General features: G+C 43.6%; 4 protein-coding genes and 1 long non-coding RNA gene across 13 annotated transcripts; 3 read left to right on the top strand and 2 right to left on the bottom strand.

The window, feature by feature from the left end:
- Positions 1 to 22,978: 22,978 nt before the first annotated feature.
- On the top strand, positions 22,979 to 27,942 carry SAP18 (Sin3A associated protein 18). Its single transcript, XM_032496494.1, has 4 exons — positions 22,979 to 23,138; positions 23,258 to 23,367; positions 27,171 to 27,293; positions 27,534 to 27,942. Exons 1-4 carry the CDS (start codon positions 23,010 to 23,012, stop codon positions 27,688 to 27,690), a joined length of 519 nt encoding a protein of 172 aa, XP_032352385.1. The 5' UTR covers positions 22,979 to 23,009; the 3' UTR covers positions 27,691 to 27,942.
- A 4,014-nt stretch (positions 27,943 to 31,956) lies between these two features.
- Positions 31,957 to 48,166, bottom strand: SKA3 (spindle and kinetochore associated complex subunit 3). Of its 2 annotated transcripts, none has more exons than XM_032496482.1 (9): positions 47,941 to 48,166; positions 45,668 to 45,729; positions 45,395 to 45,560; positions 42,137 to 42,536; positions 38,812 to 38,897; positions 35,219 to 35,304; positions 33,697 to 33,900; positions 32,374 to 32,504; positions 31,957 to 32,075 (listed from the first exon to the last, which is right to left on the bottom strand). In XM_032496482.1, exons 1-8 carry the CDS (start codon positions 48,041 to 48,043, stop codon positions 32,376 to 32,378), a joined length of 1,236 nt encoding a protein of 411 aa, XP_032352373.1. In that variant the 5' UTR covers positions 48,044 to 48,166; the 3' UTR covers positions 31,957 to 32,075; positions 32,374 to 32,375. The 2 variants fall into 2 exon arrangements, with proteins under 2 accessions (XP_032352373.1, XP_032352375.1); XM_032496484.1 differs by having other exon boundaries at positions 42,137 to 42,533.
- Positions 48,167 to 48,210: 44 nt separating this feature from the next.
- On the top strand, positions 48,211 to 49,106 carry MRPL57 (mitochondrial ribosomal protein L57). The gene is made up of 2 exons (XM_032496495.1): positions 48,211 to 48,294; positions 48,421 to 49,106. Exon 2 carries the CDS (start codon positions 48,426 to 48,428, stop codon positions 48,732 to 48,734), a length of 309 nt encoding a protein of 102 aa, XP_032352386.1. The 5' UTR covers positions 48,211 to 48,294; positions 48,421 to 48,425; the 3' UTR covers positions 48,735 to 49,106.
- A 5,216-nt stretch (positions 49,107 to 54,322) lies between these two features.
- Positions 54,323 to 107,715, bottom strand: ZDHHC20 (zinc finger DHHC-type palmitoyltransferase 20). Of its 8 annotated transcripts, XR_004325814.1 has the most exons (14): positions 107,471 to 107,715; positions 90,207 to 90,233; positions 86,130 to 86,233; positions 80,895 to 81,015; positions 78,349 to 78,418; positions 77,206 to 77,238; positions 76,510 to 76,630; positions 67,876 to 68,008; positions 65,370 to 65,496; positions 61,657 to 61,763; positions 60,633 to 60,677; positions 60,172 to 60,287; positions 59,069 to 59,146; positions 54,323 to 57,774 (listed from the first exon to the last, which is right to left on the bottom strand). XR_004325814.1 is itself a non-coding variant. In XM_032496486.1 (13 exons), exons 1-12 carry the CDS (start codon positions 107,586 to 107,588, stop codon positions 60,205 to 60,207), a joined length of 1,089 nt encoding a protein of 362 aa, XP_032352377.1. In that variant the 5' UTR covers positions 107,589 to 107,715; the 3' UTR covers positions 54,323 to 57,774; positions 60,172 to 60,204. The 8 variants fall into 8 exon arrangements, 6 of the variants coding, with proteins under 6 accessions (XP_032352377.1, XP_032352376.1, XP_032352379.1 ...); XR_004325815.1 differs by lacking the exon at positions 60,633 to 60,677 and having other exon boundaries at positions 107,471 to 107,713; XM_032496486.1 differs by lacking the exon at positions 59,069 to 59,146.
- LOC116668607 lies at positions 61,770 to 84,415 on the top strand. The gene is made up of 4 exons (XR_004325816.1): positions 61,770 to 62,309; positions 64,362 to 64,374; positions 84,262 to 84,269; positions 84,406 to 84,415. It is a non-coding gene; the product is annotated as an uncharacterized LOC116668607 (long non-coding RNA).
- Positions 107,716 to 113,571: the final 5,856 nt, after the last annotated feature.

The raw sequence follows: 113,571 nt of genomic DNA, 5'->3' as shown, positions 1-113,571 counted from the left end.
GTATTTAAGGCATGCAGAGAATGGGCTTCTCAGGGAGCAGGGAGGCCTCAGAGAAACAGCAGGGACATGGAGTACAGAGAAACTGGAAGGTCGGATGGCAGCTCTGTGGGCCTGTGCAGTCAGGTCCCCCCTCAAGGGGGAAGAGAGGAGCTGAAAGGATGTTTGGAGCCGTCACAGGACGTGCAAGAGAGCTAAACTGAGCTCAAGCAGAGACTGGAGGTTAGAGGGCTGCACTTGTGGAAAGCGTCCCAGTGCCCAATGCTCGCCCCACAGAAGGGTGGAGCACGGTTTATATCTACACTGAAAGGCACCTCAAAGCAAAACAAGAGCTTGGGTTTGCCTACCCGTTCTCTCTGGTATTTTGCATAAATGGCGATTTGGGGTGCCTTCACAGGTAATGAAAGTTTAGATTTGCATCACAGAATCCCATGTTTTCATTGACACACTTCCAAACAGTTGCTAGACATTTTCACACGTTTGGGTCTTGACAATCTTTCAAAGTCAAAAAGTCTAAAATGGAACAAATATCTTCACTGCCCAGATATTTATTGAGCACTTGCAATATGCCAACCTTGCCACCAGTACCTAATTTGTTGGACACATTGGGCACCCAGCTGTGCTGGGCACCAGGGGCAACGTAGTGCCAGTGGACACTGTCCGTGGAGCTTCCAAGGCTAGTGGGAGAGGCACGTAATAATCAGATGATACTCCAAACTGGTGGAAATTATGGATTGTGATTAATATTGCAAAGGGAAGACACAGCTCCATGAACTCTTGGAACAGAGGGCATGTGACCTGGTCGAGGAGAGGAACACATGCGTGAGCGGAGGTGCAGGAAGCGGAGAAGAAATTAACAAGATGACCAGGGAAAGCGGCCCAGGAGAGATGCACTGGCTGCGGGCCACGGGAGGAGGGCGTGGCTGCTGGGGCCCCACTTCTGCATCTGGTGGTGATGGTGCCATCCGTTGGGCTGAGACCCTACGTCTGGTTTCGGAGGTACCTTCTGAGGTAGAGCGGAGTGTCTGGGGATGTCACGAAGGCCACTGTGGACATAAGCATAAACGGGGTGTAACCGTGTGAGCTGCCTACAGGGGCTGTAGGTGCAGGGCGAGGGATCGCCTTGCGGACGGCGCAGAGGCAGCGGGGGCACGGCGCTGAGAAAACGCAGCATTTAATGGTGACGCGCAGGCGGGTGAGCCTGCACGGGAAACAGACGGGCTGCCAGGGAGCTGGAGGAAACCGTGGCCTCTCAGAAACAAAGGGAAGGGTGTTACCAGGAGGGAGGGATCCACCGAGATACACGCTACTCAAAAGTCAGGCAGAACTGGCAGGAGAGCACTCATGGGTCTAAAGACACAGCGGCCGTCGGAGACGCAGCAGAGAGCTCTTGTGGGAACTGACGAGAGGAGAGGGGAGATGTTTGCGATGAGCTGGTAGCAAAAATCGAAGAGAAGCCTGAGACATGCAGTTGGAAAAGGGGAGGAAAGCGATGAAGTTGCAGCTGGAGAGGAAGGAGGGTTCTAGGCAGACTGATTTTTAGCCGGAGAACCTGCTGCGTCTGCAACAAACTGCCACCAAGTCGTGACTCAAAGCAGCGCGCACATCTCCTTGCGACATTCCTAAACTCTCACCGGTGTCCCCCAAACCATTTGAGCATTTCCTGTAAACAGGTGTGAGTGAAAAATCTTGCCAGCCGTATCAGTACACAAAGGATGCTGCCGCCAGCAAGGCCCAGCCCCTCCCGCCGCCCCGACGGTGCGCGGAGGGAGCTCCGGCTGCGGCCAAGCAGGCAGCCCGGCCTCTGCGGCCGCCCCCACGGGCGCCCCGGGGGGACGCGGGGTGGGAAGGCACAGGACGCCGGCCCTGGACGGCTGGGTGCAGATCAGAGGAGCGACTTCAGGGAGCCCAGACCTTTGCACCTTCCCACACGCAGAAAAGCCCGGAATTCCTTGACGTGAGGTGTCTGTGTTCTTTAACTAACGGTGCTCTTCTGATGTTCTGACTACCTGCTCTCTGCGGCAAAACTCCTGTGTCTCCTGACTCCTCCCTGCCTCTCTCGGAGCGATCGGTGAGGCTGCCACCGGGCTCAAGTCCTCAGGACGCGGCAGAATAAAAACATAACTCTCAACGTTTAGGTTGTGCATTTTTTCTCAGTTAACATAGGAAACATTATTCTTGTCATGTAAATAGTTTTATTTAGTTCTGTTTCACACCTTTCCTCAGAAGAGGACTTTGGAACTTTAGGGAATTAATAATAAGTAAGAATGGACAAAGAGACACTTTCGCTTGGAAGTGACTACTGACAACCAAGGAATTATTTTTCTCAACACTGCTGACAAGAATAAGCTACATTCACCTCAAACAGGACTGCTCACTATGAAGAACTAGGTCTGCATTTTAATGTTTCCTTTCCAGGGTGAAATTCTGATGGAGGGAAAAATCCGATGGTGAATGTAAGTTGTGCTTAGACCTAGAAAGAGAAAAATTGGTTAAAAAAGAAAATATTTCCTCCCGATCAAGGGACACACATTCATGTCCATCTCTTCTAAATAACCATGAGGATGAAGACAGCAAGACGAGCGGTACAACCATGCACAGCTCAACACCCAGAGGCGGGAAGCAGACGCGTTCAAGGACTCCCTGTGACGGCGTCAGGCGAGACTCAGATACCAGGCGCAGCTGCTCCGTTGAGGATGGGTGCACGGATTTCACAGACCCCAGAACTACAGATTTAAGAAGACAAGAGGAAGATATTTTTTAAACAGTTGAAACTACACTAAAAATCACAACTCACAGTTGAACTAACAGATTAGTTTTGTATCGAGAGAGCAGGATAGACTGCGTCTTTACCAGGCTCTTGCTGGTTTCTGAGCTTCAGTGACACCCTGTCCGTGTGCCCTTCGTCTACCAAACAGCACACTACCTTCAGCCCTCTGCATCTGTGGGTCAAAAACATTTGGAAAAAAATTCTAGAAGGTTCCAAAAAGAACAACTTGAATTTGCCATACGCCAGCAACTACTCACATAGCAGTGACGTTGTGCGAGGTATTATCAGTCATCGAGAGGTGATTTCCAGTACACGGGAGGGTGTGCTTAGCTCGGGTGCAAATACTACACCACTGTGTGCAGGGGACTCGGGGTCTGTGGGGTCCTGGAACCGGTCCCCCAAGGATACTGAGGAACGACTGTATTGATTTTTGTAAACGTAACGACTTGGAGGTCCCTCTAACGAGCGTGTAACTCCTCAAACACTGAACATAGCTGCGGAAAGCTGGAGAACTTTTAGATAAAATCTGGCTGGGCAGAGAAGTGGCCGAACACAGGGAGGGAAGCCAAGAAGTGCAGCCGAAGAGGCGGAGGCTGAGAGAGAACTGGCTGGGAGGGGGCAGCGTGGGGGCCTGCGGTCCCTCCCGCCCCTCAGAAAGCGGGCTGCCTGCCTTGCCACTGCGGAAGTGCTCTGGGCGCCTTTCTCAACATCTTCTCCAGATTAAGTTTTAATTGCTAAGGACAATGAAAATAGTGTAGGCTCACATAGGCCTCCCAGCCCAGGTCCTTTCTGTTAGCCGGCCCTGAGGGGGGTCAAAGTAGGAGAGGAGGGTCTTGTAAATACTCTTTGAAGTCCTGGCCTGATTCTTAGGAGGGTGACGCCATGTTCCCACGCCCCACACGTGAGCCAGTCCTGGACCAGGTTTCCTCGTAACTGACGACCGCGGGGTGTGTGTGTCACCCAGAAGACAGACAGACTTTACGATTCACAGGGCCAGTGAGGGCCCCAGGTGATGGCGGGCAGGGCGCCGTGGAGAAGATTCACACGGCTGAATCTCTCTAGGTGGAATTTTCATTCATTCACTCACCATGTGCGTGCTGGATTCCAGGCGCGGGGGAGGCACTGAGGTCACAGCAGGGAGCACTCAGCCTTAAGGCGGCGGGTGGACCTCAGTCAAACCATCATCACAGCAAACAAAGGTGCAGCTGGAAGCAGCATCAGGTGCAGCAAACCGAACGCCTCTCCCCTGCAGTGCGGTCCGAGGGAGTGACCGCTGAGGCCGAGGGACCCGTGGAGTCGGGCCGGGCAGAAGTGGGGAGGGCAGGCACTGCATCGCAGGCACAGGGCGCAGCGCTGGCTCGCAAGCATGGAGGACGATCTCAGCGCTGACAGGAGTGACCTAGGGCCCACCATCAGGCGGGGTAAGGGTGAGGACTTGTTCCCAAAGGGCTCTTGCAGAGCCAGTGGCACTGTTTCAACTGGGGTGTGTGTCTAGTTGGAGGCGCCGTAGGAGGTGTTGGTGACCTAGATCGCCCTCGCGTCCCGAGAGCCTCTCCACTGGTGGGGGGGCACCCGCGGGGCCAACCTCCCCCTCAGGCTCACAGGAAGCTTTTCCTTTGAACTTTTTTTACATCAGAAGAAAAAGGGTGAATGCAATACCAGTGAATGTGTAACTGTAAATCTGGCCTGGATGATACACAGTCACAAATACCACTAACTTTCTGCGGAGGAGGGGCCCACGAGGACTGCGGCTGTCAGGTCACAACTTGGCCCTGGGAGGTGCCAGGGAGGAGGGTAAGTCTGTGGGACCTGATGGACCCGAAAGCCGTGGGAGTTGCTGAGAAAGTCCACGCTGACAAGGGACCTGGTTTCTAAGCCACCGTGGCGGCTGTGTGGGGAGCGGGTGGGGGTGCTGGCGAGGCCTGCAGCAGTTTGCTGGGCCTTAAACAACAGAAATTCTGGGGGCTGGGAGCCTGAGATCAAAGGGTCGGCAGGGTTGGTCCCCCAAACGGCTGTGCGGGAGCGTCCGTTCGAGGCCTCCCTCCCAGCTGTGGTGGCTTTAGCTGTCCCTTGGCCTGTCGGTCGCTGACCCCATGTCCTCGTGCCATCTTCCTCTGTATGTGTCGGTATCCCAACCACTCCCTTTATGAGGACGCACAATCACGTGAGTCAGGGCCCCTCTAAGATCTCATTTCAACTTGAATACCTCCACAAAGACCTTCTCTCCAAGTGAGGTCACACTCTGCGGTCCTGGGTCTTAGGACTGCAACGTGCATTTTGCAGGGACACAACTCAACCTGCAATAAGGGGTCCGCAAACCACAGCCCACGGGCCAGGTCAGCCCCCACCTATTCTTAAACGGTCCATGAGCTAAGAATGATGTTTACATTTTTAATGATTGAGGAAAAATCAGAAAAAGAATATTTCATGACTCACAAGCATTATGTGCAGTCCATATCTCAGTGTCTGCAAGTGAAGCTCTGGGGACACGGTGACGTTCTTGCACGCGCCATCCGTGGCTGCTTTTGCCCTGCGTGGGGCCTGCGAGCCTCAGGCCTCACTGTCTGGCCCTTTATGGGGGGCGCTGCCAACCGTGCTCTAGAGCCACAGAGGGTGCTTGGGACCACGGGACCCATAAAGGAGCTGTCGGGGAGGCAGGACGGACCTCACGTGGCCATAAGCTAGGCGGGGGGACACGGAGATGTGGACAACCACCTCCCCGTAGGACCAGGTAGCTCAGGGGAGGCGCTCACCTGCGAGGACCACCAGGTAAGACCACAGGAGAAGGAAGGACAGCCCGGCCTGTGGAGGGAGGCGCGCCTCTCCTGAAAGTTTGCAAAGTCTGTTTTTGGGAACAGTTTGTTGGTGAAATACAGCACACCTGGAAACCAAACTCAGGTGGACCTGCTGGGTCCCCACACCCACTAGACTGACAGGGCTGATGCGCGGAGACCAGTCACGCTGAGAGGGAGAAAGACTGCCTAGGCTGCTGACCCCGACCCTTCCCACTCCTGCCGCCAGCAGTCCCTTGGGCTCTGTCTCCATCCCTGAGGCGCCTGGTTCCCAGGCCCGTGTGGAGCAAGGGGAGGTGGGAAGAGCTCTCCCCCAGCACCAGGGGTGGGATGGGGTTGCCTTGTCTGCTGGGACGCAGGCAGGGCAGATGCAGGTATAGGGACAGGCCGGGGCAGGGGCAGGGGCAGGTGTGCAGGGAGGACGGGCTGGGGCAGGGGCAGGTGTGCAGGGAGGACGGGCTGGGGAAGGGGCAGGTGCAGGGGTGTGGGGAGGATGGGCCGGGGCACGTTTGGGTGACAGGTGTGCGGGGAGGATGGGCCGGGGCAGGTGCGGGGGCAGGTGTGCGGGGAGGATGGGCCGGGGCAGGTGTGCGGGGAGGATGGGCTGGGGCAGGTGCGGGGAGGATGGGCTGGGGCAGGTGCGGGGGCAGGTGTGCAGGGAGGACAGGCGGGGCAGGAGTGAGCAGGGACCTCCCTCGACCTCTGCCTGTGGCCAGCGCCTCCCTCCCTCTGAGGTGACCCACTCAGGACAGACAGACCCTCCTCACTCTGCCCGCTGACAGGCTTCTCTCCAGGCCTGGCTTCTGGATGCTCCTGAGGCCCCTGGAAGAGGCAGGGGCGGGTGGACAGTAAGTGAAGGTGAAGGAGGAGAGGCCGTACCCCTCTGCTGCCAATGCGCCGGGACAGGACCATTTAGCCTCAGTTCCATCCTCAGCACCTAGAGCTGGGACTGGCACATGGAAAGTGATCAATAAACGTGAGAGTGTTTGAAATGAATTGCTTTCCAATGCTGTGACTTCAGGTGCCCAGGAATGCTGTGTTATTTCTATTTATTTTCCATATGGTTTTGATCCTTAATTCCTTTTCCCACTCGCTGCTCTGAAGGGTCCATCACTCTGATCTTAAAACAGCACATCCTGCCACCCCCTCCAGGAAGCCTCCCCGATCCAGGATTGTAAGCACATGACCTCTGGTCCACTAGGCAGCCTTTGGAGCCAGTGTAGCTGGTTAGTTGCGAGATCTCGACCAAGGGTCTTCCAACTTTTTAGAGCTCTGGTTTCCTTGTTCACAGAGCAGGGATTCATACTCGTCCCAGCATCACGAGGAGCAAATGAGACCATGTGTGTGAAGTTCCTGGCATGCGGTAGGTGTTTGTTGAAACTTTCGTCCAAGGAAAATTTTGAAGAGCTGGAGATCCCCAAATATCAAGAGTGAAAAGAACGTCCTTGAAGGGACGGTTCAGTCAGTCTGTTTTCTGTCTAGTGAATCAGATTATTAACGTCACACTTGGGGAGGAACGTGCATTTCTACGGAAGGTAGTAGCACCATCTGCTACCGATTACAGCACAGAGCTGTGCATTCTTAGGAATCATGAACAAAACATCTAAAAAAGGCATTTATGGTGATTTTTAAGGAAAGCAGTGTTGTGACCAACATCCTGTAGATGGTGGGTTCTTTTTTTTGGAAGAACTATTTAGCTGTATTAGGTTCTACATGCTGTACATACTGAAAAAACTAAAAGAATCTGGGGACTTTGAATGGAATTTCCCTAACATTAGGAAGGAGCAGCACCAGTTGGACGTCATAACTGCCAGCTGTGGAATTAATTCCAAGCCATTTTAAGTCCTGACGAGTTTGTTGTTTGGTGAGAGAAGAGCCAGTGTGTGTTCCAGAAGACCTGTGAAATCCGGGGTTCCGGTTCAGGGATAATCCTAGCTTCCCTTGAACGCTATTACACAGAGAGAAGAGATGTAAGACTTACAGGTTAGACTGGAAATACACAGAAGGTGACTTTGAACTTGCTGGCATCGGAGAGCACTGTGTCACCACTTCACCTTTTTTTGAGTTTGTTTTCACACTCACTGCATAGTTAGCTGAATTGATCAAAGTTGAGCCCTGTTGTTTGTCAAACACACACAGACACATACACACACACATACACAGACACACAAACAGACACAGACATAGACACAAGATGGCCTCGCTCTCAGCTGGAGAGGGAGGTGAGAGTCGCTCAGACGGCAGCTCCCAGACCTGGTCTGTGAGGCAGCGTCCTGTTTGGTCTGTTCACATGCCCATCAGAATGTGTCACTGAAGAACTCTCAGAACATCAGGAACCTGAGGCTCTGGGTGAAGAGATGGTCAAGTGATTTCAGCTCCTTCCGTGGGTGAAGCGATTCCCGCCCCCCGACAAGGGAAGCTTGGAGGAAGCTGCTCTGTCACTTCCAGGAAGCACTTCTCCTGTCTGACGGGCATCATCTCAAATGCCAAATGGGCCGACGGAGGACAGACACCAGGACAGGACAGCGGCTCAGCCCTGAAAACTCCCTGGCAGCGCTGGACAGGCCTGGGCCGTGAGGTCATCACACGCGAGCTCTGCAAAACAGCACGACTGGCAAGACACCGACAGATGTGTTTCATTTGCGTGAAAAACAAGTCCTTGTCTGCTCAGCCGAAAACAGATTTCATGTTTGAGGTTGTGCTCATCATTCCACCATTAGATGCCTGTAACCATAATGTTTAAAATGCTCAGGATCCCACAAGAGTGTGACACTCAGTTTCTGTAGGTTTGTGACTGGCTCAGGTTGGACAGGACTGGATGTCGGCCAGTAGCATCCACCGTGCACTCAGTGCCAGCGGCCGAGAGAGTGAAGGGAGGAGACTGATGGGGAGGTCCGCACGTAGGAACCACGACAGGTGCTTTCTGCAGAGCAGCGTAATAGCAGGAGCTCAAAGTAACACACTACAGACGGGGTGGGGGGGCATCAGTGGTCAGAGGGTATCAGACAGCAGCTCAGGGCTCAGCTGGAATCTGAGGTTCAACCTAGGGCAGCTTCAGGAAACACAGTGAGGGGCCGAGGGGGCCGCTCTGGTGGGAACACAGGCCCGGGGCTGTGATTTTAAGGTAGTACCCCAAAATTAGGCTCAGAGAGCTGATTTCACCTGTCAAATCTAGAAGGCAGAATGAAACATCTGTTCTTATTTTATTCTAAAAAACACTGTTTCTACCGAAGTTACTTTTATGTAAAAAAACAAAAAATGGGTTCGTGTGACTCTGCAGTTAACTGACATTTGGTTTAATGAGTTTAGTCCACGTGGCACTGGACAGGAAAGGCGTTAACGGGGAAAGCTGGTTTAAAAACAGGCTCAGCCGTTGCTGCCTGGCTTCACAGCCTTTTTTTGGTGGCAGTGGTCGAGCTGAGCGGTAAATTAGTGAAATTAACATTCTCAAGTGACCAAAATGGACACTGATCATTTCACAGAGAGGAAAATGAGACTGAGACCTATTTGCCCAAAGTCTCGTCTCACGGTTAGGAAGTGGCTAAAGCTGGTTCCCAATCCAGACCTAGCACCCCGGGTACAAGTCACCACGTGGACTGGGATCCAGCGACACGAGGCCGAGCGTGTCTGCCAGCGAGCGCCGCCCATCCCCACGTCTCCGGGGAGTTAACAGGGACTCCTCCTCCTCCTCCTGGAACAACCATACCATCCTGAGCTTGGAACAGCTTCTCGCTGGGTTTCACCGCGGGCGAAGTGGGAGCCATTTCATGCATTTCTGTACAATGGGCCAAGGTTGAGCTCCACTGAAAACTATGCAGTACATTTGCATTAAATCTCCTTTTGTTTCATTGTCACTGACAACACTGAGGCTCACACCAACAGTGAGGAATTTGAAGATTATTTTTAATAGCAAAACTGTCAACATAATGATGATACACCAGCCACTCTGCAGGCCCGGATGGGAGGATGGAGAACATTGTAGGCAGGTGCCTCCTCTTCCTCCAGGGCTGGTTCTTATGTGGATATTGCTTCCACCGCCCTCAACTTTAGCACCCCCATCCGTCCAGCTCCTCTGAGTCCAGAATAATTGTTGAAGTCCAGTTAGCAGAGCCCCAAGGGTGGGGATGATGGGGGGTTCCAACCCTTACATGTTTCAGAAATAAATTTCAGTGGAATATCTCAATCTGGCTAAGCAGGGCCTTTTCCATCTTTTTTGAGCCAGGACCCTCTTTAACAGTCTGGGGGAGCCAGTGGACACCTTCTCAGAATATTTTCTAATGCATAAAATTACACACGATTCCAAAGGAAACCAGTTTTACTGAAATACAGTGATCCAATATTTAAAAAATCTGGTGATACAGCGATGTTTTATTCATGCATTAAGATCTGTTGGCAGATCTAACAGCTTCCATAGATCTGAGGCGGTGATGACCACAATGATCTTTCAAGGACATCTACAACCGTCATGTAAAACTGCTCACCTGCCTGTACTCTGCTCCTGTATTCATAACGGAAGGATATGCGAAGTTTCAGTTTGAAGTTGGAGAAAATACAGATGCAACTTCTCCCCATCCAAGTTCACAAGTCTCTCGCGTTCTAGCCACAGACATTTGGGATCTGTGACCCTCGACTAAGAGCCCTGGACTAGTATCCCCTACCTGAAGGGCCAGCCTAGTCAAAGGCTTAATGTGCATTAAACGTTAGGGGTGATCGCAACACACATCACGTCATTAGAGTTCCTTCCACGTGGAATGAATTTTCTGGGGTAATTAGTAAGTATTTTTCAAAATTTTGGGACAAAGGAGAAGGCCAGCTAACAAAAGAGGGCTGTAACGAAGCCCAACCAGGAATCGAAGAAAGTCTAGAAGCCAGGTACTTCTGCAATGAACACTTAAGGAGGGATTTTTCAAGTACTTGACGGCAGACAGGAAGGCAACCACATGAATTTTCCTAGGCCATCTGGATATCAAATTCTCTGTCCCCGCTGTTATAACTGCCTGGAGTTAATCTGATCATGCACAGCTCCTCTGTTCCTTTTGGGAGGTGACGGAAGCTGTTGCAGACTCTGAAGGGGTCTGAGTTAACAACCTCACTGCGGGGTTAAGGTGAGAGCCAGTCTCAGGCTGGATGCAGGTACAAACAGGTGACTATCAGACATCTACTGGCAAGGCGAGCACAGAACAGCTCATACAACCTGTTCTGGAAGCTCAAGGAAGTTCCAGACCTCGGCCCTTCAGCTGCTCTGCGCCTAAGTCCACCCGTCTGCCAGGCAGATGCAACATTCCTGACACTTGAAGGCTGAGCCCCCAGAGGCCTGCACACCCAGGCCCAACCTGTGGACACAGGCCACAGGCCACAGGCCTCCAGATCCAACACCTGCTCTTGCAATTTGACCTGTCCCCACTTAAATACCCTTCACCTCCCCAGCAGGAGCCTGGTTATGGCCTTTATTGTTAGTCAGCACGCTAAATAACAGGACACTACTCTCACCCATAAGACCCCACTTTTGACAGCCAGTATGCTTACGAGAGAAGGGGGGTTCCCTCGAGGCAGCACTGGGCACCCCCTCCCAGACTTCCACATTCTCTGCCCCCACATTTTATCACGAAGATTCTCAAGCACACAGAGAACTTGAAAGAACCATAAAACCAACACCAAAACCCAGCATCTTATCAGCCATTCTCAGGTTCTTGCCTGCAGTAGAACACCTCTAAGGCTTACTAAAACACACGCTTCCGGCCTGAAAATGTGCATTTCCACCGTGTTTCCGGGGCATCACTTTGAGAACCACAGACCCTGGCTCCACTGCTAAACGCTCCGCATGTACTTAGTCCCAGCTCCTCCTGGATGCATTTCAGAGGCCTCAGCCCAGTCACCCCTAAACCCTCCCAAAGGCACACTGTCAACTAGACTGATATTCCAACGTGGATTTACTGAAGTGAAAGTCACAGCACATTGTGGACAGGGCCATCTTTTGAAGTTTACTGAAGAGCACTTTATCTATGGTGAAATCTCCTCCTTTTGGCATGTAGTTCTAGTTTAGAAAAACATCTGCAGCTGGGCGCCACAATCAAGATATAGAACTGTCCCTCAATACAAAACGTCCACCAAGGCCCTTCGCAGTCACTTCCAGCCCTGGGCAACCACTGATCTGTTTCCTACCCTGCCAGCTCACTGCTCCCGGAACATCATAGAAATGGACCACACGGTGCAGCGCAGCTCCCCCAGCACACGTGGCTGACCTGACCTGGGTGCTCTTTTGTTCCTTTGGTCACTGAGCTGTATGTCAGTGCTGGGAGCAGGCTGTTGGCTGGACATTCTCAGAATTAAATTTTTGCTGATGGGCACACAGGCCATGTCACACAGGCTGCACTGAAGTATTTAAACTCTGGTGCCCTGTCCCCTCCCCAGGCCGCCTCCCAGGAACTCTTAGCATCTTCCCCCGTTCTAGGGGTGGCCGGCAGGGCTGGGTGTGAGAAATTGGATAAACTCCCTCCATAATTACACTGTTACCCCACGCTTAGGCTAATTCCTCCTTCAGGCAATACATTCTTCTTCCTCTCCGAAGATTTTTTTTTATTATTTTTTTCCCATTTAATTATGTAGAACACAGTCTGACTTGGTATATACTCACCTATAATCTTCCTCTCACGTTTACAACTCAACAGATGGGTGAACCCAGAGGGGCTGTTTTAATCGTTATATGGAACATGCTGTATTAGTATTTGAAATGTTATTCCAACACATTTCTTCTTTTTTACTCTAAAACCTCTTCATTATGTTGTTTGAGGAGATCGAGCCACAAGAAAACGAAGGTGCCCAATGTCAGTCCAACTGTCAGCCAGTCAGGTCTGCCGCTTGGTGGTTTCCAAATGCAGTGCTCTGACCACCACTTGGGGGCCTGGCCCTCTGAGAAGGGGCCCCCAAACATGGTGCTATCTTACCAGGCTGGGGTTCACAGGGAAACTGAAAGGTACAGAGATTCCTCATGTGCCTCCTACCCTTCCCTGCAGAGGCACAGCCTTGCCCACCGTCACCAGAGGTACCCCTGTCACAGCTGACGGACCCACACGGACACGTGATCATCACCCAACCTGTGGTCTGTATTGGGGTTCACTCCCGGGGCTGCACATTCTGTGGGTTTGGGCAAATGTGTAAGGACACGTATCCATACTTACAGTCTCACACAGGGTATTTTCACTGCCCTAAAATCCTGTGCTCTTCCTGTTCACCACCCCCTCCCCACCACCTGGATCTTTTTATTGTCTTCATAGCTTTGTCTTTTCCAGAATGTAATATAGTTGGCATCATACACTATGATTCTCAGACTGGCTTCCTTCACTTCATAATTACATTTAAGTTTCCTCCATGTTTTTTCATGGCTTGACAGCCCTTTCCTTTTGAGCACTGAATTATATTCCATTCTCTGGATGTAGCATAGTTTCTTACTGAAGGACGTCTTGGTTGCTTCCAATTTTTGGAGACTTTATGAGTAAAACTGCTGTCATCTTCTGTATGCAGGTTTTTGTGTGGACATGTTTTCAGCTCCTTTGGGTAAATACCAAGGAGTTTGACTGCTGGGTTGTATGGTAAGAGTGGGTTAGATTTGGTAAGAAACTGCCGAACTGTCTTCCCAAGTGGCTGCACCATTTTGCATTCCCACCAGCAGAGTGAGGGTCCCTGTTGCTGCACATCCTCCCCAGCACTTGGAGATGTCAGTGTTCTAGATTTTGGTGATTCTAGGAGTGTAGTTGTACCTCATTGCTGATTTAATCTGCATCTCCCTGAGGACAGATGACGTGAGCATGTCTTCACGTGCGTATTTGCCATCTGCATGTCTTCTTTGATGAGATGTCCGTTAGGATCTTTGGCAAGGCTGAGGTGGGAACTCGAGAATCTGCCATTTCACCAAGCGCCCGAGGGTCCTGACACAGGTAGTTCAATGGCCCACGAGCTTCCATAGATGATCTGGAAGACAGTGTAGGACCTTGAAATAACAGTCCCACTTAAGATCTGAAATCCGTATCAGAAAGGTTTCAACCTCAGGCAATTCCAGAATCCTAGAGAGGCGGCATGTTCATAGAGAGGAATACTGCACTTAGGAAACATTCTGCTATAGAAGATTTAGTGATCTGACGTTTGTCATGTATCATGTAAAAAAGGGGGTTCTGCATTTTTCTATAGTAATGGAAATTACTGATGGAATGTTTAAAAAAAGATTATCAAATAAATATTCCTGTCATTCCATATCTGCACATATTTATTTATACACATTTATATATGTATCCAGACAAAATGAATGAAAAATACCAAAATATTCAGTGATTATCACTACCTGACAGGTTTATGGATAACTACAAACTTTTCTTCTTTCACCTTGATATTTCCTTCTGAATTTTATGCAGTTAACACATTATTTTAATAAAAAATAAAAAAATTTAAGGAAATAACTAATCACAAAGGAAGGTCTTGAAAGATCAATCCAACCAGAATCACTTCATTCGATAGATGAAGTCTTAGGAAAACATTACATTTGGTAGTTCTGTTTTTTTTTTAAATCCATGTTTTCTCAGTTGGGTTATAAATAAACAGCATTCATACTCAGTGGACAATGGGAAAGCTGGCTGTCAGGTCCTCTTCTAGGCTGGGAGCTCCTTAAAGGCATTTCTGCCTGTGGGCGCTGACCCGACACCCGGCGTTTCGCATCTTGTGCTGGGGAACTAGCGAGGTCGGCGCTGAGGCTGCAGGTCCAGCAGTGTGTGCCAGGCTGTGGGCCCGGAGGGAGGGCACCCCGAGCTGATCTGAAATCCTGGAGGGCCCAGGGCATCACAGGGCCGAGCAGGTCTGAAACCTAAGGGGTGAGACAAACTGCACTTGCTGATTTAGTAAACAGGTGGCTCTGCACCCAACCTGTTTAAGGCGGATAATGTTAATGTGCGTGGGTCACAGTTTCAAGGGGGACATCTGAATATGCGTGTGTATTTATATTTACACACACACACATATATATGTATATATAAAGTATATATTCTAGAAAGAATAAGTGTTTTCTAAATGTCAAAACAAACAAACAAACAAAAACAATGAAGTGTTTCCAGGCAGCCTCTCTGGTTGGGGCAGCGCACCCTTGAGCCGGCAAACTCTCCTGGGTGAGGCCCTGCACTGGGGCCAGGTCTGGATCCGCTTGTGAGCTCTGTCCCTGAGCTGTGCTGACAAGGACTCCAGGAGAAGCCGCTATGGGCTGCCCCCTGCCAGGACCCCACTGCATCCCTGCAGCCCCACGAGGGTGAGGCCGCACCTCAGGGTCTCCGCACCTGAAAGAGAAGGGAAGGAGAGCAGCATTTACCTTGCGAGGATTTTGTGCCCCTCCCTGGAGGGGTGGATGTGAAGTGCTGAAGGTAGCACCTGGCTCGGGGACGCTGGTCAGTTGTGTTAACGTTGCTGCTGCAGAAACATGGACACTCGTGAGCAGTGAATACTCCCGGGCCACTCCCACCACGAGGCTCATCCTTGAGGCTAACTGGCAGGTCCGAGCATCCAGTCCGGGTTCAGCTTTTCTCCCTCTTCTCGGTGTCACCCTCCCCTCCTTGGCAGGCTTCCCACGATGGTGGGAAGGGGCTTCGATGGTCCCAGGCAGCGCAGCAGGTGGGGTCGGGGAGAGCAGAGGCCCCCGGTCCTCCTAGCCAGGGGACAGGCCGAGGGCACGGCTCACGGGGCCACAGAAAGCTCAGTACTCAGGACAAAGCCAGCGTAAAAATAATGAGGAAGAACTGTGGGAAAGTGGCCATGTCAATCACTGCAAAATTGCCAGAAAAATTTTAAGTTTTCTGATGAAAAAGCAGAGGAACTACTCCTTCTGTTCTGCACAGCAGGAAGCTGCATTTCATTTAACAGGACACAAAAAGAAACTTTAAAGAAAGGACACAGCACAGCATCAAGGAGCCTGAAGGAGGCCTAGCCCACTGCAAAGTACCTCTACAGATTCCCTATTTTCTCAAAAACCCAGACTCTGGCATCACTGTCATTACTACCACTGTTGCTCCTGCTCTAATTATCTTCACAGCACCAAAGGGAAACAATTAAAAAGAGAGAGAATCAGAGTTTAACAATTGTCTAAATAAAATGAAATCTCAGCGGGTTAGAGTCAGGAGTTAAAACCTAGATGTTCTGAGTGCTGCTTTTTTGGTTTGTTTTTCATTTGTCTGTTTCCTTGGGCTTTCCTCTGTCTATGACATATTAGAGTCTAGGGTGAGTGGGTGGAAATGAGCCTGAGTATCTTCTGGAGCCAAGTAGCAGGGAAGCAGAGAGTTCTAGGGTCAAGTCAAAAAGACCTGGGATGGAGCTGGAAGCTTCCACTGGCTAAAGAAAGGACAATTTGAACAAAAATAAAGTGATTACACTGGATTGAAATACTTTAAAAATGTCAAAATCTAGGAATTCACAAGGACACTAAAACCGACGGCAACACCCTCTTTGGTCACCTTGGGAGAACGTGAGGGACCAACTTTTTATTTTGAAAATTGGTAAATAAAAGTAAGGAATTAAGTATTTATATTCTGCCTTTCCAACATGAACTGTGGTCCTGGGTAACCAGATAGTAGACGAGGGGAGGCTTCTGTTTACAAAGTTGTTCGGCTAATAAATGAGGAAAAAAAGATGGAATTAGAACATTACCATTGTGTCACCCTCGTCTGGGCTCTTGGCAAGAAGTATCAACAGCAAGTGTGAAAGCACACACCACTGCCACTTGTGAAGCACTCTTGCCAAAAGCTTCCAATCTAAACCTGATCTAGCATCTAAATCTAACTCCTGATTTACGGGAACACAGAGGACAGGACACCAGCTAAAGGACACTCAAACGGAGCTGCACTTGGTAAAGGCCAGAAGCGGGGAAACTACAGGACAGACAACCCACTTTCTTCATAAAAAAAACTGCAAGGAAAAAAGAGATGGAAGGTGAGCTTATGGTTTAAAGGAGAATTAAGTTTGTGAATTTTATGTTACATACATAATACCTCAACCAAGCTGCTTTAAAAAGCTAATTAAGAGGCGTATCAACCAGGAGACATAGATCTTATTTGGATCCTGATAAAAAAACTGCACACACACACAAAAAGACAACTGGAAGTTTGAATGCTGACTGCCTGTTTGATAATACAAAGTAATTGATGTTTAAAAAATTTTAGGAGTAATAATGGTATCATGGTTATGTGTTAAAAGAAGAATCTTATCTTTTAGTGATATATACTGAAATATTTACAGATGAAATAATATTGTTTCTGGGATTTGCTTCAAAATAATCTGGGAAGGGGAAAGTGAGTGAGGTATCACTGGAACCAGGCATGTTCCCCGTTGATAACTGTGGAAGGTGGGTGAGACAGACACCTGCAGTGTCACAGTAGCGCTCTCTACTTCTGCATATATTTGAAAATCTCCATGTTGAAAACTTTTTAAAAATTAGTATTTAAGTATGCAAGTATGTAAAAGAATACATGTCCAAGTTTTTTAAAAATGTTAAAAAACTTAAAAACAACCTAATGCAGGTAATTTAATATTTTTGGTACATCCCTGGAATGGAATACTGTATTCCCATTACTAATGGAGATGTTTATATGTTGTAAATGATAAAAGCAGCTTATAAAGGCAATTTTAACTTAATTAAAATATTCTAGAAGTATTGTATGTTCAGTGCAAAAAGAAACTCAATACGGAGGCGTTAACTCCCCCTCCCCCATCTCCACTGACACTCAAATCCTCTCTCTTGTGTATTTTTTAACTTTTTATTGAAGTGTGGTTGATTTACAAGGTTAGTTTTAGGTGTACAGCAAAGCAATTCAGTTATATATATACATACACACATATATATTTTCAGATTCTTTTCCATTATATGTTGTTACAAGAAATTGAATATAGTTCCCTGTGCTATACAGTAGGACCTTGTTGTTTATTTTATATGTAGTAGTGTGTATCTGTTAATACTAAACTCCTAATTTATCCCTCCCCTACCCTTTCCCCTTTGGTAACCATAGTTTGTTTTCTATGTCCATGAGTCTAATTTTGGTTTGTAAATAAAATTTGTATTTCTTTGAAGATTCCACATAAAAATGGTATTATATGACATTCATCTTTGTCTGACTTACCTCACTTAATATATAATCTCTAGGTCCATCCATGTTGCTGCAAATGGCATTATTTTATTCTTTTATCATGGCTAATATTCTATTGTTTATATATATCACATCTTCTTTATCCAATCATCTGTTGATGTTCTTAGCAATGTTTTTTTTTTAATCTGACACCAAAACCAAAAAAAAAAAACCAAAACAGAACCAAAAATAAACAAGTGGGACTACATCAGACTTAAAAGCTTCTGTACAGCAAATGAAATCAGCAATAAAATGAAAAGGCAGCCTACTGAATGGGAGAAAATATTTGCAAATTGTATATATGAGAAGGGGTAAATAACCAAAATATATAAAGAACCCATACAACTCAGTAACAACAAAAACAGTCCAATCAAAAAATGGACAGAGGACCTGAATGGACGTTTTTCTAAAGAAGACAAACAGACAGACTAATAGGTGCATGAGAAGATGCTCAACATCATTAATCATCAGGGAAATGCAAATGAAAACCACAACGACATATCACCTCACACCTGTTAGAATGTCTTTTATCAAAAAGACCACAAATAACAAGTGTTGGTGAGGATATGGAGAAAATGGAACCCTTGTGTACTTTTGGTGGGAATGTAACTTGGTGCAGCCACTATGGAAAACAGCATGAAAGTTCTTCAAAAAATTAAGAACAGAGCTACCATATGATCCACCAATTCCATTTCTGAGTATTTACCCAAAAGAAAGTGAAAACACTAACTCAAAAAGCTATCGGTACCCCATGTTCACTGCAGCATTATTTACAATAGACAAAATATGGAAATAACCTAAGTGTCCACCACTGGACAAATGTATAAAGCTCAACTGTACATAAGAAACTACTACTTAGCCATAAAAAAGAATGAAATCTTGCCATTTGTGACAACATGGATGGACCGCGGGGGCATTATGTTAAGTGAAATAAGACAGAGAAAGACAAGTACCATATGATCTCTGTTATATGTGGAATCGTAAAACAAACAAAACCAAGCTCATAGATACAGAGAATAGACTGATAGTTACCAGAGGCAAGGGTGGAGGGGTTAGGAGTGGGAGAAATGGGTGAAGAGGGTCAAAAGGCTAAAAAAAATTTTAAAAAAACCAAAAAATAATACCCATAAATCACTTGATAAAATAGTAATGTTCAATATTCTTATATGGCATATATAAATACACAGACACACAGACACAAAACCCTTATTGGTGGAAATGTAAAATGGTGCAGGCAATAGGGAAAAGTGTTGTGGTCTCTCAAAAAATTAAAAATAGTATTACTATATGATCCAGCAATCCCACTTCTGGTATACATCCAAAATAACTGAAAGCAGGGTTTTGAACACACGTGTTCAGAGCAGCATGTTTCACAATAGGCAAGAGGTGGAAGCAGCCCAAGTGTCCACTGAGAGGTGAATAGGTAAAGAAAATGTGACACATACACACAACAGAACATTAATCAGGGGGAGGGTATAGCTCACTGGTAGAGTGCGTGCTTAGGAGTTAGCATGTACAAGGTCCTGGGTTCCATCCTCAGTACCTCCATTAAATAAATAAATAAATAAACTACCCCCCCCGAAAGAAAACACTGATCAGCCTTATAAAGGAAGGAAATCCTGTCACATGCTACAGTATGGATGAATCCTGAGAACAATATGCTCAGTGAAATAAGCCAGACACAAACAGACAAATACAGTGCGACTTCCCTTATATGAGGTACCCAGCATAGTTAAATTCACTTTTTAGACAGAAAGTAGAACGGTGGTTGCCAGGGGCTGGGTGTCAGGGAGGAGAGATGGGGAGTCCTTGATAAATGAGTATCAAGTTTCTGCCTGGCAAGGTGAAAAATCTCTGGAGAGCTGCTGTGAAACAATGTTAATATACTTAATGCTACTAAACTGACTAAACTGTTTAAAGCATACAGTTTAAAAGTTATCTACAATCTAATCATTTAAATGCTTAAAATAAGGGGTCACTTTAAAAAGCCAGAGATATTTCCACTCTTTGAAAAGCAAATGTGACCTGGCATTCTGTTCCACTGGCTTAAAATCTACAAGTGAGATGGTTCTGAGAACAACCTGAGAAAGGGACAAAAAGTGGATTCCTAAACCCCATACCTCAGAGTGTGTTTTAGTGGGAGCAGCCTTTAAACACGCTACCTCCCCATGCCCAGCTGTAACGTGAAGAATGGCTGGAGGTGACACTGCAAGACCGGTTAGGAGTGTCAGGACTGGTTCAGCGCAGCACTGCTTGTAGCGCTAATGCCAAGCAGGCATGTATGCTCATTTGTGAAAACACAGTTTTCAGGGTAATATAAAACCACCTGTCTTTTAAGTAATAAAGTAATAATTATATTGCCTGTAGGTTTAATTCTTCTAGAAATGGTTATGGAAATGCATATATTTTTCCCGCTCTTGGCAACAAACAGATGCTTTACTGAGTGCTTACAAACACTTTGTGAAACAGAACCCCATAAATCAATATGGGGCTTATTAATGCCATACACCTGGTCTCCCACAGATGCATCTGAAGGAAAAAGTAATTTGAAAAGCTTTAATAACTCCTTAGAGAGGTTCAAATTTATAATCCACAACTTTTATAAGAGTCAGAAAATTCTATAACAAACATACTCCATTAAGTCTTTTCCAGAAACACATTTCATACATATTCAAGAATATCTGTTTTCCTGCCATGAGAAGCTGTCCTTCTTAATTTCAACAGCAGAAGCAGCCATGGAGCTGTAGTCACTAAGGAGTATTCTGTAAGACTTCATATTACTTTTTTCTGATTTTAATTAGGATAATTTACCTTTCCCTCAATTCAAAATGCCAGAACATGTTTTAAAAAAGAGAGAGAGCAAGAAAAGGTGAAGTAAAGAAAACTCGATGACCTATTTTTCACATACCTCAAATGTTCACTCTTAAAAAAACTTACTGTGGCAAAATATATATAACATTACATTTATGATTTTAACTATTTTTAGGTGTATAATTCAGTGACATTAAGTATATTCACATTGTTGTGCAACCATTATCACTATCCACTTCCAGAACTATTCATTGTCCCAAATAGAAACTCTGTACTCATTAAATAATAGCTCCCCATTCCCACCTCCTGCCAGGCCCAGCTAACCTCTATTCTGTGTTTTGTCCCTAGGAAGTTACGTATTAGACATGCCTCATAGAACTGGAACCATATAATACTCGCTCTTTTCTGTCTGGATAATGTCACTTGGCACAATGTTTTCAAGGCTCATCCTTGTGGTGGGAAGTATCAGTTCTTCACTCCTTTTTAAGGCTAAATCATATTCCATGGTATTTATAGCCATTCATCTGTCGACAGACACTTGGTTGTTTCCACTTTTTGACTACTGTGAACAATGCTGCTATGAACATTAGTGTTACCTGTTCCAATTCCTGCTTTCAGTTCTCTTGGGTATATACCTAGAAGTGTAATACTCATTTGTGCAAATGCTAAAGAGAAAGAGAAATGATGCCTATACTTACATAGTATAGTCTGTGCTCAGAGCTGGACCTGGAAGGCCAAGTTAGGTGGACTGAGGGATGCTGAAAAGCTACCTTAACTGTTCTAAAATGTAGCTTCAGTTCCATGGCCTCAAGGTATTGGGAAATTCTGTTTTGGTGAGACTGTTATTTGGAAAGGTCCAAAATGAGAGCTGAGAAAGAAACTAAAGGCCCCAATACCACCAATAAAAAAAAGGTGGTGAGGTTCTTCATTTTCACAGGTTCTATCTTTTCCCTTTAACTGATTGACGAGAGTGCCCTCATGTGTCTGTATTTTTATACTCCGGAGGTTTTGAAAAATATTTAATGTTGGAATCACAGAATTGAGGAGGAAATTTAAATATCTTTAAAAAAACTGAATACTGAATACCATCCGTAAGCACGTGATACAAATCACATACACATAAGCGGATCTAAAATGTTTAGCTACAATGTAAAGAATAAAAAACCACACCCCTCTTAGTGAGAAAGAGTGCATTCCTAGCACCTCAGAAGCAACCTGGATGCCCTTCACACACTGCATCACCCCCTGACTCTCAGAGGGGACACTCTCCTGAATTTAGTGTTTCATCTCCTTGCTTCTCTTTGTAGTTTGAACATCTGTGTCTGTTTCCCCAAAAAGCATTTTTTTGGAAGGGGAGGGGAAAGTTGTTTCTATTTTTGAGCTCTTCATAAACTGAATCCTATTGTATGTATTGTTCTGTGACTTGTTTTTTAAAAAAATTCCACCTTTAAAAAAGCATGTTGACTCATTCATTTACTTTCAAGTCTTTTTAGTATCCTACTTTATGAATATTCTTTCGGTAGATATTCAGATTGTTTCCAGTTATTATGAATAAAGATGTTAGAACAGTGTTCAGTGTGTTGCCTGGTGCTCAGGCGTAGCAGTATACTAACAGGGACAGGGTATACTAACAGGAGTGGAATACACATGTCCAATCTGGGAAATTCAAGCTGTTGCACGTAGTGTAGTTTGCTCACTCCTTAGTTAGTTCTTTCTGTTTTCCTTGCGGGGGAGGTAATTCGGTTTCTTTACCTTAGAGCAGGCACGGGGTGGGGGTGGGGGACCCAGGTGCCCGTGCGCGCTCAGCACGCGCTCTGCCGCGAGCTACCCAAGGCGGCTTGTGTCGGCTGCCGCCAGGCAGGACCCCGCTGGTCGGGCCCCTGGACACGGGGCAGCTTCCAGCTCTCCGTCCCCACGAGCCGTGCGGCCGAGCACATCCTCGCAGGGTGTCGGGCGTGCGTCCCCGGGGAGGGGGACTGGCAGCGCGAAGGCGGCCCGCACGACCGCCGCCAGCGTCCCGCGCCCACACCTGCCCGCCCCCTCCCCGGCCCCGTGCCCGCCGTACGCCTCGCCGAGGCCCCTCCCAACCCGGGGCGGACGTTCTCCCCTCCCCGCGACGCTGCCTGTTCCACTCTAATCTCGTCAGACTTTCCAGCCTTTTCTGCTTGGCGCCCGTCGGGTCACGCAGCCCTGGCCACCGGCCATGAAGGCAGCCCACTCCACTCCAGAACGCTCGCGCGCTCGCTTACCTTCCGCACCCCGCCGTCCGCGGTCCTCGGTTCCCTCCCTCAGCGCGCGAGCTCTCAGGCTGGCTACCGACGCCACCGCCTCGCAGCGACCCGCTTGCCGGCGCCCGCCTTTTTCTCCGCACGCAGCGCGCAGGCGCGCCCCGCGGGCTCCGTGCCGCCTAGTGCGCCTGCGCCGGGGACGCCCCGCCCCCACGCCGGTCTTCTATAAAATCTCGAGCCTCTCCTCGCGAGAACTGTGGTTCTCATGCTCGCGGCGGGGGTCGGAGGTCAGAGCGAGCGTCTCGCGGGCCGCAGAAGGAAGATGGCGGTGGAGTCGCGCGTTACCCAGGAGGAAATCAAGAAGGAGCCGGAGAAGCCCATCGATCGGGAGAAGGTGCGGGCTAGGAGAGGCGGAGGGGGCCTGGGGCGGGGGCGGCGGCGCTTCGCGGGGAAGGGAAGGGAGGGGCGGCCGCGCTCGCCGCCGCCTGACTCCCGCCGCCTCCCGCCCCGCAGACCTGCCCGCTGCTGCTGCGCGTGTTCACCACCAACAACGGCCGCCACCACCGCATGGACGAGTTCTCCCGCGGGAACGTGCCGTCCAGCGAGCTGCAGATCTACACCTGGTGAGGCGGGGCCGGGGCCGGGGCCGGGGCGGGCGGGAGTCCCTGGGCCGCTGAGGGCCCGTCCGCGCGTTTGCAGCCCCCCTTCCGCCGGGGCCTTTGGGCGCAGCTCGCGGGAAGTTAGCGGTCTCAGCTGGTCGGGGAGCGGGTGTTCGCTCCTCTTGGGGCGCTTCTACGTTTAGTGCGAAAACTCTGGGGTTGTAAGGAAGTGACCCGAGGTTCCTCGCTGTTCTGGCTGCTGGGTCGTTAAGACGCGGTGGCCGCCCCTGAGGGGCTCGTGGTCGAATATGTGGTGCTATTGAGTGAGGTTTGCCATCCGGAGAGCACGTCCACGTAGTACCAAGCCTTAGGTGCCACAGCATCACGAAAGCAAACCCCGGTGTTCTGATGTGGTGCTTAGTGGATAAGCTTTTGATGTGTTGCCTGAAGACCTGCGGTTGGGTGTTTCCCTGTTAAGTGGACCTTCCTTACCCCACGTCTGATTAGGACTGTTACATACAGCAAGCTGCATGTAAGTCCTTGGTTTGACATAATGGCTTTTTAGTAGCCTTAAAAGGTGTATGTTAAAAAATTTTTTATCTGTTATGTAAAGTACATGTGGCATGTGCCATTTTAACTGTTTAAGTGCACCACTTGGTGGCATTCAGTATATTCACATTGTGCAACCACTACCAATATCTGTTTCCAAAAGTTTTAAGTTCTCCCTAGAAGAAATTCTGTACCAGTAAGCAGTAACGGTGAGGATTCCTCCCTCCCCCCAGTCCTTGCTAGACACTACTCTGCTTTAGGTCTCTGAATTTGCCTGTTTTAGGCATTTCATGTAAGTGGACTCATCAGATTCATCCTTTTGTGTCTGGCTTATTTCACTTACGTTTTTTAAGGTTCATCCACGTTGTGGTATGTAACAGGACTTAATTCTTCCTTACGGCTGAGTAATATTTCATTGTCTGGTTATGCAGTTTTGTTTGTCCACTTGTCTGTTGATGGACATTGGAGGCTGTTTCCACCTTTCAGCTATTGTGAATCATGCTGCTATGAACGTGGGTGCATAAGTATCTTTTGAGTATGTACCCAGAAATGAGATCGCTCTATTGTACATGGTCACTCCTGGGTTTTAAGTTTTTGAGGAACTGCTAAACTGTTCTACATACAGCCTTTTACATTCCTAAGAAGGGGTGTAATTTTAATTGTAAACCCAGTGTACTAGAATTCAGTTCTTTAAATATTGGAACCTCATTTCTCTCTTTGGAGGTACTTATTAAATTTCTGCATGTAGTAGTTTGAGTCTAGTTCAGTATTATTCCAGGATAACAGCTCAGGAAGCTTGATTTAGCTTGTAGGGAAGAGCTGTTACTAATAGATTGGTGATTAACTTGAACCTCTGTTCAGAGATTATGTCTTTATTTTCTCCATCAAATTAACACTTCCTATTTGCCAGGTGCTTTGCTTAGACCCTAAGGGTATAAAGAAGGTACTGCCCCTCCCTAGAGTGAACTCAACCTGGGAGAGAAGGCAGATGAATAAATACTAAGTAAGACTTTGGGTGGAGATGGCAGGGTGGGATTGTTCCACGGACCTGTACTCTCAATCAGGAAAGAAATTACAAAAAGTCCTGTCCACAAACTGCGACCAAACAAGGAAAGACAACATTATATCATACCTCAAAATGGTGGCAGAGAAGACAGAGAGACAACGTGGTCACGGAGGGGTAGCTCAGCCTGCCGCCGCTCCCGAAGCTCTAACGAGGGGAGACTGGTTAACAGCCTTGGGAACTCACCGTTTGCAGAAGGAGACTGAGGGGCAGCCCGAAGACAAGTCGACGGAAAGGAGTGGCGTCCACAGGAGCACAGCAGAAGCTTGCTGAGTTTGCCAGAGTCCAGAGTGCTGTGCGGAGCTGGGGGAGCACCCACAGGCACGCCGCAGGAGCAAGTATATCCTGCGCTTGGGTGGGCGCTAAGCAGGTTGTTTATTGGAAGAGAATTATCTAGGTGACTGTAACAGGGTTCAACCAGAAAAACAGACCAGTAGGAGATATATATGAAGAGATTTATTACAGAAAATTGATTTACACAATTGTGGGGACGGCCTAGGCACCTAAGACCTCAGCTGTGGGGCAGGCCACCAGGAAGGGCAGTCCAGAACTCTCCAGCATAAGCTGCTGAAATTTGTTCAGGGAAGTCTTGAAAGTGCGTCTTTTCCACTGATTGAGGCCCACTCAGATTGAGATTTACGCAGATTATCTAGGATAATCTCCTTTAAAAATCTCGTGTAGACTTTAATCCTATCTACCTGACACAACACCTATGAACTGGGCTGTGCTTCTCAAAATTGGCACATAAAGTTAACCCTCATGGTCACCCAGCAAAGACTTCAACCCGGGGGAGTCTTACGTTCGTCATGCTTGAGGCTCGTGGTTGGAGAGCAACATTCCCAACCATTGGTCTGGGAAGACAGTCCTCAGCCATGTCAGAACTGATAACAGGGTGTGACCACACTCCTCAAGCAGACACTCTGGAGAATGTTGCTAGGAAGGAAGAATCCTTTCTGGCACACGTCGTAAGTGCATACTGTGTACCAGGGAATAACTGATAACAGAGTAAACGTCAGCGTATCAGGCAGAAGAAACACTGAGGTGAACTGAAGGCAACATACAAAGATTTGAATAATGAGAGGTTGGACTGAAGCTGTGATGGTGGGATGGAGAAAGTACAGATCTGATCTGCCTTTAGAGGTTAGAGACAGCGGGCTGCAGACGGGCGACTGGCGGGTGGTGGTGGCTTTGGTGGTGAAACGGGGCACACTGGGGGGCACTGCTGAGCTCTGTTGCAGGCATGGAGGCGGCGGTGGTGGAGAGCAGAGACGCCGTGGTCATCACAGGTGGTTTCACTCGTGCAGTTGGAGCCGAGGTTCTGCTTGAATGTGACGAGGTGGAGAGGTGTCAGTGGGTGCGGAGGTGAAGCTGAGCGGTGTCTTGGATGCTGGATTCCCTGCTCTGTGCTACACAGTAGAGCTCTCCCATCTTCACAGGCGCCCTGCCTCCGTGTGTCACCACACAGCATGTCAGGCGGCGGTGCTTCAAGTTCCAAGTCCCCCCTTTCATATTCCCAGTTATCATGAAAGAAAAACAGTACAGGAACTTAGACTAGTTTGCTGTGTTTCCAGGACGCTTATATTTTGGAAGATTTTTCCAGACTGTGCCGTATTAGCTCAAGGGACTATACTGAGTTCTGAGTCAGATGGACACTGTCAGCGCAGGAATATATGTTGAGAGGAGGCCAAGCTTAGTGTAGAGTTCCATGTGTTTCATTGATTTTGACTCCGTCTATTGTAAAACTCATCAGTCAATCTTCGAAAGGAAAACACTGCACATCTTTATGAAAATGCTTTTCTATCACACTGATTCTGAGATGCATTCCAATTTCAGAGATGCTAAAATGTGGGGAAAGTATGTGTCTTAGAAATAATGAAGAACAACTATTTTAAGAACTTGGATTAATTTGGACTAGTAGGCCAGTAAGATGTTACATAGCAGCAAAAGACAGCATGCCTAATTCTGAAGTCCCTTCAGCATACTAGCAGTCTGACCTTAATTCATCAAGTTTCGGACACTGAGGATGGTCAGGGGAATATCTGGGGGCAGGCAGTGTTACTAGGTGCCTCAGAATTTACTCAACTGTAGACGTTTCTAACGTAAGTTGTAATTGAGACACGTGTAATTAACCCGTTGTGTGTCAGTATCCTTGTCGTATTATTGCTGATTAACCTTATGTTAATAATACAATGTCTTTTTTTTAAAAAATATTCAGGATGGACGCAACCTTGAAAGAACTGACTAGTTTAGTGAAAGAAGTCTACCCAGAGGCTAGGAAGAAGGGCACACACTTCAATTTTGCAATTGTTTTCACGGATCTTAAAAGGCCCGGGTATAGGTAGGTGGCTTCATTTCTAATTCCTGCAGTGACCTCTTTGGTTTGGGCATGTTTTACCGGTTAGATAACCCCTCTATTGAACCTCCTCAATGGGCGGGAGGACCCTGGACTGTCTTGATGCCTGCTTGGGGTTAGTGCGGTCCTGACAGCACAGCTCCGGAGCAGCCCGGCCCACGTGCACTCGGCAGCGCTTAGGTTTCAGTGACTGTCCTCCGCTAACCGCTGGCCTCTTCCCCGCAGAGTCAAGGAGATCGGCAGCACCATGTCTGGGAGGAAGGGGACGGATGACTCCATGACCCTGCAGTCACAGAAGTTCCAAATAGGAGACTACTTGGACATAGCGATCACCCCCCCAAATCGGGCACCACCTCCTTCGGGACGCATGCGACCATATTAAATTTTATTTGCTATTTCTTGAATTTATTTTTCATTCAGTTATGTAAAATAAACTGCTTTCTCCTCCCCCCTTATTGCCATTAAGCCTTTAAACTAAACAAATTGTAATGCATCTATTTAGCAATTAGACTTGGCTTTGCTATGGTATGAATGTTAATAGAAAGTCCTTATGTTTCAAGTTCTGTAAAATATGAAGAAAAGTGCTCTTAGCATTCTATGTAAAACTGTATTGTTAAATATATGTTGCAGTCAACTTGAGTGTGAAAATTCTAGGGCCTGGGGCAGGGTTGAACTCTGTTGGGGCTTTCCTGAGTAATGGAGTTGGGTGTGTTTAAGCCCAGGTGGGCAGAACAAGGACACCATGGGGGTCCGTCATCGCGGGAGCCTGGAGTCGGGAAGGGGAGCCGTGGGGAGAGATGGGCCCGCCTGAACCACGGGACAGTGTCTGCCAGTTAGAGGCAAGGAGAACCGGTGCCACAGTGACGCCTTTTCATGTTCTAAGAATGGGGAGAAAAGGGCACTTTGAGGGCAGGACTCATGTAGAGGAACAAGGGTTAGCACAGACTGACGTGAGGGTGGAGGGTTGCCTGGAGACGAAGGGGGGGGCACAAAAGGGGACTCTTAGGGCCAGGGAGCAGGTCGGGGTGAGAGTGGGGCGCCTATACCCTGTCAGGAGCCTTGAGGGGTGGGGCGTACCTGAGGTCTGACCTGGGAGGCAGAGTGTGGACTGGTTCAAACCAGTTGGGCTGGACATTTATATCTGGTTGCAGCAGTAGCCACCTCGGACAAGTTACTTGAGTCTTTGTTTTTTTTTTTTAGTTTGTAAAATGGAGGAAACAGCCCGTAGGATTGCGACAAATGTTTGCTAAGGGGGTAGAATAGTGCCTGTCACGTAGGGAACAAATGTTAGTCCCAAGCTGGACTTCAGTCAGGGCGGCCTGGCTCCCGCGGCAGGTGCAGCCTCGCTGTGCAGTGTGTAACAGTGCGGTGTGACGATCTCAGTCACCTTTAGTTCAGTACAGTAGGACATTTTGAAAACGTGTATTCCAAAATGAAAAATATGTACTAGCAAATATCCTAGCAAAGGAAAATTAAAGTAATTTGATGCTGTTTTAAAATCTAGTGATTATGGAATTGGGGGTCCCTGTGCAGTCAGCAGATGGCAGAGAGGAGCCTGGCTCCCAGCTCTGGCACCTGTCTCCCCTGCAGTTTGCCTCAAACCTTAGTTCATAAAATTCACTTAAACGTGTTTTTTTTTGAAGAGGAGCTGTGATTACCTTCCTATTTGTGGAGAAGATGTACAGTGCAGATCAGGAAGGCAGGAACTCAGATAAGGACTTTCTCGGCTAACTTTTCATGATGGTGTGAACTCCTACGCTGGGGGTTTGCCAGGTTATTCTCCCACTAGTTCAATATAAAGTGGTTTATTTGCTTGGTTCCAACAAGGAATTCTATTTTTTTAAGGTAAAACGGGTACATAACAACGTATTAGTTTCAGGTGCACAGAATAAACCGACTACAAATTGACTACCACAGTAAGTCCAGTTAGCACCTGCCACCGGACAGTTGAACCCCTTCACCCTTCTTGTCCCCCCAAACTCCCCTCCCCTTTAATAACCACCAGTCTGTCCTCTGTATCTGTGAGTTTGGTTTGGCTTTGTTTTTTCAGATTCTACATATAAGGGAGAAAATGTGGTATTTGCCTAATTTTCATGCAACATAATGCACTCAAGGTCCATCCATATTGTTGCTAATGGCAAGATTTCTTTCTTTTTTAATGGCTGAATGTTCCATCGTGTGTGTCTCACAGCGTGTTTATCCATTCACCCCCCCCATGGACACTTAAGGCTGTTTACATCATGGCTGTTGTAAACAATATCGTAGTGAATGTGGGGTTGCAGACAGCTCTTCTCCACATCCTCACCAACACCTACCTGTGGTCTTTTTGATGGCAGCCCACCTGACATGCGGGTGGTGGTATCTCTGGTTTTGACGTGAATTTCCCTGATGAGTGATGTTGAGCGCCTTTTCATGTATCTGCTGGCATCTCTATGTCCCGACATGGAATTTTTCCTTTAAAGATCGCAAACTTCACCAAAAGCAGTTTATCACTGCATAGAGAGCTACAAAGCAAAACACTTGTCCTTGGTCCTCACGTACCTCTCTGGCTGTGGCCAGCGTGGCTTTGGGTGAGTAACCGACTGTGCTCAGGCAGAGACCGGTCCCCGCGGCAGCACCAGCTCGGCTCATCATGCAGCACCTCCCACCTGGAGTGGGAGCCGGGGCACGTGCACCGCCCGTTCTCACCGTGCGGGGACTTGGCATTTTCAGTTACTCAGCAGGTCCTCGACAGGGGGTCAGTTAAGATCAGTTAATTTTTACACCCAGAGTAGCCGTCAGCGCAGGTGATGTTTCAGGCATTAGCTTTGTGTGTGTGTGTGTGCGTCTAAGGGGCAGGTGCGAAGGGGAGAGAAAGCAGGCAAACTGTCCGGCTAGGCTAGGCTTAAAGTTCTCTTAAGATTTCAACTGTTCTTAAATAGAGCTGAACTCAGCCCACCTTTTTCTATTCAAACACAAATTCCAAACTTGGTTTTTGTGAAACTGAGAAGGCAGCACACAAACTGAGCTGCTAATTACAGAGTGCTGAGCTGTGCGGAGCCCCGCCCGGGCTGATGGCATCTAACCTTCACCACTGAGGTTCAGTGACCGCGGTCTCCCCTCAAGGTGAAACTGAGACCCGCTGTGAGTAACCGCCCACAGCAGCTGTGAACCTAGGTGCACAGCCAACAATAGATGAGTTGAAACAGCTGTTTCCAAAAATAGTGCCTTTTGTCCTCAGCTCACTGCAAGCTGGCTCCCACCCAGCTACACTGGTCCTTGCCCCGTAAAGTTGTCCTCTGCGTTGTACGTTTTTGCCAAGGTACAGTCATCGTCTTTGCGGCCTCACCTCCGTCTCCTGCCCGGACCTATGTGCCCAGCGCGCCGGCAGAACGCCTCAGTGCTGTCCGTAACATCAGCTCCGCCAAGCCCAGAGGAGACGCCGTCTTCCTTCCTCTTGGGCTCTCAGCAGCGCTGATGGGATCGGTCACTCTCCTTGAAGCATCCTCTGCCTGCTTCACTGGCGTCTTTTCAGTCTTCTCTGCCAGATTCGTCTGCCTCTTTCCACCTGCTGAAACGAGAACTCCAGGATTCAGGCCTCGGCACACCCTGAATGGACTCGCTCCCTCCACCAACCTCGCCAGCCCTGTGGACCTGCGGACACAGAACGACGGTAAACAGTGGACAAGGCTGCCACAAACACAAGGTGGACCAGGGCTTACCTTGAAAAATTAAGTATCTCAAATTTTACGTGAAATTTAGCAAAAAATAATTATAACTGCATAGTAATTCCTAGAACAAAGAGGAAGTTGTTCTGTTTTAGTGCCGATTTTCTGACAAAGTGAAGAGAGCACATGACTCTCAGGGCACAATGTGAAAGGGCGATCTCGTGCGTCAGCTTCCCCGAAGCTGAGCCACGGGAGCCCCTCGTCACCTGTTTCTGCTCATGTCTCTAACTGTCTCCTCGACACGCCAGGTCCCCCTTCCGCACTGGCCGTAATGTGGTCTGCCAACAGTGCTGTCACGAGTGTCACCAGGGAAAACCACTCTGCAGCTGCGCGGAGATCGGGAGGCCGCCAGGCTCGACGGGCAGGGCTGCCAGAAGCGAGGGGCCGGCTCTGGAGGCCACAGAGCAGAGAGGGTCCTGCGGGACCTTGTTGGGCCTCTGGACCGGAGGGGTCACAGCCACGTGCTGGGGAGAGGGGTTTGAGAGGACAGAACAGACACAGCGTGGGCCCGACTCCGAGTGTCTGAGGCCTGTTACAGTGCCGTTCCCTAGGCATGTGAGTCCCTCTTTCCCTAGAGTAATCGAAGCTGTCACCTGTGAACAGCACTGTCTTGAAAGAGCACTGCTGAAATGGGAGGAAGAGACCTGGAGACAGTCACGAGAGGAGACGAGGGCAGGGCAAGGGGCCGGCTCCAGCCACGCGACAGGCATCCAGCCTGAGGACTGACGGTGGCCACATCTGAGCAGCAGACGGTAACAGTGAGATTTTAAAGACTGTTTGTCCTGCTTCCTAATATCACTTATATCATTCTGGTCCATTAGACAAGGGAAATGTGAGATCAGTGAAACAGTAATGACCTTTCAGAACTGAGTAACTGAGCTACACACTGACAACTGGGGTTAAACGCAACCAAACTGAACCAAACAGAATCAAAAGCAAACTAGGCTACCAGTGTCCTTTCTCATCTTTAATATGAACTGGTTTTTAAAAAGGGGAAGGTGTGGGGGGTGGGGTGCAGCTTCGCTTCATCCGTAATGGAAGGAGGGCCCCACCGCAGCTTCTGTGGAAAGATACAAATAAAAAGTATCAACTAAGTCTACTTAATAGCCACCAACAAAACAAATGACACAACACGCAACCATCTAGTTTATGCTTCTAGAATAGCTGGGAACAGGTTCCCCGTGGCATCACTGAACATGCCGGTGTGGGAGTCGGAGACACAGGAATCACGGGCGTGGTACCAAGGGGATGTTGCCTGAAGCCGGCACATGTCAAGGAGGAATGTTCACTGCCATTCAGACGTGAATTTCCAAATGCTGTCCTCAAAGAACGCGCTCCTCTGGGGTGGGCACACTCACGTTCACCAGTTCTCCTTGTTGCCAGCATCCCGGACGTTCTGCCCTTCGTGTCGAGGAAGGAGCCCTCTGCTGGGCGGCACCGCTTTAACTGCCACTGGAGTAGCGAGGTTTGAGTTGTACTTTGATAGAATCTAAAACAAAGCAAATTCCTTTTTATCTAGTCCTGTGAACAATGTAATGTCAGCTTGGAAGGTGTTATAAAACATTCAAGGAAAGCCAAGGAAAATCTGAAGCTGTGGCTTACTTGAAGCAGTCTGAGATTTCAGCAGCACAGAGAAGATGGTGATTTCAGAAGTTTACCTTGGGTGCTGAGGCTTGGTTTCTGAAGCCTGCTGAAGTGCACCCCGAGGTTAACGGGAGCCTCCCGAGAGCAAAGCGAGGCTCGATAACGACGTTCAGAAAACACAGACAGGAAGCAGCGAGATAATCGCTCAAAAGAAAGCGCATCAGCTCTAAAGCTTAGAAAGACAAGAATCTGAAATGTCAGCCGTGAGCTTTTCCCAAAGAGGTGACAGTGAAGTACAAGGTTCCCCTCCTTCATGTAGAAATCAGAGAGCAGGACCACCACGGCAAACTGGAAACACAGGATGCCACAGGCAGAGCGAGCTCCTTCCCCCTGTTTATGACGATGCCAGGGAAGTGGAGACAGAGAGAGGGTAACAAACACCGGACTGACCTTAGGACGAGTCCGTGCCAATGGCACATGGGTGTTTTCCCACACAGCTGACCCTCCTCTTAGCTCTCTGTAAGCTAGGAGGGTTTCCCGGATGGTTATTAAGAGCTGCACCCAGTTAAGTTACACCCGCCCACCCTACGGCCGTATTTGCGGGGTGGGAGCATGGTGCTCAGACAATCTGGCTGGTGGTTATTCACTAGAGTTGGCAGTTGTTATAAATCAGCAGCAGACTGCCAGCAAATTACACTGTACATAGAATCAGACATCGAACATATTTAAACCAGCATTTCTCCAGCTGAGGTCCAGGATGTGTCAAGTCCAATAGACACCGATACAGTGACTCCTGTACTCGGACCCTCAGTCGCCGTAAGGGTGACATTTCTGACTCTGAGGGAAGCACCGAGGGAGGCGGGCCAACGTGGTGATCGCCACTGAACAATGACTAGAAAGTATCGCAACACGTTTCAGAACAGGACGTGAAGAGAAGATGCCTCATGAGGGCACAGAGAACGACACCGCCACTAGCTGGTGCCCAGCTCTGAAGAGCCTTCGCCAGGTGGTTTTCGGAGGGCCTGACAGCCCAGAACTTAGGTTTAGGTCCAAACCAGCACATTAGCCCAACAGAAAAAGACGTCTAGAAAGATAACCTGGCGAATGTCATCTGGGATTGCAGTTACTTCCGGCGGGGTGGGCGTCCGGAGCAGGTTCTCGTAGGAGGAAATCGTGGGAGAAGGGGGGTCCGCGAAGCCCTCAAAGCGCATGTCTGAGGTCGAAACCAGCGGCGCGCGGTCTTTCACTTCCAAACCACCTGCTGAGCTGTTTGTCTCTGACGGTGGGTCACTTGTGGACACCTATTGAATAAAAAGAAACCATTAAAGTATGATGGTATAAAGTGACAGAGTAAATAAAAATTGCTAGTCAACTGTTAGTTCTGTTGGGGTTTCTAAGTAGGCCCCAAAATGACCCCTGCTTCCCTGACCGAGGACTAAATACAATCAGGAACACAAAGATGGCGTACGGAGGACCAGGTACCGTCTTCATTACCCTAGGCTGAGCTTCGTGGGAAAGCTAAGCAAACTCGTTGACTGAACCCCAGATCCAGGCGATTCACCACCCAGACTCAGGCCACACCAACCTGGGCCAGACAAGAGGCATAGCACGGATGGGCGCTGCCCTCACTCCCAGCGGGGAGAAAGCGGCTCCCTCAACGCTGCCCTGGCGCGGCTCCCTGAGGTCAGAGGGGACGAGGCGGGGCGTGCCTTCCGCGCGAGCAGGAATATTAGCAGTGGATTACCGCGAGTCACGTGGCGCTGCTGACATCTAATTTTAATTTAACAACACTTGGAAAAACTGAGAACTGGTTCCTCAGGTGCACTAGTCACATTTTATGTCCTCAGGAGCTAGCTACCACACTGGACACACATCACAGGACATTTCTATCGCTGCTCTGGATGATCCAGCCTGCCAGGCTGGTTGTTTTGTGTTCATATTGACTTTAAAAAGGGATGAGGTTTTGATTAGATAGTAAATTTGTTTACTGGGAAAAACTGGGGAAAAAAGAATAAAAATCACCCATAAATCTATCACCCACAGATAACCACATTTTGGTGTGTTTCCTTTTCCATAAAATAAAATACAGGTGTATGTGGGCACATGTGTATGTCTATATATACAGATAAATCATTTTATCATTAAATGTTTCTTGAAAACGTTCTTTCTGTATGTTCTTATCTGTTTTTCAAAACATATGCCCGTCACATGGCACTAGATCTTAACGGATTCACCTTAATATACTTCACTCCCCTTTATCATTTGACTGACTGTCCCCATGTTCTGCCCATATCAATAGTGCAGCTTCTTCCTCTATAACTTCCTTGTTGTAAATCTTTGTCCCAATGTGCCTTAATAAATTGACACAGGTAAAAGTTATGAAGGCACATTGGGACAAAGATTTATAACAAGGAAGTTATAGAGGAAGAAACTGCAGTATTGATAAGGGCAAAACAAAAAATTTAAAGTTCTTGATATATGCTGTTAAAGAACCCTCCAGAAACACTGTAAATACACTCCCAAAGACTGCATCAGTCTACGTTTTTTAGACTGAGCCTGGAAACAGCGTATGTGATTCACTAGGAAAAAGATTAGTGTTTCAAGTTCATGGAAATTTACCAAAGCTGTGCTGTCCTTTGTAGAAGGGACTTTCAAACCGGGAGTGCAGAATGTAGGTGCCAAGGGAGACTGGGAACACTCAGCATCTAGAAGACACATGCAGGGGCATGAAAATGAAGTTGAAATAAAGATTTTAACTTTTATGTTATAGTCTCTGCCCATATAGTTTGTGCACTTTATTATTAATAACTTACTAAATTATAAGTACAGTGTACTTGACTGGACAGGAAAACAAAGGTGTCATACCACACATCTAATTATCATTAGCACTAGTGGAAGTTGGCAAGGTTGCAAGGTCCAAGCGCAATATGCAACCATGAACAGTTATTCTATAAAATCAACAAACAGAAGCATATTTGAAAAAGGGTATTCTTTGTAACAGCAACAAGGAAGACAAGATCAACACATAAACATCTTTTAAAATCTACAGAAGACCTTTATGAGAAAATCAAATTTCTGAAGAAAAAGGAGGAGAAAGATGGTGAGAAGGTTGCTTGCCCCCCAAGACCCTAGGACTTCACTCTAAAGCTCTGTGACTGAAAGCAGCGTCACAAGAACGGCCACTGTACGGGGGCCGCTTAGCATTCTCCAGAATAAGCGAAGATGTGCTTCCCCTTTGATTTAGAAATTCTACTCCAAGATGTGAGAAATACAGGTGTACAAGGGACAGTTTAGCCAGAGCACTGCCTGTAACGGTACAAAACAAATAAATACAAGCAATTTAACTGTCCCTTAATAAGCAAATGAATAAATACGATACGGCTTTTTCATACAATGGAATACTGCTTCACAACGAAAATGGATGAACTGGATTTACACAGATTACTGCAGAAAACATACTGTTGATTGAAAAAGGCATGAGACAAAAGAACATGAATTGGATATTGCCACTTCCGTGAAACCTTACAACAACACAACTATATTTTAGGGTAATTGTTATTTTGGGGGGGAAGGGGAATACTGGCGTGGGGCTGGGAGTTTAGCTTTATGTATAATATTAATTTAAAAAAAAAAGATTTGAAGCCAATGTAGCAAGATGTTAACATCTATTTAATCTGACACTTCCAAGCAGACACCTCCACACTTGGGGTTTTAAGACAAGCAGAGCAGGGGCCGAGGGCACCAGCTCTGCTGCGTGAGAACCGGAGACGGACACCACACATGAGCCTGAGCGCCCGGAAGAGCGGTGAGGCTGTAAACCAGGGACTAGAAAGTGTCAGCCCACTGGCACTGGCTCCAGGGGACAGGATGAAAGCAGGCTAGAAAACGGGAGCGTCTTTGGAAGAATACTGAGAAGTCGGAATATCAGGTCCACACCATGTGGAGCTGTGGGTTCTGAGCCCCCCATGTCTGGCGCAGAGATCCCGAGCCAGCAGCTAACCTGAAAACTCGTCTGCAGTTGGTGCGCCCTTGGGGCCCTGGCTGGGGCCCGACACCCCCGGCGCACGGGGCTCCCACTGAATACGGTGGCTTAATCTGAGGACGACGTCACAGTCAAGGAGAATCAGGGCAGTAAACAGGAGAACCAATACCATGGTCTTTCAGATACGTGTTTTAAAGTGTTCAAAGAGGTAAATGAAGGCACAGAAATCCTAACAGAAAATATATACAGAAAAAAAGGAACAGTCACATCTGAAAGGAAAAAGTATGAAACAAAATGTAGTCACTGGAGTAAAAAATTCAATCAATGGATTGCAATAATAATTCAGACTCTGAGAAATAGCAAATCGGAAGAAGGCGCTAACTAAAGCACAAAGCAGTGCAGAGAAAGGGAAAAAAAACACCTAAGAGAAGCTAACAAACCAAAAAGGCCGAGGGGTAACGGGCTGAAATATGTCTCACAGGAGATTCAGGGAAAAAAACTGAGGAATCAAGAGGGAGGTAATATTATTAAAGAGAGAATGTTGGAGAATTTTCAGAATTAAGCACATGAGTCCTTAGCTTAAAAAAACACACCAAATTCTAAACATAATATATAAAAACAAACATACACATATATTGCAGAGAAATGCAGACCATCAAAGATAAAGACAAAAACCTTAGAGGCTGCAGGGAGAGAGGACAGATTTCCTACGGAGAGCTGAGCAGACGAGCAGCACCCTGCTCACAGGAGCAACGGACACCAGGTCGCAGCGGGACACCTTCTTTCAAACATTCAAGGAAAACAAGCTGCCAGCCTGGTGGTTTCTCTCTAGCTCAGTCATCACTCAAGAATGAGTGACCTGACATACAAAACTAGAGGCCACTTCACACAGGCTGGAAGTAACGTCTCGGAAAGAACCTTCTTTAACAAGAAGAAAACCAAACCCAGGAGGAACGATGGGATATAGGAAGCAATGGTAAGCACTACGTTTTATTAAGTTTAGACCATAAAAATGGTAATGATGATCCTTTAGTATCATCATAGGGTCAAACTAAAACAACAGAAAAATCTCTTAACAAGCCTTCACTTAATCAATTACTAACGGATAAACCAAAGCATTCCATTCCTGCCATAAAATACACTGCTCAAGTGCGCTGAAGGACTTCGGTCAGTACGCGTCTTTAAAACTCCACCCCCTTCAGAAGGCATCAAGATACTCTTTATCATTTTGAGAAAAGTTTACGGTCCGCTGGGAATTGATTTCTGAGTAAGGTGTGAGGTAGCAGTTCAATCCTTCTCTTTAAAAAAAAAAGGCCTCTATTTAATAGAGCTGTGCTCTTTCCTGCAAGTTGAGCTCTAAGTTTCCTATGAATCAGTTGTATTTTTTCAATTCTGTTTCTGCCAACAGTACTTGTTAATTTAATAACAAGTCAGTGAAATTAGCACAAAAAGAGTTTTCCTGAAAATATGCCCAAAGCTTTGGAAAAATCTGACAAGTTATTTTAAAAAATCTGCCACTAAATTTGGTATAAGGTCAGACAATTAAAAATAATTATTTAGACTGCTCTCACTTTGCAAGACAACCCCACGCCCTGGGGCGGCTCTCCCTTCGGAGACTAACCATATTCGGCCTATGGAATGTGTGTCTCCCTAAATAAATCTACTTTCATTAATAAAAAACATTATTCGAAGAAACTAATAAAACTCTAGGATTTTTTTATATTTGCATGAAAACCAGTTTTCATGTTTGCTGGGACAAATATGAAAACACAACATGAAAATAATTTTAATTTCTTGTACTATTAAAAAAACCCCAAATTTGAAGAGAGCAGATGTATTCTGGGTGTGGCTTATGTAAGGAAGATAATGTAGAACTCTAGTCAATGGGCTGAAGCTAAGTTAAAACTCTAAAAGCTATTTACTGGCTCTATAGCAAGATTGGTGAATGAATATACATTTATATGTTTTAAGGTAAAATGTTGAAAACAAACAAGCTGACAAATACAAAATATAATCAGGAAGAGTATGAAAAACATACCAGAAATTTATATTCCTCTTGTATGAAATCGTGCTCAACATGAACAGAAGGGTGCTTCCTGTGACTCACACAGTATTGTGGGCCAAGAAGACGCAGAAGGCTCTTTGCACGGCTAAGGTGCTGGGGCCCGTTTTTGTACAAAGGCAGTCTGGAAGGAGCACAGCTGAGAAATAACTTGATTTGTACACTTACCGCTTTCTTCCAGAGGCCGCGTGACAAGGCTGGGAGTGGCAAAGAAGTTATCGCTGGTCACTGGCTCTGTTTCTGCGGCCTCCTCCCTGGTGCAATTCACAGGGAAATGGTAAGTTTAAAAAAGAAGTTAATATTAAACCCCTGGAAAAAGTTTAATCTTACTGTATACCATCAAGTCTGGACGAACAGTCCTTTATATCTCACAGAGCAGGAGTCCCATGGAACAAACCTTTTTTTGTTTGCAAATGTTAAGATCCATGGCTCAGAAAAGGTTAAGAACCATGTTGTATTGATGGTTTTGACTTACAAGTGGGTTTACAATCCCTCACTTATAGAAAGCCATGAGTTCGACTCATAGTTCAAATATAGAAATTGGATAGCTCACAGCTTCAAAATCGTAAAGTGGAATTTTATACCAGTAGATTAAGAACCTGTCATTTTTCAGACTGAACTGACTGATCTTGTCATCTTACTAAGGTTGTTCCAGCCAATGACCCAGACGTCTGAAACAGTTATAAAGAAAAGTGCCTCTGAAAACCGTAAGATGGTCCAATTAACCAGGGGCCCAAGCGTAACCTACTGAATCATCCATACTTCAAAAACACCTTCAGTGTAAAATTCTTCTGGGAGTTAGAGGCTGCTTCCGGGCTGTTCTGCTCCTGCTCCGGCCCATTCTGTCACGACTGACACTGTTCCACTCACTGTAGCTCTGTGCATTTTTGTAACTGGTAGGTCAAGTCCCTCATTACTGCTGGCTTTCATTATTGTCTTAGCTACCTTCACTTTATATTCTTCTGAATAATTTTAGAATAATCTTGTCAAATATCCCTTACCCTCCACCTTAAAAAAAATCCCCAGAAGTTTTGTTGTAATTGTATGACATCACTAAATTAACTTGATGTAATATCTTAATAATATCCAGTCATTCTATTCAGGAATATGGTATCTTTTTTCATCCTAATTTCCCCTTAATACAATTCAGAAATATTTAATGGTTTTAATCATACGGACTTTCACATACAACTGGCAGGGGTATTTTACTTTTTTGTTGCACATCTGAACGACTTTTTCCACTATACTTACCAATTAGTTATCAATACAGGAAAGTATACTATTTTAAATGGTTATCTTAAAGCTATATAAAATACATCTTAGATCAGCCTCCTTCTTGAACTTTTATTATTTCTAGAAACTTTAATTTTTGTTTTTATGTTTGGCGGTGGGGCACATGATTAGGTTTATTTATTTATTTAATGGAGGTGCTGGGGATTGAACCCAGGACCTCACGTGTGCTGAGCATGTGCTCTACCTCTGAGCTACTCCTTCCCTGTTTCTAGAAAGTTTAGAGGCGATTTTCTCGAGTTGCCCAAGTACAAAACAGCCTGGAAGTATATCAGAATAAGACTTATTTCTATTTCCAGTCTCATTACATTGGCCAGAGCACCAAGAGCGATGCTCAGTAATGGTGACAGCTCGCTACTGAGTTAGCCACGCATATTGTTTATCTTATTAACAAAGTATCCTTTTATTTAGAGTTTGACCAAGCATTTAAATGAAGAACAAGTGTCAAATTTTATCAAATTCCTTACTGACATCTATTGAGATTTTCTACTTTTTTTTCTTATTGAATCATAGAAATGATGTATTTTATGAGTTCCCAAATATTAAAACTATCTTTGCATTCCTGGGATAAGCTTAACGGGGAAGTCGTCCATTAAAGTTTTAACATTCTGTTGAATTCAATTTGTGAGTATTTTATTTGGGATTTTTACATCTATATTCACAATTAGATTAGGCCATAGTTTCCTTCTCTGTGCTTTGTGTCAGTATCAAGGGTGGATCAATCTCAAACTAAACCACAGTTTTCTCTTTTATTCTAGTTTTAGGAAAAATAACATTTTTGGGTCTGTTATTCCTATAAAACCTTATTCAGAAGAGGCAGCAAGCTGCATTTGAGCTGCAGGGATAGTTTGTAAACCCCTGAGAGTGACAGTTCTTAATTATTACTTCAAAATTTTTGACACTGCTTTTTAAGGATCATTATTTTCACAGTGTCCCACTCTTAAGGCAGTTTACAACTTTTTATCCATTTACCCCGCTGACTCTGTGCAGGCCGGGTGGGCACGGCTGCACCCACTTCACCAGTGACGCAGCACAACACAGGGGGCTTTGAGTCTCATGGTCCCCAGGCTGGGTGTTGGCACCTGAACCGGAACATGTGCTTCCTTCTCAGGAAAAGAACTTTTATGTAAGATGGAACCTTGATGTTCTCTTTTTGAAGTTATGAAAGGACTCATCCAGAAGGCCATCTGTGCCCAGAACCTTCTGGAGCTAGTTCTTTGACAACTTTCTCAGGTTTCTCCTCTGATTTTTGGTCTGTCCAGGTTCTCTGCTTCGAATCTGTTTTGATAATTCTGTGTCATTTTCAAACCACTCTCATCTCTCTGACCTTTCTCAATCTCCCGATACGACACTATACAGTGTTTCTAATAGGTTAACAAAGAAAAAAAGAGCCTGTAGTTCCTAATTTTGTCATTTACACTTATGTTTAAATAAGAACCAGCTCCTGAACACATGAGTTCCACCCTTCCAGGTCCTTCGGAATGACGTTTTATCTGATCTTTAGTGTTTGCTCCCTTCTCTTTTCCCCAGAATTGTAGGTGTTTTTCCCGTCTCTGAGTTGATCATTTATCTTCCTTCTTTAATAATCATGGCTCTTAAAGGTACAGATCAATCTTCAGATGCCGCCTGGCTGCTTGGCTGCTTGGCTACACAGTACTTTCATTTCCCTTGTAACTCTTAATTACCCTTTCCACACCAATCGCTCCCAGTCTCTTTAGTCTAGCGTAAAGTTCACCACTGAGCTTTAAATCACATTAAGGTGCCTAAGCTTAAGAGCGCCTCAACAGCAGCCCGTCGGTACACACATCACCTTTACCCGCGCGTTTCTTCCCCAGCATCATCCTGAGCAACAGAACAGAAACCTGTGACTCACCCCAGATCCTCTTCTCCTCCCAGGTCTCCAGACGAATCGATCACACATTTTTAGTAGTTTACCTGTCACTTTATCCCCTCTTCTCTCCTCTTCTCTATCCTACCAAGTACCATCTGTTTTCGGGCTCTCATCACTCCTTCTACATCATGTAACAAGGAAACTAACAGCTCGCACTTAACTGATGGAATTGGTGATTCAGGGAAGTGTGAAATAGAAGCATCTGAAAACCTCTGAAGAAAAATATTGTCTGAAACATATTTCTTCTAGGAAAAATCAATAAATAAGACTTAGAAAGTCAGATGAAATGTGCCTCTTAAGAAAGTTGCTCACCTTTTATCCCTCACACTTTCAAGCCCCATCGTATAATCTTCATTTAAACACACAGTATATTCAGAGACACCGAAGTGTTCTAATTTAGGAGTGACACACTCAAAATCATCCATCTTCAGTGCACATTTTGGAGTTTTTGCTAGTGACTGTTTGGAAAAGGGAGTTACAAGCTTTGGCTCTTCCTGACGGCCAGTCACTGCCAGGGGAGGGCTTGGCAGCACTTGGGCTATCATGTACCGCTCAAGCCCAAAATCTGAAAGCTGGGGACTGCGTGGAGACTTCTCAGAAACAGAACTGCTCGCAACAGCAGAGCCAGACAAGTCATCCTCCACATCAGGCTTCTGAACATTTTCATGTTTAGTGGCCTCTGCTTTAGAGTCAATGACTTCTTGCTCATCTGCTGGGAGGAAAAATCAAGGTCACGTTTTGGTCAAACATCAAACCAGAAAATGTCATATACTAAAACCACATAAAATAGCTCCATTTGAAATGTCCCAAGTCAGCAAAAGTCCTGATCCTCTCCTCATTTTCAATTGTCCCCTTAATAAATTTCTGACATGTGCCACTTGTCCACCCATTTCCCATTTTGATGATGCATTAGAGAAGGGAAGTAAACTAGAATGTTACAAGATGAAAAATCAGTGCCCACAAATTAAAGTCCAATTTCCTTACTTCCTCAGTTAATGTGATTTACCCGTCTTTCTTAAATTACGAAGCTATCTTACCACTTAATGGCATTAATTAGTGTGGAATTGACTATAGATTTAACACAACGTATACTAATATAACTTTAGATTTCTAACTTACAGATGCTAAGGTAAAAGGAAAGGCTGTGATACAAATCTAAATGTTTATGCTCAGTCTGGAACACCTGTATCAAGTCTAGCTGAAAGAAATAATAGGAGAAATTGGTGAGACAGACAGTTTGTCAGCCTGTAACAGGTTGTGTCTGACTCCAGGCCCCACGTGCTTCACCACCACACCGTGCACTTTGGACTGGACAATCTTACCAACAACTGTACTGTTTCACACAGTCCTTTGCCACTTCCTGGGTGCACCACCAGTGAATGAACTTGGTGTGGAACTTCAGTTCGAGCTAAGTGATCTAGATGACACTTAGAACGCCAACAAAGAGTTCAAGGAGGAGAAAGGCTAGTTTTGGTGTGAGAAACAGCGGGTGAAACAAATGACAAGTGCTGGGGGTCTGTGGGGAAACGGGCCCTCCCGCACTGCGGGTTGGGGTGCAGTCTGGGTCAGCCGCTGTGGAAAACAGCACGGAGATGCCTCAAAGACTAGGAATAGACTTACCATAGGACACAGGAATCCCGCTCCTGGGCATATGTCCAGAAGGAACCCTACTTCAAAAAGACGCCTGCACCCCAATGTTCACAGCAGCACTATTTACAACAGCCAAGACATGGAAACAGCCTAAGTGTCCATCAACAGATGACTGGATAGAGAAGATGTGGTGTATTTATACAATTGAATACTATTCAGCCATAAAAACCGGCAACATAACGCCATTTGCAGCAACATGGACGTCCCTGGGAAATGTCATTCTAAGTGAAGTAAGCCAGAAAGAGAAAGAAAAATACCATATGAGATCGCTCATATGTGGAATCTAAAAAAAAAAAACCATAAATACAAAATAAAAAAACAGACTCATAGACAGAATACAAACTTGTGGTTGCCAGGGGGACAGGGGGTGGGAAGGGATAGACTGGGACTGCATTCGTTTTAAGAAAAAAATATTTGTACTTTTCCTGTTATAAACTGGAATGTATTTTTGTAAGCCTGATAATAACCTTTTTTGTTTGTTTATTCCATGTTTTAAAGGAAGGTTTATAGTTGAAATGGGGTCTATCAGACATTGGTATAGATCCTTGTCAGAATCTTTTGAGCCCAAAGGCAGAGGAAAGGGATAAATTTAGGCTGTACATTTACTTGACCAGCTAAGCGATCCAACAGATTGAAGGAAGTGAAGAGGTACACACTTTCCTTGAAGATAAAACTTTCTTTGTTTCTCTGTTTGATTTGAAATGACTGGGACAGGGTACTGTTTTGTGTGCAGAAGCCAGGGCACGTTAAATCTGAAGGCTGCACCATTTAAAGAAAACAGGGGGGGTGGGGGGCTATAACTTGATTTCCTGGCTTTGGGCCCTTGGGAGAGCTGCTGGTTCACTGAGATCTGTTTTGGCATTGTACTTTCTGTTAATGCTGAGAAATGTGGCAAGAACTACAGAAAACCTATTATATTTATCACAAGGCTGTCACTGATGAGTTTAATAAAGTAAAGTTATTTTACTTTATTACATCATTACTACCCCTCAGGGGGGCTATTATCATCTCTATCTCACTAGCGAGGAAACGCGGTTGAGAGAAATCATCCAAGGGCACACATGCAGTGGCCGGCAGGACCGGTGTCTGAGTAACCAAAGCCCACTTGCTCACAGCAGAGCTGCCCGAATTCTTTTCATCTCACTATGTGGGCTGTTTAATATACCTCTGATACCTATTTAGTGAATTTAATCAATGCTTTATTTATGTACAAAGATCATCCTGAAGCATGCTGAAGCTAGTTACTCACAGGTACGGGGGTAACCGTAACAAGAGCGAACACTGGGTGATGAGCATAGCAGTTTCTGTTCTAAGCAAATTTTATCTCATTTAATCCTTATGCAACCTCAGAGGTAGATACTATTAAACATTGGTACTTTACAGACAAGAAGCTGAGGTACAAAGTCAAGTAACAGGTCAAAGTAACATAGCCAGTAAGTGGTAAATTAGAGATGTGAACTCAGGCAGTTTGACTCTAAACACCCATGATATACTGCCCTTCATTAGAATTTTAGAACTAAAAAGGATGTTACCAATTTAGATAGCCCCAAACCTCTCATTCTGTGAAAGAAACTGAGAACAAGAAAAGTGAGACAGCCTGCCTTAAGGCTGCTCTCTCAGCTGTCCACTGGCAGAACGGAACCAAGTAGCCTCAAGTCGTGCAGATTTATCCTGCCCCCTCCTTCGTCCAGCACCGCTGGTCCTCAGCCAGCATCTCGCAGAGGAGAGCGAGGATGGCCTTGACCTGCCCGCTGGTCAGCCCTGTGTCCAGCACACAGTGACTGCTGTGCAAGGGATGATCGGTGATGTCACAGAATGGCAGAGCCAGGACCGCAAACCAGGGCCAAGCCCACAGCAGGCTTCCTCGTGCTGCCTTCTTTAATACTAAACCAAATGCTATAAAGTGCAAGTTGTTCACACCTGGATTTGTCTCGGCACGTGGATTATATCCATACTTCTGGAAAAACTCTCTTATTTTCATGATATCCACTGAATTTTTTTTCATCAGTACTTTTGTTGCCTTTATGAAACCAATGCTGTCTTGACTTTCCAAACTTGCTTTATCAAGAAGAGTACTGACATCATCCTTTTATGAGGAAAGAAAGTACATTTTAATTTAACTTCTGACTAAGTCTATTTAGATTTTTTAAATTACCATATAAAAATGATAAATTAATACTGTAGGAGTGATACCTTTAGAGTCCGGACTTCCGAATGAAGGTCATGTAAAACTCTCATTGGATAATCTTCAAAGTCTTCAATATGAATATTGAAAGGAAAAAGTATAATAAAGGGAAGGAGGAAAAAGAACAAAAAGTATAATTTAGGATAGTTTCTTAGAATTATGAAGTCTTTGTAGATACTATAATTTATATCCTGTCATTTGCAAAGAGAAGTGTTAAGGCCCTCTTCAAAATTTTTATTACACTATAACATACAGAAAAGTACAGAAGTCATAAGTATATAGTTTGATGACCTTTTAAAGTGAATATACCTATATAATCAGCACTCAGCCCAGGGTGGGGGGGAGGAGGGAATAGTCTCACTCAGCAACTTTTTCCTTTATGGTGAGCATTTTTTGGCTTCTATTTTTAAAATCTTTGCCATGACAAATACTTTTGTTTTCTTCTAAGAGTTCTACTGTTTTGCCATTTGTACTTAGAGCTACAGTCCATCTAGAATTGATTTTTGTGAGTGGCATGAGGTAAGGGTCAAGATCCACTCTCCTTTTCCATGAGTGTCCAGCAGACCTGGCATCCTTTACGCACCCTTCTTACTAATCAGCTGGCCACATATATAATGTAAAAGCCATTTATGAAAAGATTTCTCTTTTCTAAAACATGCCTCCTTTCAAGATCTTCTCTTATACCACCTGTTAAAGTTGACCAGTTTTCATTAGGGAAATGTAAATCAATGATATTGTACTTCATACCCACTAGAATAACTAATAATCAAAAAGACAGACAACAACAAATGTTGCTGAGGATGTGGAGAAACTGCAACCCTCATTCACTGCTGGTGGAAATGTACAAGGGTGCATCCACTTTGGTGAATAATTTGGTAGTCCTCAAAAAGTTAAACATAGCTTTACTATGTGACCCAGTAATTCCATTCTAAATGTATACCATGAAAACTGAAAACACTATGTTCACACAAAAACTTGCACATGAATGTTTATAGCAGCATTATTCTTAATAGCCAAAAAGCAGAAACAACCCGTGTTCATCAGCTGCTGAACAGATAAACAAAATGTGGTAAATCCATACAAAGAAATATTATTCAGCAATAAAACTAATGAAATACTGATACGTGCTACCACAACATGGATAAACCTTGTGACGTTACGCTAAGTGAAATAAGCCAGTCACAAAAGACTATGTACTGTACAATTCCATTTATGTGAAATGTCCAGAACAGGAAATCTATGAGGCAGAAAGTAGATGAACAGGTGCATAAGGCAGTGTGGTGAGTGGGGGCAGGACTATGGCGAGTGGCTGTTAACAGCCAAGGGGGCTCTTTTAGGGGTGATGAAAATCTGAACTTCACGTGATGATGGTTGCACAACTCTGTGAATAAACTAAAATCCACTGAATTGTATCCTTTAAATAAGATTCATCACTGTGCACATAAAAGGGCAATTATGGGTGTTCATTTTCTCTAATTATCACAATTCCATAATTTCTGTAATACATATGGGCCAGGAACTGAAAAATTATTCCATTTTTTTTCTTGTAAAAGCAAAAGTAAATAAAGAATTTGTGTACACAGGTAATATGGTGGTAAGAAGGTAAATTAGCGCAAGCTTTATGGAAAGCAAATTCAGTTATACATCAAAAATTCAAAAATGTTAATACAATTTTGTGTCTTCCAGCATAATCTCAACTATGTAAACAAAATCAAAAACAGAGCAATGCTAAAGAATGGTAGAAAATTTTCTAAAATATTAATAGTAGTGTCTTCTCATGCTGGATTTACAGGAAAAATATTTCTTCTTCTTTCACCTTTCCATTATCTCAGACTTTTGCTATGAACATATATTGTTTTCACAGTCACAGTAAAAACAGTTTAAAATGGCTGGAAAACTATTCACGATAGAAAGTAAAAGGAGTCTGCGTCCACCGGGTGCAGTGTTTTAAGGCACATTACAATTACGACACTTAGAAAATAATCTCAAAATCTGAACTGCTCTGGCAACAACTTCCAAAATCCTCTAACGCACACGTTGGTGGTGGAGAATCGTGCTGCACTTGTTGTCTAAAAAGCAGCACGGAGGAGCGGCGTCTGTGCCGGCCACGGGCCCCGGGGGGGACGGGCCCCGGCGGCGGGAGGCACGCGGCGACGGAGAGCTTTGACCCGCGAGCCCCTCGCACGCGCCGGGGAGCGCCGAGGCTGTAACTCGCGGACCCGGCCCACAGACGCCGCCCGACACCGCGCGCCCGGCGGAGGGCGGGCCCTGCCTCGCTCACCGCTGTCCTCTCCGTCCAGCGCCCGCTGCAGCCGCGCCGTCTCGCTGTCCAGGGTGACGGCCAGAGTCCGCAGCTGCCCGCAAAGGCTCCGGATCAGGTCCATGGGAGACCGCAGCCCAGCGGGCGGGGGCGCGGGGAGGCCCGGAGCTCGGCCTCAGCTCCCGCACTCTTTTGAATGCTGGCGCCAGTAGCACCATTGGCTCCGCCAGCCGCTCAAATCTCTTCTCGCGAGAGCTGAGCTCTCGCGAGGAGACGGGCGGCGCGGCGGAGGGGCGCACTTCCGGCGTCGTGTTGTCGCACTTCCGGCGTCGTGTCGGCCGGCGTGCGAAGGGGCGGCGGGGCAGGCGCACGCAGGTGAGTTGCTTCGCGTTTCGCGGCTTGGTCTGCGGACGGCGGCGGGCTCCCTTCTCGCCGCGGGGGCGGCAGCGCGCGTTCCCGGCGACCGGCGCGCCGCTAGGTCCCCGCCTTGTGTCCCGGCAGGCGCCATGTTCCTGACCGCGCTGCTCCGGCGCAGCCGCATCCCCGGCAGGCAGTGGACCGGGAAGCACCCGCGGCCGCGGCCCGTGTCTGACCAGGCGAAGCGAAACATGGTCCGCCGCCTGGAGACCGAGACGGAGAACCACTACTGGCTGAGCCGGCCCTACCTCACGGCCGAGCAGGAGTACGGCCACGCCGCGGCCCGCAGGGCGGCCGCTTTCGAGGCCATCAAGGCGGCGCAGGCGGCCCGGTTCCCGGCGCACAGATCCTTGGAGGCCCAGCTCGCCCACCTCGACGTCACCAAGAAGTGGTCCTGATCGCGAGCCACCGCAGCCGGCCGAGGGATGCCTGGGAGCCCGCGGGCGGCCTGCGGAGCCGCCGGCGCCGGGAGCGGACTGTCTGCGGACGGGGGTCCGGGACTCCGCGCTCCCCGCCGCCCCGAGGCTCGTCTCGGTCGTGTCGGTTTCATTTCTCTCCCCGATACGAGGAAAGCAGGAGGGCCCTGGTCCCGGAGGGTGCACGGTGCTGCAGTAAAGCCACAGGCTGTGTTCCGGCTCCTGTGCTTCCGTGGGATGTGCTCGCTGGGGCTTTGTGGTGCAACGTTAGTTCGTTTACCTTCTGTCAAAAATAGTTGCCTGAGCGTAAATGAAGAAGTGTGCTTTTTCAATTAAACATACTCTTGAAAACTGCGTTTTCTTCTGGGATTTGCTATTAAAAGTGGACATTTAAATGAAGTAAAGACGTATTTAGCAGAACTGTCCACTTAGGTGTATTTAAAAATCTTTATTGGGATATGTTGACATAATACAGTTCACCAGTTGAAGACTTTTTTTCAAATCTTTTTATAAATATAATAAAAAACGTCAAGTGGTTTACATGTGTTACCAAATACAGTAATCCTGTCACTTGGAACTGTTTTACATACACGGAAACGTTTAAGAAACTTGTGCAAAGTCACTCTTCTAGGAATGAGAGCAACTTGGATTTGGATTACTGTATAATCCAGAAATCTCAGCTGCTCTGCATTGTTTAATAGGAAGTTTTCAAAACAGAAGAAAATACAATCCCATTACCCAGAAATGAAAGAATCTTCATATATAACTTTTCTTTTAGTCTTTTTATACACATTAACTTTTTGAACATATATTGATTGAGATAAAAGGAAGTGGGAGCCAGAAAAGATTTAAAGATTCTGATGCATGTTGTCAAATGGCTTCCCAGAAAGCAAAACAGCAAGACTAATGGGTAAGAGTGCCAGCCTTGAATGTTCTTTTCATTAACAAAAATGCCATGTTTAGTTAATTACATGGTTCACATTTTTAATATCTTCCATCAGTATGTGTAGGGTATAGTGCAGACCTTAATTTTTTTTAATTCATTTCACTTGAGGTAACTGACATGTGATAGCTGAATGTATAACCACGCTGAACTGTTAATAATATGTCAAATTCTTGGTGGCATATACTTAGAGCCCACAGGAGTGTCTCTGGTGAATATGGGCAACCTAGTATATCTTTTATATCTGGAGATGCTGTTTAGGTGATGGGAAGAGGATGCGGGGAACCTGCTTCATACCACAGCCACTTCTATTGCTCCAGTCTCTACATAAGTCAGAAACTTCCTTACACTTTGGAGTTTGAAAAATTAATGGTTAACTTGAATCTCAGAGAAGCAAAAGGATGCTAAAATAAAACACTGGGTCTGAAGGAAGAGAAGGTGATTCATGAGAAGAGAGGCATTTTAATGTACAGTTAACCTTATTTAATTTTAGATAATCTTGTGAAATAGATATCCCCACTGCACAGGTTAGAAACAGGCTCAGAAGTGTCAGCAGTATTCCCGTTAACACAGTTAAACAGTAAAGGTAGAGCTCAGGACTAGGTTTATGTCAAGGACACATTCATTTAATATAGCACACCAGCTGCTATGAATAAAAGATTGTAGCTTTGTTTCAGTCACTTCTCAGCCAAGGCAATGCTGTAAAACATTTGACTTTTGAAAACTCCGCAACTTGATGCCACAGCCATCATAAATTTTTTTTTTTTAAATACAAAGCTCACTGCCACTTGAGCTGTTCACAGTCACACATACAGTAAACCATCTGTGTCAGCCTATGCATTATGAACATTCCCTAGCTTCTTTCCATATTGCAGCTCCTGGGGTTTCCATCCAGTTGCTCATGTCTCAGATACTTGTAGAGGGTTGGTCACGAGTCAGACCCGGTGCTGTTGGTTTTGAACCTCAAGTTTACTGTCTCACTTGATAAAATGCAGTGTGATGACTGACTGCATGGATGAAAAGAGTCCAGGGAGTAGGCCATTTATCAACCGTGCCTGAGCAGTCAGGAGGAGGTGACCGCTGAGCAAGTTCTTAGCCTGCCTGGCAAGCAGATGGGTGGCAGGAATCACAGGCAGAGGTGATTATTCACGGGCTTGTCACAGTTTAGTACTGATGCAGTGTAGTGAGGAAGAGCAACGATAGACAGTGAGGCTGAAGACGTGGCCAGGGACTAGAGCATGGAAGGTCTTGTGTGGCACCTGAAGTTTGGCTTTGACCGTGGAAGTAATGGGGACGCGTGGAAAACGTCTAATTAGTGGAAAACACTGTCCAGGGGGCTTGTTGGAGGAAGACTCTGGAAACAGAGACCTGGTGGCTATTACAGTAACCAGCTATGTACTGAATTTGTATGGTGGGTACAGAGTTTAAGAGGCAGAATCAACAGAAGTTTGTGGCCTACTGTACGGCTCCTTATTTCCTAGCTTGCTGCTTAGGTGGAGAATGCTTTGTTATGTAACTAGGACACGACGGGCACTTTAAGTGTCTTTGCCTCTCTCCAGCGTAGTCACTGGAAAACTCCCTTGATGAACTCTACCATCTGCCTTTCCTTGTTTGAAACCCACTTGGTTGCTGAATGTTGCTGTGGGAAATCACATAATTAGGGTTATTAGTTTCTGTCTAAATTCATGACCACGAGCCACAGACCAGAACCCAGCTGCGCAGCCGCCTTCCCGAGTGTTGGCCTGCTAGGCCTGCTGTGACAGAACCCCGCAGTCCGGGTGGCTTAGACGGCGGACATGTCCTCCTTCCTCCCAGTTCTAGAAGCCAGAAGGCCAGGTCAGGGCAGGTCAGTGTTGTCAGGGGGCTGCAGGGAGGCTCTGTTCCAGCCTCCCCTCTGCTTGCATGTGGCTACCTTCTGTCTTCATGTGCTTGTCCCACCGTGTTGACACATGTTTGGAATCAATGTGTGTCTAAATGTCCTCCTCTTGTAAGGACACCAGCTGTACTGGATTAGGGCCCACCCTCACAGCCTCATTTTAATTACCTCTTTAAAGACCTTATTTCCAAAGAAGGTTAGCTGGAAGTCAGGACTGCAACATACGAATTTGGGGGAACACAATTTGGCCCATGAGTGTTTCTCTGATTGGTGCAACTTCCTATTCAGTGAGATAACTCTTACCTTTTCTGTCCAGGAGCCTTCCATCTACAGGCCCTCCTCCATCCCACTCAACCAGGGACCCAGCCTCAGTCACTGACGGAACCGAAGCCGTCCTCGCGAATGCATCCGCCTCCATGGCACCGGACCTGCTGTGTACGTGCTCGTTTCGCCTGTGTTCGAACGCCGCGCCAAGGCCTCCTTTACAATGATGAACGGAACAGTTTCTCTCTTCTCTCTCCCAAAACTTTGGTGAGATGACAGTAAAGAGTTTAGCAATACTTAACCCTTGAGAAGGAAGGGAACGAAAGTAGATTTCAATGAATATTTTGGAAGAAAAAAGATGGATAGAGATGTCTGACAATCAAGGGAAGAAAGCTGTGACCTAAATAAACGCCAGTAGAACAGAGGCAGCGAGCCCCCCAACCAGGAAGCTCATGTGGGAGGCCCCTGGATGATGGGCCCCAGCAGAGCTAGCGTCAAACAAGGGGAAGCATGGAATGGACGTGGAAGAGCTGGGGGCAGCAGTACCAGCACCACGGTCCTGAAGCTGAAAAGTCGGCAGGTCCAGACGAGCAGGAGGATGGAGGACTCAGGAAGGGAGGTTCTCTGGGAAACGGCAGAAATGAGGTGTTTGAGTTACATGTGGCAGGACCACGTAACTTTAGTAAGGCTGCAGGATAAAAGATCAGTAGTCAAACTGGGACATTACACATTACACCAGAGACTGACATGTTGTAAATGACTGTACTTCAAAAGAAAAGATCAATAGTCACAAATTGTATTTTATATACCACCAATGAACAAGCAAATTGAAACTAAAAGTGCCACTTTCAGTAGTATTAAAAATATTACTTAGGGAGTGTGGGATGGGGGCGGAAGGCCACCTGGCCGTGGGTCACCCCCCTAAATTACTTAGGGGTGTGTCTGAAAAAAGATGTGCAATACCAACACACTGAAAACTACAAAGTGTGAGAAATTAAAGAAATCCAAAGGAAATGGAGAGAGATCCTGTGTACACTGGTCAGAAGACTCAATATGATAACTATTGCCAGTTCTACCAAAACTAATCTGTAGTTTCAGTGGAATCCCAATTAAAATTTTAAAATTAAAACACTTTGTTTGTGGGTAGAAACTGACTAGCTGATTCTAAAATCCACATGGAAAGTCAGAGGACCTAGAATTGCCAGAAAAACTGTGAACAGGAAAACCAAAGAGGAGGACTTACGCTGCCTGGTTTCAGGAGTTACTATAAAGCTGTGGCGATCAAGCAGTGTCAGCGTTCAGTGTGGACTAGTCCACAACAGGAGGAAGTTCTCAACAATTTATAATCGAGTGGGTTGACCTGAAAATGTGTCTATGGCTGACAGAAGTATTCCAGGCAGCACAGACGTCAGTGTGGCTTGGAGGCCCTGAGGAAGTGCGACGGAGGTGAAAGCCGGGATGAACGGATCGCCTCACGGAGAACAGGCAGGGAGGAGGCGTTCTTGGTTGAACAGCACGTGATAAGTCAGAGTAGAAACAGCATTCCAGTCCCCTTTATCACATATAAGGAAATGACACAGAGCAGTTAAAGTCAATGAAGTTAACTTCACAGGATTGCTCACACACCGTGGAAACCTGCTACACGGAAGAAACCAAGTGAGCTCTCTCCCCTTTAGCTCCTGGGGCACAGGAGTGAGCAGAGCTGGTGAAGGAGGCCAACATCACCAGACATTCCCAGAGCGGCTCCCAAGGGCCAGCTTAGGGGAAACGAGGGAAGTAAGGCCCCCGTGGCGTCATCGGTTCTGCTCTTTGGGTGTCCAAGCCCCCAAAAGTTTGCTTTATCTTTACTGACCTATATTGGTTCCTGCAGATATTTTGAAACGTTACTGCTGGGAATCATAGCTCTATCTCACAGCTTTCTTGTTTTATTCAGCTGCCTTAAATATCAAAACTTCGTTCCTTTGGAAGGGAACTGGAGCACAAGTTCTTGTGTAGAAAAGAATTCTACAAAAGATAAAATCTATTACTCGGCATTTCAACAATCACAATTCAGTAACTTCTATAGTGTCGAGGGTACTTACAACCCTAAAGTCACTTCTGAATCGAAAATTAAATTATGTTTTCTCTTGCTCCCTCGTCCTCCGAGATGGCCAGCACTATGTCTATATCTATGGGGTTTGTATCTCTCTGAATAAATCAACCTTTACTCAAAAAAAAAAAAAAAAAAAGAAAGAAAGAAAAAAAATTATGTTTAGTAAAAGCTAAGTTAAAACCATTGTGAATAAAGCAATCTGTACTCCTAGCCTAAGAAACTACAATGTTGCTGCACTCAGATAATTCCTACCTTAGATGTGGTTACGCCAAACTACCAGCCAGACCTCTTTCTCTAACTAAACACTATGTGTTACCAGATTTCCATAATGACTAAAATAATGGTTATTCTCTCATTTGGTAAATGCCACTTACAACAACAACAAAAACAAAAACTTCAAATACAGGATTTTGTTTATTAATAAAGTAAATCATGATGATGATTTCTGGGAAGAAATATTTTGAAAATGTTCCGGCTTCATGTTAATGTAGGTTAGGCCACCCAAAAGACAAAGCAAAGAGTTAACATTAAGTCATGGTCCAGGGTTACACTTATGAGAAACAAATACAAGACTTATGGGACTTAGTAAGTAAAGATCATCAAAGTAAACTGTATTTCAGATGTGTTTATATAAAAACATATTAAAGATCACTTTAAAATAGTGTCCATCTTTTCTTTAAAATGGGCATAGACTCATCTGCAATCATGTACAAATACAATAAACCCAACAGCTTTCTTAAGCTTTTAATACAAATACAATTCCTCCTTTATGCAACCCAACAAAATAATACAAAGTGAAGTTGTTAGAAAAATATGGACCTTTCTGAATCTATATTGCATTTTTAATTTAAGTTGTAAAATACAGTTCAGATCATATGAAACACAAGAATTTCAGGATTACAGATTAGCTATATCTTACAGAATAGTAGCTATGATCTTTATGTTGGCTGAAATGCAAAAATATGATTAATTTCTCAATAACAGATTAGTTAAAAATACTCTCCATTGACAGCAGTGCCAGTCCTTAGAACAAAATATAAGTGAAATGTATTTGTAAGTCTTACGTCTTTTCATTGCCCCAAATATGCAGATCCTAACACTGAGCCCTTAATATGCATCTGCAAGATGACCGAAGGGAAAGCTCACACATCTGGAAAACTGTGATTTAAACAATCCTGTAAACAGTCAAAATTTGCTTTCTAATAGAAGCAGAATTCAAGTAAACACTGCATATTTGATTTAAACTAACTTTACAGTTAACTTATCACACGAGATCATAACCACTAAATATGTAAAAGGATTTTAAGAAAACCATCCATATGCAGAGATGAAGCTAAACTGTATGCTGAGTAACCACGGGCTGCAGCTGCTCCTGGGTTTGGCACAGTGACAGTGGTCAGACGCCTCAGGGACAGAATATTCAAGTACACGCCCAGGTAAAACCAAGTTTCCTGTCTAGTTTGTTTTTAATGTGAAAAGCAAGACCTGGAATTCCACCTTATTCTCCTTAAATGTCAGCACAATTGTTCAAGTGTTTGAAAGACCAAAGGTAGTACTAACACATTTTGACAAGGCTCATTTTGGCCATTTCTCCCCCAAGGAGTTGACAGCACGACTCAACACCAGCTGAACTACCCAAGAGGCAGCCTTTCCCGGATTCCCACATGCCTGCAGGCCCTTGCTGAACAGTCACGAATATGTATGAACGAACTCAACCAAAAATTACTTAGAATGTGGCAAATGTTGGCCATAAATTAATTAAACCAAAGATAACTAAAGTAAAAGGCTTTAGCTGAAAATTTCTGAAAAGGTGTTTACTACTAAAAATGATGTTAAATAAAAAATTAAAAGAAAACACACTAAAGCACCCGAGTAGGCTGAGGGGAAAGGTGAGTCTCCTCAGTGGTTAACCAGGTGCCAGCCAGTCCTGCGACAACGCAGAGATACCCACAAGCACCAGGAGGACGTTTCTGAAAGCATCACATGCGTTCATTGTCATTTCCTTGTAACATGCAAACTGCCAAACTTAAGTGTCATTTCTGGTTGGTAACTGATGCCCCCTAACTCTCATACAAAAGTTTTCTAGAATCAAGATTACTAAGACTGCAGAGTTGAAATAAAGGTGGAAGAAGCCATATTTTACAGCATTTCAAACTGCATTTTCAAAGCTAACCCATTCCTCTGGTTCAAAGAGAAAAAAAGTTACTTCCCTTTAAAATCTAATATTAGCATAGCCCACAGAATTAGACAAATCCTGTAACTGTAAACCTGGAGCATGTGGCTGTAAAACTTATGCTACATTAGGAAATCACAGAGCTATCTCTAGTATATTGCTTGGCATCCAGAAGGAACTACAAAAATACTTGTTGGGTGGATGTCATACGGTATTGTGCAGAATTACGAACTGAAGACTGTTAGAGGGCACCCAGCCCAAATCATGCCAACAGCCCGGCCCCAGCCCCACTCTACAGACAGGAAACCGTAATCGTGGCACACACAGACGGCGCTAAAAGCGGTCTCATTACAGAAGTGATGAGGTGTGTGTGCATGTCCGGCTAAGCAGTGAGGATGAGGAAGGACGGCAGCAGCAGCTGTGCAGTCTCTCCTTTACAGGACACTATTTCTTCAGAATTAATGCGCCAAGTCCTGTTGTTTAGACTGGGTTTCAAAAGGAAAAAGGAGAGCTGGGTCGAAGCAGAAAGAGGCTGCTGTCAGGGCAGCCTGCACGTCCTGCACGTCCTGCACTTAAGAGCGGAATCCACCCCTCAGAAAACAGAGATTCCGGACGACGGCTCAGGTGCGAATCTCCTCCTTGAGAACAGTGTCATGCTAAACAGCTTCACCCTCTGTCAGTTTACAGTATTCCTTTAACAGGTTTCAAAGCAGATCTCAGTGCTTCCCTAAGCTGAAATTTGGGAGCCGACTCAAGAGCAGGCAGCACTCAGTGTCTTCTAACAGCTGACCTGCGGTCGATCTTTCTCTTCGCTTTTCTTCTGGCCACCTCCACCTGCTCCTACTGTGACTGTGTTTCTGTAACACGTGTAACCTTTGTTTCCCTGCCTGTATAGATACCCATGAAAGCTCAACAAAAAAGTACTTCGAAAAGCAGAGAGAAACAAAAATGTCTCACACGGCCACATTTCTTTTAACCCTTGGGCACAACAGCACACGTGGTTTAACTAATGCTTAGAACGAAGCCTTCAGTGAATTATACAAATGTACTCCATGTTTTAAGCAATTATATTTAGTTATCTAAATCCTTCTGAGTGTTATTTAATAGCCAACAATAAAAAAACTTTATTAAAAATGTTGGAAAGTATAAAACAGTAACTATAAATTAGCAAACACCAGATTTTTTTTAAAAAAGCAGTTTCTTTCTTTCCCTCACACAGCACAAGCAGCAGTAATTTGGATATTGTTACTCGCTTTCAGCCACCACGCTGACCTACATCACTGGACACAAATTTTTAGCTTGTTTTCTAGAGTGAAAATTTACATGGATACTAAGAAATAACTCTACTAATGTAACTCAGGGATCAAAAACTACGTATGCCATGTTAACGTGTGACCTGATAGCTCATGCCGCAGCATGTCAGAACTGTAAGTGTTATTTCCAAAGCAAGTCCGAGTCACGCTCGTGGCTGTAAGTCAGCGTCGACCGAATGGGCTCATTTAAGGCTAAGGCGTCTTCCCGCTCTGAGAGGTGCTCCCGTGGGTCCAGCGGTCTCACACAAAGGTTTCCTTTTTAAAAAATATGTCTTCTGTTATACTTCAACTATTTCATTCCATTGATCATTTTCTTGCAAATAGAAATGAAAATATCAGTCCATAGTATGTTTTCATAAACCTATAAAACCAGAAACAATTGAATTATTGATTAACTTGATCCTGTATTTCTGAAAATGAGACCCATTAAATGATTCTTTGGGCTCAGGTGTAAAGCTGCTACCACAGGCAAGGAAAGAACGACCAGAACGCTGCTAATACTACAGTAACTATAATCGTTTTTAGAAGCAGCCAATAAGGCATCGATGCTGACTGTCCTTCCCTGAAGTGATGCACAGAGCGCTCACTAGAGGCAGAGTCTCTCCCCTGTCCCTTCCATTCTGGACACAAACCGAGGGGACTGTCTCGGGGGTCTGTGGGACCTCAGCGAGCATTCTTGACAACCACGAGCGCCCGCCGTTACCCCACCATGAGGAGAAGGAGCCTGGTCTGAGGGCTGAGGACCAGGCCCCAGGGGCCTGCCGGCGACATGTGACCCCCCACCTGCGGTCCCCGCTGCCCTCCGCCCAACAGCTGTAACTTGGACACCGGTTCAGGGTCCTCTGCCAGGAACTGAGCACTAACGACTCACACCAAGCAAGGGAGCAGACGGCCCCAGCCGAGGTGACAGATGAGAACAGGAAACCGAGGCCCTAGTGGCGTGTTGTCTCTTAGCTGCTAGGTTTGAGGTAATTTGTTATGTAGCAGCAGGTGACCAATGAACACGACACGTAGGTTTCCAAACGCCTCACAGCCGCGCACAAGCCACCGCGCCCCGCTCCTGACCCGGGCGCGGCAGCGGCTTCTCTGCTGCGCGGCGCCGCCCCGCAGCGCCAAGCGGGCCCGCCGCCCAGGACCCCCCGTCCCGCTCAGATCCCCTCGCTCTGGCTCCCGCCGCACGGCGGCCGCGGCATCGCTGGCCCGCGACTCGGCTGCAGGGAGGTGCTCTTCTGCTTATCTCGTGCCCAGTAAGTAATAGCAACGAACCTCTAAGTCCCTTTTTTGGCCTGTACTCTTAGTCACTCTTCTCTGGGTCAGATTTCTTCAGTAGTGGGCAAAGGTCAGCTTTTTCCCCCCCTTAAACTAATTCATAAGGTGCCATTTACTGAGAAGGTTAGCTGTCCACCTACCAATCCTAAACAACTTGCATTAGTTTCTTCAATTAGTCTAGCAACACTCACTGAGACTGCGCAGGAGCGTAAGAGAAACGGGATTTAGGCAGACGTCACCTTCCAGTCTTTCCTGACCTACCTGACTGCAGACACAATGGAAAGAGTTTAAAAAAAAAAAAAAAGAGCGAATTGCAAATCGTTTTGAGATTATAACACGCAAATAAACTGCATTTGTTCAAGGAAATTACCTTTATACTGTCTTACCTTGCTCTTATTCAATTGGTTAGTTATGAACAAGTGGAACTCAATTTTCTATTGCCACTGTAACATGGTTATTTGTCCCTGTAAGCACATAATTATATATGACATGACAAAAAGAAGTATTCAGTTTCTGGCCAAATGGTAAAATTGATGATTACAGTAAAAGCAAGTCTTATGTAAGCACTAAATAGGCTTCTGGTGCCAACCGTCTGTCACCTGGAAGAACAGAAGTGCTAAGATCTGAAGGTCTGCTTTTATCTTATCCTTGTAAACACGTCCGCTGGCTCTGAGGATGCTCAGCAGCACTGACTGAAAGTCCACAAAACAAACGTTTCCTGTGACCTCACACAGAAGGTCTACCAAGCCTAACGAAGGTCCTCACGATGCTAACAGAAGAACTGAAATGCTGCTGAAAGCCAAACCAACCACAGCGACAAATCAGAAAGTCTGACAGCAAGTTTTCAAGCTTTAGGGTATTTCCTTCAGTTAGTATAAATTGATCTGAATGTCCAAACCATTTTCCTACAGTGCAAGAAGAACATTATTACTACTGTTATTAAGAACCACGGATATATTTTAGGCTATAATGCTGGTAAATGACCACGCTAGATTATAAACCCAGGTCTGATTGCAAAGCCCACTGCTATCTTATCAATTGTTCTATAATGTATCCATAATTCATCAAATGATTAAGTCATCAAGAAAAGGTTAAAATATATTCAGTGCACTCTTTTTTATACTAAGACAAGACAGCCAAAGAGGACAATGCATTTCAAAATTATTTTCAAATAAGCAAAAGCTATGACCTTTAAGAATATTATGCCAAAGAACCCTCTACATCTGAGGTGACAAAATCCATGGCTGGGGAACAGCAACAGCGGCCCCGCCGTGCACAGCGCGCATGGGGCAGCCACCACAGCCCGCTCAACCCCCGCCTCCAGAGAGGCCACTGTGGACACTAGCACCCTGTGTTCAAGATATTTTATTTAAAAGTTTCACATATTTTAGTATTTCAAAATATCACATTACATGTTTTGATTTTTCCACATTTATTAACTCTTTCATTTTAGCCAGATGAAGCCATGTTTTCAGATGGTAAGTCTCACCTGATCCAACAGCACCTGCTTCAGGTCCATTCTCTATCCACTGAGATTCACTGTCCAACAAGCGGTTTTTTGATTCACTAAGCGGTTTAGTAGGAAAGGGCTGATTTGAGCCAATACTGAAAAGAGGAGCAAATAATTTAGTAAACAGTTTAATGCTCAATTAAGGGTACTTAATTAATAAGCAGCAAATTAGTATTCCTTCTCCTAATATATGAGGGCAACTCATGAGATCTCAGCACTCCAAAAAAACTCCGTCTTCAAAAGAAAAAAATGCCCCCAACCCCCCACTAAATGGCTCTCTAGACCCAAGAATCTGTACTCAGCACTGCCAGTGAAAACAATCAGACAAAAGGAAGAGGCTGCAGGGGCCAGTCTGAGACATTTTTACCATGTTAACCACGAGCCATAAAGCAGCACAAGGACAGGTGAGGGTCTGTGTCTGTGGCCGGGACAAAAGTTACCTGTCATTTCCCAAGTTTTCTGCTTTCTACCTCTGCAGTATAGATCTAAGGGGAAAAAATGATTCAGTGATTCAGCGTAGACTTATTTTTCTAGCTAAGAGGTCCAGGGAGGGAGGGAACAGAGGGCAGAAGAAGAAGGAAAGGGAGCTACTATTCGTTGGGTGCCTGCTCCGGGCTGGACACGGAGCTGGGTGCTTTCTACACATTACCGCAACCTGCACAGCCACCCCGGAGGCAGCACGACCGCTCTCCCCTTACAGAGCTGGACGCTAACTGCTCAGACCTACAGCAGACGTCAGCGCTCGGAGGTCCCAGAAGGCCTTAGGCTCTAGGCTTGAAGGCCTACGCGCTCCTGAAACTCATCTGCTAACTTGGAAGTTTTAATCCCTCCTCCCCCACAACTTATTTCTGGAGTAATTAAGTTTCAAGGGTTTCACTTTGACAGAAGGGTATCTATCTTCTTTACAATCTCATTTAAAAGAAACTATTTCTCTGAACTTGTAAACCTGTCTGCTTACCATACAGACCCTGAGAAAATATCCTCTAAAATGAGTAAGAAAAAACTCTGCATTTGTACATTTGAATCCTCACTAATATTATTTTCACACTACAGTTAAAATCTGTTTATCAAATAAACAGTACAGCGACTAACTTCTTTGAAAACTAACTGATACAAAGCAACATAGTCCAACCTTGCAAGAGGGTTTCAGTTTCAGGGGAGACGCAGCACAAGGAGGGAAGCTGTGCTTCGTGCTCGGACGCGGGCAGTGTCACGTGACTGCCCTGGCTCAACTACGCACAGCACTCACTTCCTAACTCGCAAAACTGTTTCGGTTTGGATGATAAAAATATGATTATCTGAAGCACATCAGGTGTATGCACAGAATAATCCTCAGTTAAAAACTCTCTATAATTTCTCTCCCTGTCTACACTGGCTTGCTTCATCACACCGTGTTCATCTTTGTATGACACACATGGTTTGCTTTATCGTGAACTCTGAAAAATGAAACGACAAGAAGCACACCTTCTGGCATATTCACTTTGGTTTGAAACAGAAGATTGTTCTGGATCCGTCCCCACCAGGCGAGTCGGGAAACTGCAGCCATCACCCGGACTGTACAATGAAAAATACTGGTGATAGTTTAAATTATATTAAGTTAGAGCAAAATGGTCAAATTTAACACTTGTTTTTCAGAGGCATAGTATAAAGAAATTATCATAACTAGTCATTTCAGAGTATAAGTCCAAAGATTTCTAATTTAGAAGGTTATCAGCCTCCACTGAAGAAATGAGCTTTTTTCTTCAATAATTTACAAATATTTAAAAACATACTTTACATGACTGTTGAGGTTACGGTGCCTATTAAAGCTATGATACCTCAAACATACATGTTCAAATATTTGGGTAGCTGACTTGCTTATCACAATCATTTAAGACATCATCAAGGTTTGAACTGAAATTCATGATATAAGTTTCACCTATTTATTCATTCAACAAAATTTATTAAACAAATATTTACTGAATGCATATGATGTTTCAAGTACCACTTTTTTGAGGGGGGAGGTGTCAGGTTAGTTATTCAGAGGAGGGACCGGGGGCCAGACGCAGGGTCGTGTGTAGGCTGAGCGCGTGCTCTAGCACTTGAGCTGTACTCTCCCCACTCGGGCACCATTTTAAGTGCTAGGGACACAGCAAGTGAACAAAAGAAGAGAAAATCTCTGCCCTCAAAGAGTTTACAACCTAAAGGAAGTACAGCTATGCCTTACTGCCACATTCTAAACGCATCAAAATCGTGTGCAACAGGGACTTCCACTTCCAGCCAAGATGGACTGGCCTCCTATTGCACAACTGTCTTCAAAACAGGCAGCACAGAACCGTGGTGTCTGAAAGACGAGGCACTGACAAGGAGTCCCAGCTTCTGCAGAACCTGAGCACCAGGAGGGGAAAGGCGCAGAGTAAGGCAGTCCCACTGAGCTGAGGGGCAGAGACGGGGGTCTCGAGAAACTGAAGATGCCTGACTCTGTCGGACAGAGCTGGGAAGAGAGGGAAGTGCAGACACCTGCACAGGGCTTTCCCGGAGTCACCGGATGAACACTCGGCCAAACATGTGAATCTGGGAAAGTAGACGGGAAGGATTCCCAGCTCACAGAGCACTGAAGGCCATTCAAGTAGAGACATGGGACACTAGCGTTTGTAGAGACCCCACTAGGCTCTCCCCTCTGTTGTGGAGTTAAACTGCTTCTTTATACCCAACCTAACGAATCTTCAAGCCTCAAGAGGACCAAGCTGGAACACGAGCAACTTAACTGTCTGCCAAAACAAAACTCAACATTCCCTAGAGGGAGACAATAAAATTTAAATACTCAGAATTCAAAACGTCCGCCATCCATCCAATCAAAAATTACTACCAGCAGAAAAAGTAGCAGGAAAATGTGCTCACAACTAAGAGAAAAAGTCAATAGAAACGATTTAGAAATGACCGTGAAAACCTGAAACAAAGACTTTAAAATAGTGACTATAAATATGTCCATGAATTAACAGGAAAAAGTGGATATAATGAAAAGAGAAATGTAACATGTAAAAAAAGAACCAAATTGAACTTCTAGAGCTGAAAAATATAATATCTGAAATAAAATTTCATTGGATGAGCCTAACAGTAGACTAGATGGTACAGAAAAAAAGATTAGTGAACTTACAGACATAACGAGAGAGACTATCCAACTTGAAGCAAAGAGAGAAAACAGTCGGGGTTGGGGCAGAGAGGGGCAGCAGCAGTGACCTCTGGGTCACAATGAGTATTTATTTACAAGGACCCGAGGGCACAGGAAGAGGGGAGCAGGTAGAAAAAGACGGAAAATTATTTCAAAATTATTCAAATTTGATGAAAACTATAAATTCATAGATCCATGAAGCCTAACGAGCTCCAGAGAGGATAAACACAAGGAAACCCACACCATGGAAAATTACTATCAAACTACTCAAAACCAGTGATAAAGATAGAATCTCAAAAGTAGTTACAGGGGAAAAAGTCACAGAACTGACAGGCAGACCTCGATGTACCATGTTTCATTTTGCTGCGCTTCGCAGATACTGTGGTTTTTACAAGTTAAAGACCTGTGGCAACCCTACATTGAGCAAGTCTATTGGGGCCATTTTTCCTACAGCATTTGCTCACTTCCTGTCTGGGTTGCATTTTGGTAATTCTCGCAATATTTTAAGCCCTCCACCAGCAAAAAGATTATGACTTGCTGAAGGTTCAGACGATGAATGGCATTTTTTAGCAATAAAGCATTTTTAAATTAAGGCATGTAAATTGTTTTTTTAGACATAGTGCTATTGAACACCTAACAGTCTACAGTTAGTGTAAACATAACTTTTATTACAGCTGGGAAATCAAAAAAATCGTGTGACCCCCTTTATTGCAATACTTGCTTCATTGTGGTGGCCTGGAACCAACCCTGCAACGTCACCGAGGCATGCCTGTACAAACAGAGGAACAAAACTGATTCCTTGTCACAAACAACACAAGACAGAAGATAATGCAGCAACATCTTTAAAGAAGGGAATAAAACACACACACACACACACAAACACCTGCCAATACTGAAATTTCCATTTAGAGAAAATAACCTTAAAACAAAAAAACAGTCTGTGTTCCAACCAGAGAGGAAAGCTTCATACAGATAAAGTGCACTGGAGAGACAGATGCACTTGAAGACGCACCCAAAGGAAATGCGGAAGAGTGAACAAAGTGATGGACAGGCCCCTGGTGAGCCAGGCAGACCCTCCAGCAGAGTCACAGATGTGCAGGTGGAGCTCCTGCAGTAATGAGAGGCAGGGGATGGCAGAAGAACACGTGAAGAAACAGTAGTTAAAGTATCTTCCAAATCTGATGCAAGTTAAAAAATCACAGATCCCAGAAGTTCAAGAATCCTAAGCACAGGAAGCAAAGAAAACCGCACCGAGGCACAGCATAATCAAGTTTCATGGAACCAATGATGAACAGAACGTCTTCACAGCAGCCAGAGGAAAAAGATATTATAAAAAGATGACCACAAACTTCTCATCAGAAAAAATGTAAGCAACATCTAGAATTCTATGCTACAGAAAAATGTCTTTCAAAAATGAAGACAAAAATAGATCACTTTCAGACAAAATAGTAGGCAATACAGTTAGTTAAGGAAAAAACCCTACAACACAAATACGGTACTTGAACTTCAAGCACTCTCTCCTTTTCTGTAATAATTCTGGTATAAAAGACGGCCTAGGACAGCCCACAATTCGGGAGAAAAGGAAACTATGACTCAGCTTGAGCACGTGTTCTTGTTTGGATTTGAGGTAAAAGCTGCACTAAGTATTGGGTCTTTTTTGATTTTAAGACACAACAGAATACATAACCTGTATTGGAAATCCTTGAAGATATGGGCTAATAAATATAGATTCTTTACTTCAAACAACTTATTCTCATTTTGAAGGAAAAAGAGTGAGTCTTATTTTCTATGAATCATCTTTTTCTCCTAATTCCCATTCAAATATATGCCCAAACTCTCCTTTACCTTAATAAAAAGGAAACCATGAAAAATAAAATATTTCGCGTAATTATTTCGAGTTTTCATTCCCAAGGCTCTTAAGGCTGCCGTTATATACTGTATTCTCTGAATCCTAAGGCATTTTAACAAGAGAGACAGAAACTATCACAGATTCCCTAATTTCTGAGGCCTGCATTTTATGAATTACCTTGAAAATATTGGAAGTAGCCAATATTTCTTTTCATCACCAAAGACTTCTCTCCAATTTTTAGTGCATCCAAGAGAGAAACCACTTCCATCAGATCCGTACGAAAATGTGGGCGCACGGAACGATTCTGTTACATGTATCATAAAAGGAAAGGGTTAATCTATTTGGAAATTATAGGAGGGGAGGATAGTATCAATTTTCTTGCTTTGTATCTTTGATATAAAAAGCCATAAATATAATTTAAAATAAATACTATGTTTGTAACACTTAAAAATAAATTTCTGAAAATTATTCAGGTAAAAATATAACCTCTGAATATTTCATCACCCTTACAAAATAAAAAGGTCAAAAACATTATGTAATACTACTGAAAATCTACTGAAGTGTGTTCAATACATCTTTTTTTTTAAAGGTAAGAATTTACTTGTGAAGGGTTCACAGCATAGGTAAGGAAATTAGGGAGAACGATGAAACACATGACATTGCTGCCAAGTGGAGCTGAGGGCCGAGGTGAGGCTGAGGCTCTACACCTGCAGCCACGACAATGGCTTCGGGGCGAGACGCCGGGGTGCCCGCGTCATGAGAGGGGCCGCTGGGGGCTGCCAGTCGTTCACGCAGAAGCTAGAATGGGAGGGGTGAGAAACGAGGCCGCAGGGGAAAGGAACGGCTGGGAGAAGGGTGCAGGATCACCAGGTGGCCCGTCTGGGACCGCGGCGGTGGTCCGCACGCCGAACGCTAACGTGAGGCATGAGCTCAAGGCAGGGAGGGGACAGTTTCGAGGGAGGGACAGAAGAACAAACAGCTGGAAGCAGCAGTGGAGGCCCAGCAAGGCCGGCATGGACGGCGTGGGTGCGTCAGGGCACTGGTTTTCAAAGTGTGGGCTAAGATACCCTTATAGGCTGTGAAATCAATCAGTGGTCTACAACCAACATTTCTTTTAAAAAAACTAGAACAAAATACAAGAGTACATTGGACACCGTAGGCATTAATGATGTTTTATGAAAATTTTGCTTATTTTATACAATTTTATAAGTACGTGTGCATACACTAGGTGATATAAAATGATGCATCTCCTACTGTAGTCACTGGCAAAAAAAGTTTGAAAATGCTTGTTTTTAAGAGAACAACGTGTCTCCTAGGAAGCACTCCTCTCTCAGACATCGCCAGGGTCTGGGCGGGGAACAAGGGACGCAGGCTGGTGGGGAGTGTGGCTGATTAGATGTTCGTGCCCACGGGAAGCAGTCGGCCACTGCAGAGCTCCTACAGAATGATGCCGGATGAAAACAGGCCCACCGTCACTAGAGTCATCAACTTCAGAAAGAAGAAATCTCCTTCTCTAAGTGAAATCTCTCAGCGTTTAGCTGTTGAGGGAGGTCTTCAGAGCAAGATGCATGAGGCCTGCCTTGTCACCTCTGATTAAAGGTAAGGAGGTGACAGGATACTCCGTGAAGAGGATACATTGATAATGGAAACTTATTCACGTGGAAAAGGGGTGAAGGCGGGGAACGGGAGGGGAGCTCCACAGCAGGGCAAGCTGGGAAAGAGGGGCACACAGTCCTTCCCCCAGGAGCCCATCACATTCTATATGACTCAGTAAGACACAAGATGCAAATGATCCAAACATACAAGTATCTAAGTTTCCCTAAAATGCCACACCTTTCTTTATTAAAACATGTCCCCTTCCAGTTCTTCTGGAAGATTTGTGGCTTCAGACAGCAGGGAGCCTTTAACATTCTTAAGAAACACTGCAACAAATCCCTGCTTTGTGTCCGGTACGGTACCAACACCCAGACGTCTGGTAGGGCGGGTGCTGCAGCGCACATGCCGGAGGTTTGGTCTGAGCAATGCTATACCACCTTTGTCTAAAGTGTGTGTCCAATTATTTGAGTAGCTTACTGAATTCTTCCCCTTTATTTTCACTTTCAAAATGAACAAAAAAAGGGACCTAAGTGCTAATCTGAGTGATACAACAGGTAAATTTCACTGTCAAATGTTACAAACATGGAAGTGATTAACCATGTCAAAAACACTATTCTTCAGCTCAGGCATGAAACACGTGCCAGGAAACTGTGTGATCGAATGTGGGGAAAAAGGAAAGAAATATGATTTAGCTAAATGATAAGCTGTAATTAAGGATTAAAATGTTTTTTTGCAATGTGAGAACAAATTTCCTTATAACATGTACATCTATATCTCTTTCATAGACTCATATTTTGAAAAGACACTATAAATGCAGGAAACAGCTTTCATTGAAATTTATAAAATAAAGTCAGTTCTTTTTTTATATACAACTCACTACTAAAAAAAAATACATAAAAATCAGTCTCACTCAACCTTCTCCAAATAATGAACCTGGACATTTATTCAACAGCCGCTGTCTCTATCTGGTCACAGTTCATTTTAACACAGAATTACTTTACTTTTATCATCTACTGTTCTTCTCTGGATTTCAAATTCGTTTGTGGCCATCTTCCTAAATAATTATGGTTTATTTTAACCTTCTTACCTATTGTTGTTCTGTTTTTTCCAACGAGCCAGCAGTGGTAGCCGAGGAGTGACAGCACGCTGATGAAGAACATTGTGGACACAAAGAAAAGGAAAAGGACATGGAATTTTGCACGTGTGTCTGAGAGTTCATTCTGAGGAAAGAAAAAAGATTTATTTTTGAGGCTAGTCAACCTCTAAAATACACTCTTATTATTTGGTTCTTCCTAAAGTTGAATTCACCAAAAAACTGATGAGTAAAAAAAAGAGTAGTTAAATAAATCAGATAATATACCCAAAGCAACAATTCCCAAAGCAGAGAACTGGGCGTGCTTACGTAACACGTCAGGGAGGGTCGTTTAAAAACTGCTCTTAAATTTTAGCAGTACTCTCAGTAATAAAATACAAAGATGACCTTTTCTACACAACATCTTTCTTTTGAACTTTACGCATATATTCAAGCTTTCTCCAACATCAGGCTATGTGAGCCTTTTCCCCATCTATGCTAAAACATTTGCTTAATTACATATGCTGCCAACCAGGAAGTAAGTGTGCTAACGTGACTCTTGGGCCTCCCTAATCTCTATTTTCGGGACGCCACCGAGAACGCGCCGACCTCTCCGCACCTGGCATTCCTACCTTGTTAATCCCTGCTCCACTCCTATGGAGCCTTTTTGTAATAAACCAATTTTGGTGTGTAAGTTTGCCACAAGGTATCAGTGAGTGAAGAGAGCTTCTCTGCTACCCGCTGCTGCAGCTGTATTCATTTCAACAGAAGCAGTCTGAACCTAGACGAAGTCAGCACCCAGCAAAAGGAGCAGGAGGCGGCCTGAAGAGCCTGCTCTCACGACAACGCTGGGCAGGCAGCCCACGGCCTCCACAGCACAGGAGCTGCTCGGCTCGCTCGAAATGTCGTTTACAAGCTAAGAGGAAGGCTTTTAGCACTGGGTAATTTATCTCTTCTCTTCCAGAGCAACCACAATACCTTCTGAACATATCTATCTCCCCATCTTGTGAAGTAAATGAGTATTACACACATTCACTACAAATGTCACAAAAGAGGTGGCAAGAATGTCATGGCAATAACGCATTTTACCTTTGGACAACTCTCTGTAGATTTCCTGCGGCAAAGCTTGTACAAATAGAGACAACGTATTAAGAAACCACTTTTTATGTAAGGTTACCCTGCCCACTAGTGTTACAATAAACCTTTCACGTTTGGAAGGAACACTAAGCCTCTCTAAAGGTCAACGACGACACTTTCTCAAAAACACAAAAGGACATTTTGCTCTGTAAGCACACTTCAGGTACACTTTATACACCTTTCCACAAAGTTTTTGTAACAGAGATTTGTATCTAGGAAAGAATAAAATTAAAAAAACTTTAAGCAAATAGCTTTTTAAAAAAACTTCTGATGAGTAGTTTCTAAAACCCCGCTCTAACCGTCTCGCCCTTCCTCTGGCTCTGCAGGAGCCTTCTGATGGGTGCTGCCACTGCCCCGGAGAGTCAGACCCCGTTACCCCGCTGCTCCCCACTCCTCAGAGGAGCAGCTGCCATCCTGCGACACCCTCCAAGCCCTTCCACTCGGCCCGCCTCCGGAGCCTCCCCTCAGGCACCCTCCCGCTGGTCTCCTGCACACTGCTCCTCCTCTTGGGTCTTTACTCTGAAGTTCAGGTGTTTCCTCTGAAACAGTCTTCTCTCAGATCCCCACTAAGTCACTTCAAGTCTCTGCTCAACCATTACCTTCTTGCTGACGCCTACCATGGTTACTCTTAAAAAAAAAAAAAACGTAAGATATAATTGCATCTAACATATTAGTTTCAGGAATTCAACATAATTATTCCATATGTGTACATACTGCAAAGTGATCACTACAGTAAGTCTGCATAACATCCATCACTACAAAGTCACATTTTTTTTCTTGTGATGAGACCATTTAAGATCTTAAGAGTCTTTCAAACATACTTGTTTAACTGCAAGCATCGTGTTGTACATTACACCCCCGGGACTTACTTTGACCGCCTTCACCCACTTCACCCATCTCCCAACCCACATCTCTGACAACCACCAAAATGTTCTCAGTAGCTATGATTTTTTTTTAAGATTCCACATATAAGTGAGATTATACAGTATTTGTCTCTCTGACTTCACTCACTTAGCATAATGCCCTCAAGGTCCATCTGTGTTGTCACAGATGGCAAGACTTCCTCATCTTATGGTGGAATAATATTCCACTGCATACTTGTACCACAGTTTCTTTCTTTGCCCACCGTCAAACCCAGAGTGCTTTCATGTCATGGTTGTTGTAAAGAATGCTGCAGTGAACACAGTGGTGCAGATAGCCTTTTGAGTTAGTATTTTCATTTCCTTTGGACAAATGCCCAGAAGCGGATGGATTGCTGGATCACACAATTCTAATTTTAATGTTTTGAGGACTCCCCATTCTGTTTTCCATAGTGGATGTGCTAATTTACATTCAGATCAATTATACACGTGGGCTCCCTTTTCTCCACATCCTTCCCAAAACTTGCTGTCTTCTGATAACAGCCATTCCAACAGGTGTGAGGTGGTACCTCACTGCGGTTCTGACCTACACCTCGCTGATGACTAGCGATACTGAGCATCTTCCACGTGCCTGTTGGCTGTCTGCATGTCTTCACTGGAAAAATGTTTATTCACATTCTCTGACCATTTTTTAATCTGATTTTTTTTTTTTTTTGCTATTGAGTTGTAGGAATTTTTAATATATTTTGGATATTACTTACCAGATATGTGATTTGCAAATACCTTCTCCCATTCAGTAGGCTGCCTTATTATGATGTTGAGTTTCCTATGCTGTATAGAAGCTTCTCAACTTGATGTAGTCTCAGCTGCTTATTTTTGCTTTTGTTGCTTTTCATTTGGTGTCAAATCCAGAAAATTACCACCAAGGCTGAAGTCAAGGAGCTTACCACCTTTATTTTCTTCTAGAAAATTTATTTCAGATCTTATGTTCAAGTCTTTAATCCACTTGGAGTTGATTTTTGACTCTGGTGTAGGACAAAGGTCCAGGTTTCCCAACGCCATCTACTGAAGAGACTGTCATATCCTCTCGTATATTCTTGACTTCTTGGTCATAAATTAATAGACCATTTACGCACGGGTTGATTTCTGGGCTCCTTTGATTTCTGTTCCATTGATCCATGTCTGTTCTTATGCCAATAAAATACACTATTTTGATTACCACTACTGTGTAATATAATTTGAAATCAGGAATTGTGATGTCTCTAGCTTTGTTCTTCCTTTTCAAGACTGCTTTGGTTGTTTGGGGTCTTTTGTGGTGCCATACAAATTGTAGAATTGTTCTATTACTGTGAAAAATGGCATCATAATTTGACGAGGTGTGATAAACCTGTAGATTACTTGGGTAGTATGGAATTTTACAATAATAGTTCTTCCAATCCATGAACACAGTTTATTTTTCCATTTATTTGTATCTTCCTCAATTGCTGTCATCAGTGTCTTAGTTTTCAGTGTAAAGACTCATCTCTTTGATTAAAGTTATTCCTAAGTATTTTATTCTCTTTGATGCAATAGTAAATGTGACTGTTTTCTTAATTTCTCTTTCTGATAATCTTTTTAGTGTAGAGAAATGCAACTGATTTTTATTTTTATTTTTATTTTTTTTAACATTTTTTTATTGATTTATAATCATTTTACAATGTTGTGTCAAATTCCAGTGTTCAGCACAATTTTTCAGTCATTCATGGACATATACACACTCATTGTCACATTTTTTCCTCTGTGAGTTATCATAACATTTTGTGTATATTTCCCTGTGCTATACAGTGTAATCTTGTTTATCTATTCTACAATTTTGAAATCCCAGTCTATCCCTTCCCACCCTCCACCCCCCTGGTAACCACAAGTCTGTATTCTCTGTCTGTGAGTCTATTTCTGTCCTGTATTTACGCTTTGTTTTTGTTTGTTTGTTTGTTTTTGTTTTTGTTTTTTAGATTCCACATATGAGCGATTTCATATGGTATTTTTCTTTCTCTTTCTGGCTTACTTCACTTAGAATGACATTCTCCAGGAGCATCCATGTTGCTGCAAATGGCATTATGTTGTCGGTTTTTATGGCTGAGTAGTATTCCATTGTATAAATATACCACCTCTTCTTTATCCAGTCACCTGTTGATGGACATTTAGGCTGTTTCCATGTTTTGGCTATTGTAAATAGTGCTGCTATGAACACTGGGGTGCAGGTGTCATCCTGAAGTAGGGTTCCTTCTGGATACAAGCCCAGGAGTGGGATTCCTGGGTCATATGGTAAGTCTATTCCTAGTCTTTTGAGGAATCTCCACACTGTTTTCCATAGTGGCTGCACCAAACTGCATTCCCACCAGCAGTGTAGGAGGGTTCCCTTTTCTCCACAGCCTCTCCAGCATTTGTCATTTGTGGATTTTTGAATGATGGCCATTCTGACTGGTGTGAGGTGATACCTCATTGTAGTTTTGATTTGCATTTCTCTGATAATTAGTGATATTGAGCATTTTTTCATGTGCTTTTTGATCATTTGTATGTCTTCCTTGGAGAATTGCTTGTTTAGGTCTTCTGCCCATTTTTGGATTGGGTTGTTTATTTTTTTCTTATTGAGTCGTATGAGCTGCTTATATATTCTGGAGATCAAGCCTTTGTCAGTTTCACTTGCAAAAATTTTCTCCCATTCTGTAGGTTTTCTTTTTGTTTTACTTCTGGTTTCCTTTGCTGTGCAGAAGCTTGTAAGTTTCATTAGGTCCCATTTGTTTATTCTTGCTTTTATTTCTTCTAGGAGAAAATTTTTGAGATGTATGTCAGATAATGTTTTGCCTATGTTTTCCTCTAGGAGGTTTATTGTATCTTGCAACTGATTTTTATATACTGATTTTGTATATTGCAACTTTACGGAGTTTGTTAGTTCTAACAGTTTTTTTTTAAGTTTTCAGGATTTTCTATATGTAATACATCATCTGCAGATAGAGACAGTTTCATTTCTTCCTTTCCTATCCAAATGCATTCTATTTCTTTTTCTTGCCTAACTGCTCTGGCCAACACTTTCAATTCTCTGTTGAATACACGTGGCAGGAGAGGGCATCCCTGTCTCGTCCTGCTATCAGGGGAAAGTCTTCTGCTTTTAACCAGTGAGTACGTCAGTTGTAGGCTTGTTAAATATGGCCTCTTTAAAGATGAGGCACATTCCCTCTGTGCCCACTTTGCTGACAGTTTTTACCATAAAGGGATGTTGAATTTTTTCAAACGCTGCTTCTGAGTCTATTGAGACGCTCACGTCATCTCGCCCTTCGATCTGTTAACAGGGGCTGTCACTGACTGACGTCCGGGTGCCAGACCACCTTGCGTCCCTGGAACAAATCCCACTCAACTGTGGGATGGGATTCTTCTAAGGTAGTCTTGAATTTGGTTTGCTAATAGTTTGTTGAGGATTTTTTAATCTATGTTCATCAGGGATACTGACCTGTAATTTTCTTTTCTTGCAGTGACCCTGTCTGGTTTTGGTATGAGGGTAATGCTGGCCTTATAAAATAAGCCTGGAAGTGTTCCTTCTTCTATTTTTTGGAAGAGTCTGGGAAGGACAGGTGTTCCCTCTACCTGTGAAGCCACCTGGTCCTGGACTTTTGTTTCTTGGGAGGCTTTTGATTGCTGATTCAATCTCCTGAGTATTAATCAGTCTGTTCAGATTTTCCATTTCTTCATGATGCAGATTTTCTGTTCAGTCTGTTCAGATTTTCCATTTCTTCATGATGCAGTCTTGGCAGGTTGTATGTTTCTAGGAATTTATCCATTTCTTCTAGGCTGTCCAGTATTCCGGCGTATGACTGCTCACGGCAGTCTCCTTGATCCTTCGTACTTATCAGCTGCAACGTCTCCCCTTTCATTCCTGCTTTTATCTGAGTCTTCTACAAACTCTGAGCGTCGTTCGTTCTTTCTCTAGTTTCTTGAGGCGCAACGTTAGGTTATTTGAGAGCTTTCTTATTTCTTAACACAGGAGTTCATTGCTATGAGCTTCCCTGTTACAACTTGCTTTTGCTGCATCCTGTAAGTTTTGGGATGTTGGATTTCCATTTTCATCTGTCTCAAGATATTTTTTTGGTTCCTTCTTTGATCCATTGGTTGGTTAGTCGTGTGTTGCTCAATCTAAACGTATTTGTGGACCCTCCAGTTTTCTTCTTGAAACTGATTTCTAGTTTCATACCACTGTGGTTAGAAGAGATGCTTGCTATGATTTCAATATTCTTAAACTTATAAAATATGCGACTTATCCTGGAGAATGTTATGTGTGCACTTGAGAAGAATGTGTATTCTGCTGCTTTTGGATGGAGTGTTCTGTATATCTGTTAAGTCCATCTGGACAAAAGTGTCATTTAAGTCTGTTTCTTTACTGAATTTCTGTCTGGATGACCCACCCACTGATGAAAGCGGGATATTAGACCCTTACCATTACTCTCTTACTGTCTATTTCTCCCTTTACTTCTGTTAATATTTGCTTTATATATTTAGGTGCTCCTTTGTTAGGTGCATAAGTACTCTCTCAGATTTCCACCTTCAAGTCTTGCTCAAATCTTACCTTCTGAGGTCCATGCCACTCTCTTTAGTACCGTAACCTGTCCCTATCATCCCCACACACACGTGTAAAATTCCTTAACCTGCTCTACTTTTTTCCCATAGCGTTTACTTTCTAATATATAATATAACTTACTTATTCATTATGTTTATTATTTGTTTCCCCCTTCTCAACAGTAAGTTCTATGAAGACAGGACTCTTTGTCTGTTCTGTTCATTGTTATATCCCAAGTGCCTAGAATATTGCCTGGCACATAGTAATTGTTGAATGAATGAAGAAAAAGGTAGATTTAAGTTTATTAGTCTTTCTTTACTCATGGTGAATCGTAAAAAGTTTAAAAAATTTATTATTTAAATTTAAAAATATTTATTATTTAATTAATAAATCATTACATGCAAACACTGCAAAAGTTCTGATAAAGAAATGTGAAATTCTGTAACTTGGACTTCACTCATCTGGCACTGAATCATCTTCATTTAAATAGGGCCACTGAATATGGTTGTATAGGCTGCAAACTGAACCAAGCTGCCCAGCTAGGGGGCAACAGAGGCCAGAATGTCCTGGGCTGATACCACACACAACTGCTCATTCCTAACACGCACGGAAGCGCAGGTGCTCGCACAGCCTGGTCTGAAACACACAAGGTTAAAAATCTACTGATGTTTAATGAAAACCCATCTGAAATGTATTACATTTCCTGGGAAAATGACTGTGCTCAATGACTCAGGGCTTTAATTATATTCTTCCCACTTACAACTATGAGTAGCAAGTCAAGGGAGAAAGTACCTGAATGTTGAAACACACAGATCGAAGGTAAAATTCTGGCTTCCTCTGCTATTAAGAATGAGACCTGGAGTAGCTTCCTAACTTCTCCCACCTCAGCTTCCAACTCTGAAAACTGGAATAATAATAGTTCCTTCTGCATTACCGGTATTTTCTTCTTTCCTGTGTTCTTGATGCTCGGGCATCTGGAGCCTTGCTGACTGGGGAGAGTGCCTCTCCCAGGGCTGTGGATTCTTACAGAGATAACAAGGAATGCACCTCTCGGCATACAAACAGCTGATCCAGATCCCAGAGCCCACACTCAAGTCACCTCCTTTGTCTGGCTCTCACGCTCCAGGGAGTCATACAGCCCTGCCCTAATCACCCCAGAGACCACCAGATGATTTCAACTAGATAGCCCTAGGCGCACTCACCCTGCCGCACCCGCCTTCCGCACAGACGCCACAGTAAAGGCTCTGCAGCGTCCCTGGGTGGCCCTGCCTGATGTGGCATGACCCCTCCCTTGCAAACTGTGAGTTACAAACTATCTTCTCAGTGGTGATCATCTCCTCATCTGTTGGCTTCACCACACCTGAATTATAATAAAACTTGCATTTTAAAATACCTTCATAGGGTTTTTAGGAAGAATAAATACAAAAGTAGTTTTTCAGCACAATAATCCCCCTTTCAAAATGAAACATTTAAATGTGGGGGGAAAAGCACAATAAAAATACTAGAAGAAAACCTCAGTGAATATGTGTATAAACCTACAGTGAACAGACTAAAGCCAGAGATCATAAATAAAAAGTAATGCTTCAAAAAGATAAAATTTTGATTCAATAAGAAGAAAAGAAAACAGTTATCAGACATAAACCAAAATTGTGGAAAAACATTTGTAACTCACAACAGAAAAAGGATTAATATCTATAGACAGGAAACAGGTTAGTGGTTCCATGGGGCTGGGGATTTCACTTTTACTGTAAAACCGTGTAAGTCTCATCAACTCAAATAAAAGTAATTACTTCTCTAAATCGATAGCCAACTGTTAGACTGCGACTGAAAACAGTTTGAATTACTGAAAAAAGCTCACTATATCCTGTTTAACATTCATTTACTTACAAATAAACATGTATATAAGAAGGTAAATTTCAACCCCGTCTGTCCTCTGAGCCATTATGAATTCTAACTAGTAGAATTAAAATAAAGTATATCCACTTAAACAAAGAAAGAATCCTTTATGAATATGGCATCTTAAAAAGTCTTAAATATATATTTTAAGATAGAAACAAGACTTACCGTCCAAAATTTTATAAAGTACTGTAAAACTGTTGCAGCCACGAAAAGGCAATATAATAGAGAGTATAGTAAAAACAGCAGGAAGAATTTGTAATTAGAAAATCCCACACAGTTATTCACCCTAGAAGAATAAAGAAAGTCACATTGTAAAAATAAGACAAATTCACAGAAACAAAAACTAGAATGGTGTTTGCTAGAAACTGGTGGGAATGGTTTAATGGATACAGAGTTTCAGTTTTGCAACATGAAAAAGTTCTGGAGACTGGTTGCTCAACAGTGTGAACCTACTTAACACAACTGAACTGTGTGCTTAGAAATGGTAAAGATGGTAAATTTTACTTTTTTCAACCACAATAATAACAAGTAAGACAGATCAAAAACTTAAAATCATTGTGACTTGGAAATGGGCCATTTAGGAAGTAGGGAGCAGTGTCTTAATTATAGATGTGAGTTTTTAATAAATTCTGTAAGAAATCTGGAATTTTAATGTTAATTATTAATATACAGTTATTTGGGTTAATAACATCAGAATATATTTTTAAAGGAAAAACATGTAACAGAAATAAGAAAGTAGATCAATCTTGATACCTATGACTAAACTGCCAACCAGACTGAGGAACGCTGACGTAAATCCTCTAAGTTCTCTCCTTCCCACCTCTCCACCCCCATGTCACTTCCTCTATTTTTCATACGTACCAAGGACAGTGATGATCCATCTTAAGAACACATCTAAGAAACAAATAAGCATAAGAAAATCCATGTAGAAAAATTCCTAATTTCTGATAATTTTATTTTTTTTTTGACTTAAAAATTTCCCTTTAGCAATACATCTTAGAAAAACCAACCTAGAAAACATTAGGTTAGAGAAAATTTCTGGTATTTACACAAACACTTTTGTAGATAGGAGGTACTGACTTTTCATGCTGGGAACTCAGCTGAGCATAGCCAGCTCCCTTGGACCACATCCAATAGCATTTTAACACAGATATGGTGCATATAGCACTTGGTACACAAGATAGGTCTAGCTCACAAAATAAGCCGAGAAAGATCAAAAGAGTTATTTTAAACATGTGTGAGTCATAAAAATAAACCTTCACATGCAAATATTGCTAGAATGTTATCAGGCTCGCAGGTGGTTATTTTTCCCACGTATTTTATCAAATTCTATCCCGTGGATAGGAACTACGGTACTTTTATAATCAGAAAAAAAAATCCCCAAATGTGCGTCCCCACCAGTACATGTAACCTGTATGTGTATAAAGTCAGACCACAGATCTTCTCAAACAGTGTAACAAATAAGCAAACTGACACCTAGAAGGTCAGGCTTGTCCAACTGCAGTTTGGGACTAACTGGGATTTCCACACAGGGGCCCTTCCTTTAACAGACTACCTTCTTACAAGAGCATAAGGGATAAAATCTTTCTAACTTTTCTGGAAACAATGTCACAGGCGGTAATTGAAAGCAATATTTTTGTGGGTTTTTTAGGTTTTGATATTAAAATGAATAATAAAAAACAAGAAAACTGTCATTATGGCCTTTTTGATCCAGGAAATTAAATTACCTTTCTCAAGGGATGTTACTTGCTCATCAATATTGTCCTGAGCGTTAAGCACAGGAAGTACACACGCTTAGAGAAAATTCTAACAACTGGCACAGGGACTACTATTGAAGAGTCCTTCAAAGTGTGTTCTAGCTTATACACATCATTACGTTAGCTCTGTACACAGAGCAAACAACGGGAGAGGATGCAGTGCTGGGGAGCTTCCTCCCCCTTCTGTTCTCCCATCACCACTTCCAGTGCTGCGTTAAGTGGAAGCAAATGCGTCAGTAACACTTACATGTCACATGCTGAGCAGTGATGAGCACGGTCGGGTTTGATCAACTGACATCTCTCACAATATCTGATGGCTACATTAAAGAATTAAAAGGAAGTTGTTGAAGGATGCACATTTAGAGTTTAATTAATTTGACTGTAAAAGTTACTTTCATTTCTTATAAACAACGCTGGGAAACTGACGACTAATAATTGTAAAATAATACCAAAATGCACTGGAGAGTTTCTGAAATCATAACATCAAGAGACAGAAGGGAATCTCAGAAATGAAATTGGTCTGGCAACATTCAGATGAAAAAGCAGATCGAAGGAAACCAGTGACTGGTGCGAGGTCAAACACGTAACTGAGCGGCAGAACTCAGACTGAATAGCAAAACTGAGAACACAGCATTGAAAAAAACTCCGAAATTCTTCCCACTGAATTCTAATATATGCAGTTTATGTGTTCATTCATTCAAAACACAGTGGGCACCTACTAGGGTACAGACACTGCTCAGGCATCGGTCGCTGCCTTCATGAAACCTACATCCCAGTGGGAAAGGGCGCGTAATAAGTAAGATAACAAGAGCAGTATGTGAGTGAGAGGTGCTGATGGGAAACTGCAGCAGGGAAGGGGAGCAGGTGTACTGTCATTTTAGAGACGTTTAAGCAAACCAAAATTGAAGGAAGAAGTTAGTGAACCACATAGATATCTGGGGAGAAAGGAATCTGGCAGAGAGAACAGGACTTGAGGTGGGGCTGTGCTTAGTTAGTTCAAGGAAGACTGAAAAACAGGCAGGAGAGAGGTCAGAGAATAAGAGGAAGTCGGCTCAGAGAAGGCTTCCTTTCCCCACTCAGCTCAAGTACTGACAGAAAAAAAGTGGAGAGTACAAAGTCCACTGGAGCGAGAGCTCCACCTGAATCTGTAAAGTTCAGAACCTGAGGTTTTGGCTTTTGAAATTTATTTATTTATTTGGTTTTTGAAATTTAAATGAGTGAAATTTAAAAGCAGATCTTTGAGATTCCTGAGGGAAATGTCCCAAGACTTCACAAATCAATAAATTCTTTAAAGCTACTATTTTGGATGAATAGAGAATAATAAAATTACAGTGAGGTGCTAACCTTCTTCCACATGATGGCCTCCAAAGTAAACTTGGCAACAAGACACGTTACCATGGGTCTTTCTTTAACTCAGAAGCCCTCCCGACCTCTGCAGTGTGGAGGACTCCCACCGGGGCGCCTGCCTGGCCTCTAACTGCTCTCTGCGGAAGAGACTTCAGACCCCCTGGCGTGTGAGCCCACCCCTCCCCCCTAGTCCACTCCTGTGAACTGAGCACGAGGACTGAGGGACAGTGAGTCACAACTGCATTCACTGGAAATGAGTCACAAGTGATGGCTACATCCTGCCTACGGGTAATGGGTAAGAAAAGAGAAGTCATGTTCCATGTGAGCTGGGAAACCAACCAGCTCATGTGACTCGCTTCACTGGGACATTCGCTTTACTGCGGTGACCTGGAACTGAACACACAGTATCTCCAAGGTATGCCAATATTAAATGCATGAAAAACTAAAACGTTGGTCAAATATCCCCTCCTAAAATCTTGCACAAATTTTAAGTTTCCTTAGTCAGAATATGTACATAATTATAGAAAGGGAAAGTTCCTTTATTTCCCCTTGGAGCTGAGAGGCACAGTGGGGTGCAGAGCCAGAGCACCTACTCAAAAGCCCTGTTTTTTCACATACTATCTGTATGGCCTGGAACAAGGTACTTAACCTCTGTGTCTCAGTTTCCTCATCTGCAGAATGGAGACAACAGTCTCTCCCTCCATAGGCAGCTGTGAAGTTTGAATGAGTTCATGTGTGTGAAGAACTCAGATTAGAATAACTGCCAGCTATTACCATCTACTGGGATCTGAACGAATTAACGAGGCATATAATACACAATTTAAAGCAATTTCCTGTACTCGAACATCCAGTCTGGCCACTCACACATTCACCCCTGTCATAAGGCTCCACCTCTGGGAAAAGGAAGCTGCTTTTCAGTCACACACGGCAATGGAGGCAGCAGGATAGTAGAAACACCCACGGCTTCGGAATGAGAAACCTGAGTTCAAATCTCTGGCTCTCAGAATTAGCTTTACAACCCTGAACAAGTTTCTTCCCCTTTGTGTCTTTTATTTCTCCACATTCTAAGCTAGCACACTCTTGATTTTAAAAAAAATTACTCAGTGATGACACACAATATTCAAATTCAAACCAGAATTTCCAAACAGTTTACCAAAAATAACAAACATTTTAGCCATGAAGGTTGAGCTGGGAAAAAAAAGAACATGCAGAGAAAAGAGATTCATACTAAAGTCAGCCCCTTTAAAAAATCTATACTGAAAAATGTATACATCTATCTCTGAAATACCACAGAAGACACAGAACACAGGAAAATCTTGTTCCTGCAAATGTTACTTATAATCACAATATCCACTTAATACTCAAATCCTGCAAATATATCTTGGCAGAAATGACCATATTTTTAAAGTTCTTTGGAAAGGAAAGCTTAAGGTTTGTTATTCTTACTCCTTGAAGCCGACGTGGTATAGATAGGTAAGTCCCTTGCTGCTCTTCTCAAAATTTCTTGTTGTCTTTCTTGGCTGAATTCCTTCTCATAACGTTCCTTTTCAGAATTGGACAAGTAGAACTATAAAAGGAGAAATAACTATTAATTATTTTTAACCCCATATTATTAACTATCATGCTCAGAAAAGCAAAGTTTAATCCAGAACAGAAAAAAAACAAAAATATTTTCTTTGATGAAAGCAAAACCTGTCTTCAAATTTCTTTAAGAGGCTAAATCCAAGCACTTTTAAACAAAACTACATACCTGTGATAGATTAAAAAAAAAATGCCCTCTATACTAATGATGGCAAAATATAAGAACTAAATATTTTTACATCTTTGTTTTTTCCAGAGAAAATTAACTTTCTCCATCAAAAAGGGCTTAGTATATATTTTCTGCTGGTTAAAAATTCTGGTGTTTGAAAGTTAGTGTTAAGAGATCTTTAATTTTTGGAAGGATGTCCAAAGATTCACTGGCTTTGGGTAACAGGCTAAGTCACAGGCATGGGGTCCTACTATCTGCTTGCTCTTGATGGGTCATATTATAACACCACAGTTCCTCAATTTTTATTCATTGGAAGGGCTTTGCTTGAAAAGCCCTAAGGAGTCATGGCTGGAATTTCATCTTTTAAACTTTGAGTATCTGGGTCTAGCTGCTAATTCAAATACCAAACCTCCCATCCTCCCGTTGCCTCACACCAGTAACTGCAGAGCCTGTCAATGCAGCCTTTCCTGGGACACGTGGGGCGAGAGCAGGCTGCGGTATTAAGAGTGCTGGGGCGAGGAAACTGTGATTCCAAGCAGTTCAGGGAATTTTCCAAGAATGTATAATTACTGGCAGAGCTGATACAAAAATACAAGCCTCCTGAGTTCTAGGCTAGCATGTTTCCCTCTAAACTGCTGATGTGAAATACACGTTCTCTAACCTGACCAAAACACGACGGCCCAGGATGCAGATGAGTGCTTTCAGACTAGATTACCTCGCCTGGCTCCCACGGCCAAAGGCTGGTGAGACAAGAAATCCCCAAATTACTTATCAGGGACAAGAAGGAACACAGACAGATGAACAGGACAGAAAGAAGTCAGAAAAAATTCACAAAATCTTCAAGTTGAGACTAGAGGTCATTTATCTAAACTCCCAGGCAAGCCGGAACACTTCCAGGTACAGGAGTACTTTCTTACTTTGCAAGGTGGCCCATTCTCTTTTAAGAGAACTCTAACTTGCTAGAAAATTCTTCCCTGATATAACGCATCTCTGAAACATTCATGGCAGAGAATAAAAATCATATATTATGCTGTTAAATACATATTTGGATAAGAGATGTGCTAATCAAATTTTACAGTTTCCCTGTAAAATCTGAACATATTTTGAGGCCTGGCTGAACTGTTTCTAGCCAGGCCTCAAAATCATTACTTTTCCTTAAGAACTAAGGTTATAAATTATGAAAAGCTTAAACCAAATGAAAATCTCAAACAACACCAGGATTTCAGATGAGAAATAAAACAAAACTTAAAATGAATTAATTTTTGAAATTATTCCTATAAGACTATTTGTCATTGAATACTACTGAACAGAATTCAAACTATGAAATGCCATTATCTTACATTCAGTGTTTAGATGGTTCAATTTAAATATATGTTAAACACCAATTAAGACCCTGACACTGTCCCAGGTACCAGGGATCCAAAGAGAATAAAAATACAGCCTTTGCCTTCAAAAATACACTCCTATAGTGTATTCCAGTACAAATGCTAATCATGTAAACAAAGAATTACAAATTACAAATCACCAATTCTTTACACCGTATGATTAAAGCTCCCCTGGGAAGGATGGGGACTGTCAATGGAAGTTTCCTGAAAGAAGTGGTACCTAAACTGGGCTGGGAAAGATAAACAGGAATCTTCCAGGAGGACAAAGTGGGAAAGGGAATTTTGGCAAAAGAAACTTTTGTGCATATGGAAAGCACAAAGATATGAAAATAGGATATTCAGGGGAACACATTACTTGAACATAGAGTTCCAGGAAGAAGCAATGGAGATGAAGTCACTAAGACTGCAGCTTGCAAAGGGTCTCCACATCATGCAAATGGACAAGATTTGTGTCTTGCAGCCCCCTGGCAACCTCTGCTGGGTGGCCAGAGAAGCGATGGGCCCGTGTCTCCTTTCAGAGAGATGACATGACACTCAGTGATGGAAGGCGCCCACCAGCTTTTCATACGTTGCTTCCCCTCCCTACTCACTCACTCAAGTATTCAGCAGTCTACTATGTACGAGGTCTGAGCATCAGCAAGGAAGATACAGCAATAAGCAACAAAGATTCTTCCTTCAGAAAGCTTGTACTTTGGTGGAAGACACATATACAAAGGTCTCAGCTTAAATACCACTTCAGAGACTTCCCTGATCAGAGTATCTTAAGTAGCTTTTTTCCTAACAGTTTTTACTGTTACGCTCTACCCTATCATGTTCTTTTTCTAAATTTATCACAATTTATACTATTTTATGTGTTTACTTATCACGTCTCTCCCTTTAAAATGTCTCTCCCTAAAAAGTAAGTAAATAAATTAAATGTAAAGACCGTATCTGCCTGGCTGTTTTCAGTGCCAGTGCCTACCAGTCTGAAAATCAGTAAATAATTGCTGACTGAAGTAATGGGGGGGGAGGCTGCGAAATGCCTGGATTTATAACTTAGCTTCCCTAAAAAGGTATAGTTTTTGCTTTTTAGATCCTACTGACTCCCTAGGGCCAACCCCCACGTGTTGCTCAAGCCTCTGGGCTGACGGGGCCCTTTCCTGAGTCCTAAGTGCCACCTCCCAGCTGTGAGGTTTCCTGTAAAGAGCGACCTCAGGCAGCCCCCGGAGCTGACGGAGAATCTTCAGTTCCTGTGCTTGGTGGTCACCACAGCCCAGCTCAGCTGGCCCTTCATGATTTAATCACGAATCTAGCCAGGACCCACTCAACACCCACTACGTGATGAGTGGGCGAGGGCCACGGTGGAGAACACGACAGAAGTGAGCTCTGCCCTCAAGCACCCGACAGTTTCACACAGTGATGCGAACAAGGAAACAGGAAGCTGCAACACTGGACGAGGGGGCCCAGGATGGGGCAGCAGAACTGCCACAGCGGGGCAGTCAGCTGCACCGACAGGGACAGAGGCGTGAAGGATGGAGGGGATGGAAAGGCTTAAGCCCTGGGCCAAATGCTAAACGGGTGCAGTATTGCAAAAATAACCGAAGAAAAAATAACATAGGGCACTTAGTATGTGCTAGGCACTTTTAAAGCACTTTACTTATAGCACTAATCACATAGCACTACAAACACTATTAATCAGACACACGTGTTATCAGTTTATTTAACCCCTACAGCGAGCCCACGAGGGACATGCTACTACCGCCCTCGTCTCACAGGGAGGACTGAGCACAGACAGCTAAGGTAAGTCTCCAGTGCCACGCAGCCAGTGAAGCACAGGGACGAGCTGAACCCAGGCAGTCTGGAGCCGGTCTGAGGGTTAACCTCTATGCGATACTGCTTCTCAAAAGTATTACCAACTGTTTTTCTTTCTTTCTTTTTTATTTCCTGTAAAAATAACCATTTACTTTTACACACACTATGTTTCCATAAGCCATCACTACTAGGAATTGATTAAATAAAATTGGTCCTTTTCTACTTAGAGATTAAGATACGGATGGCAGTTTGTAACCTAACTTTAAGGGTTGACTAATTATTACCAAATGTTTGAAGAATATATTTCAAGAAGCACTAAGTGTGATTATGGCTTGATCATCCCTTAAAACAAAAGCACCCAGTGGGAACAACGGGCACACGACAGCCGGGCACTGCCCACACCGCCAAGCCTGCACGCAGCGCCCCGCAGGCCGCCCAGGAGACCAGCGTGTGTGTCCACGCGCGGGAAGGTTTGCAGCAGGCCGATCAGCAGCACCTGAAACTGAAGCTGCCCAAAGGCCCGAGCCCACTGACAGCGGACTCATAAATAAACCGTGTTCCACACCACAACTGAGTGCCACACAGAACGAGAGCGAGTGGCCCACAGCAAGGGCGAATCGCACCCCCGAGGCTGCCAGCACACGCAAGCACACATCCTGGGCGACCCCACCCACAGGGAGCCCAGAGCCAGGCCAGCCGGGCGCCGCGGTCAGCGGGCAGGGCGGTGTCGCACGAGCAGGGGCTGCAGGGAGCACGAGGAGGCTCACGGGACGCCGGCCATATTCTGCTTCTCGGACGGGATGCTGGTCACTCATGTGTTTTGTTCGTGAAAATTCATCAAGTGTATATTTATGGTATGTAAACTTTTCTGCATATATGTTCTTCTATAAGAAGCTGAAGGGAAGTTGATAATTTTTAAACATACGCCTATAACTTTTAATGGATTTTGATGAATTTAATATGAAAGGAAATAATCATATTATTATTGTCATCCAGAATCTGAATGCCAACCACATTCCAGGTCGTACATTAAAAAAGCTTTACATGAACCTCACTTAATCCTCACAACATCCTACAGAGACGGGCACTCCTGTCAGCTCCAGTTTCCAAATAGCAAACAGAGGCTGTGATTCATATGTGTCAGAGCAGAACAGCAAGCTCAGATGACCCTGGCTCTGGAGTACGGCCTCAACCATCTGGCCACAGCAAACTGCAGGTCGGCTACATCAAGGCAAGAGCGACATACTGGCCTCAAACGTGCTCCACGTAAACGTGATTGCACGTTACTTCCAAGTGGAACCCTGAGTCAGAAAAAACACTAGCCACACTAGGTGACATAAGCAACAGTCCAATTTGTTTCCCACAATCAAAACACTTTAGTTGCAGCGTATCTGTTCAGGCCTGAGAAAATATAAATGTTAAGAGGGTTTCTAAAAAGAAACTCTACTTTCCTATCAATTCTGTCCCTTAAGATTTTTCACTCCAGTGATAAAGTACGTCTTTAAGAAAATGTAGCATGGCAGAAAAATACCAGTGCAGCCAAGCCTTAGCACCATCGTGGAGCTTTTACTGCACTAGGTCAGGGGCTGTACCTGAGAACCGGCTGATGACTCACATTCACAATGCAGCTGCCAAGAAATTTATGAACAGAAACAAACAGATGCATTATACAATAAAGTTTTAACAAAGATAACACAGGGAAAATAATTCCATAATTAGTGAAAGCATTTGGTAATTTACCAACATTAAATTTACCTCTTTGGAGGGGGAAGCGGGAGATGTGAAAATTGTCATCCAATAGGACCACACAAACATAACAAAGAACAGATGGAAAGCCACAAGGTAAACAACGGCCTTTCCTGGTAAATAAAAACAAACAACATTTCATTGAATCCAGGTGAAAACAGGAAAAAGCATTACATATTAAAACACAATATTCAGGGTCAGGAGGCTTATTAACCCAATAAAAAATTTAATTAAAACATACTAAAAAACTCAGCTATACACTCCTTTATCTCCATGACATAAATCACAGATATGAAGAAACAGACTACTCCTGCATTTAAGGGTTATCCTCCTGGTTTATAATTAACAACTGTAGTCTGAGATGAGATTTGATTTTATTAAGTTGCTGCAGATTTAGGTTCAAACACCTCCTTCAAAACCACGTCCCAAAAGTTAGATTTTAAATGATTTAGACATTATTTAAGACAGATTCCATCACTATGAACATTAAATCCAAGGAACTAAACACTGAAAATAAATAACTCAATTCTTGGATTGTTCAGAAAAGGTATCCTAAATTTCACTGTCCTTTTCAATACAGGGTAATGAAAAAATTTTAGCTACTTTGAATTTCTGTTGTAACTGTTTCCTAAGTGGATTAGTGTAACATTCCAACACCTGTATCTCCAAATATTAACTCACTATATAACTGAAAGCCTGCTGTGTTCTGTGGTTTTTCTGTCTATAAGAACTGGGACTGGTTTCCATTGAGAAGCAAGGACTATCTACCAAGTGATTAAAGTCTTCTTCAGCTTGGAATGCAGCACCACAAATGCACTGAAGAAACAAAGCACAGACAAGTATAGAAGCTTCTGAGATTCTACTGATTTTTAAAGTTCAGATCAAATATTCTTTTTTCCACAAAGCCTTCTCCATTACTTTCAGAATTCATTACCCCTTCATACTGTACTCCCCAAATAATTTGCTCAGACTTCAATGAAAGCACTTAATGTGCTTTCATTAATGTCAGCTACTTAATGTTGATGAGCTAACAAATGCAAACACTTAGAACAGTGTCTGGCACACAAAAAACCCTCAACAAATGCTGGCTGCTATTACTGCCATCAAGCATATTAATTTCTTCTTCTTGAAATTTGGTTCTTTTTGTGTACCCCCGTTTCAGTGTTAACCTAAGTTTACGGACGGATAAGAATTTTCACTGGTCTGAATGAAATAAGAAACATTAAGTCAATGTAGTTTTTATAAAACATGTATTCAGTCTGAAGTACTAACCTTCCTTTGGTCTGAGGTTATTTTCCCTTATGTTTCTGGTTTTAAAAAGTTCTTAAATAACAATAAAAATCGACAACTTGTTGGACCCCAGCATTTTCTTTTGCAATTATACTGGTCCACGCCTGGTCTAACAGAACAGAACCCTGAGTCACACACAGGTGACCGACGCAGGACGCCAGGGCTCAATGGCTCCTCCACCACACTGCTAATCAGCAGAATGTATGGACTTCAACTTCGAGCTACCAAAATCTCTTTCAAAGTAAAGCCTCCTCATTCTTCTTGCTGCTAGTGCAATGGTTCACAGTTGTTACTTGTCTTATTTGGTTATTGCAAAAGCCAACTGGTGTGTTTGCCTCCAGTCTCTCTTGCTTCCAATCCATCCCAAAGGCCCGTGTATAACGTGTTGCTCAGTGTCCTCCTTCCCTTGGCGGTGACATTCTTGGGAAAGAGCTCCATCTACATGACTAATGGATGCATTCTAAAACTCTGGAACTCCCTAGTAACCACACTTAACAACAGCAACTCAAATCACTACTTCCACCTACTGAAGACCTGCTAGAAGACATGAAACGTATACCTTATTTCTAACCCTCACAATCATCTCATAGCTATTCTTTCAGTTTACAAATGTAAAAATGAAGGCTCAGAGAGTTTAATATCTTGCCCAGTGTGGCCGAATTACTAAATGATAAAAAGCCAAAATTCAAACCCGTATCTGCTTGATAAAAATCCAAAGTCCTTTTCACTATGTCGTACCTAAAATTATTTCCCTCCACTCTTTTAATGATCATCTTGGTGGTCACATCCTACTTCAAAGATAACATCTGATGCCAAGATAAAGTGCTAACCACACCTACTTTCCATTTTCACTTTCACCAAAATCGACTGTCATCCTCACTGAAAATTCTGATTTCCCTGAATCATTTCAGCTCCCTTCAGGTTGAACCCGTGGTCTAACCAATAGATTCAGATTCATTCCTTCATTTGTCCTTCCTTTGGAAAAACACACTAGAGCTCAGTTTCCTGTGTTTACACCAACACTGAGGCCACTTATCAAGCCTGCAGTGTTATCTGCAGTGTTACCTGGCTCACTTCACTTACACTGCCTGGCCCCTATATTCCATCAAGTTCGTCAATTCTCATCTACATACCACTGTACAGTTTTGAGATAAATGGCAACCTTGAGGTTACTTTAAACTTCCTAATCATTTAGTTACTTATAACTAAGGCTAGAATATAAAACAATAAACTCTTAAAATATTTTTAAACATTTAATGTATTTTTAGAATATTTCTGCTCACCATACAAAAACAAAATGGTTTTTGCCTTAAAAAATTTTAACCTTTAAAGAAAGAAAAGTCTCTTAGTATATTGCCTGCAATACATAGTGAGCACTTGACAGATAATTATCAACTTATAATGTAAAGAGTAACAGGAAATATTGTTTTCCAGTAAGTCCAAATTAGTGTGATTGCTAATAATCACACATGACACGCTATAAACTGTTGGTTAGAAGTAATACTTACAGTAAAACCATAACTGAGCAAATTCAATCAAAGCTGAAAAAAATCTGAACCTATAAATAAAAAAGGCTGATTCAAAAATCACCTGTCACTCGGGGGGAAGGGTGTAGCTCAGTGGTAGGGTGCATGCGTAGCACGCAACGAGGTCCTAGGTTCAGTCCCCAGTACCGCCATTAAAAAAAAAAGTTAAAATAAATCTAATTACCCCCCCAAAACAAAAACAGCTTAAATAAATAAATACTTTTTAAAAATGACATAACATTGTAAACTAACTATACTTTAATTAAAAAAAAAAGAATGAAAAAAAATCACCTGTAACTGAATTAAAAAAGAAACAAATGAGCAAACAAAAAACTTCATCAAAAGACTCTTCAAAAGACATGGGAAGAACAGTCACAGGAAATAATAATGCAAGTTTAAAATTCTCTTATAAGAACTTCAGAAATTGTTTTCTGTATCTCTGCTTTCAACATATAGGAGATAGCTTAGACATTAAAGAAGAAAAACAAGCCTACCAAGATGAGTCTATATTTATTGTGTTAATAAGAAATTAGATCCAAAGTCAGCTTGAAATTTACATGCTTAATGTCTATATTTATTTCCAGTAGTCAGAATATTTATTCATAATTTCGAACTGTTCAACTGTTTTAGAAATCTCTAGATTTTCATATTCCAAATCAAATTTTATTTTTAAAATTTGATCTCAAAGAACTTAATGTTTTCTTTTATCTCAGGAAAATTCTGAGCAATGATTCTTCTCTCTAGGCACTGCCTCTTTGATTAGTCATTATAAAAACTTTAATTCCTTTTCAAAATGAACCAGTAATGCAATTTACAAGTTCAGAGTCTGGTTATTTAATTAAATGTCTGAGCAGTAAAGTACTGTTTTAACAAATGCATAAACAAGAGAACCGTCGATAAAATTCAGACCTCCTCCTCAAAACCGAGCTGGAGCTGGTAGAGCTGGTACTAAAAGGTCTTTGAACCGCTACCATAAAGAGCAGATTACATGGCAGGAATGTGTATATAAACGCGTCAAGGAGGTCTGGGCACTAAATGCCTTAAGAAGTAATAGCAACTTCAATTACAGAAATAACACAGATGAGAATACACTGAACGTACAGAAATAAAACCCGATAATGCATCTCCTTTTAATTACTTAAACTTTAAGAATACGTATTTTCTTTCTGAAATCAAGAAACACATGCAGTCATCGCTAAACAGAAAGTATACAGGCTGCGACGAAAATACCTTAAGTCGTCTACTTAAACTGAGACTCAAAGTGCCTTACCGTTTTCTCCGTTCCCAGAGAGTGTAACTAGAACAGAAGAAAAGATAGTAAATACATTTTAAAGTCTGTGTATAAACTTTCAGGTTGACTCTTCATCTTAGTATCATCTTCATAAAAATAAAATTTAGTTTTAAAATGTAAACACAAGCGCAAATTCAGAACTGCAAACTCAAAAAATCCTGGAAACACTAAAACTCAAATTCTTCTTTATCATTAACACTGCAATCACATTACTGTTTTTTTCAGGCCTTTGTTAATTTTAAGTGTAGCAATGCGGTTCTAGTTGTGATGTTTTCTTCAGCTCTTTTAATGCCACCTGCAGAATGAATGGAACTCTCTTCTAAGTCAGTCGCAAACAGTCTGTGAGGTCCCTCGCCAAACTTTCTGTGAAAGCCACACTCAAGACAAATTATTTTCCTACGGAAAAAGCAGAGGAGGTCATCCCTGTGATTTTCAGAGCGCTTCTCCTTCCTGGTCTGAACCCCTGGGAATTGTTATTTACTCCTCTCTGGACAGCCCAATGGCCTCTGGGTCCTGCTGATTCCACTGCCTAAGTCTCTTCAAACCTGTCACTTCCTCTCAGTTTCTCCCACCGCCTCGTATCAGGCGCTTCTCAAATGAGACAGCTTACAGCCACTCTACTATCAGTTTAACGCCCTCACCACCAGCAAATGCGGGGATCGAATACTCTTCAACACCTCCCAGTCACTTACAGGAACAAGTCCAAAACCCCCAGAGGGGCCAACACAACAGGCCCTCTGCGATCCACCACCTGCCCGCCACTCTAGCCTCTTCTGTGACTTGTCCCTACCCACGGTCTCCGTACCCTGGAAAACTGCAGTTCCCTGAACACACCAGGCAGCTCCTCATATGCTGTGTGCCTCCCCTGTGCACCTTCCAAGGCCCAGGCTGCACACCACCTCCTGAGCAGAGCCTTCCTGCTTGTCTCTTTATCACCCTCCTCTGTATCACCACAGCTCACTCTTCCAGCTCCACCATACCACCTCACTTTTTGCAATTACTTGGTTTTTTGTTTTGGTTTTTTTGCGGGGGGATTAGGTTTGTTTATTTATTTATTTAATGGAGGTACTGGGGATTGAACTCAGGACCTCACGCATGCTGATCACAGGATCTACCACCGAGCTATACCCTCTCCCCCCTGCAATTACTTGTTGATGGGGCTGTCTCACCTGCTGGACTGCCTAAGTGTGCAATCACATCTCAGAACAGTAACAACCCTCCAAGTTACCATTAGTTCCATTTTACAGATAAATAAATTAAGACCCAAAATAACTAAATGACTTGCCTGAGGTCACAGAGATAGTACATGCAGTGTAGACCAGATTTGATTTCAAGTCTACTTGGACTTGTACTCTTTCCTGCAGCGTCTCTCATCTTATTCAGTGTTTTAGCTCCAAAGCATGGCATACAGCAGCAATGCTTACTAACTCAATAACCATTTCTGACTAAAATATCTTGATAAAGTAGGAGTACCTGGATACTTCCATAATAAATTAAAATATATCTATCTCAATCGTCAAACCAAAACCAACATAATTTAATGAGAAAACATTATAGACATATTCTGACTAAAGTCAGTAACAAGATAAGCAGGTTCATGATCATTCTTTTTTTTTTTAATTGTTTTAGAGAAGTGTAGGGCTGTTTTTCAACCCATCTTAGGTCGTTCAGGCAGGATCTGGGGTAATTAAATCCTGGGCTGGTCCCCTCTGGACTCACAAAGCATTTCTCCTTTATGCTAGTGTACACTAAAAATATAATTTTCAATATGTACCATGGTATGAAATGATTGGGAAGCACTACAACAGCCACACAATTACAAAAGAGAAAAAAATTAATTGTATAAAAATTGAAAAGAAGACATATGTATCACTATTTGTAGATTATATGACTATATTCCTTCACAGTCAATGAAAACCAACTGAAAAACTATTATAAATGAGAGGTGGTAGTGTAAAAAACTGATATACAGAAATCAGCAGCTTAAGAAAATACATGTAATCACTATGTGGAAGTTATAATAAAAGAAAGTTTCATTTACAAAGCCACCTAAAAAGATAATGTTCCTAGCAATAAATGTTAAGAACTGTGCAAGATATATGCAAAAAGAAACATTTTAATGTTTCTGAGGGACATTAATAAAAATATGAACAAATGGAAATGCTTTTACTTTCATATAGAAGAGTCATCATTAAAATGGCAATTCTTCCTAGGTTAATCTTACAAATTTAGTGTCATCTGTATAAAAATACTGTTATTTTTTAACCAGATGCCAAAGTTCATTTGTGGAAAGATAAACTTGCTTGATGAGGTAGGAAAATTACGAAAGAGAAGAATAATGAGGGGCACGGATCAGGCCAAATATGAAGGCATAGTATTTAAAAAACACTATAAATTCTCCAAAGCGGGGGAGAGGGAAAAACTAATTCCCCAATTATTAAGACAGCTGTACTGGCTCATGAATAAACATATCAACGGAACAGAACAGAAAGCTCCAAAACGGACCCAAGTCCATACGGAATTCAGTTTATGACAAACGTGGGGTTCGAATTACTGTGGACAGAGCCCACGAGTAGGGCTGGAGCAGATGGGGAGCCACGTGGGAAGAAAGACACCACTGAGAGTCAACACAGGCCAGGGTGAATTTCAAATGTGTCAAAGATTTTAATGCAAAAAGAAAAACAAAACCATACATGTACTAGATGAAACAAGAGACATTTTAAAACTTTGGAGCACAGTCAGTCTTTCAGAGTATGACACAAAACATAGAAGCTATAAGAAATACCGATACATTTGACTGCATACAAGTAAAAGTAAAAACAAATGCTTGGAAAAAATCACTACAAGCCAATGAAGAATAACAAGAAACTAGGAAAAAAATATTCACAATTCTTACCGTAGACTTAAGAACTAATTTCTCTAATATTTAAAGAGTACCTACAAATCAATACAAGTTTTTTTTTAAACAACACACTTTTCCACAGAAAAGGAAATACAAACATCTCAAAAAAGATGGTCAACCTCATTCATAAGATAAATCCAAAATAAAACTACACGACACCATTTTTAGTAATAATACTGGTAAAAATCAAAAGTTGGTAACAAACTGTGTGACACTTGTCAGAGCAGAGTTCAAATTTAAAATTGCATCCAGCCAACAGTTTCTGGTGGCAGCCTCTTCCAACTTCCCACTAAGACACCATGCAATTACAGGAAACAAAACTGTTCCACGCCAAAAACAAAGTTAGACCGACTAAGAATGACCAGAACCACTTCTTCACAGAGGGCTTTCCTGACCACAGGAGTGGGTTACATCAATTTCCTTAGCGTATCTTCCCACAGCACTTACAATTCCCTTTTCATTACACTCCTGACACTGGTATGGAATTATTACCCCTTTTAAGAGTATGTGAGTATCTTCTTACCCCCGAACTGTTCACCCACTGGGTTTAGCATCCACTGATAAGCCTTACCTGAATCAACTATTTTGTAGAATTAGAAAATCACCATTAAAAACCACCTATTATTTATTTTCATACTTTTTAGCTGGCATTCTTATGTAAAAAACTTTCCTTCACTGGAGATGAACTATAGTCACTCTAAGAAGGCAGTACAAAAATATAATTACTGTCTTTTAAGTATCTATTTTCAGAATGAGGTAACATTCACTTCCATTGTTAGCAAATAAATTTAGTTTTTCTCTTTTCGTATGTCAATACAGAAACTTGTGGCTTTTATTTATTCAATGTGTCATCATCAATTACACTCAGGTCGTATGATCAAATCGTCTTAACGTGGCTAACGTCCATTCCGACGGACGCCTGTCGCCTCCTGAGCCATCTCTGAGGGCTGCCACGCTGTGCAGCACAAGATGTCCCAGGCCCACTTCATATTTTCCCTCCCCGGACCTGACATCAGCCATTTGTCCAAGGGGCATTAGTTCTTTTTAATGATATTTAGAAACCAGGTCTGAATACTGGACGTGCGCAAAGCTACCTGAGTTTCCTTGCTTTTAGGCCCTTTGGGTTACAGAAGTAGTATTAGACATTTATATTTATACTCATGTTGGTATCTCCAATTCAAATGGAGCATTACAGAGTTTTTTTTGTAATTTCTTTGGCATTACATTTGCATCTCTTTTCTTTTACAGTGAAAAGTTTAGCTCCTAATTGTTTACTTATTCAGTTTATCCTAAAATATACATAGTTTGAAAACAGCACACTATAAAAACAAAAAAGAAAGAAACAAACTACATACTAGTTTAAAATTTCTCTGCAGTTTTTTTGTTTTGTTTTGTTTTACTGTTTTGGCTTAGACTACATCCAACTAAGGAGTGCTATGTCCAAAAGTCACTTGAAATCATATTTTCCTCTGTGTAGTTACAGTACCCACTTCATATAACATTAAGTTCACTTGTTTCATGATTTCAAATTTTACAGTTTGCTTTTTTACTCCCCCCTCCTTTGTTTTAATTTTATTTTTTTGCATATGTAACAAATATAAATGGTTTAAAAGTCAGAACTATACAAAAAAGTACTCAGAAAGGCCTGGCCTGGCTCTCATTCTTCACCCCTTCACCCCAGGTAATCATTTTTCATAGGGTCTGTTTCATCCTTCCACTATCTCTTTGAGCAAAATAAGCAAGTAAGTATTTCTAGTATCCTGGTCTACACCTTGCTTTTTCCACTTAGACACCAGAAGTCACTACACATCAGTACATAGAGACAATCACTGTTTGCTTTGTAAAGCGCTGCATGGTATTCCATTGTATGGTGTTCCAGTTACACAACCAGGCCTCTATTGATAGCCATCTGGATTGTCTCCAGTCTTCCGCTGTTAGAAACAGTGCAGCAAAGAATAACCCTATGCATGTGTTGTTTACTTGTGGAAGTTTATCTTCAGTGTAAATTTCTAACAGTGGGACCATTGGACTGAAAGTAACTCTCCGCTTTCCCCAAATCCCTGTTACAGGAGTTGTACCATTTTTATATTCCTACCAGCAATGCATGAGGCTGTTTGTTTCTCTACAACATTGTTTTCAACCTTCTGGTATTACAGGGTAATTCTGCTTTGTATTTATCTTATAAGTGATGGTAAGCGTCTTTTTATATGTTTATAAACTATTTTTACTTTTTTCTTCCTGAGAACTGTTTATGTCACATCCATTTTTTTCTATCAGGCTTTCCTCACTCCCTGGTTACAAGATCATCCACCCATGCTTTTTCCTAGTACTTGAATGTTTTTATTTTTTACATTTAGAGTTGGTCCATTTTGAAATGTTAGATTCCAGGGGCAGGAAAAGTATTAGATAAACCTGAAAAATCATGGTGCTAGAAAGGAAGGAAGGACAAATGATGGGGATGTGTCAAAAAAGACACAGAAGCCAAACTGAAAGGACTCCTACTGGCAAAATCTGGGACAATTTCAGCAACAAAATAAATGATAGATTATAACTCATAAAATAAGAATCCATGAGAACATGCTGATGTAAATGAATGAATGAATGAATGAATAAATAAACGGGGAGGGAAAGCTTTTCCTTTCAGTAGAATTCTAACTATTAAATGTAAAAAAACGAACCACATAATTAGAGAAACCACCATCTGGCAACCAGCACAGTAACCGCTCCAGCAAGAAAGCTCAGCAGACGCTGACGAAGAGCAAGTGCAGGTATTCACGAGCAGACTTAGAGTCGCAAGGCATTTTCCCCCAGCAACACCTGTCCTAAGTTGGGTTCTCTGGAATCAGGTGCTGAGACAGAGTTTGGGGTGCAGGATATTCACTAGAGATCAACCTCTGAGAAAGGAAGGTGGGGAGCAGAGCTGGGCAGAAGCAGACGCCTCACTGCGGCGCAGGCCTACCCCAGCTCTGGCCACCGGCGGCGCGCTCTGCACAGTCCGCCCGCTCAATTAGCACTGGATGCCACTGCCCAGGGAGGGTGTGACCTGGGTGAGCTGAGTCATGCTGAGAGAGGCGACAGCTGGAAGCTGTCTGCTGACCACAAATGCCACAACTGAGCAAGTCCTTCCTCAAAGGGGGACCTTGTGGGTTGTCTGGGTATACCAGAATACTTACTAATTATAAAGCACCTTTACAGCATGGAGAAACTTGGCAGACACCACCTTAAGTGGTGACCAAAGTAAACAGTCCCTAACACGGTACAATCAGTGACACAGCATTACTTTTGTGGTATCTGTGCTAAACACATATACATAAGGAAACATCAGACAAACCTAATTTGAGGGACATTCTGCACAAGAAGTCTGTACTCTTCAAAAATGTCATGGTCATGAAATGCAAAGCAGGACTGAGGAACTCTTCCAGCTCAAAGGACACCACAGAGACCTGACAGCTAACTGCAGTGTGTGGGCCTGGCCTGCGGCACAGAGCATGGGATCAGTGGGACAACTGGGGAAGTCTGAGTAAGGCTTACAGATTACAGAGAAGCGTTTTATCAGTGCTAATTTCCTGACCTTGGTAACTGTATTCTGATTATATAAGAGAATGTTCTTTGCTGCAGACTGAATGCTTGTATCCCCCATAAATTCATCTGTTAAATCCTCATGTCCAGTGTGATAGTATTTGAAGGCGTGGCTTTTGGGGAGTGATTACATCATGAGGGTGAGGCTCACATGGATGAAATTAGTGCACTTAAAGAAGGAAGATTCCTCACCCTTTCCACCATGTGACAATACAGTGAAAAGATGGCACCTATGAACTGGAAGTGGGTCCTCACCAGACATCCGCCAGCACCTTGATCTTGGGACTTCAGCCTCCAGAAGCGTGGGAAATAAATTTTTACTGTTTATAAGCCACCCAGTCTATGGTATTCTGTTACAGGAGTCTGAACAGACGAAGACAGTCTCGTTCTTAGGACATAACACTGAGGTATTTACAGGCAAAGGGACAATAGGTCTGCAACTTGCTCTCACATATTTCAGAGACAAAATGACTAAATGATAATGCATGTAGCAAATGATAACCTTTAGGGAATCTGGGTGAAGGATATATGAAAATTCTTTGTACTGTTTTTCACAATTGTCAAGTTATTTTAAAATAAAAAGTGTAAACTATAAGAAGAGAAAAATAAGATTTTATCCATTTGTAGCTTACCTTGGAGTACAGTGTGAGATACAAACCCAGTTTTACCTCTTACCAAATAGCTGTGCAGACGTCCCAGTTTCCCTCTGTGATTTGAGGTGCTCCTTTATTCTAAGTTTCTATAATTACTGTCTATCTCTGGACGTGCTGTTCTCTTCCATTGGCCGATATGTCTGTCCACACATCATACCATACAACTGCTTTTACAGTAGCCTTTATTTTTCAAGAGCAGTTTTAGAGTCACAGCAAAACTGAATGAGAAGTAGAAAGTTCTCACTCACACCCACTGCCCTCACAGGTTTAAATTAAAGAGGTTTGTGGTTTCTGGTCCAGTGGGACTTTCCCTATCTCTCTTCTTTTTCGGGGGTTTCCTAGTTTTTGTTTTTTTTTTTTTTTTTTTATTGCATGTGACCTTTCGGATAAACTAGTCTAGTGCTAGAAAAAAACCCACCTGTATTGGGACTGGAATTTATACATTAGCTTGGGGAGAACTGAAGTCTTTGTAATGCCAAGTTATTCTCTTTATGAGTGTGAAATATGAAATGTCTTCCCATTTGTTCAAGCCTAATTTTATGTTTTTCAGGAATGTTTTCATCTTACAGACCTGGAATATTTTTTGAGTTCATTCTTAAGTATTTTATCTTTTTGATGTTATTGGAAACGGAAACTTCTACCATATTTATAATTATTCATCAGTTTCATGATAGTGTATATAGAAAGTACTGGTTTTTGTTTGCTAATTTTATATCCTGCCATTTCACTCACACCCTCTGCTTAGGCGTTCTGATGCTACTGACCCTCCTGGCTTTCCAACATACACGATCACGTTATCTGCACACACACAGCTTCTCCTCTCCCTTTCCACTGTCTCACGCTTCTCATTATTTTCTCTTGATTCAGTGTGGTAACTGATTTTGTCAAACCAATGTCACATAGCAATGGCCATGGTGGTAAGTATTTTACTTTATTGCTGGTTTCAGTGGAAACTGATTAAGTATTCCGTGTGTGTGAGTCTGTTTGAAAAGTATCTACTTATGTGTTTTTTAAAATCAGGAATGGACGTTGGATCTTTCAAACACCTTTTTGGCATCTACAGAAATAATGAGTTTTCCTACTAAATGTATTAATATGATGAATTTAGTAACTAAGTAAAAGGAACTAGCTATTACCCTTCATATCTACCAGTAACACCACCTCCTTCAGAGGCACAGTCCCTTCAAGTCCTGATCTCTTACCACCCCTGTCACTACTAACGGAGCTTTGTTCCCAAAGGTCAACAATTGTCTAATTCTAAAAGAATTTAAATAGATGTTTTATGAAAAAAGAATTCTACGACAAAAAAAAATTAGAAAAATACTAGATTAAACAAAGCTACATACCTAATTACAGCAGGGTTTCTTATAATGTGTAATATGCAAATCAGGACTGTGACTGTGAAGACAGGCGCTACTACGTGAAGTCCAAATCCACCTGACCAAGCTGTTACACAGCTTCGAACTTCCAGTGTCAAAACCAGCACCTGGAGCACCGTAAACGTTCAGTGTTAAATCACCAAATTAACACAGATGTTTCTAAGGTCAGGAGAGTATCCGTACTTGAAATTATGAGTCCTCTACTATGGGAATTCATTCCGCCTCTCCCTCTCGCAGTGGGATGGGGAGTGGCAGTGACACAGTCAGCTCACTCATTCAGCGCCTGCCCACCGAGTGCACACTATGCAGGACTGGAAATAAAGCAGTGAACACACTACTCAGGAGAGAAACACAAACGACGACATGCCAAGCAGTAACGCAGGGTAAGGACAAAGTGAAAGAGGAAGCACTTATTTTGAAGAGGGTAGTCAGCAAAGCCTCTTTGGTGGGAGAACACCCAAACAGAAACCTAAGTGCAGTGCGAGCTTGGCACGTGGGAGTCTGGGGGAAAGCATTCCGGGGAGGAGCGGGTACAAAGGTTCTCGGGGGCGACCACGCAGGCCCGACGGATGCCAAGCAAGGAGCCCTGCTTGGCTGAAGCAGAATGAGCAAAGGAAGATGAGTCAGAAGCCGGTGTGGGCCGGGGCACCTCGGGCCTGAGTGACCACAGAAGGAACTCTGGATTTCATTGCGAGCAAAGGAGGAAGCCACTGGGGCATGCTGGGCAGAGGAGGAAGGATCTTGACTTGGACTTTAAAAGATTCACTCTGGCTTTCTGGAGGGTGGGGAGGGTGAGTGTGCTGTCAGGAGGCCAGTGCACGTGTGTACATGGGATGTGCCGCAGCCGTGACCCCCACGCCCCTCCTGTAATATGTGCACCAGTGACGCACACTGTGACCAGTGGTGTGTCAGCGTTATCGCCTCCAGGTGTGACCAGTGGTGTGTCAGTGTTATCGCCTCCAGGTGCTGGTGATATCCTTTCCGTGAAATTAGTTTAAAAAGCTTCCCTGGAGACCTCACATTTAATAAGCTCATGTTTGTTCAATTAGTATGTTTATAAAAATTATTCCTCCTATGATTGCCTATGATTTATGGAGAAATCTATTTTCCATAAAACCACAATCACCATTATGTGCGACTACTTCAGTGATTTGAGCGTAGGTGCCCATCTGCTCCAGAAGATGTGCTGCATATTCAGCGACATCTAAATCTGCGTAGCTTATATGCTTACAGGCATAGAATGAGGTATTAATCTTCTTAAAGTCCCACATGACAATGCAGTGGAGGGCCCCCTTCCTTAGACAGCTCTCCCACACGCACACCCTTCACTGTCAGCAGCACAGCAAAAGAGGCACCTAGTTTTGCAATATGATCTTCAAATGCAGCCAATTTAAAAAAAGTGTGAGAATGTGCTACTTCACTCACTAAAGACAGTGTGCGCATGCCGGTGGGTGGGGGAGCCCTAAGAATTAAAAAAAAAAAACACCTCTTGCCAAAATATGGTAGCTATTTACATCTAGTCCCCACCTCCAACATGTGAAAGCCTGCCGTGCTAAGAACGTCACATGATTTTGTAAGACAGGCATCACCCCATCTTACAGCAGAGGAACAAACTCAGAGAGGCTGAAAAGTTATTAAGATCATTCGTCAGGTAAAAAAGTATACAGCAAGGGGGCCAGTGTGGCAACCACAGAACAACTAAAGGGAAGAGTGCAAAGGAAATGATGTCAGAGAAGTAACGAGGGGCGAGGCCATGGAAAGGATGCGAGGAGCCCCCTGAACAAGGGAGGAAGCCAGCCACAGTATTCAGGAGTGACAGATCTGGTATTCATTGTAAAGGGGTCATTCTGGCTGCTTTGTGGCAGACAGACAGGATACAGAGTGAGAGGATGGGGTGGGACATGGCGGGAGAGACGAGACATACGGCCCTGCAGTGACACAGATGATACCACCCCGAACTTAGGGACTTGAAACAACCACCATGTATTACTTCCCACAAGGACGGGTCAGCAGTTGGGCCATGATCAGCTGGGCTGTTTTTCTACTGGCTCCAGCCAATGTGCAGCTCGCCCAGAGCAGGAGAGTCTAAGATGGCCTCATTCGCACATCGGGGGATTTGGTGCTTAGCTCTTCTTAGCTGGGCCTCTCTCTCCATATGGGCCAGTCTAAATGCCCTAACCTGGCAACCACAACGTTCCAAAAGACTAAAGCAGAAGATGCATGCTGTCTTGAGGTCTAGGCTCCAGATCACACACATCAGTCCCACCACGTTCTACTGGTAAAAGCAAGCACAAGGCCAACCCAGATTCACTGGGTGGGTGCACAGACTCCACCTCTGGGGAGGAAGTGCAAACTACTGTGGCCATGTTCTTCAGTCTACTACACAAGACGCCCGGTGGCTCGAATGAATAGCTGCAGTGGTGGTGAGAAGCAACTGAGTTCTGCTACACTTAACAGGATATGATGATTAATGGACGTATGGTGACTTTTCAACCAGGGAACTGAAAGGATAAAACTCATCTACTGAGCTATGACAGAGGAACAGGTGCAGAGAAGAAAGAGAAAAAAAACTCAATTTTGTTTTGAACACGATGAACGTGAGATGCCTATAAGATTTCCAAGCAGAGACGTTAAAAAAAAAAAAAAAAGGGAAGCAGAGATGTCCAGCAGACATTAGAGACTGGAGTTTGTGTGCAATGTCTTCTCTGCCACAAAGTGGAAGTGATCAGAGGAGAAGTTTTACCTGCATGACTAGGGCATAATGCTGTTCTCCCAAATAGCCTGACCTGGTTGCTAAGTTGTCCAGCACCTCTTCCATATTTCTCGTCTTACAAGAAAGCAGTGAAGGCCCAAAGGTTCTGTTTATAAGGAAGAAAATATAAAAGCTCTTTTTGTTCATGTGGGTTTGGCTTTTTTTGGATATATATTTACAGAGTTCTCCCAGACCAATCTGCTTCCTGCTATCAACAGAAAATGATATCAGGACAGATTAAATCACTAGCAGTCTTTAGAATAAAAACCTGTTCTTCAAAAAAAGAAAAGAGAAAGACCAGGATAATTGTAGAATGCAAGTAAAGAAAACTGCAGAGCACTATAGCTTTCAAAAGGCAAGTTACACAGAAAATTATTATGCTCTAGCTCTGAAAACAGATGTGAAATTACAAAATTAATAAAAAGGTTTTTAGAAATACTTTAATTCATATCTTAACTTTTCCTATAATTAGATCAATTGCTGAGGATGACATTTAGGGAGCCAGATTTTAAAAAACAGTACCAGCGTAATTTCCAAAAACTACTATTTCAAAATCCCAAAGACTGCACAACCAAGAAGCAATATCATGTAGCCTTCGAACCCAAAGAATGTTGAAATATATGCTGGTTAACTATAATCTAATTGTTACTGTGGATGTTTGTTCAATGTACTCAAAAATATGATTCCAGTGAGTTTGTAAGAAGATAATTGTATTTAATTCAATACATATTTATTAAAAGTCTACCAGCCACTAGACTCTGTAGTGGATACAAACATGAACAGGACCCAATCATACTATAAATCTTAAAATAATGAAGTGCAAGACTTTTATTTATACTCTAATTCAATGCACAATTTGTGGAGGATTACTAGATATACATTACTAGAAAAAACTGTAAACATATTTTAGAAACAGAAAAATACAAATTAGAATGTGAAGCAGAGAATAAGGGGAGAAACAGTGCTACACACGACAACACAGATTAACCTCAAAAACATGCAAAAGACACCAAACACAAAAGACAACTTCCTGTACGTCTCCCTTTGTGTGAGACGCCCAGAAGAAGCACACAGAGACAGAACGTACATTAGTGGCTGCCTCAGACTGGGGATGGGAACGGGAACTAACCACAAATGGGCATTAGGGATCTGACTAGGGTGACAAAAAATGTTCTAAAAATGGATGGTCATGATGACTGCATAACTTGGTTAAGTTCACTGAAAATCACTGCAGTGTTCATCTCAAACAAATAAATCTTATGATATGTAAATTATCTCGACAAAGTTGCTTTAAAAAAAACAGGCAAAATAAAAACTTTTACAGACATACAAAAGCTGAAATAATTCATCACCACTTGACCTGCATTACAATAAATGTTAAAGGAAACCCTCAGGCAGAAGAAAATGACACCAGCAGGAAATACAGATCTATAAAAAAGAAAGAAGCATACCAGAAATGATAAGCAGATAGGTAAATACATAAGATTCGTTTTCTTATTATTTAAATATTTAAAACAGACAAACTGTTTAAGCAAAATAATAGCAACATAGTGTGAGTTTTATAACATAAAAAATGCATGACAGCAATAGCATAAAGGCTTGCATAGAAGAAATGGAAGAATCCTTTAACAGGGTACTGTATGTGAACTGGTATATCAATGGAAGGTAGATTATGATAAATTAAATATTATGTTATAAACCTTAAAGCAATCACTAAAATGACAGTTATAGCTAATAAGCTAACAAAGGCGAAAACAATCATAAAAAATAATTTAAAATGTAAAATCTTTCAAAAATCGATGAAGTCAAAGAAGGCGAGGACGAAAAGGGGAAAAAACAATAGACAGGAAAGATTTTTTTAAAAAGCAAATGATAAGACTTAAACTTACCCACATCAATAATCACATTAAATGCAAATGGTCAAAACATACCAATTAAAAGGCAGAGATTGTACAGCATGGTGACTATCATATTTGAAACTTACTAACAGAATAAATTTTAAAAGTTCCCATAACAAGGAAAAAAATTTGTAACTATGTGTGGTGATGGATGTTAACTAGACTTCTTGTGGTGACCATTTTGCAATATAAACATACATTGAATCATTATGCTGTACACCTGAAACAAATATGTTCTACATCAATTACATCTCAATTAAGAAAAAAGAAAGGAAAAAGGGCAGATATTTTCAGAGTGGATTAAAAAAGCAAGACCCAACTATATGCTGCTTACAAAGAACACATTTTAAATATAAAGACTAAACAGGTTAAAGCACATACCATGCTGTTACCAATCAAAAGAAAGATCAGTGGACATGCTAGCATATACCAAAGCAGATTTCAAAGCAAATAGTATCACCAGGGGTAAGAAAGTCACTTCATAATGATAAAGGGTCAATTCACGAAAAGGACAATAGTCCTAGACATTTTATGTGCCTAATTACAGAGCTGCAAGATACATGAAGCAAAAACTGACAGAACCACAAGGAGAAACAGACAAATCCACAATTATTGCTATAACTCTCAGTACTTGATAGAACAAATAGAAAATCAGCAAGAACACAGACGACTTGAACAACACTATCAACCAACTTGCCTTAACTGACATTTATGGAGCATTATGACATAGCAGAATACCCAACAACAAACAGCAAAATACACTGCTGCATACAGAATACATTTTTTTTCAAATGAACATGGAACACTTCCAAGACAGACCACATTCTAGGCCATAAAACAAGCCCGAATACATTTTAAAGGGCAAGTCATACAAGGTATGTTCTCTGACCACATGGACTTAAATGTGAAATCAAAAAGAGATCTGAAAAATCCCCAAGTAACTGCAAACTAAGCAGCATACTTCTAAAATAGCCCATGGGTCAAAGGTGAAATGAAAAATGAAATTAAAAAATAATTTAATCGAATGAAAATGAAAATACAACATATCAAAATTCATGAGATGTGAATAAAGCATATTTAGGGGTAAATACACAGGAGTAAACACCTAAGAAAGGGCTCAAATCAATTTCTGTTTCCACATTAAGAAACTAGAAAAAGAGCAAATCGAACCCAAAGTAAAAGAAGAGAGGAAATAATATCAGACAAGAAATCAATGAAATAGAAAACAGAAAAACAACAGAAAAAAGTAAGTGAAATCAAAAGCTGATTCTTTTGAAATCAATAAAAGACACTGCAATCAACTGTGTCAAGACAGTGCACGCAACACTGATGTTTAAGCTATTTATCTTGTCTCTTTCTAAATCTGGAGAAATTATGAAGGAGACACAATGAATTATTAGATATATAGACTCAGAGGTTATAGTCCTACCCTACATATTCTCTCTGAAAAACACATAGAAGGTATAACCATCCTTGAACAAACCATATAGCTCTTCCAAGCAATAATTTTCTCAGAAGTAAAATAAAGGGACTGAATTAATCATCTCTAAAATCTCTTTAAGCTCTAAGATCCTCTACATGCCAAATAAGAGGTACACATCTACTACTAACAGCTTCAAATGACCTGATAAATCCTGGGAACCTGTATTAGCACTTTCCTCAAAACCAACTTGACCGGAAAAGTGGGTCAATCCATCCATAACTAAACTCCTATGTTTAAACATCAGCCTTGAGGGAAAATTGAAAATTTTCACTTTAATTTAAAATCAAGGACCAATATTATTAATTACTCCATCATTACTTCTCTGCTTATCACCCCTGTGGGATGGCCGTCTCAGATGCATTACCTCTTACCAACTCAATTTTGTCAGCATCACTCCTACCAGCAATGGGAGTTACTGATACATTTCTGCATGTGTGTGTATATGTGTGTTTATGTGTATGGAATTACAAATGTAAGTTATGGAGGCTGGGATGGAACAAAGGGCCTCTCATAAACTTTTTTCAAATGTCCTACAGTGGTAAGTCATGCGTTTCTGTTGTCTGAGATATTTAGGAGCCTTCCACTGCTACCCTTCCGGAGAAAACTACCTTAGATAAATAATTACAGACAAGACTGGAATCTGCCCTGAGCGTCCAGTTGTGGGTAACCAAGCAGACTAGTCTTCCATGGTAGTTAAAAAGAAAAGCATGGGCTGTGAAGCCTAGCCATTTCAGTTCCAATTCTAGTTACGTCATTTACTAGTTGTATGACCCTGCACAAATCACTCAACGTTATGGAGATTATTATGAGGATTAACACATAAATTAAGACATGTAAAGATACAATTATCATTCTCTCCCACTGAGTTTGATTTAAAAAAAAAAACACCAGAAACTAAGAAAACTCTATAAAAATTATTGAAACAGCACTTTAAGTCAAACTCACACTTCACTCAACTTAAAACTCCTATAAAGTTATACACTGATATATCTCAGCAGGAGGGTCTGTGCTTATGAAAACATGAACTACATAAGTAGTTTAAAGGATAGTTTCAATACAAGACTGAACGAGTTTCACGCTCAACCATATAGTCTAGCGACACCTCAGTCCTCCCAAATTCTTCCTCAACTCTGATAACTCTGAAGTATTAAATGCAGGCCCTATGTAAGACCTTTCACCGCTGAGTGTTTTAAAACTGTGCCAAGCATTGGGCCTTAACTGTTGCAGAATGTTTTACTTTAATGAAATCCTGGGGTGTGACCTCTAAAGGATGGGCCTAAAGCCTACCTGATCTCCAAAAACCTCAACCACTGAGCCCCGCCCAACTCCCCATCATGGACCAAACAATTCAGTTCTACTGAGCCTCCTGGCTCACTAGAAGTTACGTGCAGAGTGGAAAGCTGAGGGTCACATTCTTGTAGTCACTCAACAACTGTGTGACCTAACCTAAGGAGCGAGTCGCTCAGCCTCATTACCCATATCCCTAGAGACACCTGCGCTCAGACACTGAGGATTAAGGAAGGAAACGTTCTCCATCGCCAGGAGCACACAGCACTGCTCAATCCGAGTTCAACTGCCCTTCCTGTCTGACGACACCTTTGGATATTTTTGACAACCCTCTATGGGTTAAATGTGCAATTTCAACATTAATGCATATTTTCAATGTTCCCTGAAAAGCTTTACTCCAAAACCACTAGGGAATTAGAACCGAGAGAGAATAATTTCCTGACGGTATTAAGTAAGACGCATACAGCTTTCGGAATAAATGCTCACTTAAGAGTAAATAAAATAAAAGTACCATCACGAGCTGATGAGAATCCTACGATCATCATCACTTTCCGGAAGTAGCTTTAAGAAGTACCTAAATCTAGTCAATTTTAATAGATTCAAACATCACTTGTGGCAAACATTTTGGTACCCGAAAGGAGGAAACTGAACAGTAATACTCAACAGATCAACTCCGTTATTATTTGGAAATATATTCCACAACTAACTTATTCCGGGCCTACCTGCAGGGATAGTTCTCCTTAAAATTAAACATCCTACAAGTAAAAAGTAATTTTCTGAAAGGTAAGTATTTTCATTTAAAACCTTCCCCCAAGCCTGAGTCAGAGCCTTCTCTTCCGCGGGCAGAAGTCGGTTTTAATCAAGTACGTCCCGGGGAGCTGGACAAACGCGGGCCACGCCGGGGTGGGGGTCCCGATTCCACACCTCCCGGCGTGCGGCGGGGGTGGGGGGCCGCGGCTTGCCCCTCGCTCCCTGAGGGTCTCTCCTCCCTCAGGCGCGCCGCCGGCCCTTCGGACACCCGGGCACCCGGGGCCGCGTCCTCGGGGAGGCCGAGCCGGGCGGGAGGGCCGTCCGCCTAGAGGAACCGCCTCGGGACCCAGGGCGGGAGGACGGGCGGCCCGGCCGCGTCCGCGCTCGCCCGGAAGGCACATTCCGTCCAAGCCGCCGGGCGCCGACGGGAAACGGACGGGCCCCGGAGGGGTCCGCACGGCCGGGCCGGGGAGCGGGGACACGGCCCCGCGGGCCCCGCCGACCGAGGGCCCCGCCCGCCGCGCTGAGGGCCGCCCGCGCCCAGGCCCGCTGGTACTCACACACGCACAGCTCCACCACGTACGCGTAGTAGGACCACACGACCACGAAGGTGATGAACAGCACAGGCACCCAGCCCACGCTGCGCTGGCAGCAGCGCCACAACGTGCAGGGCGCCATGTTCCGCCGGCGGCCGCGGCACCCAGCGGCCCGGGGTGGCGGGGCGCGCCAGGCCCCCGTCGGCGGGGGCGGCAGCGGCTACTCCGGCGCTCCCGGTAGCTCCGCCCGGCTCCGCCCGGCTCCGCGCCCCGCCCCCGCCGCGCCCCCTCCCCGCGCCGCCTCGCGCCCGGCCCCGCCCCCGCCCCGCATTGTGTCCGCACTGGCTGCCGTCGCGGACGGGGCCTGCGCGCGGTGAGGGCGGGCCTGTAGGGCGGGGCCTCCAAGTGGGCGGGGGCCGAGCGCCGGAAGGGGCGGGGACAGGCGGCGGAAATGAGCGGATGGCGCGCATGCGCAGGCGCACAGCCACAATTTCCAAACAAATCTACTACTAAGAAAAAAAGGACGCAGTTAAAAATCAACAATAAGAGGGAGGGTGTAGCTCAGCGGTAGACTGCATGCTTAGCATGCGGAAGGTCTTGGGTTCGATCCCCAGTACTTACAGTTAAATAATATAAATAAATAAACCTAATTACCCCCCCCAAAGAGACACAGTTTAAAAATCAATTATAAGAACTCCAATGCACTCAAAATAAAACAACTTTATGAAGCAGTCTTACAAACAGTATATGGCATGCCCAAAGAGGTGAGTGAAAGAATAACTTCCATCTAAAAGGAACAAAAAAAATTGAAACAAAATAATGAACAGAAAAAGAATAGGTGGATTTAAAAAATAAGATTTTAGAAATCTTCAGAATATTAAAATATTGTCAGATTAAAAGCTCAATAGACAAGATAAATTCTGATCTGGACACTGGAGAAGAGGGACTTAGCAAGCTGGGAGATACTGCTGAGAAATTCATCCAGAACACTACTCAAATAACATTTTTTTGAAATATGAAAAACATGGAAGCTACATTGGCAGACTTCAACACACATCTATAATAAGTGCTCCAGAAGGAGAATGAAAGCAGTGTCAAAGAAACAAGTTCTGAAGAGATTAAATCTGAGAATGTTCCAGAGTTGAAGAAAGACATGTCTGGAAAACATAGGCACAGAGTAGTGAAGCTATTCAACATTTAAAATAAAGAAAAATCTTTAAGATTTTTCAGATTCCAGAGCTAGAAGTCATATTACCAAAGGAACGCTAATTAGACTGATGGCTGACTTCCTATCAGTGATAAGAGACGTCAGGGGACGATGAAGTAGTGTTCTCAGTGCTGAGGGAAAATACCTAGTGTCCCTAAGTTTTATACCAGAAAAGTGATCACTTAAGTGCAAAGGCAGAGTAAACAGGCAGCCAATGGAACGGGAGAAATGTTTGCAAATCATATATTTGATAGGGGATTGCTATGCAGAATATATATATAAAGAACCTCTACAACTCAAAAACAATGAAACCCAAACAACTCCATCTAAAAATGGACGAAGGATTTAAATAGATATTTGTCCAAAAATATACAAATAACCAATAAGCACATGAAAAGATGCTCAACATCACTAATCATCAGGGGGATGCAAATCAAAAGTACAATGAGAAAGTACATCACACCCATTAGGATGGCTATTATAAAACAACAAGAAAAGCAGAAAATAACAAACGTTGAGGATATGGAGAAATTTGGAACCCTTGTGTATTGCTGTTAGGAATATAAAACTGTGTAGCTGCTGTAGAAAACATATGGCAATCCCTTCCCAAAATTAACCATAGAATTGTCATGTGATCCAGCAGTTCTATTTCCTGTATATTCCCAAAAGAAAGGAAAGCAGGAGCTCACACAGGTATTTGTAAACCCATGTTCACTGCAGCATTATTCACAATTGTCAAAAGGTGGGAGGAACCCAAGTGTCCATTGTCAAATGATGGATAAGCAAAATGCACTCCATACATACAGTAGAATATTATTCGGCCTTAAGAAGGAAAGCAATCCTACCACATGTCACAACGTGGATGAATCTTAAAGCTATTATGCTAAGTAAAATAAGCCAGTCACAAAAAGACAAAAACAGTTGACCCTTGAAAAGTGAAAGGGTTAATCCACATATAAGTTACAGGCAGCCCTCCATATCTGAGGGTCCTCTGCATCCGAAGATTCAACCAACCATGGACTGTGTAGTGCTGTAGTATTTACTAGCGAAAAATGTACATGTATTAGTGGATCTGTGCAGTTCAAACGTATCATTCAAGGGTCAACTGTACCATATAATCCACTTACATGAGGTACATAGAGCAGTCAGATTTGTAGAGAAAGTAGACGGTGGTTCCTAGGGGCTGCGGGGGGGGGGGGAATTACTGTTTAATGGATACAGCGCTTCAGGTGGAGAAGGTGAAAAAGTTCTGGAGGTGATGGTGGTGACAGCCGGACAACAATGTGCATGTCCTTAATGCCACTGACCTGTACACTTAAAAGGGGAAAATGTTATGTCTATTTTGCCACAATTTTAAAAAGAGTGAAGGCAAAGCAAAGACATTCTCAGACATGAAGTCTAAGAAAGTTTACCACCTACAGACTCCCACTGAAAGAACTATTAGGAGTTGTATTTGAGCACATAGAATAGCCATCACAAAGAAGGAAGGTGTTTGCAAAGAATAAACAGTAGTGAACACAGAAATTGGTGAGATATCTTTGTAAATGTAATTGCAATTAATGGAAAAACCTAAAACAACTTTCTTGTGTGTTTAAAAGAGTAAAAGGAAAATTCTGGTCAAAATAACCAGGTGAGGGAGTGGAGGGTGCTCGGAGATAACTAGACGTTAAGATTCTTTTACTCACGAGCTGGAGGGAAATACTGAATAACTTTAGACATTGTTAGAAAAATTGATATTTAGGTACATACATTGGAAGAAGGGTATTTACTGAAAGAATAGAAATATCATCTCTAAGTTTTTAACAAAGTAGCAATGAAGAAAATAGAGAAAACTTAGTCTAACAGAAGATAGAAAAGAAGAAGGAAAAAGCAACAAAATAGGACTGGAAACAGATGAACAGATATGAGATGAGAAAGTTAAAACCATCTTGAGTAGTAATCACAATACATTTAAACAGAGTATTTATCGTATTATGTAAAACTACATTTTATTTTTTTACAAAAAGTGTATGTGGGAAAACTGGAAGCAAAATATTAGCAGCTTTGTTTATTTCTCACAGTTCTACAAAAACATGTCATACTTTTAGGACCATTTTTGAGATGAGGATGATGCCTGCTGCCCAGTGATAGGTGGTAATTATTGTCATCATTAAAAATGCAAGACATCACTGATATGTGGAATCTAAAACAGAGACAAATGAGCTTATTTACAAAACAGAAAAAGACTCATAGACATAGAAAACAAACTTATGGTTACCAGGGGGTAGGGTGTTGGAAGGGATAAATTGGGAGTTTGAGATTTGCAGATACTAACTACTATATACAAAATAGATAAACAACAACGTCCTACTGTAGAGCACAGGGAACTATACTCAATATCTTGTCGTAACTATAATGAAAAGAATATGAAAAGGGAGATACGCATGTTTATGTGTGACTTAAATATTATGTACACCAGAAATTAACACAACATTGTAAACTAACTATATACTTCAATGAAAAAAAATGCAAGACACGCCTTCCTCTTGGCTTTCTCAGCAGTGGCAATGAATCTGACCACTGGCTTTTAAGCTTGTGGGGCTAGGCTGAAACACACACACACACACACACACACACACACACACACACACACACAAACATAAAATTGTGTTTCCCTATTTCTATGAACGAGAAAAAATTTCCTCTGAGGACTTCAGAAGGACCGAATCTTGCTTTAGGATCAAGAGAGTGGGGGAAAGTGGCAGCCTCTGACCTTCAGTGCTGAATCAGAAGAGAGAGAGAAGGAGTGGGTTGGAGGCCCCCCATCCCTGCGTCCCCTGCCTTCTCACTGTCTCCGGTGAGTCCTGGGCCTGCTCTGCCCCCACAGACGCCCCGCCTGCAGTCCTCCCGCGTCTTCATCCTCCTTCACTCACTCCCAGCACACCCTGCCCTCAGCCAGCCTCTGCTCTAAGTTCGGGGACTGGAGGCTCCTTCAGGGCCACGAGCAGCTCAGTTGCTCTGTCTCATCTTCAGTTCTCCTCTGTGAATTAAATTCTACCTCCGGGAGGGAGGAATGTCAAGGAATTTGTGGACATCTGTTCCCAGCATCACAGTACTGGGTAAGTATTTGGAGGAGGTACTCTGAGGCTATGCAAATATCCTGCTTCTCTGTAAAGTTTCTCCCACTAATTTGAACATCCATCAGTGGACTGGGCTGAGCCGGCCTTTCTTTTTCTTTGCTGTGTAGTTGACTAATGATCTGTTTGTTGACTAATAAAATGCAGCCAAAAAGGGAGTCCAGAGATGCAGCTGTCACAGTGGGATCACAGATAGAGCCCTGACCCTGATGACTGCGAGTTTCTGGTTGGGTGGGATCTGTGTGTGCACATATGGGATCTGTCCCCAGAAAGCTTCCCGACCACCAGTTCACTCATCAGCCCAGGTGACTGTTACTGAAGGCACTGAGGCTGCAGGGAAGTCTGGGCTTGGCTGCTGCCACTGGAAACATTGACTGGCTCCCCGCCAGAAAAGAGCGGGTTTTTAGGACACAGCACACAGCGCTGCTGTCTCCACTGCTGTGATCTCTCTATGATCGCTTTGGATTGCGAACCGACTTTTCCGGCGGAGGAGGTGGAGTGGACGTGCCGTTCCAGATGGGAGAGGCGCACATGCCGAGCGCTTGCGTGTGCGCGTGTTTGGGTGTGTGTTTATCTGTGTGCGTATGTGCGTGAGGGCTCAGCGTTTGGAACTGTCTCGTAGTCAGCCTGTCCACGTTAAGTCCTGTCTCATACGCTCAGGTACCTCTCCTACGTACGATTTTTAAATCAAAGATCGTTTCCCTAGACTGTGAACTTTTAAAGGAAAGATTAGGTCTGTTTTGCTTCCACTGCGAGCCCAGCGGGCGGTGGTACCAAGTGCTGCCAGGGTGCAGGCTGTGGGGACCTGGCAGGACAGCGGCGGAGGGCACGCCCGTCCCAGCGTCACCAAGCAGAGCGTGAGGGAGGGACGGGCTGGCGCAGGGAGACAATGGCTCACAACCGGCGAGGTCATGGGACTTAATCTGAGCATCCTCGTGTTAACTGCCGCCTGGAGCCCCTTGTACAACTTCTGGCACCATTTCTTTATCCACTTTCATGGTGCTCGGCACTCAAGTCACTTCAGAATTTTTATTTGAAATGATGCTGCAATAAAAATTCCTTTAATTCTCTCTTTGGGTCGTAAAATTTTATCACTTGGGAGAGCACGTCTGACATTCTGCAAAATAAAAGAATTATTAATTAATACCATTGTCTCCCAGAATTGAATGTCTAAATCTTACGTAAATCCAGGTGATATAAATGTTATAAGCAAAATGTTTTCTCCCGTTCCATCTTCTTGGAGGGAAAGCTCTCATGCACGGAAGACCACACCAGCAGTGCTGGGCGGAGCCGGTGAGCACAGGGATCTGACGCTGCTTGTGCTGAAGGAGGAGCCCACCCCGTTACAGCCCCCCCACCCCGTTACAGCCCCCCGTTACAGCTCCCAACCCGTTACGGCCCCTCCCACCCCGTTACAGCCCGTCACCGGCGTCCAGAGTCCTCGCAGAACGTAGCCAAACACAAACCGCACCTGATGGGAGCTGTGGTAGCACCGTCCTCGCCCCTCTAAGAGCTGGAGGGACGCAGCTCAGGCGTGTCAGTCCGTCGTCTCTCCCGTGCTCGTCAGTCGGGAAGTCACTTTGGAAATCTTCCGTACTTTGGGCGTTCGCGCGGCCTCCGCTAAGCATCAGGCGTGGGGCCCCAGGAGAGAACCGTTTGGAAAGGCAGGAGCGCCATCTAGCGGACCCTCTGCGTTGCCTTCTTGCGCCGTCAAGGAGCCGCGGCGCTGCTGCAGGTCACAGGCAAGTCTCCTTATTTTCCTCAGCGCGGTTTTCTCCCTGCATCTCATCTTCTGGTCTCAG

Source organism: Camelus ferus, chromosome 14 (assembly GCF_009834535.1).
Source record: "Camelus ferus isolate YT-003-E chromosome 14, BCGSAC_Cfer_1.0, whole genome shotgun sequence".
In the NCBI taxonomy this organism is placed as follows: domain Eukaryota; kingdom Metazoa; phylum Chordata; class Mammalia; order Artiodactyla; family Camelidae; genus Camelus; species Camelus ferus.
This window is presented reverse-complemented; position numbering and strand designations above follow the sequence as displayed.

What these genes read in the sequence shown, in the direction of transcription:
- SAP18 (XM_032496494.1), top strand. Translation starts at nt 23,010, where the DNA reads ATGCTCGCGGCGGGGGTCGGAGGTCAGAGCGAGCGTCTCGCGGGCCGC. An exon ending in GAGCTGCAGATCTACACCTG is followed by an intron (nt 23,368 to 27,170) that starts GTGAGGCGGGGC and finishes AAAAATATTCAG; the next exon opens with GATGGACGCAACCTTGAAAG. An exon ending in CTTAAAAGGCCCGGGTATAG is followed by an intron (nt 27,294 to 27,533) that starts GTAGGTGGCTTC and finishes TCTTCCCCGCAG; the next exon opens with AGTCAAGGAGATCGGCAGCA.
- SKA3 (XM_032496482.1), bottom strand. Translation starts at nt 48,043, where the DNA reads ATGGACCTGATCCGGAGCCTTTGCGGGCAGCTGCGGACTCTGGCCGTC. An exon ending in CGGAAGTCCGGACTCTAAAG is followed by an intron (nt 45,561 to 45,667) that starts GTATCACTCCTA and finishes TCCTCATAAAAG; the next exon opens with GATGATGTCAGTACTCTTCT. An exon ending in GAAAGTGTGAGGGATAAAAG is followed by an intron (nt 38,898 to 42,136) that starts GTGAGCAACTTT and finishes GAATTGCACCAG; the next exon opens with GGAGGAGGCCGCAGAAACAG.
- MRPL57 (XM_032496495.1), top strand. Translation starts at nt 48,426, where the DNA reads ATGTTCCTGACCGCGCTGCTCCGGCGCAGCCGCATCCCCGGCAGGCAG.
- ZDHHC20 (XM_032496485.1), bottom strand. Translation starts at nt 107,588, where the DNA reads ATGGCGCCCTGCACGTTGTGGCGCTGCTGCCAGCGCAGCGTGGGCTGG. An exon ending in CAAAGTGAATATGCCAGAAG is followed by an intron (nt 60,288 to 61,656) that starts GTGTGCTTCTTG and finishes TCCTCTTTTCAG; the next exon opens with TATTGGCTCAAATCAGCCCT. An exon ending in AGCAGGTGCTGTTGGATCAG is followed by an intron (nt 59,147 to 60,171) that starts GTGAGACTTACC and finishes ATGTGCTTACAG; the next exon opens with GGACAAATAACCATGTTACA.